At 44.4% G+C, this 113,683-nt stretch overlaps 5 protein-coding genes across 14 annotated transcripts; 3 read left to right on the forward strand and 2 right to left on the reverse strand.

The window, feature by feature from the left end:
* Positions 1-1,166: 1,166 nt before the first annotated feature.
* On the forward strand, positions 1,167-8,808 carry gp91phox (NADPH oxidase 1). Of its 2 annotated transcripts, NM_001171859.1 has the most exon segments (13): positions 1,167-1,211; positions 1,308-1,400; positions 2,021-2,131; positions 2,236-2,320; positions 2,447-2,595; positions 3,601-3,782; positions 3,998-4,130; positions 4,224-4,316; positions 4,545-4,798; positions 5,199-5,361; positions 5,917-6,063; positions 6,524-6,648; positions 6,805-6,922. In NM_001171859.1, coding segments are annotated over 13 exon segments (1,698 nt in total).
* Positions 7,918-10,861, reverse strand: LOC110495504 (dynein light chain Tctex-type 3). The gene is made up of 5 exons (XM_021570798.3): positions 10,675-10,861; positions 10,297-10,338; positions 9,840-9,963; positions 9,586-9,663; positions 7,918-9,129 (listed from the first exon to the last, which is right to left on the reverse strand). Exons 1-5 carry the CDS (start codon positions 10,696-10,698, stop codon positions 9,053-9,055), a joined length of 345 nt encoding a protein of 114 aa, XP_021426473.2. The 5' UTR covers positions 10,699-10,861; the 3' UTR covers positions 7,918-9,052.
* Positions 10,862-11,002: 141 nt separating this feature from the next.
* LOC110495506 (X-linked retinitis pigmentosa GTPase regulator) lies at positions 11,003-28,024 on the reverse strand. Of its 8 annotated transcripts, none has more exons than XM_090207700.1 (17): positions 27,678-28,024; positions 26,090-26,215; positions 25,755-25,847; positions 25,269-25,331; positions 22,159-22,317; positions 21,816-21,965; positions 21,458-21,616; positions 20,992-21,147; positions 20,672-20,796; positions 18,695-18,892; positions 16,323-16,515; positions 15,972-16,084; positions 15,809-15,868; positions 12,206-12,355; positions 12,076-12,124; positions 11,818-11,942; positions 11,003-11,687 (listed from the first exon to the last, which is right to left on the reverse strand). In XM_090207700.1, exons 3-17 carry the CDS (start codon positions 25,828-25,830, stop codon positions 11,451-11,453), a joined length of 2,013 nt encoding a protein of 670 aa, XP_090063826.1. In that variant the 5' UTR covers positions 25,831-25,847; positions 26,090-26,215; positions 27,678-28,024; the 3' UTR covers positions 11,003-11,450. The 8 variants fall into 8 exon arrangements, with proteins under 8 accessions (XP_090063826.1, XP_036807214.2, XP_090063825.1 ...); XM_036951319.2 differs by having other exon boundaries at positions 27,407-27,811; XM_090207699.1 differs by lacking the exon at positions 25,755-25,847 and having other exon boundaries at positions 27,407-27,775.
* Positions 27,831-58,292, forward strand: LOC110495507 (tetraspanin-7). Of its 2 annotated transcripts, none has more exons than XM_090207703.1 (9): positions 27,831-27,966; positions 28,704-28,996; positions 51,654-51,842; positions 52,947-53,021; positions 53,269-53,364; positions 53,476-53,631; positions 53,708-53,791; positions 54,774-54,855; positions 56,494-58,292. In XM_090207703.1, the coding sequence occupies exons 2-8, from the start codon at positions 28,916-28,918 to the stop codon at positions 54,840-54,842; spliced, it is 750 nt and encodes a 249-aa protein (XP_090063829.1). In that variant the 5' UTR covers positions 27,831-27,966; positions 28,704-28,915; the 3' UTR covers positions 54,843-54,855; positions 56,494-58,292. The 2 variants fall into 2 exon arrangements, with proteins under 2 accessions (XP_090063829.1, XP_021426477.1); XM_021570802.3 differs by having other exon boundaries at positions 28,715-28,996.
* Positions 58,293-59,631: 1,339 nt separating this feature from the next.
* On the forward strand, positions 59,632-60,923 carry LOC149975427 (mid1-interacting protein 1-B-like). Its single transcript, XM_090207704.1, has one exon. The coding sequence runs from the start codon at positions 59,960-59,962 to the stop codon at positions 60,431-60,433; it is 474 nt and encodes a 157-aa protein (XP_090063830.1). The 5' UTR covers positions 59,632-59,959; the 3' UTR covers positions 60,434-60,923.
* The last annotated feature ends 52,760 nt before the right edge of the window (positions 60,924-113,683 follow it).

Genomic DNA, 113,683 nt, shown 5'->3' on the forward strand with positions numbered 1-113,683 from the left:
TAGGACACGCGCAGTAGACAATTCTACAGGGGTTTTGCAGAGAGAGGTATCAATTCACAGACATTGGATGATCTAATTTTGCATCAGTCATTCACACTTTTAAATTGTGAAATGAATTAGGTCTACTTTGACCATTCCTTTTTAACGTCTTGTCCAAATGAATCAAGAACATGTACTTGTGAGAGTAGGATAAGTCCATTGAAAAACTGATGTGGTATAGCGACCTCTTGTGGTCATACGGGGCTCTCACAGGGTTGTTGTCTGCTTGAGTTAGATCAACATCTCACCATTTGTGGACTACTTCTTTGGAATACTTAATATTTCATGATATTTTCACTTAGTCTGACTGAAAAAGCAATGCAATCAAACTAGTTAAGCATAATGACTAGACATCATTATCTGATATAGGTTTAGTTTGTCTTTCATATTTTATATATTTACATACATTACATACGCATTTAAATATATACTTGTTTTTTTTAATGAAAAACTACATACAAGTTGATTAGAGATTTCACTTCTCCTGTGGAAATCATTCACTTCTGCTGCATAAAAGTCACTGTGTCGCCATGGAGAGATGACTTCCTTTTGGAAGAGAAAGCGGTCCAGCCGATGGTCAAATAAAGAAATAAAATACTGTCATGGTGCAATACCTGGGGATGACAAAAGAGGTTGCTACATGTACTTCCCTAATGAAATAGCATGCAGTACGGGTGCATCTCATACTGAAGTGGCTTCCTTTCCTTTCCTCCTTTCCTTCATCCCTACTAGGCACACACTGGTTGAATCAACGCTGTTTCCATGTCATTTCAATGAACCAAAGTGGAATAGATGTTGAATTGACGTCTGTGCCCAGTGGGTCTGCATATATGTCGTTGGATAGAGTTGGACAGGTTAAAGCAAATACCTGATGAAGGTAATCACCATGTTGCTTTCACCTTTGCTTTATTTTCAGATCAGTGCAGATGAGGAAGTTGAGAAGAAAAGAGGAAGCAGCATTAGACTATTGAGATGCACCCTCACTCACAGGGGTAGTGGTGGAAACCACATGTCCTGGTCTCTAGTCTATATAACTCAGCACATCACTGTCCCCCTTCCACTTTCCACTCTCTCTCTGTCTCTCTCTCTCACACACACACACACACACACTCAATCATAATTTCACCATGGGCAACTTTGCTGCCAACGAGGGACTTTCGGTCTTTGTCATTGTAAGTCTGTCAAATTAAATTCTATAATTACTCCACATTTCTGTTTTGGGGTGTAATGTCCTACTGATCTAACCAGGTGAATTGGGTCTGTTTTAGCTGGTATGGCTGGGAATCAACGCTTACCTGTTTGTCCAGTTCTACATGAACTTCCTGACTGAGAGATGGTTCTACACACGGGTCCTTCTTGGGGTAAGTTTGAGAACCAAAGTCCTTAGATTTTCTATTTAAGAAATGGAGGTCAGTTTAAGATTTCATACTCTGCTCTTAGTGTATTAGACATCTTGGCAACCCAGAACCAAATATGAAGTGCTGGCCTCTGGCCAACTGTTGTCATCTGTCAGCAGGGCCTGCTGTATTACATATTTAACACGTAGACCTTCATCCTTATTTGATTTTATATTTACATGTATATTGTACAGTTAGTAGGTCATTCATATTGAATATGTGTAGTCCATATTATGCCTAACCCCTCTTGTCTGACAGAGATTGAAACAAAAGAGGAATCACAAGTTGATGTGATATCTTTACTCTGTGGTTACAGCTGTGTGAATGACTGACTACGTGTTCCTCACAGGAAGCCCAGGTGGCTAAACTAAAAGTAGCAATGACCAGAAGTGAAACTGAGTCTGTACTTTACTCTGCGCCCCTCTCACTCCTGCTCAGTCCCTGAGGGCCCCTTTCAATTGAAACCAGTAACCAGAAGAAAAACAAAACAGATTCAAACTGTAAAAATGGTGGTGTTCGACGAATTATTCCCACTTCCTCTCCCTCTCCCCCTCTCTATCTAACCCTACTATCACTCCCCTCAGGATGCCCTCTCCTGGGCCAGGGCTCCTGCAGCCTGTCTCAACTTTAACTGTATGCTTATTCTGCTGCCAGTCTGCCGGAACCTTCTGTCCTTCCTGCGCGGCTCCATTCAGGTAACACAGACACACCCCGACCCTATTTAATTCAAATCTGTGTGGGTAGTCATCTATAAATAATAGCTGTATCACATTTTTTCTAACTTTTCCTACACGTTCAGTGTTGCAGTCGCACAGCTGCTCGACAACTGGACAGAAACATCACCTTTCACAAGCTGGTAGCTTACATGATAGCATTTCACACAGGTACCCTACTCACTCACTTAGTTTGCTTTACATTTGCCTTTGATTGTCTTCATTCGTCTTCATTGTTCATCAAACAGATGTCTCTGTACAGATTGTAATCTTTACTTTGCCTTTGTCCTTGCCTAGCGGTCCACATCATCGCCCACCTGTTTAACTTTGAGTGGTTCATGGGAGCCCAGCTGTACAGGAACAGCAGCTCTCTGCCCTTTGTGCTGTCCCAGATTGGCACCGGAGACAATGCCTCCTACCTAAACCCCATCAGGACTGACCAGACCGTGAGTATTCTATTAGCTACAGATTTTCATTGTTCATTATGTCTATGACTACCTAGGACACTGTGTTCATTATGTTTATAACTGCCTAGGACACTGTGTTCATTATGTTTATAACTGCCTAGGACACTGTGTTCATTATGTCTATGACTACCTAGGACACTGTTCATTATGTCTGTCACTGCCTAGGACACTGTGTTCATTATGTCTATGACTGCCGAGGACACATTGTTCATTATGTCTGTCACTGCCTAGGACACTGTGTTCATTATGTTTATAACTGCCTAGGACACTGTGTTCATTATGTCTATGACTACCTAGGACACTGTGTTCATTATGTCTATGACTGCCTAGGTCACTGTGTTCATTATGATTATAACTGCCGAGGACACATTGTTCATTATGTCTATGACTGCCGAGGACACATTGTTCATTATGTCTGTCACTGCCTAGGACACTGTGTTCATTATGTTTATAACTGCCTAGGACACTGTGTTCATTATGTTTATAACTGCCTAGGACACGTTCTAATGTCTTATGTAGTGCTATAAAGGCTTTAGGAATGCATAAAGTGTTACAGAGTATTCTGTATTTAATGTAGCTATGTCAAGAGGTCAGTTCTGACCAAGGACATAATGTTGACAATTGATAGCAGATTATGACAGAGAGGAATCTCCCAGCATAGAAATAGAATGAATAGAATGATAATGTATTTCTATGTTTTTCAGCCCATAACACACTATGACTCCTTCATTACTCATTGGCTGCCTCCTCTGAACAGAGAGACATAATATATGACTAAAACAGATCGTAAAATGGTCAGCAAATGTCCCACTTCTTGTAATATTAAAGCAAGTTCATTATGCTAAGTCAGAAGGAAGCATTTCTGAACATTACCGACTTCCCTAAATAGGTTGAGCAGATAGTCCCAAACACAGCCTCCACATTCCCTCCGAGGCAACAACATGACTGCATTACTCTGAAATCCCCCTTCTCTGATTGGGTCAGAACCCAACCATAGTGATGTTCACTACCATCGCGGGGTTAACGGGCGTGGTCATCACCTTGGCCCTCATCCTCATCATTACATCATCCATGGAGGTCATCCGCAGGTCATACTTCGAGGTTTTCTGGTACACCCATCACCTCTTCATCATCTTCTTCATCGGACTCGTCTTCCACGGCTTTGGGTGAGTCAGTTAAAATGTGTGCACATTCATTGTTTCTCCATATTACCCCGTTTGAGTCAGTTGAACATTTACCTACAGAGACATAACATATTATTAGCCTCATTTTAAGATATTAAAAGGGTTCATACATGCTTATAACAAGTAATAAAAGCATTATACCTGCAGGTAAAGCCCTACCGTTTTATTTTAAATCTCTCTAAAACGGTTTGCCACAGGCGAATTGTCCGAGGGCAGACCGCTACAAGTCTCCTGGAGAACAAGCCATCGCAGTGTGCAGATCAGTTTGAGTCATGGGGAAAGAACGGGACCTTCTGCCCTAAGCCAGAGTTTGCTGGGAACCCTCCTATGGTGAGCTATGACGGCTCGTTTTTTTTTTTACATGACTTAAGTGTGCTGCTTCTTTTTTGTAAAGAACATTTTTTCTGTCGGTTTCCTCTTCAGACATGGAAGTGGGTGGTGGGGCCTATGATCTTGTATGTGTGTGAGAGACTGGTCCGATTCTACCGCTCCCAACAGAAGGTGGTCATCACCAAGGTCAGTACTGTCCTTCAAGACAGCTTGTACACTCCCAACAGGCAATTTCTCTAACGGACAATTTCTTTTAGATTTAAAGCCAGTGTGATTGAGACAGTCGTCCTTGTTAGAAGGCAGCCCTGGCCAAGAACCAGAATCATGCACTATGCAGTTCACGTCTACTCATCCAACAGTTAGTTGTCTCTTTTGGCCTCCATCTTGTTTTTCTCCCATCCTTCTCCTCTCCAGGTGGTGATGCACCCGTCCAAGACCCTGGAGCTCCAGATGAAGAGGAAGGGTTTCAGGATGGAGGTCGGCCAGTACGTCTTCATGCAGTGTCCCTGCGTCTCCCAGCTGGAGTGGCATCCCTTCACCCTCACCTCCGCCCCCGAGGAGGATCACTTCAGCGTCCACATCCGTATCGTGGGCGACTGGACCCAGGGCCTGTACGAGGCCTGCGGGGGGGACAAGAACGAGACCCAGGAGGCATGGAAACTGCCCAAGTACGTGCTTGAATGCAGAGCTAACATTTTCTACGACCCCGTCCCCTTAACTAATCTTCGGTTAAATATCCATTAGGTTGAATGTCAATTAGGTTTTTGTACTGCTATTTCTGCACTTCATGTCCCTAGTTGACATCGTAGTGTAGTTAGTGGGCTGTCATTTAGAACGTGACGATGGGGTTGTAGTGTTTTCTTTTTACTGTGAAATAACGGTGAGGGGAAGTGCCACAAGAGAGGAAACGTGGTTTTCAGCAGTGGTACATTACAATAATCGCAACATTGTGTAATTGTTTAACCAGAAAGTATCCAGTATATTAGATTCTTTCATGTGTTTATCATATAAATGTCATTAGAAGACTATTAAACTGTTATATGACTGTAACTCTCTCCTTGGATGCAGAATGGCGATAGATGGCCCGTTTGGTACGGCCAGTGAGGACGTGTTTGGCTATGAGGTGGTCATGCTGGTGGGTGCTGGCATCGGGGTCACCCCCTTCGCCTCCGTCCTCAAGTCAGTGTGGTACAAACACATCCAGGAGAACCAGAACGTTTTCACCAAGAAGGTGAGAGAGGGGCTCTGTCTGTCTGGTTTATTGTCTTTCTAAATTGCAGTGTAGGGTACTTCCCCATTTCATTCCACCAATGTTTCAACTAAAATGTTCTTCATTCCATTGTGATCTGCTTTTCTATTTAATTTCATGAAGTGAGAGACAATCTCACTGCTATGAGTGCAATGTTCATTTATTTTCAACGTTTACATCGTTCTTTTAGGCTGCTCATTACTTCTTGTTATATGTCCAATTTGTGATTCAAAATTCAAAAGGGCAGTCGCACATCTGAGCTATCTTTGTTGCAGGTGCACGGTAACAGTTGAATAAGATGAGGAAAAAGGAGAAACCCGCACACTGCTCTTGATAGTATCACTGCTCTTGATAGTATCACTGCTCTTGATAGTATCACTGCTCTTGATAGTATCACTGCTCTTGATAGTATCACTGCTCTTGATAGTATCACTGCTCTTTATTAAGCTTCACGCTGCGGCCTCAAGGCCTTCCTCAGATCTTTGTTTTGTCCAATATGTGAAACGGACAATCTTTCTTCCATCTCCTCGATGCCAGATCTACTTCTATTGGCTGTGTCCTGAGACCCAGGCGTTTGAGTGGTTTGCTGACCTGCTGCAGTCTCTGGAGGGACAGATGACAGAGAAAGGCATGGTGGACTTCCTCAGCTACAACATCTACCTGACCCGCTGGAAAGAGACCGAGGTCAGCACACCACACTTTTCAGCAGGGGCGCAACTTTGGTTTTAGAAGCGGGGGGGGGGGGGGGGGGGGGGACACATCTTTAAAAAATGTATATATATCCAGTCAGAAAAAACGCATGGTCCTAAAGCACACCTTTGCCACATTTTGTATCACATTCCAATTATAAAACTGGGGGGACAAAAATCCAATTTCAGAATGTGGACCTCCCCCCGTTGTTGTGCCCCTGCTTTTCAGAGTAATACTGAAGAGAACTAACATTTTCTTAAACTCAAAAGACACTCCGATGTACAGATACACAGCACTAACACACACATATTTATGTTGTATGTACAAGGATGAAAGCTAAAAAATCTGCGTTGTCTCAAACTGAATAACTATTGCCCATAGATGAGAGTGGGACAATGAATAATCACAAAATTAAACTAAAAACGTTTTTTTTTAATTTTTTTTTTTACAAAAGGCTGCTCACTTCAGAGTTCACCATGAGGCAGAGAATGACCCTATCACAGGGCTGAAGCAGAAGACTCTGTATGGGAAACCTAACTGGGACAATGAGTTTACTACTATTGGGACAAAGCATCCAGAGTGAGTGCCTTTCAGCCTCTTCTAATCCAAATTACAGCCAACAGAAATGGCATAGTCCAGAGAGACACACGAGTTAGATGTACTCAAATTGTAAAATGTGTTACATGTATAGTTCACAACTTGTGGACTATTCGTAATTAATGTGTGTGTGTCCAGGAAAAAAGTAGGAGTGTTCCTGTGCGGTCCCACCCAGCTGGCTGACGTCTTGGAGAAGCAGTGCCTGTCTCACTCTGAGGCTGGTGTCAAGTTCATCTTCAACAAGGAAAACTTCTGAGACCCCAACACCCCTCCAAGAGTACCAATTATTCCTACTTTATCAAAGTTAGCTTTCAATATTGCTCAGACCCAGAGTATCCTCTGGCTTGTAAGCCGTTTCACATTCCTAAACTGTTGTTGTTATCCCCAACATAAACAATTAATGTTTTTTTATATGGATTCTTTGGGTGAATCACTTTTTTTTTTTTTAAACTTAAGTGCCCTTATCTCACACAACAGTTTATCAGATCATAGCAACAAAAATGGAAGTAAACTTCACTGTTCTAATGATCATGACCTTCCACACCCCTCCTCAGTGACATTTCACAATGGGTTTCTTGCACAAATCTGTGAAGAAATTCCCAAACCTACCCGCATTTACCACAGAGGCCAGAACGTTATTCTTGTTCTGCAATACAACATGCAAACACAGAAACTCTAGTGTCAAAACTCTCTAGTTCCACTTCCTCCTGTTTCTGGTGTTGTATTTACACGTTTGTATAAGCAAAATAATATGCATAAAGCTTACTTCATTTAAAAAAAACATTTTATTTTCACTGCACCAGGGATAGTCTACCAGACATTTTGCCTTTGCAGCTTTCTTCAGTGTGTAGGTACAGCAAACGTTTGTCTAAAATGAAAATGAGCAGCAACAAAAAGCTGTTTGGGATGTGATACTCTAGTTATCCCAGCTGCAGCTTCTCCTGCTGGACTCAATAGCAGCTGAGTGTTTCTGTAGGCTGGCCAAGTGAGTGATACATTTCAGCTACCAGTGAACACACAGACACTGAGTCAGTCCTATGTGTGTTCATGTGGGAGTTCAGCGTCTCTTTTTACTGAGGTCAGTCAAATAAACCTAAAGTGCTGGTGAGGAAAAGTCGTGCATCGTGTGGCTGATCAACTAGACTGCATAAAGTATTGTGATAACCCTTGGCTAGAGTTGTTAAATACCTATGGATCTGCATGGTGTTGTATTTGTGCTGCTTGATATAAGTTATACACAGACATCATAAAAAGGTTTAATTTGAACGTTTAATGACATTCAGCTATGGGTCCTACAGTCTATTGATGGCACCTTCCACCCCACAAAATTACAGGCATATTACCATTTCTATGGAACTTGTTCTTTTATTCTTCATTTGTTTAAAACAATGATTGCAACTTGAAATCGTGTCTGTATACACTATCCTGTGATCGGTTTACATAGCATTTCCTAAAGCAAGTTGATCTGATCTGTGATGTAAAATAATGTACATAATAAACACTGCTTTTCCTCACCCTATACCAAGGAAGTGGGACAACAGGACTAATATAAGCACCCACCAAAATAATGACTTATTCATTATAAGTAAAGCCAACATAGTTGGAACATTGGTATCGTAAGGTAGCAGCTTTGAAGCCAAGCTGTCATAATAGGAAGATTTCAACGGATGCATTTAAAGTCAATGAATAAAGTGTCTTCGGGGTAGACAGCATTTCAACCCATCCAGAGCATTTCACTAGATGCAGTAAATAGGTCAATGGAACGCAGACCGTGGGGATTGAAGGACGCAGGATCGGGGCACATTCAACAAATCTGATCTAACAAAGTAGATATTTGTCAAATCCGTCATGATTGATGTATTGTAACGGGCCCACAATGTGGTTACTAAAGTTCGATTTGGATATATTTGGCTGTTTTCACTGCATAACATTTAGAAGTTGTCCCTTTTCAGGTTTAGAAGAAGTGACCGCTAAATGCTAACTCCCATTCCTATAAGCTGGTAGCATAGCTAGCATACAGAAGTCAGTGGTGGTCGTCAGTCGTTTCTTCTTCTAGTATTACATTGTTGGGTTTTGAGTTTGCAATAAAGGCATTTCACTGTACTTGTGCATGTGACATTAAAAATGTGACTCTTGATGACATGAACATGTCTTGTCAAATAACCACATTTTTCTGGAGGGCAATTAGGAGAGTCGGGATCTTTCCTACACGCATTTCCATTGTTTTGGTCGAGTTCCATTGACCCCTTTACCACATCTATAGCCGTATCGCTGCTTGTCCCATTCAGCATAGAATGTACAGTGAGCTACTGATTACTGAATACCTCCCCTGCAGGATGGGTGAAGCATGGCACCTTCTATAAGCAGTATCAGGGTTGGTCCTGGTCTAGGGGGTTAAGGCCACAGCAAACACACTGACCACACAGTACATGGTGCGGTTCTCCCATTTCACTGTGCAGCTCCCTGAGAGAAAGGAACAGACAGTGCATGAGTCAGTTTGATAAGCAGTGTTTCCTAGGCAGCTGGGGAGGGCTGGTTTAGTGAAGAGACATGTGGTTCCACCCCAAAGCGCCGCATGTCATGATGACACCTGTTTTGTTGAATGAAAGAAGATTTGAGATAGACAAGATAGCGGCATACACATTGATGATTACTTCATGAAGTTAAACTTGTTTTTTTGAATAACGGCGCATTTACTAAATTAAAACACCACCTGCCACTGGACATTTCATAATATACATGTTTGGCTGAATCAAGAATGAAGTATCGCCAAGTTAAGGTTGGTTGAAAATTCTCTGTGCTACCAAACAGTACTCCCAGTAATAGATACCAAAAATCTTTGGTTAAATATCATTATCTGGTGTAAGAATTTGTAACTAGGAAACCCTTTGAACTGAGCAGTGGTGGATGTTATTTTACCATCAGTAACAGTGTCCCAGTAGCAGGAGTTAGCTGTGTGGAGACCAGCACCACTCTTCTGCATGACAGCACAGCTAACTGTAGAGAGAGGAACAGGCAGGGGTCAAATTATGATCATCGTTAACAAAATATCAGTAAGCAATTGTGTTTTTTCACATGTTTTCCCACCATTGGTACCATACAATAAGTTTGCATGCTGGATTTACAGCAAAATTAACAAGTCTGTGTTCAATAGGAGATGAAGGCAGCCATACCAATGTACTTGTATGACTTAGTCTGTTTGACCATCAGGGTGAGGGCTTGCTCCACAATCTTGGCTGTCCACTGGTTCACCGTGTCCTGTCTGTAGCTCTCTTCTCCAATGATACTCTGAATACACTGCAAGACAGACAGTTTGGACACAGACACACAGACACACACACACATCTGAGAAGGCTGGCCCCTTTAGGCATGTGGGGAGCATGGGACCTGATGTGAACAGTGCTGTATTCAGAGTCACGTCTATACTGGGGATATGAGTGTTTGTCTTGAGTAACCAGGGGACAAACAGACTGCGAGACTGGATACTGTTTCACATGATACCTCACTGTAAATTTACACTTAGTAATAGCTAGCTAAATCTATATTTCAAAATCCATCTTAAATATCCATATTCCCATTTGGTTATCCAAACGTATTGATGCTGAATCAATAGATAACGTTAGTTGTTACCTCTTTCACGGAGTTACTGGCCTCTTCAGAGTTGAAAGAGCCCTAGAAACAATGATGTGTCAGACTTGCACTGGCATCTCAACTCATCACACCTTTCACTGCAGTTAGAATGGTCAAAACTCTAGGACTAAAACTGAAATGCAGTAATATCAAGGGAGTTAGGTAAATGCTGTAACGCAGAGATCGTCTAGGTAGTTTAAACTTTAAACAGTATCTAGCTAGTTGTCTTTTCCACTGTAATTGTATGGCTATTTGGCTAGCTAAGAAGATAACTCGGCTAGCTAACAGGCGTTGTTGTGCCAGCCAGTTAGCTATCTATCTACATTCTGGATTTCATACTCAAGAGACGAACGAAATAGTTGGTAGCATATTCAGTACCTCTTCACCAGAAAATTCCTCCATTCTCGCCTTCTTAAAAGTGATAGAAATAGCTGTTTTCCAGTGAAAATCTGGTTGATAAATGTTTGAGATTTCCTGTTTGCCGTCACAGGTGGTTAACGAGTGGAGGGAAGCAGGTCACAGCCCCAAGAAATGACCTGAGGTTCTGTGAACACTGCCAACTAGCGGGCGAGCCTTAGAATAACACAGGATTAAAGAGGACGGCGCTTTCCAGCAATCTCGTTGCATTAAAGTGAAAAATGATCAAAGCTTTCACATAAAGTTGTTTTACTAGTATCCAAATCATGAGATGATTGTCACACCAGCACCAAGTTCAAACGGTTTATGAGACGATGAAAATAACATATCAGAACACACACAGATGTCATATTTCCCTGAAAAACACACAATAAGGCTACATTTAAAGTGCAATTGTGCATTTGGGATATTTCAGTCAGCAATAAATAGTGTATCCTCACAGTTTAACACACACAACTACGTTATAAAAACACAATCAAAACACACTGTGGTTAATTAAAGACATTTTTGCGCACGTTAAATACAAGTATACACATTTATAATACACATTTATAATACACGTTTCGCATATGGGAAGTTTGGGAACTGAATGTCAATAAATAGGTCACTTTGTGAGAAGTTCGCTAGTGTTCAAAGTGGAGTGGTTGTTTGTTGTGTACAGTCAATGTGCATCCTCTTCAAGGGTTTATTGGTTGTTGGCGCTGCCAGTCCAGTTCTCCAACACCCAATAAGTGGCGTCACAGTAGGGTGCAGGTGGTAGAGCGGGCACCTCTACCACCAGAGTCCGAGGGTGCTCTCAGAGGGGGCTGGGCACCACTAGCGCTGGTCTCTGATGGATCTCTGTTCTCCAGCCCTGCAGAGGGACCCTTGGCACTGGCAGGCAGCTCCCCCATGCCGGTGCCCTCTGCTGGGGCTTCCGCACTGTCCTCTGTCTGCTTGGCTTTGGAGGAGGACAGGCGTTTGAACAGCAACAGCTGAGGGCCGTAGAGAGGAGAGAACACAGTGAGATCTGACCTACTCAATCACTGACAATCACATAGCTTTATGACGTGGTTTTCTGTTGTTTAGCTTATGCCTCTTTGTTCCAATGACTTTCTGTCATACCTTTCTGTTGGTCCTTGGTTGATTCTTGGGTTTCTCCTCTGTTGTTCGATTCTGCAGCTGAGTGCTGGATGCAGAGCTCTCCTCTGTCGGAGCCAAAGGACTGGGCTGACCTGAGTCCTCTGCAACTATACACAACAGACACTTCATGATAATCCATCCACCCGTAGCACAGAAACAGTAAAGCATTAACCACATAAATAGTTCAAGACAAAGTTCACCTGTTTGTCAGACATTTCAGAACATCTCTTCTATGCTCACCTTTCTGCCCACCGTCTGGGAGAGTTTCTTCTTTCACACCCTCTGGTCCCTAGAAAGAGGGAATTCTGTTTTAGAAGTTAACATACAGGTCCTAGATCTGTAGATTAGGGTCATCGGTAGGGTAGCGTACCTGGACGGGTTCTGCTGTGGACTGACCCTGTAATGATTGTACCTCCATGTCCTCAGATTTCTCTTTCTCCTCTGCTTTGTTGTTCTCCTCCTTCTCTTCTTCTTCTTCTTCTTCATCCTTATGTCCTTCCCCCTCTTCAGCTCTTAAATCCTGCAAAAAGGGATGAGAATGAGTGGGGCAGACTGGTTAAAACAAGCGATAGTAAGTTAGGTAACAGATACAACTTAGTCAGGGGAGAAACTGCACACTGGCGCACACACACACACACACACACACACACACACGAGGGAGAGTCGGCACTAAAGAGATGTGAGGAAGACTAGAGGTGGGAGCTTCACATTGGATATGGATAGTGGAGTCACAACAGGGAGCTAAGGGATTACAGACAGGGATAAAGGAAGAAAAGGGATCCCACCTGCCACTGGAACAGTTTCATGCAAACAGCACTATGCATTCATGTGTAGAGAATGTGTTCAACACAAATGATATCATACGTGGTGGGACTAGTTCTTGACACTGATTTTGATAGTTTTAGAACAACAAATATTTATTTAAACATAAATAAAACTATTTTGTAATATTCATTATATCAAACAAATCATGATAATGAAAAAATTTAACAAAATCGTTGGAGGGCATGCCTGGAAAATAGTAGCTACTATTAGTAAATTGTCTTTACAGAAGAACAAAGTTGAAAGGGGTATTTAAAAAAAGCATTTTAGCATCAAATCTTAACTGCCATGTAAAATGGTAAAGGACTATACAAGGAGATTGAAAGACAAGGCTGTGGACATTCAGTTGATACAGTAAAACAAAATGGAAGTCATGAATAAAAACAGTGAGACTGTAAAGGCAGTTGATATACAGTAAAACAAAATGGAAGTCATGAATAAAAACAGTGAGACTGTAAAGGCAGTTGATATACAGTAAAACAAAATGGAAGTCGTGAATAAAAACAGTGAGACAGTAAAGGCAGTTGATATACAGTAAAACAAAATGGAAGTCGTGAATAAAAACAGTAGGAGAAAAATCTAGTTATACAAAAAGTTATGGGTTGTAAAAAGGCATTATAATGCTCAATTAAGAGTGTTCCTGAGAGAAGTTGACAGACAGCACTGGTTTGGAACAGAACAGATAGGGCTATCATTTGAGATTGAGGTACTGAGGTAAAACATTGTCCCAGAACTCTTCCCCTTTCCCTGACCTCTGTTTGGACCCGTTACGTCTGGCCGCAGCATTCTGATGACTCTCCTGGCCTTCATTAGCTTTTCCTTTGTCAACCACCTCTTCTTCCTCCTCCTCATGTTTACTCTCCTCCTCCTCCTCTCTGGCTTCATTTTCTTCTTTCTCCTCCTCTTTTCCTTCTTCTTCCTCACCTTCACTCTCCTCCTCCTCCTCCTCTCCAGGTTCTTCTTCTTCCTCATCATCACTCTCCTCCTCTCCAGCTTCTTCCTCATCTTCACTCTCCTCCTCCTCTCCAGGTTTTTCTTCTTCTTCATCATCATCTTCACTCTCCTCCTCTCCAGCTTCTTCCTCATCTACACTCTCCTCCTCATCTCCAGGTTCTTCTTCTTCCTCATCATCTTCACTCTCATCCTCCTCTCCGGCTTCTTCTTCTTCATCCTCCTCTTCACTCTTATCCTCTTCTTCCCTCTCCTCTGCAGTACTGCTCTCTTCCTCTCCTTCCTCCTCTGCCTCTGTTCCACTGCCTGCCTCATTCTCATCTTCCTCCTCTACAGATCCTACACTCTCATCCTCACCTTCTTCCTCTCCATCTTCTTCATCCTCCTCTTCATAATTGGATTCCTTACTCTTGCTCTCAGTGTCACTATGCGATACTTCCCCACTCTCTTCCTCCTCCTTGCTCTCTCCGCCCCCTTCTTCCTCCTCTTCCTCCTCCTCCTCTCCCACACTCTCTCCCTCTCCTCCCACTGGGCTACTTGTCCCGTCACCCTCCTCCTCTTTCTCTGTATCCTCTAACTCACTTTCGTCTCCCTGATCTGTTTCAGTCTTACATGGCTCATCTCCTCCCTCGCTCTCCTCCTCTAATTCAGAGATCCCTCCATCCTCCCCCTCTACCTTCACCGTGTCATCATCCTCACTGTTTTCCTCATCTGTCACCTCATCACGGCTCTTGGCCACTTCTTTTCCACCCCCACTTTCTGCCCTCCTCATTCCAACCCCTCCCTCACTCTCTTCCTCTTCACCCTCACTCTCCTGCTTGGCCGGTGTCTGATCGTCGCTGCTCCCTGTCTCGTCTCCACTCTCCTCCCCTCTCCTCTCCTCCTGTTCTCTGTTGTCTGGGGGACCAGAGTAGGACCTGCATTGCTCCTCCTCCACCCCCTGATCAGAGCTCCCCTGGGCGGGGATGATATTGATGCGGACTGCTGTTCTCTTGCCTCCTGGTTCGGAGGCCATGGATGCAGATGACTGGCTCCAGGAAGACTGGGCGTCCTCAGCACTCTGTCTGTTGAACCTCTGGGCCCTGCTCTGACTCCGGACTGACTCACTGTCTGAGGGAGAACCAAACTGTCCGGCTGTCACTAGCCCCACACCTGACCCCAGAGAGGACACTCCGGTCAGTAAGCTGCGCAGCGGTGTCTGTTCAGGTGGTTCAGTCTTGGGTTTGCTCTTTTCTCTTTCTGTGTTTTCATTCGTAATTTTTTGTGGCACTTCAGACACCAGGTCTGGTTCAGTTGTCTTGTCCACAGGCAGTGCATCCGTTAGCTTAAGGCCTTGTGAATGTCTGCCACTCTTTCTATCTGGTGTCCTCCTAACAGCTACATGTTGACTTTTCACCTTTGTAGATATAGAGTTGACCTCTAAGAGAGTATTTTTGACCTCTGAACTTTGACCTTTGGCTGTGCCCTTTATTTGGATTGCCTTAGAATCCACGACAAATCTCTCCCTCACTTTTCCCTCAACTGCTAACAGTTGTTTTTTCTGTGCGGACGGACAGGGTTTGGACTTGGCCGTGCTAATGTCCCCTATGCTGGATGGCTTGGCAGGGCCAGCCTTCAGCTCAGCAGGCTTTATCGCCTCCAGAGCCACAACGAGGTTCTCCTTGCCACTGCCTTTGCCCTGGGCAGCCCTGTGGCGCGGTCTCTTCTCTACCACCAGAGACCTGTCACTGGAGCTCCTCAGCAGCTCTGCGGGCAGTGCCCCCCACGGGGTGGGATCCACCCTCCTAGGGGTACAGAGTTCTGGCTGTTCCTCAGCCTTACCATGCCCTTTCACAAGCTTACCCTTCCTCTATCACCAGCGCCAGGAAGCAGAGGATGAAGAAAATATGAAAGAGTTAGAGGAAAATAGTAAACATGCAGAGAAAACAGAGTGAAGAACTCAATAGAGCTCAACGCTGAAAGAAAAACACAGGCAGATGGTAGATAGTCACTGTAAATGGTACAGGGAAGCAGAATGGCTAGCGTGACGTAAATGAAAGTGTATGTCCCTGAGTTCCTCAGTCAGACCGTCCCTTGTTCAGAAAGACATATTGATAGTGCCGAGTAATTTTGCAAGGAGCTTGCTGGTCGGTGCGCAGAGGCTGCTTGATCATAATTAGAAAACTCCTTAGTTGACAGTTATGCTGTGTGTGCATCTTACCTTCTGTACAGGGGACAACATCAACGTCTTGTCACTGGGGTCCATTTTCATCACATGAGTCTGCCACAAAGAAGAGACTTGTGTACAGGACCTTTGTGATAACTTCTGTATGAAAGCTCCACAGAATGTACAGGACAGAATTGGGTCAGAGTTGGTGACTCACCATGTTGAGGAAGTCCGTGGTGTCTCCCAGATCTTTAACACTCTCGTTGTCCATCATGTTCTCCACAGTGCTGCTGTCTCCCTCATCCCTTCCCTTCTCAGCTGACCTCTTTTCTGCCAACAACAAAATATCACAAGAATCTTTTCACTTCTTAAAAAGGAGTATGTAGGCTCAAGAGAAGTTAGGAGAAATGTGAACAGTTGCATTGTGATGTGATAATGAAAAGGGACCATGCTAGCTGTTGAAAATGCAATGCTTCACCAAGGAATATGTGTGTTTTCTAAATAGTTCAACAATCGAAACAGATATGCCTGCAATGTAATGTAATGCAATGTAGTTCAGTGTAGATACCCTTCTTGTTAGACCCAGTGCTCCTGTGTTGGTGAATGCCGTTGTGCACCTTTCTGTTGGTTAGCTCCTTGGGGGGCAGACTGGAGGGGATGGTCTGGCTGGACACGGGCAGGGGTGCGGAGGTATTGAGGTGTCCGGACGTCAGGGGGGGCAGGGTCCGGAACATGAGCCCAAACTGCTCCGGGGAACGCTCCTGAAACAGAGAACACAGGGTTAGTTAGCTGTGTTAGCTTAGCTAGCTTACTTATATCCACTACTTGTTAGGCCCATGATTAGGCTCCATGTTGTTACTTATCTCCACTACTTGTTAGGCCCATGATTAGGCTCCATGTTGTTACTTATATCCACTACTTGTTAGGCCCAATGTTGTTACTTATATCCACTACTTGTTAGGCCCATGATTATGCTCCATGTTGTTACTTATATCCACTACTTGTTAGGCCCATGATTAGGCTCCAGGTTGTTACTTATATCCACTACTTGTTAGGCCCATGATTAGGCTCCATGTTGTTACTTATATCCACTACTTGTTAGGCCCATGATTAGGCTCCATGTTGTTATTCATCTCCACTACTTGTTAGGCCCATGATTATGCTCCATGTTGTTACTTATATCCACTACTTGTTAGGCCCAATGTTGTTACTTATATCCACTACTTGTTAGGCCCATGATTATGCTCCATGTTGTTACTTATATCCACTACTTGTTAGGCCCAATGTTGTTACTTATATCCACTACTTGTTAGGCCCATGATTAGGCTCAAGGTTGTTACTTATATCCACTACTTGTTAGGCCCATGATTAGGCTCCATGTTGTTACTTATATCCACTACTTGTTAGGCCCATGCTTAGGCTCCATGTTGTTACTTATATCCACTACTTGTTAGGCCCATGATTAGGCTCCATGTTGTTACTTATATCCACTACTTGTTAGACCCATGATTATGCTCCATGTTGTTACTTATCTCCACTACTTGTTAGGCCCATGATTATGCTCCAGGTTGTTACTTATATCCACTACTTGTTAGGCCCATGATTAGGCTCCATGTTGTTATTCATCTCCACTACTTGTTAGGCCCATGATTAGGCTCCAGGTTGTTACTTATATCCACTACTTGTTAGGCCCAATGTTGTTACTTATATCCACTACTTGTTAGGCCCATGATTATGCTCCATGTTGTTACTTATATCCACTACTTGTTAGGCCCATGATTAGGCTCCATGTTGTTATTCATCTCCACTACTTGTTAGGCCCATGATTATGCTCCATGTTGTTACTTATATCCACTACTTGTTAGGCCCATGATTAGGCTCCAGGTTGTTACTTATATCCACTACTTGTTAGGCCCATGATTAGGCTCCAGGTTGTTACTTATATCCACTACTTGTTAGGCCCATGATTAGGCTCCAGGTTGTTACTTATATCCACTACTTGTTAGGTCCATGATTAGGCTCCAGGTTGTTACTTATATCCACTACTTGTTAGGCCCATGATTAGGCTCCATGTTGTTATTCATCTCCACTACTTGTTATGCCCATGATTATGCTCCAGGTTGTTACTTATATCCACTACTTGTTAGGCCCATGATTAGGCTCCATGTTGTTATTCATCTCCACTACTTGTTAGGCCCATGATTAGGCTCCAGGTTGTTACTTATATCCACTACTTGTTAGGCCCAATGTTGTTACTTATATCCACTACTTGTTAGGCCCATGATTATGCTCCATGTTGTTACTTATATCCACTACTTGTTAGGCCCATGATTAGGCTCCATGTTGTTATTCATCTCCACTACTTGTTAGGCCCATGATTATGCTCCATGTTGTTACTTATATCCACTACTTGTTAGGCCCATGATTAGGCTCCAGGTTGTTACTTATATCCACTACTTGTTAGGCCCATGATTAGGCTCCAGGTTGTTACTTATATCCACTACTTGTTAGGTCCATGATTAGGCTCCAGGTTGTTACTTATATCCACTACTTGTTAGGCCCATGATTAGGCTCCATGTTGTTATTCATCTCTACTACTTGTTATGCCCATGATTAGGCTCCAGGTTGTTACTTATATCCACTACTTGTTAGGCCCATCATTAGGCTCCATGTTGTTATTCATCTCCACTACCTGTTAGGCCCATAATTAGGCTCCTTGTTGACAGTGCTAAAAGGTGAAGGACGTCTAGTTAGGGATCTCCTTAGAGAACCAGGCCGCTAACATTAAAACAAACACTGACTCAATAGTTTCAGACAACTATCTGAGGAACTAGACCGCATCATCCCAGGGACATGTGGCGGTTCAGGGACTGGATGTTGAGACTCCCAACACTCCCACTTTTACATGTGTGGACCCCCAGGCCAGTACCCAGTACCCACCCTCTCTCTCCTCCTGACCCGGGCAGAGAGGCTACTGTTCAGGATAGCAGGGGTGGAGGTGAGGGTGTCCCCTAAGAGCTCTGTGTAGGACTTCTCCATGTAGTCCTCTGTGACATCATTCTCCTCCAGAGTCACTTCCTGACAGCTCTTGTCTCTGGGCTTGGCTAGAACCAGCATGTGGCAACCTCCGCATGTCACCTGGAACAAAGACAACATGTAATTGACCTGAATCTTGCACTAGACAAAATTATAAGATAAGACTGGATGTCCAACTATCATCACTTTTTTACGCATTCAGGGAAAAATCTAAACTTGAGATAAATTTGTCATCAGCCATGCTATGATGTCAAAGTGAAATTCTCAAATTACAATTCAGCCTTCAGTTGAAAACACGAGGCACAGTTGAAGTCGGAAGTTAACACACTTAGGTTGGAGGCATTAAAACTCGTATTTCAACCACTCCACAAATTTCTTGTTAATAACAAACTATAGTTTTGGCAAGTTGGTAAGGACATCTACTTTGTGCATGACAAGGGTAATTTTTCCAACAATTGTTTACAGACATTATTTCACTGTATCACAATTCCAGTGGGTCAGAAGTTTACATACACTCAGTTGACTGTGCCTTTAAACAGCTTAGAAAATTCAAGAAAATTATGTCATGGCTTTAGAAGCTTCTGATAGGCTAATTGACGTCATTTGTGTCAATTGGAGGTGTACCTGTGGATGTATTGCATCTTTGCTTTACATCATGAGAAAATCAAAAGAAATCAGCCAAGACCTCTGAAAAAAATGTAAGACCTCCACAAGTCTGGTTCATCCTTGGGAGCAATTTCCAAATGCCTGAAGGTACCACGTTCATCTGTACAAACAATAATATGCAAGTACCAACACCTTGGGACCACGCAGCATCATGCATTCTGTCTCCTAGAGATGAACGTACTTTGGTGTGACAAGTGCAAATCAATCCCAGAACAACAGCAAAAGACCTTGTGAAGATGGAGGAAACAGGTACAAAAGTATCTATATCCACAGTAAAACAAGTCCTATATCGACATAACCTGAAAGGCCACTCAGCAAGGAAGAAACCACTGCTCCAAAACAGCCATAAAAAAAGACAGACTACGGTTTGCAACTGCACATGGGGACAAAGATCATACTTTTTGGAGAAATGTCCTCTGGTCTGATGAAACAAAAATAGAACTGTTTGGCCATAATGACCATTGTTATGTTTGGAGGAAAAAGGGGGGGGGGGGGCTTGCAAGCTGAAGAACATCATCCCAGCCGTGAAGCACGGGGGTGGCAGCATCATGTTGTGGGGGTGCTTTGCTGCAGAAGGGACTGGTGAACTTCACAAAATAGATGGCATCATGAGGAATTTAAAATTATGTGGATATATTGAAGCAACATCTCAAGACATCAGTCAGGAAGTTAAAGCTTGGTCGCAAATGAGTCTTCCAAACGGATAATGACCCCAAGCATACTTCCAAAGTTGTGGCAAAATGGCTTAAGGACAACAACGTCAAGGTATTGGAGTAGCCATCACAAAGCCTTAACCTCAATTTGTGGGCAGAACTGAAAAAGCATGCGCAATCAAGGAGGCCTACAAACCTCACTCAGTTTCACCAGCTCTGTCAGGAGGAATGGGCCAAAATTCACCCAACTTATTGTGGGAAACTTGTGGAAGGCTACCCGAAACGTTTGGCCCACGTTAAACAATTTAAAGGCAATGCTACCAAATACTAATTGAGTGCATGTAAAACCTGAGCCACTGGAAATGTGATGAAATAAATAAAAGCTGAAATAAATCACTCTCTACTATTATTCTGACATTTCACATTCTTAGAATAAAGTGGTGATCCTAACTGACCTAAGACAGGAATTTTTACTAGGATTACATGTCAGCAATTGTGAAAAACTGAGTTTAAATGTATTTGGCTAAGGTGTATGTAAACTTCCGACTTCAACTGTACATACCGCTTGGACGTTGTACTTGAGGAAGCGTGGACAGAGAGTGGGCTTGAATTGATTGGTGAAGTTCTCCTCTCCCAGACCCAGCTTCCCATGTCTCCCGTCCCCAAAGGTATAGAGAAGACCATTGTCTGAAACCATGACAACTACATGTCAGTCAACTTAATAGACGCGGGCAATGTTATCATGGCAAATGGCAATGGAGTTTATCCATAAAATGCTAGTACCACTGTTGTATAACAGTTTGCACATTTACAATGTCTCTGTAACATTTTCTGAATTATAACTGTTTTGTGGTGAAAATTGTGTCCGCTAAGCCTGTTTACCTGTGATGACAGCAGTGTGGTTCTCCCCACACATCACCTGTCGTACTCGGCCCTTCCTGAAGTGATCCACCGCTCTGGGCAGCCTCGCCTCAAAGATGAAGGTCCCCTGGCCCAGCTGACCAAACTGACCCAGGCCAAAGGTGTACAGGTCCTCCTCTAGAGTCAAATGAAACACAGCGCTACATGGTTAACCCACTATCTCCTGATGCTTTGTACCATAGAGAAAAACCCCAGACAGTTTCATTACGCATATAAAACAGAAAAGTAGTACACAACCACAAACAGGCACAACAAAATCTTATAACAATGTGCATTTAGACTTTACACAACCTACCTTCACTATTTGGATAAATACGAGCATTTTAAGGACACTTTCAAAGTGGGACCAAAACCTGTTCATGGGACATGCTGAAAGCCACAGCCTTGTGAGAGTCAACTGTCCACTGGTTGACACCAAGATGCCTACCTGTCACAGCCACGGTGTGCCCGCCTCCACATGCCACCTGGGTCACCTGGTCTGTGATGCCCTTCACCAGCTGGGGCATGCGGTGTCCATCGAGCTGACCCGTGGCCAGGCCCAGTTTGCCGCTGTCGCACTCCCCAAATGTGTACAGGCCCCCGTCAACTGTGACAAAAGAGATTCCCTGTTGATTAATTACATTAACATATTTACCTATTTTTATATCTATATCTATACATTATTCTACCAACCCAAGAAAAATGTTCATACACAATGGGGTAACTCCCTATTCCTACAAAGTTGTGGAATCATGTGACCTGCCACACTGACAGTGCTGAAGTAGGCTATGCCATTGTCCCCTCACCAGTGACGAAGGCAGAGTGGTAGTACCCACAGGACACCCAGGCCACTGGCCGACCCACAGTGACCTCCTGGGGGGTCAGGGCACTGCTCTCCTTCCCCAGGCCGATCTGCCCCTCAGTGTTGTCACCCCACATGAACAGCGTCCCACTCTCTAGAACAAGGACATCATCACCGTGATTATTTCCAGCAAAAACCAGGTGAGGAGGAGCAACAGAAATATAGACAGTTGATAGTAAATTAGTGCAACTCTGGTCTATGAAGTAAAAATGTTTGTCATCAATATGAACCAGAAGACACTCATAGTTGTAACTCAGAGGTTGTGACTTATAACGGGAGAGTCTTACCTGTGAGGGCAGCAGAGGTGTTGGAGCCGGCAGCAAGCATTTTGATTGGTCCATGTGAACTGAAGAAGTCCACCAATTGGAAGGCTGTCCTCTCCTCACAGTCTCCCAGACCTAGCTGACCTTCATTGTTTCCACCGGTAGAGTACACGTTTCCCCGAGCTGTGGACAGGACACACTCAGTCTCAGTTCTACTACCACAAGGATTATAATATAAAACATTAAAAGGCAAAACTTCACTTTCCTGTGTTTATTTATTTATATATACACACGGTCATAAGTTTTAGAACACCTATGCATTCAAGGGTTTTACTTTATTTTTACTATTTTCTACATTGCAAAATAATAGTGAAGACATCAAAACTATGAAATAACACATATGGAATCATGTAGTAACCAAAAAAGTGTTAAAGATAATCAAAATATATGTTCTATTTTAGATTCTTCAAAGTAGCCACCCTTTGCCTTGATGACAGCTTTGCACACTCTTGGCATTCTCTCAACCAGCTTCATGAGGTAGTCACCTGGAATGCATTTCAATTAACAGGTGTGCCTTGTTAAAAGTTAATTTGTGGAATGTATGTCCTACTTAATGCATTTGAGCCAATCAGTTGTTTTGTGACACGGTATGGGTGGTATACAGAAGATGGCCCTATTTTGTAAAAGACAAAGTCCATATTATGGCAAGAACAGCTCAAATAAGCAAAGAGAAACGATAGTCCATCATTACTTTTAAGACGTGAAAGTCAGTCAATACGGAACATTTCAAGAACTTTGGAAGTTACTTCAAGTGCAGTCGCAATGAGTCGGTTTGTCCAAATCTTTGACTGGTACTGTATGCATGTATGTATGTATGTATGTATGCATGTATGTATGTATGTACAGAGGGCCAAAAAAGTATTTAGTCAGCCACCAATTGTGCAAGTTCTCCCACTTAAAAAGATGAGAGAGGCCTGTAATTTTCATCATAGGTACACTTCAACTATGACAGACAAAATGAGGAAAAAAAAAATCCAGAAAATCACATTGTATAATTTTTAATGAATTTATTTGCAAATTATGGTGGAAAGTAAGTATTTGGTCACCTACAAACAAGCAAGATTTCTGGCTCTCACAGACCTGTAACTTCTTCTTTAAGAGGCTCCTCTGTCCTCCACTCGTTACCTGTATTAATGGCACCTGTTTGAACTTGTTATCATTATAAAAGACACCTGTCCACAACCTCAAACAGTCACACTCCAAACTCCACTATGGCCAAGACCAAAGAGCTGTCAAAGGACACCTGAAACATAATTGTAGACCTGCAGCAGGCTGGGATGACTGAATCTGCAATAGGTAAGCAGCTTGGTTTGAAGAAATCAACTGTGGGAGCAATTATTAGGAAATGGAAGACATACAAGACCACTGATAATCTCCCTCGATCTGGGGCTCCACGCAAGATCTCACCCCGTGGGGTCAAAATGATCACAAGAACGGTGAGTAAAAATCCCAGAACCACACGGGGGGACCTAGTGAATGACCTGCAGAGAGCTGGGACCAAAGTAACAAAGCCTACCATCAGTAACACACTACACTGCCAGGGACTCAAATCCTGCAGTGCCAGACGTGTCCCACTGCTTAAGGCAGTACATGTCCAGGCCCGTCTGAAGTTTGCTAGAGAGCATTTGGATGATCCAGAAGAAGATTGGGAGAATGTCATATGGTCAGATGAAACCAAAATATAACTTTTTGGTAAAAACTCAACTCGTCCTGTTTGGAGGACAATAAATGCTGAGTTGCATCCAAATAACACCATACCTACTGTGAAGCATGGGGGTGGAAACATCATGGTTTGGGGCTGTTTTTCTGCAAAGGGACCAGGACGACTGATCCGTGTAAAGGAAAGAATGAATGGGGCCATGTATCGTGAGATTTTGAGTGAAAACCTCCTTCCATCAGCAAGGGCATTGAAGATGAAACGTGGCTGGGTCTTTCAGCATGACAATGATCCCAAACACACCGCCTGGGCAACGAAGGAGTGGCTTCGTAAGACGCATTTCAAGGTCCTGGAGTGGCCTAGCCAGTCTCCAGATCTCAACCTCATAGAAAATCTTTGAAGGGAGTTGAAAGTCCGTTTTGCCCAGCAACAGCCCCAAAACATCACTGCTCTATGGGAAATCTGCATGGAGGAATGGGCCAAAATACCAGCAACAGTGTGTGAAAACTGAAGACTTACAGAAAACGTTTGACCTCTGTCATTGCCAACAAAGGGTATATAACAAAGTATATAACAAAGTATTGAGAAAAACGTTTGTTATTGACCAAATACTTATTTTCCACCATAATTTGCAAATAAATTAATAAAAAATCCACAATGTGATTTTCTGAATTTTTTTCTCATTTTGTCTGTCATAGTTGAAGTGTACCTATGATGAAAATTACAGGCCTCTCTCATCTTTTTAAGTGGGAGAACTTGCACAATTGGTGGCTGACTAAATACTTTTTTGCCCCACTGTATGTATGTATGTATGTATGTATCACTATGTATGTATGTATGCATGTACACTACCGTTCAAAAGTTTGGAGTCACTTAGAAATGTCCTTGTTTTTTAAAGAAAAGCACATTTTTTGTCCATTAAAATAACATCAAATTGATCAGAAATACAGTGTAGACATTGTTAATGTTGTAAATGACTATTGTAAGTGGAAATTTATTATTTTTTATGGAATATCTACATAGGCGTACAGAGGCCCATTATCAGCAACCATCACTCCTGTGTTCCAATGGCACGTTGTGTTTGCTAATCCAAGTTTATCATTTTAAAAGGCTAATTGATCATTAGAAAACCCTTTTGTAATTATGTTGAAGCTGAAAACTGTTGTTCTGATTAAAGAAGTTATAAAACTAACCTTCTTTAGACTAGTTGTGTATCTGGAGCAGCAGCATATGTAGGTTCGATTACAGGCTCAAAATGGCCAGAAACAAAGAACTTTCTTCTGAAACTCGGTAAAAGGCCTACTTAAAGGCATAGTCCTTGCAGGACACAAAGAGTCAACTTTCACTTAGTAATATGATCATAATTTGGTACATGTCATCATTTATATTGTATCTGTGGTCATAACTGTGTACTTACAAGTGTAAACTATAGTGTGATTTCTTCCACAGGCTGCAAGCCGCACCTTTTCAGACTTCAAAGCTTAGAAAAAAACAAGAATGAGAAAGACACCCATTTTCAGATTGCAATCAGCCACAATAGCAGGACAACCCTCTCTTTCGATCCTCTGCTGCCCTCCTGCTCGGGAGATTAGATTATTCCAGATTACAGACCCCTCCAGATTGGGATTACAGCAGTGACAAATCTCTCTTTGTCTCCTGCTACTAGTATACCCATTCACAAAACAACAGCATCATTACTTAGTTTAAGCCACAGAAAATCCAACTAATTTTGTGGGGGAAAAACATCATTGGACATTTGATTTCAGTAGCTATATTGTCTGTCGTCGTCCCCCACTCCCTCTTGTCTAGTACATTCAAGGAGAAATAAGCAGCTGTGTATGACAGCAATACAAGAGAGTACTGCTTTTGACCCAAAACAAAGGGAGAGCAAATTTAGACCCACCTTTCACACAAGTGGGCTTGTTCACCATGGTCTTTGATCCCAAACCCAGCTGACCCCAGTTGTTACTGCCAAACATGAAAAGCTTGCCATTCTCTGTTGAAAAATAAATAAATAAAACCACTTGAGAAAGCTACAGGAACAGCGACATTAATACTAATAGAAGCTGCAGTTGAGCAGCATTTCATTTGCATAAAAATGTATTTGAAATGTGTGATAGGTGTGTTAGCAAATTATTTGATCTTACTTCAGATGTTGCATGTTCTTCAGAATTGCAGGCCCATTTTCATATGGCTCTGATCACTACCATCAATTTGAAAACGTAATCAGTCACTGACCTGTTATCAATGCTGTGTGCTCATCCCCACAGGTGATTTTCAGAGGTACATCATTTTTCAGCCAAAATTTACTGGGGACGTTATCTGCAAATTTGCTTTTTCCAAAGGTGAAGACTGCTCCCGTTTCTGTTAGAACACAAACAACATTGATCACACTTCAAACAGCTAGATAGCCGGCAAATAATACACAGTCATGGCTAGATGGGATACAAATTGACGTCAAATTATGCATTTTTAGCTAACCCTAACCCAACCTTTGATTTTTTTTATTTAACTAGGCAAGTCAGTTAACTACAAATTCTTATTTACAATGACCGCCTACCCCGGCCAAACCCGGACGACGCTGGGCCAAAGTTGCGCTGCCCTATGGGACTCCCAATCACGGCCAGATGTGATAGAGCCTGGATTTGAACCAGTGACTGTAGTGACGCCTCTTGCACTAAGATGCATTGCATTAGGCCACTGCACCACTCGGGAGCCCGAAAAGTTCCAATACAGCCATTTTATTTTTTATCTCAATATCAAATAATTTCTGGGTAACAATGAAGTACCTTAATGTGATGGTTTTCAATTAAAATAGTCAAAAATAAACAAAAATAGTTAGCAAACACTAGCAATTTCTCAAACAATTTTACTAGGACTGTCGGTGTGGTCTGAATGGGGAGGGGAAAACTGAAAAAACACTAGCTGTTATTGGCAGAGGTTTGGAACTCTTTCTTATTGGTGTTTTAACTAATTTACCCCCAAACTCCATCCCACCAAAGCAGGCTGAAATTACAAGCGTGTTTTTTCAAACAGCTAAAAGGACATTGTCATTATTTCCACAATTTCACAGTATTATTGCAACCTCATAGTATGGAAATATATATATATAAATAAAACACTGGGAAATCACGTTGTTGGTTGCACTGGCCCTTTAACCCAATTCTCATAACCTGCTACTCAAAGTCCACTCTGATATAAACTGTATCCCATCTAGTCCAAACAATAATACACAACTAGAAGCTAATTTAGATAGCTTACTACCTGTTAACCACATTATCAAAGATACTGATAACTTTTCCCTTTTTCCTGTGACATTCTCCGTGACAGACGTAAACAACGGCGCACATGGAGGTTGTCCCTTGTTGCCAGCTTGTTAGCTAATTTTAACTAGCGTTGTCTTGCCTGGCTACTTTGCTCATGCGTGATAGTTTATGTTAGCTAGCACACTAGCTAACGTTAGCAAGCGATATATTTCATGTTCATTCCGAAACATTTTCAAACGGGTGAATAATGTTAACTAGTTAACGTTAGCTATATAGCGAGCTATCTTACCAGGTATCTCGTCTTCTGTCTCCCCTGCCATCGTAGTGTCAAATCGGCTTAGCAACTACACTACACAGGGTTAGCTGCTTCTATGCGTGTTGTGTGTTGTTTTCGTCCGAAACAACCCGGATGTAAACAAAATTTCACCTGTAGCAACCAAGGCTGCGTTTCATTTTGATTCGAGTCGCATCCTCCCCTGTGTCATTTGTTCAGTCCCCCTCGCACATCTGGGGCGTCTGTTGAAAGCAAATGTCAGAAATAATGTTCCCTTTTTGCTTACATTTATCCAGTGGTCTCAGATCTGAAGGGGAATGAGGCAGGGCAGACGGGAAGAGGCATATTATAAACTGAAAACCAGCCCAGGGATCAACTTCTATTGTGCAGCCATACGTTTCGTTCCCTTAGTCAACGAATGGTTGCGTGCAACGTCATCGATTGTGTCATCGACTGACAGATTGCTATAACATTATGATGCGGTTAGCTGATTTGTTAAACACCTATCCAGGCGTTGTAAGATGTGGCAGGCGTAAGGAACACCTGGGCAGAGGAACGTGCCGACAGATAAGAGGGTAAGGTAGTTACCGGTATTTTTTGTGCGGTCAGTGCCAGGGGTGTATTCATTAGTCGGATACCGTTTACTCCAAACGTAAAACCAATAGTTTTTATTGGACAAATTCAGTTAGGCATCTCCCCGTTTCGTTCAAACCGGTTTTGCAACAGACAATCAACTGAATCAACTAATAATACACCCATGGTCAAAGATGGTTTTTAACTCTGTGGCTAGGTTTCCCTTAGTCTGGCAAAAACACCTAACTCTCGAAGTCCTCCTGACTTCACAGTTAGCCTGGACGAGGTTAACTGGCCTATTAGACTATGTTTGTGGAGCCTATGCCCCCGTTGGTTGCTAAGATCTTTCCCTTGCAGTTTCACGATACGTTGCAATCTCAAGCATCTCACATGGAACACCAGCCTGTCAATTATGTTACCAGTCTGTGAACACTTTTCACACCTTGTCAGATGATCACATGAACTTTAGTCACTCCAAATGGCAATACCTCCTTTGCAGCCAACCATCTTGCTTTTACATTGAGCAAAAGACTTGTGGCTTAATTTGTGGATTCATTTCTTTCCAATAGTTCTACCCCTAATATTTTTTTTTAATTAAGTGCAATAAATAGGCTTTGTCTTTAAACCAGTATTATAATGTTTTTGTAACGACTTTCACATAAAATGCAACACGTATTTTAAAATGATTAATTGACTTTGTAACACCTGTTATATACACCCCATAATAATCATTGATCAGGGTTTTCACAGTAACCCGTGAACCCCGCCAGACGGCGCATGGAGAGGTCCGAGGCCTGTAGAACCACCTGCAGCTCATTCATTTACGGCCAGTGAGGAGAGAGCGACTGCGCTGTGAAAGACTGCGGGTGGATCAACTGAACCAACAAAGCCCAGTGGAGAATCACAGCAACGCAGCCCCGCTGAAAACCCAGCACCCCATTTTACAGTAGAATGGCATCAAGAAGAATGGAGACCAAACCAGTGATAACCTGCCTCAAAACGCTCCTCGTCGTCTATTCCTTCGTGTTTTGGGTAAGCAGACATGTCAAAGCGATAGTTTATTGTCGTCCTAAATGTAATATGTAGGTAATAATCTAGTTTGTGAACGGTATGATTGAATAGTTTACGTTGGAAAAAAACGGATGTTGTGCCGTGCGCACAGGCTGCTGCCTTGGAACAAGTGCATGTTTATTAGTGGGCGCGCTGCGTGGACCGTTATCTTTATTATAGGCTAGCATTATTATAACGTTTGAAGAGTTTTTTCTTCTTCTATAGGCTAGGAAATATATTTGTATTAAGCAGGCTATAAATATTGAAACAAATGTTGATTATGTGAAATGTCGTTAATATTTTTTCGCTAATACTGACGAAGCCATCATTTATTATATATATTTTTTTACATTTCTTTTTCCTGTGATTTTGTAAGTGGATAATAACATTCGCATGCTGTTGTAAGAATGTTAAGAATAGTCCAACTGGTAACCTAATCAACATCTGGTCACACTTTATTTGGATAGTCCGGATTTTCCATCTGTAGATGCTCTACAGATGGTCATACTATCAACAAACTATCTGTTGATAAGCAACTGCTTCATAAGGTTATGGTTAGGGTTATGTTTAGAATAAGGGTTAGAGGTTAGGCTTAGAATAAGGGTTAGGGTTAGGATAAGGGTTAGGGCTAGGGCTAAGGTTAGGGTTAGTAGATAGTTAGTTGAAATGTTACTGATAGCCTGTAGATAATCTGTAGAACATCTACAGATGGACTATCCAAATAATGTGATACCCAATGGTGGGAGGTTCAATGCATCAAATGGTGGCAGGTTCTCAAAGTACCATGATGGACACTGTGCACATTAAAGCAAAGGCGCAAACTCTCCTGTAGCACCACCCCAATTGGTTGAATTATGTGTGTGAGACAGAGTACTGTTTGGGTGTTATGCCTCTTATTTATTGAGATAGCCTATAATTGTCTCACTGTATTGGATGAATGATCTTATTGCTTTTCAGGAAGGAAAGGGTAAGTAAGTTACCCAGGATGTAATCAAAGGATAGGAGTCTACATCTATTTTAGCACAGGGCAGGGCATGCCCTCTCTCTGCATTTACATACATGGGTCCATATGGAATACATGCTTGTGACGGATGAGAGTAGGCGTGGTTCAGTCAGTCCCATAGGTTAGTCGGGCTGGAGTCCCTTACACAAGGCATAGTAGCAGTGGTGGAAAAAGTACTCAATTGTCATACTTGAGTAAAAGTAAATATACCCTAATAGAAAATGTCTCAAGTAAAGTGAAAGTCACTCAGTAAAAAATATGCTTAAGTATTAAAAGTAAATGGAATTGCTAAAAATGTACTTAAGTATCAAATGTAAAAGTATAAACCATTTCAAATTCCTTATTTTAAGCAACTCGGACTGATAGCCAGGGGCACACTCCAACACTCAGACATCATTTACAAATGAAGCATTTGTGTTTAGTGAGTCTGCCAGATCCGAGGCGGTAGGGAGGACCAGGGATGTTCTCTTGATAAGTGTGTGAATTGGAACATTTACAAGTAGGCCATTATTGTAAATAATATTGAGGACTTGTGAGGCGTCTGTTTCTCAAACTAGACACTCTAATGTACTTGTTCTCTTGCTCAGTTGTGCACCTGGGCCTCCCACTCTTCTTTCTATTATGGTTAGAGCCTGCTTGCACTGTTCTGTGAAGGGAGTAGTACACAGCGTTGTACGAGATCTTCAGTTTCTTGGCAATTTCTCGCATGGAATAGCTTTCCTTTCTCAGCACAAGAATAGACTGACGAGTTTCAGAAGAACGTTCTTTGTTTCTGGCCATTTGAGCCTGTAATCGAACCCACAAATGCTGATGCTCCAGATACTCAACTTGTCTAAAGAAGGCCAGTTTTATTGCTTCTTCAATCAGCACAACAATGTTCAGCTGTGCTAACATAATTGCAAAAGGGTTTTCTAATGTCAATTAGCCTTTTAAAATTATAAACTTGGATTAGCTAACACAATGTGCAATTGGAACACAGGAGTGATGGTTGCTGAAAATGAGCCTCTACGCCTATGTAGATATTCCATTAAAAATCAGCCGTTTCCAGCTACAGTAGTAATTTACAACATTAACAATGTCTACACTGTATTTCTGATAAATGTTATGTTATTTTAATGGACCAAAAAATGTGCTTTTGTTTCAAAACAAGGACATTTCTAAGTGACCCCAAACTTTTGAACGGTAGTGTATTCATACTTGGGTTATCACCTTTCAACAGAAAAATATAGAAAATCACTGGAGGATGTCTTTAAGGAGTACATCCACTACAGGGCATTACCACTTAGACTGTGATTGAACAGAAAGACCCACTCCAATGAGATACATTGCTCCAATTATATGTAGTGGACCGGTGTTGTGTTCACTCTGGGATGCAACATTACAATACAAGAATGTGGAGGGAGTCGGATACAAATAAAATTGGCTCATTCATCATGACACAATAGGACCAGTAATCGTAGTTCTGATCACATTTTCTCCCCATTCAATTTTGACATGTTATTCTCTGTGTTTATTGGCTTCTTGAAGTTGGGTTGGGCTTTGGAGGGATGTTTGATGTTATAGGTCCTATGCACAGCGCAACAGCAACAACCTACGTTTCTATCTTATTACATATTATAAACCCGGTGGTTTGAGCCCTGAATGTTGATTGTCTGAAAGACCGTAAACCACGGGTATGATAAAAAAGTACATTTTACTGTTCTAATTAAGTTGGTAACCAGTTTATAATCGCAATAAGGCACCTCTGTATCCAGAACAGCCCTTACCTATGGTATAATGGCCATATAACACACCCAGTTGTGCCTTATTGCTTAAACAACCAAACCAGACCTAACCACCTTGACCCATCCACCCAGCCAGCCACCCTGACCCATCCACCCTGACCCATCCGCCCTGACCCATCTGCCCTGACCCATCTGCCCTGACCCATCCGCCCTGACCCATCCGCCCTGACCCATCCACCCTGACCCACCCACCCACCTTGACCCGCCCTGACCCACCCGCCCTGACCCATCCTCCCTGACCCAGCCACCCACCTTGACCCGCCTTGACCCACCCGCCCTGACCCATCTGCCCTGACCCATCCACCCTGACCCACCCACCCACACTGACCCATCCACCCTAACCCACCCACCCACCTTGACCCACACTGACCCACCCGCCCTGACCGATCCGCCCTGACCCATCTGCCCTGATCCATCCGCCCTGACCCATTCGCCCTGATCCACCCACCCTGGCCCATCAACCCTGGCCCATCCACCCTGGCCCACCCACCCTGACGCACCCACCCAGCCACCCTGACCCATCCACCCAGCCACCCTGACCCATCCACCCAGCGAGCCAGCCACCCGCTGCAACTATACTTGTATTAAAATAGACCCATTCCTTCTCCAACAAGCAGACTCCATTGATGTTGACCTGAGGGCCACTTAAACAAAGAAAGCCATATGGCCTGCTTAACTAAACATATTAGAGGCCGTTTTCCTCCCTAGCCAGACAGACAGATGTACGAGGATGGACTGCAGAGAGAGATAGATAAACAGAGACAGGAGGAGACAGGATGAGACAGAGTGCCTCTGCTCCGCTGTCTTACTTGTTTTGAGAGCTTACCAGGGGGAGGTTGTTTGAGAGCTTGGCAGGGGGAGGTTGTTTGAGGCCAGCTCAGCTGTCATTCTGCCCTGGGTGCCTACTCTTTTTGTCTCTAACTTCTATGCCAAGAGCTCCAACCACAACAATGGCTACATTCTTAGAAAAAAAAGTGTTCCAAAGGCGTTTTGTGGCTGTCCCCATCTGAGAACCCTTTTTGGTTCCAGGTAGGACAGTTTTGGTTCCAGGTAGAACTATTTTGGGTTCCATGTAGAACCCTCTGTGGAAAGGGTTCTACATGGAACCTAAAATTGTTCTACCTGGACCCAAAAGGGGTTCATCAAAAGGTTCTCCTATGGGGACAGCCGAATAACATTTTTGGTTGTAGATAGCACATTTATTTCTAAGAGTGTACCTAGAGCCTGGCTATCAATCTGTTATTTACTGCTGTTGCCTGGACCAGTACCAGAAAGGTTATTTGCATGATTACTGTGAGAGTATCTGACAAATTTGGCATAATTACTCAGCACTTCTCACTCCGTTCGTCACATTGTTGTAAACCAAGGGCTTAGCATTGTGTAACGTATATGCCGGGAGTCAGCAAAATGGTGAAGAAGGTGATTTTAATAAAGAACCGAAGCAAATTAACAAACATGACACAATAGGACCAGTAATCGTAGTTCTGATCACATTTTCTCCCCATTCAATGTTGACATGTTATTCTCTGTGTTTATTGTCTTCTTGAGGTACATAACGTGTGAGAAAACAATAAGACCTAGTGACTGAAGACAACTGAGGGATAAATAAAGGGGCGGTAATCAAGGAGAAAACTGTGGGTTGCCAGGTCCGGTGGTTAGTAGACCGGTTAGTAGACCGGCGATGTCGAGCGCCGGAGGGAGGGCGTGACACATTGTTAGATTTACTACTGTTATTTTGGAGAAATATCGTTTTGGGTACAAGACTGTCAGTGTCAAGACAACAAATAACTTTTATTTTGAAATGCTGTTTTGCACAAGCACCTTTTAACCATCTAATTAACCTGATAATAACGTGTAACTCTGCTCTCTAACATGGTAGCTGGTAGGGTTAAAGGCTTCATTTAATGTTAGGCCGGGAGTGTCATTTCCTCAATTAAGATTTCTGCAGGGACTGAAGATTGACCTAGTTGTTGTTAGGTTTGTGTTGTAAATGTACACCGTCACCATTGGCCAGACTTATTTTTATGGGTTGGTTTTCAACTTGTACACTCTTTGAAAAAAAAGGTGCTATCTAGAACCAAAATGGGTTCTTCGGCTGTCCCCATAAGAGAACCCTTGGAAGAACTCCTTTTGGTTCCAGGTAGAACCCTTTTGGGTTCCATTTATAACTATTTCCATAGAGGGTTCTACATGGAACCCAAAAGAGTTCTCCCTGGATCCAAAAAGGGTTCTCCTCTGGGGACAGCCGCAGAGCCCTTGTGGAATCTTTCTTTCCAAGACTGTAAGACGGTCTGATTTTATGGATAACATCTACGTTTTACTGTTCTAATTACGTTTTCAAGTCCACTCAGGCCATACCCTTTTGCAGAGTTTCTCCCCTTCATATACATGTTTTCTATGAACTGTAGCTTGAAGGTAGCTTGAAGACTGTGTAGCTTTGCTAAAACAAGACTACAGATGCAGTACATTGATAGACAATCCCATAGCCTCTTGGTATTAGGCTTCTCTGTGTAGTAGGAATGGCAGCTTGTTCAGTAGGCCAAGAACAGACAGACGCCCTAAGACTTGGCCTAATTCATGCTGTGGAGGCATATTATTAATGCCCAGATGGGAATAAGAAGCATAATGTATTGTGTGTTTTGTGTTCCCTCTGTACCAGGCTTTTGTTGGGGCTTATTCCTCTGAGAATGTGATTGTGAGTCTTATTGTGCAGCATTTAAATGGCTGTGCTCAGCTAAAGTTATTTCTAAATAATCATAGGAGATTGGCTAGGCTGCCAACTGAGCAAAAACATCAGATCAATATTCAATTTTAGCTCATATATCATTGTCAACAAACCAAAATTAAACTTCAAATAAATACTTAAAAAAAAAATAAACTAATGTTGATCCTGTGTTAAAATAGGGGTTAAAATGTCATCAAGAGAAGTTGAAATAACAAGGAGTTAAAACCTTTGCCCATCTACTTCAGCCATCTAGAAGTATGGTTAACAGAGACAAACAGTTATACTCCACCAGCCCAGCACACATCTCCCAGGCAACCATATCAGTAGTCGCCTCCTTGTCCACTCTGTTAGCGCTGCTCATACAGATGTGGGATCTTCATTTGAGCCAGTTTGCTACAGCAGGAAAATAATCCTGCAGCAACAGGACATGTTCATTATTATGTGGATTATAATTAATGGAAATTCTTGTAGGGGTTAATACATTTTTCGTAAGGGAAAAGTGGAAATTACAAACTTCAGAAGCCTTTTTAAACCTGAAATTCACTACAAGGAAGGTGTCCTGCAACAGGTTGATCAAATTAAGATCCTACATGTATCTGTTTCTCAGTATTCATTACAAATCCCCCTCTACACTATCATCATCTCCACCGTCTGGTGGACTCCCTCCTCAGACCGACATTAGCCTAGCTAGCTCACCTCTGTCTGAAACCCATTACTGAAGGCCTCAAGAGGAAACAACCTCTGGTCTCCAGGCTGAAAGCTAGGCTGTAGAAGCTCCAGCTAAAGCTTACAATGTGTAAGGCTTAGCTGCGGCTGTGTTAACGAACGGGTAATGCATTTAAATCTGCCTGATAGGAGCTGCCTGGATCTGATCTGGATCTGGCCTGGCACCGCTTAGTTACATTGGTTGCTTGGCGACAGCATTTACACTGGTCCAAAGGTCACTTATTTTCTTCTCAGAAAGGGAAAACAACGTAAATGGGGCAATCTGCAGTTGCAACATTCATTTTTTAACTCATAAATTAATGATATGTACCCATTGATTCGTGAAGAATATAACTTATAAAAGCCTCATGAGGTTCGTTCAACTGTCGTACCCCATCATTACCCACAATATAACCTTGTTTTACTCCAATGTTTGTAAACAAAGTAAATGTAAACAAACATTGTAAAGCCTCAAAACATGGTTTAAATTATACTTTTGATATGAGTTATTTTGCATACATAGCTCTGTCTATTAATTTGAGAGTGGTTACATTTCTCCAGCACCACCCCCAGCTTTTTACCGAAACAGTGGCAGGGAACACACTTTGTTCTTGTTTCAACTGCGGATTGCCCATTTAAAGGGTAAAACACAAGGAGAGTGAAGGTTACAGGGGAATTGAATGAATAAGACCTCGCCTCCCTTGCAGAAGAGATGATTAATAAAAGAGCCTAAGGACTACAGTAACACTACACAAGAGACTGAAGAAAGTAAGGGATTTAGAGTGATGGACTTCTGATCTCGGTGCGTATAGATCTCTCCGGGCAGCTGGGATACTGCCCATCACTGAGGCAGCTAGAAAATATCTCATTAAGAACTTCCCTTCAGACTTCCAACCGAGTGGGGTTCAAAGGTGAAATAGCCACAGAGGTCATCCAGTGCCGGCCATCCAACCAATTAGTCTGTGATTGAGGAATTCCAAGGTGGCTGAAAATTCCAGTAATTGTGTGGTGTGTTAGATTTAGAACCAATAGACGTTGAACCAACAGTGTCTCTGACTCTTAGTCAGGGCTTTACATGTTGCCGGTAATGAAATATGGCCTAAACTTAGCCTGCAGCCTGGGAGGAGGTGCTGAATGCTTTGGATTGACTTTGATCACTCTCCATCATTCCCTATGTGTGAGTGAACACAGTAGAGTGAGCAGGCAGCTGTTAGCATCTCAGCTATGTTCAGCATGAGGTGATTTGGACGCTCACCCAACAAACGCATTCTCAATGGCTGGGTCATTTGACTCTTTCACAGCACTACCGATTGTCATTATGGGAAATGTACGGTAGCTTAACAGTTTGCTTGTCACAAATCAACACTCTGGATGAGCATTATATTGAAGACTAGTGATCACCTTTATAGATTCAGCTGTAGACCTACTGACAATATGCACCGCGGTGTTGTTGTAGCATATGTCCTTCATTGTTGACGATTTAAAGCCATATATCCAAATCTGTATTGCTTTGAAAGCAGACCTTTAAACCTCTTGCACCTGGCCTTTAATCCTTTGTTTTGCCTCTTTATCTTTTAAAACATGATATGTTCCTTGTAGGAGATACACTATATTTGCATGAATTTAGATCCATTTCAGAGATTGGGTTGTTTTTTGTCATACTCAACCAACTCCCAGAACTAGCCTCTAAGGCAACCTCAGAAGGCCGTAGCTAGTGTATGGCTGTGTCAGGTTAGGCAAGTGGCCGGCCAGGGGCAAGGCTAGCTATGGCTGGGGGTTGCTTGAACCCCCAATAAGTGATGTGGCATTCACAGGGGATCTTGCTATTCCCTGGTCTAGTAGGAAGGCTATATCCGACAGGAAGACATTAAACATGAGTCATTGTTGACCCGTGGACCAATGACAGTGAGCCGCTGGATCAGGGGGAATATTAAGTGCACTGATGTCTGTTTGCCTGTCTGATGGTGTGAGAGTGTTACCGTGCTTCACGTCTTTAACATGCATGCAGTGCTCAGCTCACACATCACACACACTCAGCTCACACTTTCCTGCAAAGCCCTCAGGTGACTGTAATATGTCATATGTAATATACCGTATGACTAATAATAATTGCAACAAATGAATCAATAAAGACTATAAGATGAATCACTATGGTGCCCTTCAAAAGACGTTTAAACAAGACGATATCCTCCTCCAGATAGGCCGACTGTCTCTCCAACGTTTTCACCCGGTCCCTGAAAGCAAGAACCTCAGAAATGTCCAGTATGCTGTTTGTAAACTGCTAGTACACGTCTAGACATTTCACTTCGGTCCCTGAAAATGAGACCCTCCAAAATGTCCAGTATGTTTTTTAAACACATAGGCCTGCAGAACCCAGAATGTGCTTCTGAGACCCTGTGTCATCAAGGCCACTGTGGTATGGGCTCCACTGTGAATTGTGTGCCAATAAAATGTCTCAGGGCCAACCATTTGTTTGGGGGTCACACTGACAGCCACCTGACTCAGCAGGTGCAGGGGAACAGGCTCCTCACTGGCTGGCTTGTCACCTGTTGTGAAACATTTGTGTCGTGTTTGTGCTAGCTAGCGACTCACAAGGCCTAATGTCACGCTGGACTCCAGGTCAATAAAAACAGGCTTATTTCCAGACACCATACCTCCACTGGAGATATGTAAACAATATGAAGTATATCTTATCTATCCCATACCAGGAAGTCTCACAGGGCACAGGCAGAGGAGAAAATGGATGCTGCTAATCCCTCAGTGGGACTGGAGAGCCAGGCAGTGCAAAACCCAAACAACGCTGCTGCCTGTTATTACACCTATCCAATAACAACACTGCTGCCTGCCAGGCTGCCTGTTATTACACATATCCAATAACAACAATACTGCCTGCCAGGCTGTCTGTTTTTTACACCTATCTAACAATAACACTGCTGCCTGCCAGGCTGCCTGTTATTACACCTATCTAATAACAACACTGCTGCCTGCAGGCTGCCTGTTATTACACATATCTAATGACAACAATACTGCCTGCCAGGCTGCCTGTTATTACACCTATCCAATAACAACATGGCACAGAAGAAAAGTATTGGGTGTGAAAACAGGGACAATGGCCGGTTATAGTGAGACCAACACAGCACAATAGTAACTCTCGTGGCCACGCAGGCTGGCTGGCAGGCAGGCGGGCTGCTGAGACTGCCGTTGCCATGGAGATGAACTCCCCCGTTGGTTCTGTGTATTGCCTGGTTAAGTTTGGTGCCTTCACTGTAGAATGGACCCACAGCTTTGCTGAGAGAGCAAGGGAGCCTTGTTGAGCTTATAGTTTCATTCCCAAGCATCGTACTTTATTTGGCACCATGTTGAGCCTTTAATGAACTAATGATCAGTCCAACTCAGAAACCCTGCCAGCACCAGTGAATAATGTGAATCTCTCTATCCCCCTCGTTCTGCCATCTCCGTTTGTTTCTCTTTCACATTTTCTCTGCCTCTCTTTTTGTCTCTCTCTCCCTCTCTCTTTGTCCCTGTTTCTCTCTCTCTCTTTGTCTCTCTCTCCCTCTCCTTCCCTCTCATTAATCAAAAGTGAACAGACATTTACATATAAATCATGGTTGAGAGGTACCCTTACCTTCAGTCTCTGCTAGCTGTTTCAGCTACTACTGTATAGCTCAGAGTAGTCAACCCTAATGTACAGTATAAATGCAATAATTTCCATCTTCCTTTTCCACTTCGGAAGCACAGTCAATCCCTCTGGGTTTGAAGAGTAGTGCAGAGAAGGAAGCCTATAGTGTGCTCAGCCAAGGATGCACAATATGGCTGTCACTTTAAGGAACATTTTAGGATGTCATTATCCACCTTGACGAGCACAACACTTCCCGTCTTGTCTTCTTTGTCTGTGTTCGTTACCTCCAATGATGTAGAGAATTCTGTCGTTGACCCCCATCAACATGCATTACAGAGTCATCTTGGAGTTCTATCATTGTTGTAGTTCCAGTTGGTTACATTAGAAGCACAGATTCAATCTAGAAACACCAAAGTCCTCTGGAGTAGAATGTTTGTATTTCAGAGGTGAATGTTATTGACCACTCACTACCCAGACTGAGTGAATTTAACAAAGCAATCATTGTAATACTGTTAGGGCTGCCATCAAGCGAAATCAAACTTTCTGATCCATGCTGTCACGCACACACAAATTATTACTGTGTTTTTGCAAACATTACTGTAGTATTTACTGTAGTGTTTTTGTAGACACTACTGTAGTATTTACTATAGTGTTTTTGTAGACATTACTGTAGTATTTACTATAGTGTGTTTGTAGACATTACTGTAGTATTTACTATAGTGGTTTTGTAGACATTACTGTAGTATTTACTGTAGTGTTTTGTAGACATTTCTGTAGTATTTACTATAGTGTGTTTGTAGACATTACTGTAGTATTTACTATAGTGTGTTTGTAGACATTGCTGTAGTATTTACTATAGTGGTTTTGTAGACAATACTGTAGTATTTACTATAGTGTGTTTGTAGACATTACTGTAGTATTTACTATAGTGGTTTTGTAGACATTACTGTAGTATTTACTATAGTGGTTTTGTAGACATTACTGTAGTATTTACTATAGTGGTTTTGTAGACATTACTGTAGTATTTACTATAGTGGTTTTGTAGACATTACTGTAGTATTTACTATAGTGTGTTTGTAGACATTGCTGTAGTATTTACTGTAGTGTTTTTGTAGACAATACTGTAGTATTTACTGTAGTGGTTTTGTATACATTACTGTAGTATTTACTATAGTGGTTTTGTAGACATTGCTGTAGTATTTACTATAGTGGTTTTGTAGACATTGCTGTAGTATTTACTAGTGTTTTTGTAGACAATACTGTAGTATTTACTATAGTGTTTTTGTAGACATTACTGTAGTATTTACTAGTGTTTTTGTAGACACTACTGTAGTACTTACTATAGTGTTTTTCTAGTCATTACTGTAGTATTTACTGTAGTGTTTTTGTAGACATTACTGTAGTATTTACTATAGTGTTTTTGTTTTATTATTTTTTATTATCCTGCTGGACAAATTCTAAAATAGCTAATTTTCCATAACCTGTAGGTAGGTAGGACTGGAGTCTGAATGGATAGTTGAGAGCTTCAGTTCTTTTCTATAACACAATATATGGTCTATACTGTACTTGGCATGTAGGTTTCTCACTTATGGCTGGCACAAATTGGGATATGGGGGAACATAACATTTCTTGAACACCACATTGGAGTTTCAATAAAACACAATTCAGATTGGGGTTTCATTTTCACTCTGATTCTAGTCCCCCTTCACCCCCCCCCCCCCAAATCCTAAAATAAACAAATAAATAACAAAAACTAAAAAACATTTTATTTGAACAAGATTCAACGATAAGAGCCTGGCTTTGAGCGCCCATAGAACAACAGTACCTTTGATCATGTCTCTGCTAAGGGGAGAAGGAGGGGTGCGCTTCCCCTTTGAAATCTAAAGTGCTTTTTTCATTTCTACATCACCCTCCCTGACAATTCTCCTGCTCTGCCATCCAGTGACTGTTCTGGGGACACACTGAGTCCCTGTATCTCCCACAGCCTCTTTTGTCTGTCTGGTTTGATTGTAGCCGTGTTGTTTTTAAAGGAAAAAAGCTGGATGAGGGTGTGAGCCAGATGAGCGGCTTGTTAAAAGGTGTCTGCTCTGTTGTTGTTGGTGGTTTCCTCCAGGCATCATTCATGTGCTGTGTTTAATCTGTCAGGAAGTGGCTCAGTGTTGTTTAGCTGGCTCCTAAGGAGGGATGGAGTGTGACTGTAGTCCTGCTGTGAGTGGCTGGAATCCTATAGGGAACATAGGGGTGTGGCTCCCCCTGCTTCCCTGCTCCAGGAACATCAGGATCCAAAGAAACAGAGCAGAACCAAACAGAGAAGAGCAGAAAAGAACAGAACAAAGCACAACAGAGCTGAACATAACAGAACAGGGCTGAAGAGAGCAAAACAGAACAGAGCAGCAATTCCTGTTGATGCAACACCAAAGCAAACACAAGTGCCTTGCTTGGCTTTCAGATACAGAATAATAATGATCCAAGAGGGTCTCCTACCTAAATGCCTTGCATGTGTGTCTCTTCATCATGTTCCCCTTACTGTATTTCTACCGAAGCTAAAGCTCTATCTCAAAGGCTCTTCCTGCAGCTCACAGTGGCACAGCATAAAGGTGCGATGTCATCTCATGTTTGCATGAGCGTCAGTGCACCTGCCAGGGCAGATGGTCAGACCATTAGTCAGGCCTCGGCCCCAGCCCTCTCATTTATACATAGAGGCACCTCCAATCACAGTCCCTGCCCAGTGGTGGTGGATGACGTGCGTTTTCTCTTACACAATGTGAAGCGTCTAGTCTGAGCATCTGGAAAAGCTCTCTAAATCTAATCAATTATTCATTATTGTTTGGCGACAAATCTCTTTCTGTTAGTGTTTTCCTGTGGATTGATCTTGGTATCACTGATCCAGTCTTTTGAGGAGAGTCAGGAGAGTGCTAGAAGAGAGCAATAAGTAAGACAATCAAAACATGTTGAACAGTTGTTGCTGTCGGCCCAATACCTCAGCTGCAGGACAGGATTCTGACACCTCTACGTATCACACTATGAGATGTGGAAGTGAAATCATACTAGAGTACATATCGTGCCACCTCAGTTCTTGGAAGTCTAGTCCTGTCTAGAAAAGTTTGGGGTGAGTTGTGGATCTTTTCAAGCTAGCTCAGCCAACTAGGCCGCTACATTACATTTCATCTACATCAAGTGTCTCTTAATATGAGCAATCCTGACATCAAAAAACATTTAGAACTCAACCTTCAGTGGCAACTCTGCTTGGAACAACGTCATGACATAAAAATCCCCAACAGTTCATCCTAATCCTCTGGGTGGTGACAGTGGTGACTCCATGCTGTCCTGGCGTCTGCCTTACTCTGTTGTCACAGAAAACAACATGAATCTACCCATCAGGATGGACCTTTTTCAAAGTCTGAGGAGTTGTCATGGTGCTCTTATTTCTAGTTCCTTTCTTGTTCTGTATATTAATAACAGCCACAAATGGTTTGCTACCAACCAGATGTATTGGGACTGCATACGGGTGCTGGTAGCTTGCCAAGAAATATTACCTCGAACCCATCGTCAGTAAAAAACAGCATGTGGTTGTACCACTATCTTCACAAACCTCATTTTGTATTTCTGCGAGGCCGGCAGCTGCAGTGATAGATGGATGAGGAGAATGTCCGGAGGGAAAATTGTCATAGCTGACGAATTCCATTACCTCTGTCAGGCTGTGTGAAGACTCCAATCTGGTGTTGAAATGAAACTAGCTCCTGTGCACCATCCGCGACGGACTCTGATAAAAGTGGCTCACTTTAACAGACTGGGAACTTCAGTGTTTATAGGTAAAATGGCTGACTTACCTATTCATACTCTGAAAGCCCTAGTTCCCTCAAAGTCAAAATCAACATAGGCTACATACAGTACATCACACTGTAAAGGGACTTCGTCATCTAGGATCGTGTATACATTTGTGTTTCAGATGTTGAATTTATTTTTACTGTGACCGAAACACGTACAGTGTAACTGGCAATAAAGGGTTGAAACCCTATGACCATGTCTCATGACTGTGGTGTAACGTCACAGCTGAGATAATATACAGTACACAGAAATACTTAAACACATAGCCCTGCTGAGTTAACTGGGACCAATATGGCCGCCGACTGCAACACACCCCACAGGGCCTCTGCTTCATGTTAGCCGGGGCTCTTTTTGTCAGTCCCCTCACACGCACACACACACACACGCACACACACACACACACACACACACACACACACACACACACACACACACACACACACACACACACACACACACACACACACACACACACACACACACACACACACACACACACACACACTCTCCCCTTAATCCCTCCTGCCTAGGATGGTACCCCCTGCTGATGGAGCATGTAGGGGAGGGAAGCCCCTCGCTTGCTACAGCAGATGGCTCCATGAATCATTCATAGTGTCACGTTGAATAAGACATGAACACTTTAGAGGAGAGGAAACTGGGGACAGGGGAATGGTACATTACAGGGAAATGAACCTACCGCTGCTCCCAGACATTACTAGAAAAGGAACGGGGGATGGGCAACACTTCCGGCGTCGACAGAGATGGCCGCCTCGCTTCGCGTTCCTAGGGAACTATGCAGTATTTTTTTGTTTTTTTTATGTGTTATTTCTTACAATGCTACCCCAGTTTTATTACATACAGTCGGGAGGAACTATTGGATATAAGAGCAACGTCAACTCACCAACATTACTACCAGGAATACGACTTTCCCGAAGCGGATCCTCTGTTTGGTCCACCACCCAGGACAATGGATCGGTTCCCAGCCGGCGACCCAAAACAACGATGCAGTAGAAGGGGCAGACGGAGCGATCTTCTGGTCAGGCTCTGTAGACGGGCACATCGTCCACCTCTCCCGAGCATACTACTCGCCAATGTCCAGTCTCTTGACAACAAGGTTGATGAAATCCGAGCAAGGGTAGCATTCCAGAGGGACATCAGAGACTGTAACGTTCTTTGTTTCACGGAAACATGGCTCACTCGAGACACGCTATCTGAGTCGGTACAGCCACCTGGTTTCTTCACGCATCGCGCCGACAGAAACACGCATCTCTCTGGTAAGAAGAAGGGCGGGGGTGTAGGCCTTATGATTAACGAGACGTGGTGTGATCATAACAACATACAGGAACTCAAGTCCTTTTGTTCACCTGACTTAGAATTCCTCAGTCGTGTATATTCCCCCCCAAGCAGACACATCGACGGCCCTGAAAGAACTTCATTCGACTCTATGTAAACTGGAAACCACATATCCTGAGGCTGCATTTATTGTAGCTGGGGATTTTAACAAGGTTAATCTGAAAACAAGGCTCTCCAAATTCTATCAGCATATTGATTGTGCTACCAGGGCTGGGAAAACACTAGATCAGTTATTCTCACCTCCGCAACGCATATAAGGCCCTCCCCCGCCCTCCCTTCAGAAAAGCTGACCACGACTCCATTTGTTGCTTCCAGCCTATAGACAGAAACTAAAACAGGAAGCACCCGCGCTCAGGTCTGTTCAACGCTGGTCCGACCAATCGGATTCCATGCTTCAAGATTGCTTCGATCACGTGGACTGGGATATGTTCCGCATAACGTCGAACAACAACATTGACGAATACGCTGATTCGGTGAGCGAGTTTATTAGCAAGTGCATCGGTGATGTTGTACCCACAGCGTCTAATAAAACATTCCCCAACCAGAAACCGTGGTTTGATGGCAGCATTCGCGCAAAACTGAAAGCGCGAACCACTGCTTTTAATCAGGGCAAGGTGACCGGAAACATGACCGAATACAAACAGTGTAGCTATTCCCTCCGCAAGGCAATCAAACAAGCTAAGCGTCAGTATAGAGACAAAGTGGAGTCGCAATTCAACGGCTCAGACATGAGAGGTATGTGGCAGGGTATAAAGTCAATCACGGACTACAAAAGAAAACCAGCCCCGTCGCGGACCACGATGCCTTGCTCCCAAGACAGACTTTGAGGACAATACAGTGCCACTGCCACGGCCTGCTACCAAAACCTGCGGGATCCTCAACACGGGGTCCTCACAAGGGTGCATTCTCAGCCCTCTCATGTACTCCCTGTTCACCCACGACTGCGTGGCCATGCACGCCTCCAACTCAATCATCAAGTTTGCAGACGACACTACAGTGGTAGGCTTGATTACAAACAACGACGAGACGGCCTACAGGGAGGAGGTGAGGGCCCTCAGAGTGTGGTGTCAGGAAAATAACCTCACACTCAACGTCAACAAAACAAAGGAGATGATCGTGGACTTCTGGAAACAGCAGAGGGAGCAGCTCCTTATCTACATTGACAGGACAGTAGTGGAGAGGGTGGAAAGTTTTAAGTTCCTCGGCGTACACATCACGGACAAACTGAATTGGTCCACCCACACAGACAGCGTGGTGATGAAGGCGCAGCAGCACCTCTTCAACCTCAGGAGGCTGAAGAAATTCGGCTTGTCACCAAAAACACTCACAAACTTTTACAGATGCACAATCGAGAGCATCCTGTCGGGCTGTATCACCGTCTGGTAAGGCAACTGCTCCACCCACAACCGTAAGGCAATCCATAGGGTAGTGAGGTCTGCACAATGCATCACCGGGTGCAAACTACCTGCCCTCCAGGACACCTACACCACCCGATGTCACAGGAAGGCCAAAAAGATCATCAAGGGCAACAACCACCCGAGCCACTGCCTGTTCATCCCGCTATCATCCAGAAGGCGAGGTCAGTACAGGTGCATCAAAGCGGGGACAGAGACTGAAAAACAGCTTCTATCTCAAGGCCATCAGACTGTTAAACAGCCATCACTAACATTGAGTGGCTGCTGCCAACATACTGACTCAACTTTAGCCACTTTAATAATGGAAAAATTTATGTAATCAATTTATCACTAGTCACTTTATATAATGCTTACATACCCTACATTGCTCATCTCATATGTATATACTGTACGCTAAACCATCTACTGCATCTTGCGATCTTGATGTAATTAAAAGTATCACAATGCCACTTTATATAATGTTTTCATACCCTACATTACTCATCTCATATGTATATACTGTACTCTATACCATCTACTGCATCTTGCCTATGCTGTTTGGGTATCACTCATTCATATATTTTTATGTACATATTCGTACAAGGTAGTTGTTGTGAAATTGTTAGGTTGTTGTTAGGTTGTTAGGTTGTATTACTTGTTGATATTACTACATGGTCGGAACTAGAAGCACAAGAATTTAGCTACACTCGCATTAACATCTGCTAACCATGTGTATGTGACAAATACATTTGATTTGATTTTGATTTGAGATGGGGACAACGAGATCTCACTCATATGCTATCTCTCAGATGTGTTCTACAGCGCTGTCCAAGTGTCATGCTACATGTCAGACAGTGACTCATCTCTCGCTCTCTTTAATCTCTCTCTCTCTCTCTCTCTCTTCTATCTCACACTAAATACACTCTCTTCCCTCCCTTTGTCTTCCTCTCTTTCGTGCTTTGTTTCTCACTCTACCTTTCTCTCCATCTCTCTCTCCCTCCCCCATCTCCCCATCTCTCTCTCTCTCCCCCATCTCCCCATCTCTCTCTCTCTCTCCCATCTCCCCATCTCACTCTCCCCCATCTCCCCATCTCTCTCTCTCTCTCCCCCATCTCCCCATCTCTCTCTCTCTCTCCCCCATCTCCCCATCTCTCTCTCTCTCTCCCCCATCTCCCCATCTCTCTCTCTCTCTCTCTCCCCCATCTCACTCTCTCTCTCTCTCCCCCATCTCCCCATCTCACTCTCTCTCTCCCCCATCTCCCTCTCTCTCTTCCCCATCTCCCCATCTCTCTCTCTCTCTCTCTCTCTCTCTCTCTCTCTCTCTGTGTCTGTGTCTGTGTCTGACTCACTCCATCTGTCAGAGTGTTGCTGTTCCTTCTCATGCTGTGTTCTTGGGTAATCAGGCAGACAGAAAGGGAGGGAGACAGACAGACAGACAGACAGGGAGGCAGGCAGGCAGGGAGGCAGGGAGGGATGGAGCCAGGGAGGGAGGGAGAACGGCAGACCGGGAGGGGGCAGGCAGGCTGCTCTGTATGTGTCAGCGGGCCTCCGTCGCACGGCCAGCGCCAGACATGCTCAGAATCACAACAACATTTCCCAACGCATGGTGGCTACAGGGAGGTGACACTTCCCAAATGACACCCTATTCCCTATATAGTGCACTACTTTTGACCAGAGACCTATGGGAAGTGCACTATGTAGGGAATAGGGTGCCATTTAGGATGCAGGTGCTGTGCCACTGCTCGAGGTAGATGTTGCCCTTTACCACAGATCTAGGATCAGATCTCTCTAACTCCTATCCTAAGCTTAACCATCAGGGGAATGACAAAATATCTGACCCTGTATCAGTGGTTAGGTAACCTTTTTCCATGTGCTTCCTCTTTGCCGTGTTCGTTGTCATGTTAATCATGAGGCATAGCAATGATAAGGGAATTATTTGCTGCTGTTCTGTGTGGGTTAGACACATATTGGTTTGGGGCGGCAGGTAGCCTGGTGGTTAGAGTGTTGGACTAGCAACCGAAAGGTTGCTGATCAAATCCCTGAGCTGACAAGGTAAAAAAATTGGTTGTTCTGCCCCTGAACAAGGCAGTTAACCCACTGTTCCTAGGCTGTCATTGTAAAAAATAATTTGTTCTTAACTGTCTTGCCTGGTTAAAGAAAATGTTGAATAGGCTGATATTTATGGCAGAGCACTGGTGGGCAAAGAGTCTTATGATACTGTGTTCAGGTGAGATAAGATAAGCATATTTAGTTATGGTTGAGGGCAGGGGTGATAGTTTCTTCAGTGATGTCATTGCTATGCTAGTAAGGGACGACTAGCCGCCTTAACAATGAAGAAAACCTTGACCCAACCCTGCGAACTGCTAACTGGTTTTACAAAGAAAGGAACTCCAGTTATTGTCATTTTAGATGTAATCCTGATTCCTGATCTTCCCTACCACACATATGTTAATTAACAACTAAAATATGCATATATTAATAATAATGGAGAGATAGAGAGAGGAACTCCAAGGGGGACCCAGTCCTTGAGTGGAACCCCTGCTTTGAACAAGGACCACAAATCCCCAAAGTGAATACATTAACCCACTTTTCACTCCACATTAATTTAATGATATGGAGGAGGAGATTCATACATTTTTTTTGGTTTGGGATTTTTGTTTTAGATTCTGTCTCTCACAGTTGAAGTGTACCTATGATAAAAATTACAGACCTCTACATGCTTTGTAAGTAGGAAAACCTGCAAAATCGGCAGTTTATCAATACTTGTTCTCCCCACTGTATCTGTCATGTTTTTTTGTGTATGTATATACAGTGCCTTGCGAAAGTATTCGGCCCCCTTGAACTTTGCGACCTTTTGCCACATTTCAGGCTTCAAACATAAAGATATAAAACTGTATTTTTTTGTGAAGAATCAACAACAAGTGGGACACAATCATGAAGTGGAACGACATTTATTGGATATTTAAAACTTTTTTAACAAATCAAAAACTGAAAAATTGGGCGTGCAAAATTATTCAGCCCCCTTAAGTTAATACTTTGTAGCGCCACCTTTTGCTGCGATTACAGCTGTAAGTCGCTTGGGGTATGTCTCTATCAGTTTTGCACATCGAGAGACTGAATTTTTTTTCCCATTCCTCCTTGCAAACAGCTCGAGCTCAGTGAGGTTGGATGGAGAGCATTTGTGAACAGCAGTTTTCAGTTCTTTCCACAGATTCTCGATTGGATTCAGGTCTGGACTTTGACTTGGCCATTCTAACACCTGGATATGTTTATTTTTGAACCATTCCATTGTAGATTTTGCTTTATGTTTTGGATCATTGTCTTGTTGGAAGACAAATCTCTGTCCCAGTCTCAGGTCTTTTGCAGACTCCATCAGGTTTTCTTCCAGAATGGTCCTGTATTTGGCTCCATCCATCTTCCCATCAATTTTAACCATCTTCCCTGTCCCTGCTGAAGAAAAGCAGGCCCAAACCATGATGCTGCCACCACCATGTTTGACAGTGGGGATGGTGTGTTCAGCTGTGTTGCTTTTACGCCAAACATAACGTTTTGCATTGTTGCCAAAAAGTTCAATTTTGGTTTCATCTGACCAGAGCACCTTCTTCCACATGTTTGGTGTGTCTCCCAGGTGGCTTGTGGCAAACTTTAAACAACAACACTTTTCAACAACAACACTTTTCATGGATATCTTCAAGAAATGGCTCTCTTCTTTGCCACTCTTCCATAAAGGCCAGATTTGTGCAATATACGACTGATTGTTGTCCTATGGACATAGTCTCCCACCTCAGCTGTAGATCTCAGAGATCCTCACTGAACTTCTGGAGAGAGTTTGCTGCACTGAAAGTAAAGGGGCTGAATAATTTTGCACGCCCAATTTTTCAATTTTTTGATTTGTTAAAAAAGTTTGAAATATCCAATAAATGTCGTTCCACTTCATGATTGTGCTTCACTTGTTGTTGATTCTTCACAAAAAAATACAGTTTTATATCTTTATGTTTGAAGCCTGAAATGTGGCAAAAGGTCGCAAAGTTCAAGGGGGCCGAATACTTTCGCAAGGCACTGTATGTGGGGCTCCCGGCGCAGCCGTCTAAGGCACTGCAGCTCAGTACTAGAGGTGTCACTACAGACCCTGGTTCAATTCCAGACTGTATCACCATGGGCTGTGATTGGGAGTTCCATAGTACGGTGCACAATTGGCCCAGCGTTGTCCGGGTTAGGGTTTGGTCGGGGTAGGCTGTCATTGTAAATAAGAATTTGTTCTTAACTGACTTGCCAGGTTAAAGAAAAAAATAATAATTTACCAGGTACATGTTGAGGTTAGATAGTACCAGTAGTAGCCTACCTTTCTAGACCCACAATCTCTCACTGTTCAGAACAGTTTGTATGATTTTTTTCCTCATCAAAGGGAATGGCATCTTCTCCTCTGGACAGGTGGACGTGCCACTGCTGTATTCCTTCAGCTGTTCTTGTCTAATGATGTTCTGTATTATGTCATTCTGTATTATGTTTCATGTTATGTGTTGGACCCCAGGAAGAGTAGCTGCTGCTTTTGCAACAGCTAATGGGGATCCTAATAAAATACCAAATACCAAATTCCAGTCTTTACCAATAACCACAGCACCATCTGCTGGTTCAAGAACACACTACTAGAGGGCTCTACACAGAATAGTCTGGTGCACACAATTATTTATTTATACACTAGATGACTGATAGGGGGCGCTGTGTTGGCACTCCCTCACTGTTGTGATAGAAATGCAATAGAAATGCATGTATTAATGTGTACATTTGTTTTTGCCTCGTTTATTCTGTTACAGACACATTTATGCATATTATGTGAGCTAAACATAAAATAACAATATATGAAAACATTTTCCTTAAATTATCATTTGTTTTATTACTAATGTTACTGTCCCCACGTCAACAAAAAAAAGACTTAAATACATGTTCTTGAAACATTTAACTGAAATACAGTAGCATCCCATATATTCCTATGGAGGACTGGTCCTACTGGGGAGTGCCAATATGGCCGACAGGTGGCTTCAAAGCCTCTCAATGGCCAATACATAGAATTCACAATCCAGGGTTTATATACATCATTGGGTGCACATAATAAGCACTGGTAGAAACACACAAATATTACAACAACATAAAAGAATGGGAAGATGGTTTTGTATGATACACTGACAAAATGCATCATAACCCAGGGTTAGAGCCAAGATGGAGGTGCGGATGCTTCAACACAGCATCCCCTATTAGTCATCTAGTGTTTATATCACAGAGAGAGCAAAGTGTTCAGTCTACAGCGACTAATGCATGCTGGTGTTGGGTGGGCTTTTGGAAGGCCTGCATTCACCCAGTCACTCTTTTCACTCCACTTCGATACAAAGTGAGAGCATTTTCGCTAACCCTAACCCATTTCCTAACCTTAACCTCAGTCTCCTAACCCGCTACATTAATTATCCTAACCTGTGGCGTAAGTTCTACTGACCTTCTATGAAAAAAAAATAGTTTTTCACCTTATGAATATGGAGTTTTTCCTGGTCACGACACATGGTCAGGAACCATTCATGAGTAGGGCCAAAGATGGTGGAAAAATCAAGATACCCCATAAAGGCTGTTTGCCATTGAAACAAATGTTCACAGTTCCCATCTACTTAATGGAATTGGTATTTGTTTCATTGACCCATTGTTGACATTGTCCCAAAATGTTTTGCTTGTCGGCACTTACGGTTTCACGATATGTATGATTTCTGTATTTTGAAAGTGAAATATCTTGAAAACTTGACAGCAGCTGGGTCTGGTCTACTTAGTAAGTATTAGTTATTTTTAACCAGAAAAAGGAGCCTATAAAATATCTCGCTTTCTCTTCGGTCTCATGAGCCATGCAGTGAGGATTCAGTTTATTTCATTGGGTGGCAGCAAAGAGCTATCTCCAGTGCCATTAATAGCATTATAGGAGATCGGCAGTGTATCATTTACAGTGTAATCAATGGTTTATTACACAGTGAAATTGACTGCTTTTATGGACGACTGCTTAAACAGACCACTGACATTTCATACCATATGAATGTGTAATTTAGCATGAAGCTGTGATGGTTGTGTTACAGTTGTGCCACCGATCATCTCTATGGGTCTGAAACCTCCAGTGATGCCCTAGATGACTTTTTAGTGACAGGGCTCTAATGCTCTTTCACCTTCTCTCGCCCCTCTCTCTTTCTCTCTGTCCAGATCACGGGGGCGATCCTCTTGGCTGTGGGACTATGGGGAAAGTTTATGCTGGGTGCGTACATATCTATCATCGCTGACAGCTCCACCAACGCTCCTTATGTTCTCATCGGCACCGGAACATGCATCATCGTGTTCGGACTGTTTGGATGCTTCGCTACCTGCCGCGGGAGCCCATGGATGCTCAAGCTGGTGAGAGCTAGGATAAGTTGGTGAGAGCTAGGAGAGGTTGGTGAGAGCTAGGAGAAGTTGGTGAGAGCTAGGAGAAGTTGGTGAGAGCTAGGAGAAGTTGGTGAGAGCTAGGAGAAGTTGGTGAGAGCTAGGAGAAGTTGATGAGAGCTAGGAGAAGTTGATGAGAGCTAGGAGAAGTTGGCGAGAGCTAGGAGAAGTTGGCGAGAGCTAGGAGAAGTTGGCGAGAGCTAGGAGAAGTTGGCGAGAGCTAGGAGAAGTTGGCGAGAGCTAGGAGAAGTTGGCGAGAGCTAGGAGAAGTTGGCGAGAGCTAGGAGAAGTTGGCGAGAGCTAGGAGAAGTTGGCGAGAGCTAGGAGAAGTTGATGAGAGCTAGGAGAAGTTGATGAGAGCTAGGAGAAGTTGATGAGAGCTACGAGAAGTTGGTGAGAGCTAGAGGAGTTGGTGAGAGCTAGAGGAGTTGGTGAGAGCTAGGAGAAGTTGGCGAGAGCTAGGAGAAGTTGATGAGAGCTAGGAGAAGTTGATGAGAGCTACGAGAAGTTGATGAGAGCTACGAGAAGTTGATGAGAGCTAGGAGAAGTTGATGAGAGCTAGGAGAAGTTGATGAGAGCTAGGAGAAGTTGATGAGAGCTAGGAGAAGTTGATGAGAGCTAGGAGAAGTTGATGAGAGCTAGGAGAAGTTGGTGAGAGCTAGGAGAAGTTGGTGAGAGCTAGAGGAGTTGGTGAGAGCTAGAGGAGTTGGTGAGAGCTAGGAGAAGCTGGTGAGACCTAGGAGAAGTTGTCATCCGAGTAACTGAAATGTGTCTATTTCTTCCCACTGGGGAAGAAACAGAATTCAACATCTGTTCCACATTGGTTCAAAGTAATATAATTGAAATGATGTGGAAACAACGTTAATTCAACCAGTGTGTGCCCAGTGGGTTTGTTTCTGTCTTTGTTTCGTTTTTTGATACCTTTCCTTCTAAAAATGTCTTCCTTTCCTACTGTCATTCAACGTTCCTTGCAGTGTTTCGAGAATCTTATCGTGAGCAAAGGGTGAGAAAGTCTGCAAAATATACACAGTAACTCAGTGGCCGTTTTGTGGCGCCCTGTGTGCCCTCTCTCTGCAGTATGCCATGTTCCTGTCCCTGATCTTCCTGGCTGAGCTTGTGGCTGGCATCTCCGGCTTTGTCTTTCGTCATGAGGTAGGTGGCCCTGCCATACATGCCTCTGGCACTCACCCACAGGATCATGAGTACCCACCCACTTGGCACAATGTCAATTCAATGTCTATTCCACGTTAGTTCAATGTAATTTTGTTGAACTGACGTGGAAACAATGTTGATTCAACCAGTGTGTGCCCAGTGGCAGAATTCATCAGTCAGAGTGTCCATCTGTTTCACAACAGGAGAAGCTATGAACACAACAAGAACTTTGTGTTTGTGTTCCCAGATAAAGGGAACCTTCCAGAGGACCTTCAGTGAGGCAGTGAAGAACTACAATTCCCAGGACGAGAGGAGCCTGGCTGTGGACAATGTGCAGCGCAGTGTGAGAGACGGTCATCTTGACAGCCAAATTAGGGTTGTGATTAAAAACAGACTGTGATAAAACTCTCTCTCCAACCTCCCTCTCTCCCCCCATCCCCCTCTCTCCCTCCAGTTGAAATGCTGTGGTGTGTTGAACTACACCAGCTGGTTGTCCAGTATCTGGTTCCCTAACAACGGCATCCCACCCAGCTGCTGTGCCAGCATCTCTGACTGTAACGCTTCTGACCTGCACAATGTCACCATAGCCCCCAGCAAGGTCCACCAGCAGGTCAGACACACACACGGACAGACAGACACACACCGTACACACTGACAAACACACTCACTTGTCTTGTCTTCTACAGGGCTGTTATGAGCTAGTGACTGACTTCATTGAGACTAACATGGGGATCATTGCTGGAGTGACATTTGGAATAGCGGTCTCACAAGTAAGTAACAGTATGGGCCAGCTGTTCTTCCACTCTCCTTCTGTGTGTGTGTGTGTGTGTGTGTGAGCGTGCACCCAGTGCAGGTTATTAATGATTACACACGGCTGGGGCGGTGTTCACCGCTGCTCCTTCAGACCCAATCAGCTAGTCCGCCACTCAGAGCCTGTTCCATCACACACATACCATTCAGGCGCGCCTCGGGAACTATTATGCAGACCAGAGTACAAGAGCACACACACACACTCTCCATCCCTCTCGCTTTTCCACATATGCATACAGACACACGCACACTCTCTCTCTCCCCTACCTCCTTCCTCCTCTCTCCTCATTTCTCCTTTCTCCCTCTCTCCTCATTTCTCCTCTCCCTCCTCTTCTCTCTCTCTCTCTCTCTCTCTACTCTGCGCGAGTGTGGTCGTTACCTCCTGCTCGGCTGACATGCTCGATTAGCCCCACAGCGCCGCTCGTCGTCACAGCGACCCCCTCCATTACCCCTAATGGGCCTGGGGGAGGTAGGTAGAGAGAGTGAGAGTGTGTGTGTGTGTCTCCGTGGACGCTGTGACCTGCGACGGCCTGCTCTTCTGCAGTCCCGAGCCCATTAATTGCACCGTAAACGTTATGGAGGGAAGCGGCGAGGGGAGAAGGAGGGGTGGCAGAGAGAGATCAATGACACCTCTTAGAGGAGCAGCCACCCCTTTAATGTATCTTATCCCTATCCTTCCTCTCTTCCTTCCCTGATCCCTCCTCTCCTCCTTCCCTGATCCCTACTTGGCCCTCCATCCCCCGGCAATGAGGATGGAGGGAAGAGGGGGAGGGTGTTGGGAAGAGGGGGAAGATGGAGGAAAGACAGGACCTCTAAGAGAGATGATTTATTGTGTGCTGTTGGAACTGACTCATTTTCATCACCACCCCCCTCTCTTTTTCTCTCCCACTCTCTCCCCCATTATCTCTCTCTCTCTCCCACTCTCTCTCTCTTTCTCTCCAGTCAATTGGTATGCTGTTGGCATGCTGTCTGTCGCGGCTTATCACTGCCAACCAATATGAGATGGTGTAGCAGTGAGGTGCAGGTGAGTCTGACACACACACAAATACTTCATTTGAATCCACCAATCAAATTTACAAAAAAAGGATCCAAACATGTCAAAGGTCCCTGTATACATGACACTCAAGGGTACAGAAAGCACATCCTTCTCCAAACAGCTAGGCTGCCCATGACAGTTGAAACAGAGCAGTACCTAGCCAATTGCTTTGCCCTAGTTTTTGTCAGGCCTGCAATCTGGAGGCCACGCACTGCAAGCCTGTGTACGTGGCCGAGACTCCCAAATATCAGCCCCACCAGCTTGCACCTCCACCCCAGGCTGTCCCAGCATGCCAAAAGGGGCTGGTATTTAAGCAGCTTCTCAGCAAAGGCCTGCTCCATGTAGCCATCCAATGAGCAGCCCACTTCCAAAACAAACACCTCCCCCTGGTCTCCCCCCACAACAACAACAACATCTGGCACACAGGAAAACCCATTGTCATCAATATCAAACGAGCTTCCATCACACAAGAATGTTTATGCATGCGTGCTGTTGGTGAGACCACTTGTTCCACCTCGCTGGCTATCAGGTCAACAAGACGGTCATGTCTAGCAATGTATAAATCCTTGTATGATCCCCAGCCATTCACAACATGGGCAATGGACTCCATTTCATTTGACTCATGTAGAATACAAAATGGGTCATTATCTACAGGGTACCAGAGTGCTACACACACACACACACACACACACACACTCTTGTGTAGTTCTATTTGTCTCTGTGACTAAGTGCAATGCATCCAGTGTAATAAGGGGTTGTGTCACAGACCTCCATGGCTGGAACCCCTACAGCCCCCTGCAAGTCACAGTCAAACACACACACACACACACACACACAATCGTGATCTCACTATGCAAGATGGTTATCGCTAGCTCACACCTTCCCAGCAGGTCCCTCTAATTGGCCGTCCCCGACTGTGCTGCTGTGGATTATAAATAAAACTGTTTGGCTCGCAATTAAACACTCTGATTTATACCGTGTTGGCAGGGCTGTGTGGCGTGATTATGCCTTAAAGAGTTAGAATCCCCCACTTCTACCCCCTATGACACACTGGCTTAACCTCATAGGATTTAGCCTCATAGGGTTTAGCCTGATAGTGTTTAGCCTGCTAGTGTTTAGCCTGCTAGCGGTTAGCATGGCCGATCTTCACCAGAGCGTCATTGTCAATTTGAAGCTTGCAGAAACTGTTACTGGCTCCTATCCATCAGACATTGGTTGGCTGTTTTGTCACTTCAGAAGCCTCAGGGCTCTAAATAGACCAGAAGCCTGGCATGGGAGGCTCCGGGAGGGTTAACCGACAGACTGCGTTCCACAGGTGCAGAGAGAGAGAGAGTGGCATTTAGGCTTCTTACACACATCACAGTCCAAAGGCTCCGCTCATTACAGCAGACAAATGGCTATCTCTCTGGCTGTGTGGCGGCCCTGCAGAGACTTCTCAGGGAGATATGTCTTCCAAAAGCTTCAGGTGACAAGTTCCAAAAGAGAGGATCCCCTCGTTGTCACTGATTATGGGTGGTGTGGATGGTGTTTTCAGGGAATGTAGTCACACATGCGCAGACACACACGTACACACACAATCAGAGTCTCTCTGTGATTGTCGGCACCTTTGTTCTTGTTTCCTTCCAGGGAGACCAGGAGGAGGAGAGCGTACACGTCACCTTGGAACCTGGGGAGGAACACACCCAAACGCTGGCACAGTCCATTCTTACTTTTCCACACCTTATCTTTCTTACTTTATCGCTCTCTTTTTCTCTCTTTCATCTCTTTGAACACATTCCTTAATATGACACCATGCCATGATTAAAAATGTTACCTTTCAAGACCTTTATTCTTCTAAAATGAATGGTTGTCGATTAGCACCTGCCTCAGCCATATGCTCTGATCCAGGCATGCCATGCCTAATTCAAACACTACCAATCTTCACTTACACAAGTTGACAATATTCCTAAGAAATTACCTTGATGCAACATAGCAGTGGAACGAGGAGCTATCTTCCCCAGTCTAAATTTCCTGGAAATAATTTTTGGGATGCCATCAGAATTTCCAATATGAGGTCTTTGAAAGAAACTTGAGCTCACTCAGAAGTGACTGAGTCTCTCTCTCTCTCTCTCTCTCACACACACACGCACACACACAGTGTCTGCTTTTTGCTGCTACATGGACTACAGTAAACCTACATCCTGCTTCTAATGACTATCACTCTAAATGACCTTGTGCAAGTTGCTCTCTGTGGATGTGTATTTGTGATGCGTTTAGATCCTCTGTATTCAGTCCTGTACTTGGTGATCTCTGCCACTCCCTCCCCTGTGCCTTCTGTCTGTCAGTTGGTTAGTCATAATGTTGTTTTGTTGTTGTAATATTTCATTTCATTTTAAAAGTCTTAACTAGTCATGTGTGTTTCTATAACAGTAGTCTGAGACACAGCCATTTTTCTGGTTTAAACCCCAGTTTTGGTGTTCAAATGTTTTTACACATTCACCTTCTGCTTGAGATCCCACTCTATCTGACTATCCTTGTCCATTCTCCAGCACATCCAGTTCTCTCTCTGTCTCTCTCCACCGCCACACCCCAGTACATTCGGTTCCAACACCCTCCTCCCTGACTGACGCATATCGCTGCACAAACTAGAGTTTCACTGAGTCAGCACTGCTTTCTGATGATGAGAGAAGACTATTCTACTTCCTGTCTTTTGTTGTTGCCGTTTGCTTCTCACTATATGGGATTGGTAGACAGAGAGAGAGCCAACTGGGCACAGACTGGTTGAATCAATGTTGTTTCCACGTCATTTGTGGAATAGACAGTGAATTAATGTCTGTCCAGTGATAGAAAGAGAGAGAGATTCATTCTCAGTGGCAGGACTTGAGGTGTTCGAGCTCGATTCGGTCTGTCATTGCTCTGGCTTGGAACAATCAAATGAAATACCACTTTTTGAAGATTTGCCACTTTTGTGTATTACTTAAATGGAGAATCAGTAATATGACAGCAACCTCTTAGGTGGGAATGACTGTAGGAATGACTGTAAGAATACTACGCTTTAGCGAGGGCCTGGGGGTAGAATGGAATGGGGCAGACCACCGAGGTCACTGACACTGTTACTGGTTCCATTCAACTGTCATGTGAGCACAGAAAGCTGGTTCCAAGATTCTATTTCTCTAATTACTAGGATTCTTTTAGGTTTTTGTTGTTGTTTGTTTTGGGGTTTTGAGCATTCTGAAGTAGCTCTGTGTTTTCGGGGATCACTATACAACCAATGTACATGATCAATTTATCTCTCAATCCAAAATTGGACAGATGAAATAAGACTGTATAAAAAAAGAAAGAAAACGTTTTAAAATGCATCACCAGCTAGCATGCCAACAAATGTATGTTGATATTGTGAACAATTGTGATCTTGAATATCTGAATAAAATGGTCATTACATCGTTTCAGTTGTGAGCTTCTGTTGTGAGATATTTACTCTCTCTTTTGTTTCTAGAACCGAGTATTTTTTGTTGTTGATAATAAGGTGGGTAGTTAATCGTCATTAATTAATTCTGCCCCTGATAGATCCAATATAATTTACAGGTAGCAATAATATTTTTTACCCCAGGGTGTCACTATCACATCTATGAAAAACGTATTCGCGATCCCGTCTAGAAAGGGTGTTCGTGAGGCAGGTTTGACCATAGAATTAGCTATTAGAATAATTTAATTATAGTAATTTAATAGGATTTTTATGGGCTGTAAAAAAAAATTACGAACAAGAACAACATCAAATGAAATCCTTACCGTTTGTTACAATGTAACGTATTCACAATGGACATCCGTATTCGTGATCATGAATCTGTTACAGCATCAGCAACTATACTTTGTTGATACAGCATAAACAACTAACTACTTTGTTGATAGTGTATACATTGTTAAAATTGTCACTAGTACACCTACTACTTAGTGTTTTTGTGGGCGGGAATGACGCAACCCCAGCCTGAATTAAACTCCTGTTTCAACACGTCGCCAGTTTCCTCAGATGAGCCTGCTCTATTCCACATCTCAAATTACATAATTATGATTTCTTTCTCGCCTCCGTATTTCTTTGAAAGGATGTAATTTGAGACCCTCAAATTCAAACGTACACGAGCCCTGGTTTTACTAAAACTGTGAAAGCAAGTTTGTCACAGTACACATTTGAGTCATCAGTATTGAAGTGACATTATGTTATTTTCTTCATAATCTCTCCAAAAGAGGAAGTATGGAAGGAAGGTAAAGATAGGTGTTTTTGTTGAAGGAAGTAAACATGTTCTAACCGGGAATTGACTTGCCAGAAAATCAGCGGGGTTGGTGAGAGACCGGCTAAAATCTGATTGGCTGAAAACGCAGTTACCGCTTGTGGGCTGACGCAAGTACGCCACTCTGCATCTCACCGTCCTCCTGCTGGTGCTGAGGATTTATTAAGCTAGCAAACTGCAATCGGTCGCTTTGCTCACAACAAACTGTCAAATGAAGACTTTATGCCTTCCACAGAAGTTTAACAAGTGAAGTGGTTATTCGGAAAAATACCAGGGACAATAACATCACGGTGAGTTTGTACTACTTGAGCTAAATTTATTCTCCACATATGGCTAGCTAGCTAATGTTAGCTGGTAATTCAGTGAGTTGAGAACGGAAGCATCAATTGGCCAGTGTAAGGATTTCTTAATTTTTGGTAGGCCTACTATGCAACTAATGATACTGAAATAACGTTACTTGAAGTAACTAACCGTATGGTGTCTCTTATTTCAGGTCGTTCATCCTGTTACTTTAGCCTGAGGGGGAAACATTCGACATTCGAGAGACAGATCCGGGAACGCCCTTAGAAAAAAGACACTTGTTAGTCAATTAGTGAGTAACGTTAGGTAGTACAGTCTCACAAGGCAGGCAAGACGTTTGAGAAGTCGGGACGTTTCCTCGGACTGAGTAAGCTTTTGCAGCAGCTAAATTTGTAATTGTAATCCGATAAAGAGCATTAGCTAGTTAGCTTGCTAAGGTTGATTTCAGACTGACAGAGTAAAACTGCATTATCATCGGTGACGCGAGGTAACTAGATTGTCTGCACGCGGTCAGGTTTCTCGCAAAAATGATGCACATTTCGGATTCGTACAATCAAAAGAATTCATTGTTCAATGCAATGAACAGATTTATTGGTGCTGTGAATAATATGGATCAGACGGTGATGGTTCCTAGTCTGCTAAGAGACGTGCCTCTAGACGAGGAAGAAGAGGTGAAAACGATATCACCGATTAGGACCGCCAGCAATGGGTCAACCACCTATTTCCAGGACGGGGACATGTACAATTACTATGTGCTATTAAAATCGATCAGGAATGACATCGAATGGGGGGTCCTACAAGCCGATGACAGGCGGAAAGAAAAAATGGGGGTGACCGCGTTGGACATATCCAGAATAGAATCCGATGATGATGATTTGGAAAAACAATTTCATTATCATTTGACCGGACTACACACGGTTCTGTCCAAGCTTACCCGGAAAGCAAACACCCTCACGAACAGGTACAATCAGGAGATTGGAATAAGGGGCTGTGGACTGTGACTACTAGAAAGTTGAGTGTGTCAGACGATAACATCAAAAGTCATTGGTGAACAGTGGAATGGGGGGGGGGTCTCCTAGTGATATCGTTTATATTTATTCCCACAGTGGCAATAAATAAATGTAACCTACTAGACGTTTCATATGCATTGTTCAACATTTCCCATCTACTGTTTGAATGATTGTTTGCACTAAGTCTTGTGTATTAACAGATTATTGTATGGATGGTCTGTCCACGTTAACATTTTTTGTTGTTGATTGGGCAACATTGCATAATGCCTACTGACAGTGATTTCATATGTTATGGTAGCAACGAGTCATTGCCATACCATTGACTAAATCATATGCTTAGTCTGTGAACTGGAATCAAATGATAATTATTTTGAATTTGAGTGATTCCAAGAGATTAACACCAACTGTAAACATTATTTAAGCACCATTTTATTTTTCTATAGAAATGACGGCTCAGCTATTAAACATCTGCTTATTGTTATGTTGTGATCAGTTTATTTGACAGAGTCACTGGTTTATTGAGAGGTACACAACTTCGGCATGATAGTTTTGTGACTTGATTAAACTGTAAGATTGTGATTAGTCTGAACTGAAGCCTACAGTGGGTATAGAAAGTCACCACCCCCTTTCAAAATGTTCACCTTTTGTTGCCTTACAGCCTGAAATGTAAACACATACATTTAGACTTTTCCCAGCTTTATTTACACACCATAACCCACAACATCCAAGTGAATCTTTCTCTTCTAAACTCAAAAGTAAAACAGTAAAATACCCTATTTGGACCCCTTAGAATTGCAAACTTGTTTTCAATCTGTGATCCAGTTTAGGACTTTGATCAGTTCAGAATGAAAGCAGTTTTGAAAGCAATTCAAAGCAAAGAGTCCACTATGGTAGGAAAGATCCATGAGATAAAGTTGTGAAAAGGCACAAGTCGGGCTGGATATAAAAAGATTTCAAAGGCTTTGTCCCTTGGAGCACAGTTAAGACCATTATTATTTGTTTTTATTTAACTGTTAGTTTACCAGGTAAGTTGACTGAGAACACATTCTCATTTACAGCAACGACCTGGGGAATAGTTACAGGGGAGAGGAGGGGGATGAATGAGCCTATTGTAAGCTATTAACAAGTGGTTAAGGTGTATGGCACCACCCAGACCCCGCATAGATCAGGCCGTCCCTCCAAACTGGAAGACCGGGCAAGGAGGAGACGGATCAGAGAGGCTACCAAGAAGTCATTGGCGACTTTGAAGGAGTTTCAGGCCTTTATGGCAAAGACTGGTCAATGTGAGCATGTGCCCACTATCACAAGCACTCTACAAATCTGGCCTCTGGGAGGGTGGTAAGAAGAAAAAACCCACATCAAGTCTCGTTTGAGCTTTGCCAAAAAGCACATTGTAGATTCTGAGGCAAAGTGGAAAAAGATGCTGTGGTCAAATGAGACCAAATTGAACATTTTGGTCTGAATGCAAAACGATATGTCTGGAGAAAACCCAATACATCTTTCCACCCAAAGAACACCATGTCTACAGTAAAGAACACCATGTCTACAGTAATAAAGAACACCATGCCTACAGTAAAACACGGTGGTGGCAGCATCCCATTGTGGAGGTATTCAAAGAGACATTACTAATTCAAGCAAAAGGTGGTTCAACCAACTCTGTTCATTTATTCGAATAGGGTATTTTGCAGTTTTAATTTGAATACATTTTTTGTAAGATTTTTTAAAAATTTTATTTACTTGGATATTCTTGGTTACTGTGTGTAAATGTAGCCCGAAAAAGTCATTTGATGTGTTTTCATTTCAGGCTGTAACAACATGCCCAAAACGGGACGCGTGCGCGACCGTGCGCAAATTGAGTTTGTCCCCCCGCACCAAACGCGATCACAACACGCAGGTTGAAATATCAAAACAGAACCAATTATTACCTTAATTTGGGGACAGGTTGAAAAGCATTAAACATTTATGGCAATTTAGCTACCTAGCTTACAGTTGCTAGCTAATTTGTCCTATTTAGCTAGCTTGCTGTTGCTAGCTAATTTGTCCTGGGATATAAACATTGGGTTGTTATTTTACCTGAAAGGCACAAGGTCCTCTACTCCTACAATTAATCCACACATAAAACGGTCAACCAAGTCGTTACTAGCCATCTCTCCTCCTTCCAGGCTTTTTCCTCTTTGGACTTTATACGGCGATTGGCATCTAACTTTCATAATAAGGTGTATTACCACAACCGACTGACCTCAGTTCATCATTCAATGACCCACGTGGATATAACCAATGAGGAGATGGCACGTGGGTAATGCTTCTTTAAACCAATGAGGAGATGGGAGATGCAGGACTTGCACGCATTCACTGTCACAAATAGAACTGACTTGCAAGCAGATGCTTGTTGGCGCACGTGAGCAGTGTCAGTGCAATGATTGAATAACATGTATGTGTAAATTTATTTTGCAATGCTCGCGCACGCGACACGAGCTATGTGTGGTCAGCATGTCAGGCAACAAAGGGTGAACATTGTATATTCTGTATATTCTGGGCAAATATGAATTTGTCAATAAGGTCATCTGAGGTCATACAAAGGTCAAGCATAATGTAATCAAACATTCACAGGAACTCAAACGGGTCCATTTCCAGTTGGCAAGAAATACCTCTTATGCAGTACTGTTGATTCCAAGATTCTTCTAGGTTGTGGGATTCCATGTATCCGGGATAAAACTATTAGATTGTCGACCTCTGAGATACAAGATTCAAATCCTTCAGATACTTGATCTTCCTTGAACCCCTTTCTCCATTGGGCTTATTTAAAGAGTTGCCAACCACATATGGCCTGTGTTCTGGTGTGGTGCTGGGACAACTATTAGGCCAGTGCAGTACTGTATGTCTGGACATGAGATTAAAGTCACTGTGGCCAGATTTGGACCTGGCTGTAATTGAGGCTGTGACACAACCTTTATACTTGACTGTCTGCCAGACCTGCTGCCATTCACAGCCAGCTCCCAGATATCTCACCAGCCTCTCATCTCTATCCACTTCAATAGAAACAAATAAAAGAAATGAACACAAATTGGAATTCTACACTGTTTAGGTCTAATACAGCTGTATTAGGGTCAGTAGGCCTTCAGTATAGTCATTTAGTAGGGGATTGTTTTGATTCACTAGGCCTTTGGATTTCTGTGTGTCCTGTGCTTAAAGTTATGGTACGCGTTACGGTTAGCATTTTAAACCAAAGTCATGAGACGGCAGTTTCATAACTCCTAGAGTTAATTGCATCATCTACCTCTCAACTCCAGTGGATGCAGCAACTCTGAAATAGACAAATTCCTTTGAGATGGAAAAGTGTTCCAACACCTATCCACTTACTCTCTCATTTCAAAGCTTGCCTTGACAACGGCCAAACCCCTTGACCCTCTCTGACAGCACAGATTATTCTGTATATCTAGTCAGACAGGTACAGTAGGTGACCTTCACCCTCAAAGGGAGAGGTGTCACACCTGATAATCTTATATGAGGTGGCATTGTGCTGGCAAAGCATCTCTGCCAGTCAACAGGGATGACTGTTGCTGTGGAGAAATATAATCTAGGCAGTACTTTGCCATCTATTGTAGTCAATCACAACAGGTCTGACTCTATTTTCAGTTATTTTCTCCACATACAACAGTGTCACCCCAGTTCACCCGAGTCTTGTTCGATCATATCACACCAGTGTACCACAGTTCAAACCGTTTGTTTGATTGTCTCAGACGTGGTCACAGATAATGCAGTAGTGGCCAACTGTGTTAAGTAGCAATTAAATGTTCACTGTTAATATAATAATAACCCATGTCATTTAGCAGATGCTTTCATCCAAAGGGACTTACAGTCATGCGTGCATTCATTTTAAGTACGGGTGGTCCCGGGAATCAAACCCAATATCCTGGTGTTGCAATCGCCGTGCTTTACCAACTGAGAAGCCTTTAGATAAAGGTCTTTGTCTTAAACATACATACAGTGGGTTTCTATATGGAAGGATCTGTTCAGGAGAGCAGCGCTACAGTACATGATGAATACAATGCTAGCATTGAGCTACATCCTCAGGTCAGTTTGGCTCACGTTCCAGACTGTATCAACTGACGTTGTCTTTGTGAGCAAACATCTGAAGGGATGTAATAGGATAATTCACCCAAATTGCAAATTGCAAAATGACGTGTTGGTTTTCTTGTATGCAGTCTATGGACAAGGTATGACAGCAGAAAGCTATTCATGCTTTGGTTTAGCTTCCCTGGCACTGTTTCCATGTGCGAAAAATACTCATATCAGGACCATGACGTGAATGTGATTTATGCCACAAATGCTAAAACGTTAACATTTAGAAGACGTGCCATGAAAATAAAACCAAAGCATGAATTGCTGTCATACCTTTTACGTAGACTGCTTATAGGGTAAGGAAACCAATGTGTCATTTAGTAATCTGGGTGAACTATACCATTAAGACGTAATGTCCCTTGGATATAGTTATAGGATTGTGGTGAGATGCATCACTGTAGTCTTTACACCCACATGAGAGAAAAAGACAATGTTGCATGAGTATGGAAGTCTATAGTGAAACTGTGTAAAGGGAAGTTGATGAAGCTCATGATTTGTAGCTAGCATGACTTGTACTGTACCTTTAAAGGCCTGAGTTGACACGCAGGATGCTAAATTGGCCATGACAAATACGAGTGTGATTAAACTCAGTCATAGAACGACAGACTGCCAGTCTGTAATTAAGTATACTGCTTTTTGTCACGTTCCTAACTTCCTCTTGAATTAGAAATCATTATAGGCCCTTTCCCATTTCAGCACATTAGCAATATTTCTATGTCTACCTTCATTAAGGAAAGTGGAGCAGTAAGCAGTGGATGTAAGATATGTAATTAAGCTGATATTATCTCTTTCTCTTTCTCTCTCTTTCTCTCTCTGTCTCTCTTTCTCCCTTTCCCTCTCTCTCTCCCTTTCCCCCTCTCTCTCCTTCTCTCCCCTTCCCCCATCTCTCTTTCTCTTCCCTTCCCTTCCCTTCTCTCTCTATCTCTCTCTCTCTCTCACACTTTCTCTCTCTCTCTCTCTCTCACTTTCTCTCTCTCTCTCTCTCTCACTTTCTCTCCATTCTCCATTTCTCTCCCTTTGAATGTGGCTAATTTGCATGATTTTTAAAAGAGCTGGCGAGTTAGAGAGCTGTTTGGGGAGCGCAGGAAACGCGCAAGCGAGGAGAATATGGATATTAAAAGAAGGGAGTAGGGTGAAGTGGGGAAGTGTATTGGTGCCTCATAATTGGTAATGTGTCTCTCCCATTGGACGCAGATAGTGCAAGTCTCTATCCAATTGGAAAATTGTGTTCGGCACTGCGGAAATGGAGACGCTGGCCTTTATTTTCTACCTAATTAGCTTTTAATTAACCCTTTACCTCTGGGGCTAGACTGGGTGGGTGGGGATCCTCTCCGGTGTCCCCTTGAGAGGCCCCCTTACACGCACGCACACACACACACACAAATACACTCCGTCACATCAGCCACCCCTCAGCCAACAGCTCGATCATGGCTATGAATGTTCATGTTTCCCAGTGCAGACAGCATTGATTTGTATTGACGCCATAATGACAGGGCTATTAGCTGTGTTCTTCCTGAGAGGCTGAGGGTATTGGTGTGTGTGTATGTATGTGTGTGTGTGTGTGTGTATGTGTGTGTGTTTGTGTGTGTGTGTGTGTGTGTGTGTTAACATAGTTGTGAAGGCCAGAGGACTGCAGTACAGTGTGATTGGGCCTTCTATCTCTCCGGGGGACACCACACTGGTCTGCTTGGCTCCAGAAGATGAGCGATGGCAGCGATAACTCCACCGCCCTTGAGGCTCTGTGCTACAAGAGCGCAATCACTGGCCCTGTGTGTATCTGACAGTCTGGGGACATACCACCCTAGTCCTGAAATGAAAGAGGAAACAAGGTCTTTGAGGTTTCTGCTAGCTGTGTGGGCTAACGCAGTCCATTCCTGCCACTGCAGACCTGGCTTTCAAACCACTGGCTCTCTGAACAGAAAGGACTGCTGATGGGCTGCAGCTACTGAGCACTGCATTTCTGTCCAATCAAAGCTGACCAGATGACTCAGAACCTCCACAACACTGGAGGGATGTCTCAGTTGGGTTATACAGAGTTGTCAGCATCCTATTGATTCACCCCTCCTCCCCTCCCTCTTGCCCCTGACACACACTCCAACCCTCCCATCCCCCCTCCCTCGTGCCCCTGACACACACTCCAACCCTTCCACCTCCCCCTCCCCTCCCTCGTGCCCCTGACACACACTCCAACCCTTCCACCCCCCCTCCCCTCCCTCTTGCCCCTGACACACTCCAACCACCCTCCCTCTTGCCCCTGACACACTCCAACCCTCCCCCTCCCCCTTTTGCCCCTGACACACTCCAACCCCCCCTCCCTCTTGCCCCTGACACACTCCAACCCTCCCCCTCCCCCTTTTGCCCCTGACACACTCCACCCCCCCCCCCCTCTTGCCCCTGACACACTCCAACCCTCCCCCACCCCCTTTTGCCCCTGACACACTCCACGCCCCCCCCCTTGCCCCTGACACACTCCAACCCTCCCCCACCCCCTTTTGCCCCTGACACACTCCACCCCCCCTCTCCCTCTTGCCCCTGACATACTCCAACCCCCCCTCCCTCTTGCCCCTGACACACACTCCAACCCTTCCAACCTCCCTCCCCTCCTTCATGCCCCTGACACACTCCAACCCCCCCGCCTCCCTCTTGCCCCTGACACACTCCAACCCTCCCCCTCCCCCTTTTGCCCCTGACACACTCCAACCCCCCCTCCCTCTTGCCCCTGACACACTCCAACCCACCCCCCTCCCTCTTGCCCCTGACACACTCCAACCCTCCACCTCCCCCTTTTGCCCCTGACACACTCCAACCCCCCCTCCCTCTTGCCCCTGACACACTCCAACCCACCCCCCTCCCTCTTGCCCCTGACACACTCCAACCTCCTCCCCCCTCCCTCTTGTCCCTGACACACTCCAACCCACCCCCCTCCCTCTTGCCCCTGACACACTCCAACCCTCCCCCTCCCCCTTTTGCCCCTGACACACTCCAACCCCCCCTCCCTCTTGCCCCTGACACACTCCAACCCACCCCCCTCCCTCTTGCCCCTGACACACTCCAACCTCCTCCCCCCTCCCTCTTGTCCCTGACACACTCCAACCCCCCCCCCCCCCCCCCCTTGCCCCTGACACACTCCACCCCTCCCCCTCTTGCCCCTTCCCCCCTCGTATCATTTCTCATCCCAGAAGCCTGTCTCTGGGGGTGGGTGTTGCTTTGAAGCAAAGCCCTACTAATCAATTCTGCCCATCGCTGCTCTCTCTCTTCCCCTTTCTCGCTCTGTGTCTCTGTGTTGGTGCCGCGTAATGATTATCTACAGTCCTTCATCAGCCAGCCAGTGAGCCAGCCAGCCAGCCAGCCAGTGAGCCAGCCAGCCAGGCCGATTGCCAGGACAGAAGTGGCTAATTCAATTAGTGCCGACCTTCTTTCCCGTGCCGGGTGCTCTCAAGCACGGAAACACGCGCACGGAAACACGCGCACGGAAACACGCGCACGGAAACACGCGCACGGAGCGGGCTTGAGAACATGACTCACACCGAGAGAGAAGTAGGGGATTGAACTGTGAGTCGCCATGACTACACACACACAAACCAGTGGAGGCTGCTGAGGAGAGGACAACTCATAATAATGTCTGGAACGGAGCAAATGAAATGGCATCAAACACCTGGAAACCATGGAAACCATGTGTTGATGTATTTCATACCATTCCACAGATTCTGCTCCAACCATTACCACGAGCCTGTTCTCCTCAATTAAGGTGCCACCAACCTCCTGTGACACAAGCTGTAGCCAGACTCCTGCTGATGATAACTTCTCCTACAGGGATTATCATGTGTATTAATGCTAGAGGAACAAACTGAACAATGTGTTTTACTGTGAGGGAGGTGTGAATGTACTGATGGCTTGTGGAACATCTAGATAGAGAGAGAGAGAAAGACAAAGGGAGAGAGGGGAGGCTGGTTTAATTGGTGTTGTTCAGTGGAAAAGATAATGACTGTATACCTGTGTGTTTGTGTGGATGTGTGTGTGGATGCATGCGTGTGTATATTGTTATACCAGTCTTTTAGTATTGGCACCAGGGTTGGGAAATAAGGGACCCTGTTCATCTCTTGAATTGGAATTCCAATTATTCCCAGTAATGGACAGCATCTGAATGGAACTGACCCCAACCCTGAAGGGCATTGGTTTTATATTCCACTTGACCACATGGTCAGAAGTGACATTTATCAGTGGCTGACAATCTTTCCCAAAAATCAATACATGGACCTAAAGATGTTACAATGTCATTTAGAGTGCAATCCATGGTGGGTCAAGCCTTTTGACCTCTCTTGACCCCAACTGATTGTTATTGGACATACAGTACCTCTACGTGTATGGCTCCTTATTGGATGATTTCAACATCCATTAGGTGATAATTAGATCTGGTTAACATTTAAGATTTAGCTGTGATGTGTGTGATGTATGATGTGATGTGTGTGCAGAGGAGGCCATGTACGGTAGGTTAGGTCTGTGGATCGGCCTCTCTCTCTCTCGATCGCTGTCTGACACCTGACAAACTCTCTGCTCTCTGCCCCAACCACTCTACTGTGTCTGAGTGACCGACAGCAGAGAGAGAGCGAGGGAGAGGGGGAGCAGACCAGTGGAGAGAGAGTAAGAGTGTGGGAGCAGACCAGGGGAGATAGGGGGAGCAGACCAGAGGAGAGAGGGGGAGCAGACCAGGGGAGAGAGAGGAAGAGTGTGGGAGAAGACCAGGGGAGAGAGGGGGAGCAGACCAGGGGAGAGAGGGGGAGCAGACCAGGGGAGAGAGAGGAAGAGTGTGGGAGCAGACCAGGGGAGAGAGGGGGAGCATACCAGAGGAGAGAGGGGGAGCAGACCAGGGGAGAGAGAGGAAGAGTGGGGGAGAGAGATATTTTCTCCATCCCTTTAAGCCTATCCCCTCTGAAGTTATTTCCCTTGAGAGGGGACTGAGCATAAAAGCGAGGTTATATCTGAGCTAGCCGGTGTGAGAGGAGCACAAAGGGTTAAGTCTGAGTACCTCTCCCAGGGGAGGGAGGGAGAGAGAGGGATTGTCCCAGCTCCACCTCTCCTTCACCTCTCCTCCCTCGCTTTGTCCTCTGGCAGTTTGCTGGGAGGGTTGCTAAGTAACCACCAAACCTACTGTTAGAGAGAGAGAGAGACTGGTAGAGAGAGAGAGAGAGAGAGAGAGAGAGCGAGACAGACACAGATAAAGAGAGATAGAAAAGCAGGAGAGGAGGGGAAAAGCAATTAGAAAGTTGTTGGTTTCAGATGGTTCATTACTATGTTCGTGAGAACATATTGGCTCCTTAGACAAAGTTACTCTGAAGCTTTTATATAAACATGTGGAGCCTTTGTCCTATTGTTTAGAGAACTGATGAGAGAACTCTTCTGGTAACACACTAGGTGTTTGTCAGTGGAGGCTGGTGGGAGGAGCTATAGGAGGACGGACTCATTGTAATGGCTGGAATGGAATTCATCTCTACGGGATCGGTGTCCCCCCGTGGGACGGTTGAGCTAATGTGATTAGCATGAGGTTGTAAGTAACAATAACATTTCCCAGGACATAGACATATCTGATATGGGCAGAAAGCTTACATTCTTGTTAATCTAACTGCACTGTCCAATTTACAGTAGCTATTACAGTGAAAGAATACCATGCTATTGTTTGAGGAGATTCCACAGTTATGAATTTAAAATGTATCAATAAACCAATTAGGTACATTTGGGCTTGATACAACATTTTGAACAGAAATGCAGTGGTTCATTGAATCAGTCTAAAATTTTGCACATACACTGCTGCCAAAATCTAAATTGCACATAACCTGGAAAAATACATGATGGCCTTTCTCTTGCATTTCAAAGATGATAAAAAATAAAACTGCATGTTTTTTCTCTTTGTAATATATTTTACAAGATCTAATGTGTTATATTCTCCTATATGAATTGCTTCAGGTCCTGAGCTACAGGCATTTAGATTTGGGTATGTCATTTTAGGCGAAAATTGACAAAAAGGGTCAAATCCTTAAGAGGATTTATTAGTGGAACAGAGTCAAAACATGTGGGGCTCAGTGGGTAGCATCGCAGTATGCTCATGTCTGTCACGTACCCTCACCTCTACATAACCCTCTGAGCAATATCAACTACTGGCACCGTGACCTGAATGCTTTTGTCTTGATTTGGGGTGCTGGGAGGGGGGTGGGAGTTAAAAATCAATGTAAAAGAATCCCCTTTTTAATAAAGCGTCTATAATTGCATTTGTGTAGTGGCACACAGTTGAGCAGGATTTCCACACAGGATTTGTTGTTGTTGCAGGGTCTGGAAAAGGGTTTAGCCTTTTATGAAAGCATTTCATGTAATTCTACGTCATTTACATGATAGAAGACATTAGCAGAATCTTTTGTAATACCACAAAATGAGTTGCTACTCTCACAGTGACAAACTGATAGCAATAAAAACAATAGTCCAGGCCAATGAAGAGACACACTGATTGTACAATATTAGGAGGAATATACTGTGTCTATATATACTGTATAGTGGAGGCTATATATATACAGTACCAGTCAAAAGTTTGGACACACCTACTCATTCAAGGGTTTTCTTTATTTTTACTATTTTCTACATTGTAGAATCATAGTGAAGACATCAAAACTATGAAATAACACACAAATATATTTCTGATTTTAGATTCTTCAAAGTAGCCACACAGGTGACAGCTTTGCACACTCTTGGCAATCTCTCAACCAGCTTCATGAGGTAGTCACCTGGAATGCCCTTCCAACAGTCTTGAAAGAATTCCCACATATGCTGAGCACTTGTTGGCTGCTTTTCCTTCACTCTGCGGTCCAACTCATCCCAAACCATCTCAATTGGGTTGAGGTCAAGGGATTACGGAGGCCAGGTCCATCACTCTCTTTCTTGGTCAAATAACCCTTACACAGCCTGCAGGTGTGTTTTAGTCCCAATAAGCGCAAACCAGAAGGGATGGCGTATCGCTGCAGAATGCTGTGGTAGCCATGCTGGTTAGGTGTACCTTGAATTCTAAATAAATCACAGACAGTGTCACCAGCAAAGCACCATCACACCTCCTCCTACATGATTCATGGTGGGAACCACACATGCAGAGATCATTCGTTCACCTACTCTGTGTCCCACAAAGAGACGGCGGTTGGAACCAAAAATCTCAAATTTGGACTCATCAGACCAAAGAACAGATTTCCACCGGTCTAATATCCATTGCTTGTGTTTTTCGGCCCAAGCAAGTCTCTTCTTAATTTTGGTGTCCTTTAGTAGTCGTTTCTTTGCAGCAATTCGACCATAAAGGCCTGATTCACGCAGTCTCCTCTGAACAGTTGATGTTGAGATGTGTCTGTTACTTGAACTCTGAAGCATTTATTTGGGCTGCAATCTGAGGTGCAGTTAATTGCCGATTTCTGAGGTGCAGTTAACTCTAATGAACTTATCCTCTGCAGCAGAGGTAACTTTGGGTCTTGGAATTAATGCCTAAACTTAACTGTTGCAATTTGACGTTTCTCCCCCGTGGACAAACATTGAATACTTAAGAGGTCTGGTTGGTTAAATAGGATGTAAATATATTTTAGTCAAAGCCAAAAGGAAGGATAAGATACTCTTGTACGAAACAAGTGAGACGGTGTTGATTTTATTATTAAGGAGCCTATCAACAAACATAGGCCAGCGACCGACAGTAACAGCTGTGCCCAGCTACCTCTGCTTTTTATCTGAGAGAGAGAGAGAGAGAGAGAGAGATTCAAGGACAACACAGGACAAAGAGAGTTGGCTGATAAATGAATAGAGGAATAAAGGTCTGGAATTAGATTTTCTGCGGCCAGGGTATCGATCCCATATGATCCTCAGATGCAGGATAACACAGTGGCCTGTGTGCTGTGTGTGTATGTCCTCTCTCTCTCTCGCTCTCTCTCTCTCTCTCTCTCTCTCTCTCTCTCTCTCTTCCTCTCTCTCTCTCTCTCTCTCTCTCTCTCTTCCTCTCTCTCTCTCTCTCTCTCTCTCTCTCCTCTCTCTCTCTCTTCTCTCTCTCTCTCTCTCTCTCTCTCTCTCTCTCTCTCTCTCTCTCTCTCTCTCTCTCTCTCTCTCTCTCTCTCTCTCTCTCTCTCTCTCTCTCTCTCTCTCTCTCTCTCTTCTCTCTCTCTCTCTCTCTCTCGCTCTCTCTCTCTCTCGCTCTAAACAAAAAAAAAATCACATACGGGGGGAGGGGTAGGGCGGAAGAGAGGCACTAGGACCTTTCTGTTTGCTCAGGGAACAGACGAGACAAGCCTTCAAGAATTCATAGGAAATGAGGCTGAAAATATTCTCATTCTCCATGACACTCCTTCACTCCCTCTCTCCTTCTCATCCTGCTCTGATAGAGGGAGTGGGTAGGGGGGGGGGGGGGGGGGGGCATTCTATTTCTGCCAGTCCCCTCCTGACACCGGAGTGGTTATTTTCCAGAACGGGGTTGTGTGAAGACTTGTTTTATTATCGTATCCACAACTAACTAATGACGGGGGGAAAACAATCAATAGTTACATATCGCAATATTATATCGATAATTTGAATCAAATAATCGATTTCCAAATAATAATATTTATATATGTATGTTTTGTTGTTGTTGCTATTTATCGTCAGCTAGAGCTAATCGGCTGTACCTGCAGCAAAACTCTGGTGTTTTCCATCCTAGCTCCTTTTTAAATGGTGAGCCAACATGTTTTCAACACTTTTATTTCCATGACTGATTAAAAAAAAACGTAAAAAAAATATTCTCTCTTGTCTCTTTGTAGCAGACATGTAGAGAGCAATATGTTTCCATCATCAAATCACAATAAAATCGCAGTATCGAATCACGATACATATAGAATCATGTGAATTGCAACACATATCGTATCGGCACCTAAGTATCACTATATAATCGTATTGTGAGGTCCCTGGCAATTCCCAGCCCTACAGCTGACAGTATTGAGTGCATGTCCTTCTCCTTGGCTGAGGCAGACCTAAACCACCAACTGTTCCTGGCTGAGGCAGACCTAAACCACTAGATGTTCCTGGCCGAGGCAGACCTAAACCACGAGCTGTTCCTGGCTGAGGCAGACCTGAACCACTAGATTTTCTTGGCTAAGGCAGACCTAAACCACTAACTGTTCCTGGCTGAGGCAGACCTAAACCACTAGATGTTCCTGGCCGAGGCAGACCTAAACCACGAGCTGTTCCTGCCTGAGGTAGACCTGAACCACTAACTGTTCCTGGCTGAGGCAGACCTAAACCACTAGCTGTTCCTGGCTAAGGCAGATCTAAACCACCAACTGTTCCTGGCTGAGGCAGACCTAAACCACTAACTGTTCCTGGCTGAGGCAGACCTAAACCACTAACTGTTCCTGGCTGAGACAGACCTAAACCACTAACTGTTCCTGGCTGAGGCAGACCTAAACCACTAGTTGTTCCTGGTGTGTGTGTGTGTGTGGGTGTGGGTGTGGGTGTGGGTGTGTGTGTGTGCAGACAGTTAGATGGCTTCATAAATCAAGTAGACAGCTATTCTGTTGAGCTGAGAACATTTCAATGGGACCGCTGTCAAAGATCTACTGCCGGCGCTGCTGCTGTACTCTGACTCAGAGCTTCACCACACTATAGACGACGGAAAATAAATAGCTTTGACATGAAGGACTTTCTCTCTTTCTCTTTCCGTCTCTCACTCTCTCTCTCGCCACACACATCCACACATGGTCACACACAAACGCACAAGGCCAAACATTCCTAAACTGTGTATGCATGTGTGTTTGCGTGTGTGTATGCATGTGTGTGTGAGCACCCGTGCCTGCAGTTATATGTGTGACCTCCCCAGTCTATTGAGCACACACAGTAACATGTGGCTCTTCCTAACTGAACATAATCAACAACAACCCTTCTCTGCCGTCACCACTCTGAGGAAATGATTCTATTAGAGAATGGATTGGGCCTGGGAGCTGGAAATCCCCATGAATCTACATGGCACTGCAGCTCCAAGCCTCATTTACCGGCTCCGCTATTGGACAGCACCGTAACCCTCCCCTCCCTCTCATTCCACAACCCTCCCACTCCCCCACTTGTCAATATCATCATACCGGCCCCCAGTCATCGAGCTAACGTCTGACTCAGTTGATGGAAACAGGAAGTGAGGAAGGTGGGGACTTTTTCATAATTAGTCATCCCAGGTCTGTTGTTTGCTTAATATAGCTGCTTCATAGTGTGTGTGCTTTAGACGGTGGGTTTCAGCCAACACAAAATAACCCAGACCTATGAATAGATTCCATGTAAACAAAACATGGCAGACCACGACAAGAGAGCGTGGCTCAAGAGTGTACTGTGTGGTGTGTGTGTGTGTGTGTGTGTGTGTGTGTGTGTGGTGTGTGTGTGTGCCTGCCAGCCTGCTTGTGTGTGTGTGTGTGTGCCTGCCAGCCTGCTTGTGTGTGTGTGTGTGTGTGTGTGTGTGTGTGTGTGTGTGTGTGTGTGTGTGTGTGTGTGTGTGTGTGTGTGTGTGTGTGTGTGTGTGCGTGCGTGCGTGCGTGCGTGCGTGCGTGCGTGCGTGCGTGCGTGCGTGTGGCGAGAACAAGCTGCTTTTACCCAGCTTGGTGCCGTTGATGAGCTGTCGTTTTATTGGTTAGCTAAATGCCACCTCCTGACTGTGTGATATATCACTCTTTTTTACATTTTATATATTTATTTATTTTATTCCTGTTTTTCTCCCCAATTTCGTGGTTTCCAATTGGTAGTTACAGTCTTGTCCCATCGCTGCAACTCCCGTATGGACTCGGGACAGGCGAAGGTTGAGAGCCGTGCGTCCTCCGAAACACGACCCAAAACAAGCCACACTGTTTCTTGACACAATGCCCATCCAACCCGGAAGCCAGCCGCACCAAATGTGTCGGAGGAAACACTGTGCACCTGGCTACCGTGTCAGAATCTCTAGTGGCACAGCTAGCACTGCGATGCAATGCCTTAGACCACTGCACCACCCGGGAGGCGTGATATATCACTCTAGACGCAGAAAAAACTATATTTAGACAGAAACCATCCCCATCACGTAATGTAGAGGGCTGGGAAACATCACACTACTGCTGCTACTGGCCAGTCCAACATGCTATTCATATCTTACCCTTATGAGTTATCAGCCCACCAGCTGAAACTGCATGGTGATGATAAACAATGTACTTATAGGAGTAAGTTACTGTATAGTTCAGCAGTACTGGAAAACATAATGTCAAAATCTTCATGTTTGAGAACCTGTTGCAGTGAAAGCAAATGACTGTAAAAATGGACTGTTGTTTACAGGATAGTACAGTGTACTAAAGCTACATGCTACAGTACAACATTATACCACACCACTCTTATCGTTCTGGTTAGATACAGTGCCTTGCGAAAGTATTCGGCCCCCTTGAACTTTGCGACCTTTTGCCACATTTCAGGCTTCAAACATAAAGATATAAAACTGTATTTTTTTGTGAAGAATCAACAACAAATGGGACACAATCATGAAGTGGAACGACATTTATTGGATATTTCAAACTTTTTTAACAAATCAAAAACTGAAAAATTGGGCGTGCAAAATTATTCAGCCCCCTTAAGTTAATACTTTGTAGCGCCACCTTTTGCTGCGATTACAGCTGTAAGTCGCTTGGGGTATGTCTCTATCAGTTTTGCACATCGAGAGACTGAATTTTTTTCCCATTCCTCCTTGCAAAACAGCTCGAGCTCAGTGAGGTTGGATGGAGAGCATTTGTGAACAGCAGTTTTCAGTTCTTTCCACAGATTCTCGATTGGATTCAGGTCTGGACTTTCACTTGGCCATTCTAACACCTGGATATGTTTATTTTTGAACCATTCCATTGTAGATTTTGCTTTATGTTTTGGATCATTGTCTTGTTGGAAGACAAATCTCCGTCCCAGTCTCAGGTCTTTTGCAGACTCCATCAGGTTTTCTTCCAGAATGGTCCTGTATTTGGCTCCATCCATCTTCCCATCAATTTTAACCATCTTCCCCGTCCCTGCTGAAGAAAAGCAGGCCCAAACCATGATGCTGCCACCACCATGTTTGACAGTGGGGATGGTGTGTTCAGCTGTGTTGCTTTTACGCCAAACATAACGTTTTGCATTGTTGCCAAAAAGTTCAATTTTGGTTTCATCTGACCAGAGCACCTTCTTCCACATGTTTGGTGTGTCTCCCAGGTGGCTTGTGGCAAACTTTAAACAACACTTTTTATGGATATCTTTAAGAAATGGCTTTCTTCTTGCCACTCTTCCATAAAGCCCAGATTTGTGCAATATACGACTGATTGTTGTCCTATGGACAGAGTCTCCCACCTCAGCTGTAGATCTCTGCGGTTCATCCAGAGTGATCATGGGCCTCTTGGCTGCATCTCTGATCAGTCTTCTCCTTGTATGAGCTGAAAGTTTAGAGGGACGGCCAGGTCTTGGTAGATTTGCAGTGGTCTGATACTCCTTCCATTTCAATATTATCGCTTGCACAGTGCTCTTTGGGATGTTTAAAGTTTGGGAAATCTTTTTGTATCCAAATCCGGCTTTAAACTTCTTCACAACAGTATCTCGGACCTGCCTGGTGTGTTCCTTGTTCTTCATGATGCTCTCTGCGCTTTTAACGGACCTCTGAGACTATCACAGTGCAGGTGCATTTATAAGGAGACTTGATTACACACAGGTGGATTGTATTTATCATCATTAGTCATTTAGGTCAACATTGGATCATTCAGAGATCCTCACTGAACTTCTGGAGAGAGTTTGCTGCACTGAAAGTAAAGGGGCTGAATAATTGTGCACGCCCAATTTTTCAGTTTTTGATTTGTTAAAAAAGTATGAAATATCCAATAAATGTCGTTCCACTTCATGATTGTGTCCCACTTGTTGTTGATTCTTCACAAAAAAATACAGTTTTATATCTTTATGTTTGAAGCCTGAAATGTGGCAAAAGGTCGCAAAGTTCAAGGGGGACGAATACTTTTGCAAGGCACTGTATTAGACAGAAATAGAGAGATCTCACAGTGAAAACACTAAGGGGCCTCTGGTATGGGAGCCGTTACCCTCGGGCCCCTGGATACACAATGCTGAGGGATCGACTGTATTGATGCAGCTCCTGTCTCTGTGTACACTAGCTAACCAGCTCAGACCACTCTCACCCCACCTATGGGAGAAAGGCAGGTTGCTGACACAGACCATACAGAAGCCAAGACATGTCACAATGTCCTCCAGCTGATCTACCACGAGTTGCATTCTGGGCCGCTGCATGGCTGTGAGGGACTAGGTCAATGTTTTGGACGTGATCAACTTGTTCTCTCTGTCCAGAAGTCCTATCTAGGGTCAGGTCAAGAAGGAAGTTAGATTAATAGATGTACTAAGCAACTCTTTTAGAAGAAAGTGACTTTCTCTATTACCTCAACCTTTTTTTAACCTTATTTTGGGGTTTTTGTTTACTCATGCTGCAGTAAAATGGGCCCAAGACAGACGTCATGGATTTTGCATCAAACCATATATTCTTTACACAAACTATCATACCAATCTGATTACAGTTTACTGGAGTGGTTCCCAACCTTTTCTGTTACTGTACAAACTGAATTTTGCCCTGCCTGACAAACCCACTCATGTGTATTCTACCTTATGGTCTCATGAGTCTTCTCAAGTACCCCCTGTGTATCGGCAAAGCGCCCCCAGGGAACCTAGTACCCCTGGTTGGGGACCACTGGTGTACTGGATAGGGTTGCAATGATATTGGTAATTGGCCAAAGTTAATGGAATCTGCAGTCATTTTGGTAATTAACAGAATATCTATGGCGATCTACCGTCACTTTGGTAATTTATACTTGAATAACTGTAAAAAAAATATATATATTCGTATAGTATTCATTTTTATATCTGTGTCCCTATTGTCCATGAGTTTCTAGTAGATAGACCATATGGTTCAAGATAAAATAGCCTAATTAATGTAAAAAGCATCTAATCAACAATGTCATTATTTTCAATTACCTCTGCAACTGGTCTAACTATTGACTTTTTTTCACAACTGCCTCCAGTTTGACGCCAAAGCATTTACAACAAAGACGTATTGACATAGTAAAATAAGAAATGCTAAGGATATTTTATGCTGAATCCTTCATATTAAACACCAAAGGTATTCACCAAAATTATTGTTTTTATTTTGGATAATGTTTTACAGCTTTGTCATTCCATTTTTTTATTTTAAAATCATATTATTTCATTATTTCATATATTTGACATTTTATAAGGCCAGAGATGATTAGACTCTGATAGGGCCAGAGATGATTAGACACTTGATCATCTGAAGTACCCAAAATAGCCACTAATTGTTTTGTGATAGAAAAAAAACATGAAATCCTTCAAAGACAAGAATTCTGGTAGGTTACTGGTCAACTTTGAAAGCTTCCAGTAATTTACCCTCCTTGGTAACCCTTGTACTGAACCCACAAGGTTATCTCCCAGGAAGATTCTACCTTTTGTGTGTTCCCCTAGCCTGTCTATTATCAGAGTCAGGCCTCCAGTGTGGGTGGTAGGTGTTCCCCTAGCCTGTCTATTATCAGAGTCAGGCCCCCAGTGTGGGTGGTGTGTGTTCCCCTAGCCTGTCTATTATCAGAGTCAGGCCTCCAGTGTGGGTGGTGTGTGTTCCCCTAGCCTGTCTATTATCAGAGTCAGGCCTCCAGTGTGGGTGGTGTGTGTTCCCCTAGCCTGTCTATTATCAGAGTCAGGCCTCCAGTGTGGGTGGTAGGTGTTCCCCTAGCCTGTCTATTATCAGAGTCAGGCCTCCAGTGTGAGTGGTGTGTGTTCCCCTAGCCTGTCTATTATCAGAGTCAGGCCTCCAGTGTGGGTGGTGTGTGTTCCCCTAGCCTGTCTATTACCAGAGTCAGGCCTCCAGTGTGGGTGGTAGGTGTTCCCCTAGCCTGTCTATTATCAGAGTCAGGCCTCCAGTGTGAGTGGTGTGTGTTCCCCTAGCCTGTCTATTACCAGAGTCAGGCCTCCAGTGTGGGTGGTAGGTGTTCCCCTAGCCTGTCTATTATCAGAGTCAGGCCTCCAGTGTGGGTGGTAGGTGTTCCCCTAGCCTGTCTATTATCAGAGTCAGGCCTCCAGTGTGGGTGGTGTGTGTTCCCCTAGCCTGTCTATTATCAGAGTCAGGCCCCCAGTGTGGGTGGTAGGTGTTTGGTGGTGTGTGTTCGGTGGTGTGTACTGGGTGCCAATGTGAGTAGAGGGGGCGTGTGTTGTAACATGACTCCTGTTTAGTCTGACAGGCCAGGAGGGGTGTGTTGTAACATGACTCCTGTTTAGTCTGACAGGCCAGGAGGGGTGTGTTGTAACATGACTCCTGTTTAGTCTGACAGGCCAGGAGGGGTGTGTTGTAACATGACTCCTGTTTAGTCTGACAGGCCAGGAGGGGTGTGTTGTAACATGACTCCTGTTTAGTCTGACAGGCCAGGAGGGGTGTGTTGTCAGAATGTGCTGCCTGCTCCCTGACAGCCAGCCTCAGCAGTGATAGATAACCACCCCTCTCTCTTTCTACACTCCACATCCTCACATGCTCAGAGGAAAGGATGGAGAGAATGAGAGCGAGAGAATGAGAGCGAGAACACTCCCACACATCTGGAGTTTGTCCTTGACACAGGTTGAATTCATTCCTCTGCTCACGCCTCCACACAACTCACCATCCCTCCATCATAGGACAGAGAGAGAGAACGATAGAGAGATCCCTGCCCGCCCCCTTCCTCCCTCCTCCTCAACCCCTTAATCTTCTGTCAGGCTGTCAAACTATTTCTGCTTGGAAGAAAAGTTACAGAGAGAGAGAAAGAGAGGAAGAAGTGGAGTTGCCAGGTTTATTTGTTTTCCCTCTCTCCTCTCAGTGTTGCGCTCTCTGTTGTCAGCAGCCTCTCAGGCTTCATTAAGTTGTTAAGGAGCCTGCTTTGCTGCCAGAATCACAAGGCTTCAACCCAAATGGCACCCTAGTCCCTATTTAGTAAACGACAGCCCTGGTCAGAAGTAGTGCACTAAATATGAAATAGTGTGCCATTTGGGACAAACTCAAGGGTTCTCTAAAAGCACTCAGGAGGAGATGGAATAGGACGTTGAGGAACACTTCACTTCAGTGGTCATTTTCATTTTCCATAAGGTGTTTGTTTTGCTTCCGTTTGTGTGAAAGGGGGAGACCATGTTCACGGAGGAACTGAGAAAGTTTGTGCTTTCAGCTACTGTACAACAACACTGTCTCGCTCCTGGTTACTGTACAACAACACTGTCTCACTCCTGGTTACTGTACAACAACACTGTCTCACTACCGGTTACTGTACAACAACACTGTCTCACTCCTGGTTACTGTACAACAACACTGTCTCACTCCTGGTTACTGTACAACAACACTGTCTCACTCCCAGTTACTGTACAACAACACTGTCTCACTCCTGGTTACTGTAAAACAACACTGTCTCACTCCTGGTTACTGTACAACAACACTGTCTCACTCCTGGTTACTGTACAACAACACTGTCTCACTCCCGGTTACTGTACAACAACAATGTCTCACTCCCGGTTACTGTACAACAACAGTGTCTCACTCCCAGTTACTGTACAACAACACTGTCTCACTCCCGGTTACTGTACAACAACACTGTCTCACTCCCGGTTACTGTACAACAACACTGTCTCACTCCCTGTTACTGTACAACAACACTGTCTCACTACCGGTTACTGTACAACAACACTGTCTCACTCCTGGTTACTGTACAACAACACTGTCTCACTCCCAGTTACTGTACAACAACACTGTCTCACTTTCCGGTTACTGTACAACAACACTGTCTCACTCCTGGTTACTGTACAACAACACTGTCTCACTCCCGGTTACTGTACAACAACACTGTCTCACTCCCTGTTACTGTACAACAACACTGTCTCACTACCGGTTACTGTACAACAACAGTCTCATTCCCGGTTACTGTACAACAACACTGTCTCACTCCTGGTTACTGTATAACAACACTATCTCACTCCCAGTTACTGTACAACAACACTATCTCACTCCCGGTTACTGTACAACAACACTGTCTCACTCCTGGTTACTGTAAAACAACAGTGTCTCACTACTGGTACTTGTGAAGTGAAGGAGTTGTTGTAGTTTCTAATGTTTGATAATGTATGTACACTAGTTGGTAGGTGACGTGTTCACTTGGAATTGGTCCAATTCCATTTAATCTCAAGTCAATGAAAACATTTATATTGTATTTATGAAGCCTCCATCTTGTTCGTATTTCCATTAACTTCCACAGTGGATCTGTTTCATCTTCTCCCTGTGTTCTGTTCCGAGCCCTCTGATGACCTGCTCTTTCACTGTGTAGGACTGGCCTTTCAGACAACACGCAAAGGGATGTCGGAGAGTTGTGTGTGTGTGTGTGTGTGTGTGTGTGTCGCTCTTTCTGACTGACTGTGTATGTCCGTATTTGTTTCAGTCAGTCTCTGTCTGGGTGTTGGTTTGTGTGTGGTTGGTTCTTACGTGTGTGCTGAGCTCTCCTCTCCCTCCTGTGTGTGTGTGTGTGTGTGTGTTCAGGTGCCGCTCGACATCGGCGCGGCGGATTAGGCAGGCTGTTATCTTGACACTTGCAGGCACTGAGCGAGAGGTAGACCGCACCGCTCCCGTTTACACACCTCCTCGACTGTGTCTGCCGCTCTCCCCCCTCCTCTCTCATCCCCCCTCTGTCGCCACGGTAATTGAAAGCAGAAAGAGAGCGAGCACGTGGAGAGACGTGCCCTGTGTGGATAACACACACACACACACACACACACACACACACACACACACACACACACACACAGAGTGTACTGCCACTGTCTCCAGTCCCAGTCAGTCTTCACAACAGCTCAACAGTACTGCTACTTTGTTTTAAAAGCAGCCCTCTCTACTTATTTTCTTCCAGTGTTGCCAGGATGTAAACACACAGCTGCTGCTCCTCTGGTTGTGTGTGTTTTGTCTGTCCGCCTGTCTGATGGTCTGTCTGTTAGTCTTTATATCTGTCAATCTGTCTGTCCGTCTGTTAGTATGTCCATTGGTCTGGCCGTCTGTCTGTTAGTCTGTCACTCTGTCCGTCTGTTAGATTAACAGACTAAAAGACTGTCTGTTAGTCTGTCTTTCGTTCTGTTGGTCTGTTAGTCTATCCGTCTGCAAAGTTGGACTCTGTGTTGTCTATATCCCCATTGGCTGAGACTGTGTGTGTGTGTGTGTGAGCGTGCATGCGTGCGTGCGTGCGTGCGTGTGTGTGTGAGTAAGCGTGCGTGCGTGCGTGCGGGCATGTAAATGATGAGGTCCCTGTGGCTTTTAGCTGGGTGACTTTACACCCTGAGCAGCATTACTCCAAACTCCAACACAAAGGAAGCCCTGGCTGTGTGTCATTTAAGCAATACGGCCCGCGGGGGTGTGGTATATGGCCAATATACTCATGACATGATGCGGAGTGCCTGGATACAGCCCTTAACCGTGGTATATTGGCCATAAACCACAAACCCCTGAAGTGCCTTATTGCTATTATAAACTGGTTACCAACGTAATTAGAGCAGTAAAAATACATTGTTTTGTCATACCCGTGTTATACTACGACTGTCAGCCAATCAGCATTCAGGGCTCGAACCACACAATTTATAATGAAGGATATACAGCACCGTGAAGCATTCACACCCCCCTGATTCTAATGCTGCTGTGTTGGTTTGGTCCTCTGTCTGTCTGACCTGGCCCTGTGGGGTTCTGTAGATGTATTTCAGCCTATAAGATCAGCCGGTTTTAAACTGTCCAAGGCAAGACAGAATGTCCCATAGATTGGTTAAATGGACTTACAAGCTGCCGTTGAAGAAAATAATTATTTCAGCAATCGTGGCTCGCACTGAAATTTATTCAGGATCTCTATGGTGGCCCCTTCCCACTACTGCAGATATGGTAATTAGGTGAATATATTGGAGCAGACTGGACTATGTCCTCCTGAACACTGATAGGTTTGTCTGAGTTTGACTGGTTGCTGACATTTGCTCTGCCTCTGCTTGACACCCACTCACTCAGTGTGAACAGTGCCAAGCTCTCAGCGCCCGCTGTGTGTGTGTCAGTGTCTCTCTCTCTCTTTCTCTCTCAGTTTCTGTGTTTCTGTCAGAGGGTCTTTGTAGGGACCTGGCGGGCCTCCAACACAGTGCCTGAACAGAAAGCTGTGACAGAGAGAGAGAGGAACAGTGTCTGAGCCAGGGGTGAGAGGAGGGGAGAGTGAACCTGGTGATGGGAGCACCGGGTTCATCCATTGTTTGGGCTGGGTCGGATGGATGCTTACGATGTGACTGCTTTGTGTTTGTGTCTATCTGTGTATGAAGTAGCCCAAGGACAGGGTAGTCCACTGTCTGTACCATGAGCCTCCCTCCATCTCTATGACTGAGAGACAGGCATTGATCAAAAGCCCCTTAATGATTCAGTCTGCATGTGAAACAGGGTTGAGCTCAGATCCTTAAGCAGCCATGGTGACGATGAATGACAATGGTTTTATTTATTTAACTAGGCAAGTCTTTTAAGAATAAATTCTTATTTACAATGATGGCGTATTTGTAAAGTACCCCCCCCCCCCCCGGCCAGACCCCCTCCCATAACCCGGGCGACGCTGGGCCAATTGTACGCTCCCGATCACGGCCGGTTGTGATACAGCCAGGGATCGAACCCGGGTCTGTAGTGAAGCCTCAGACCGCTGTGCCACTCGGGAGGCCAAATGCCACACAGTGTTTAAAACCATTTCATGCACCGGCCTTTTTGTGAAGTGTATGTGTGCATGTACCCTGGTGCATGTATGGTGGTTGACAGGGTTTTTACACAGAGAGATAGAGGGAAAGTATCTGTGTTCTTAGGTAGGCGATTAAAGTGTGTGTGTGTGTGTTTAGACTGCTGCTTTGTGTATTGTGACATGGTTTGCGGTCTCCTCTCTCCGCAGTAGCCGTCACACTCTGCAAACAGCTGGTTTCCCCTGGAGACATAAGAGACCGCCAGCTTTCTGGCACCACATGCTCACATCACACGGTGCCACGACACACTGCACCACACAAACAGGAAACACATCATCGCCACTCGCCTCCTTCTTACATAACCAACCGCCTCAAACACACACAAACTCTTCCCTCTATTGTTTGGGTTAAGTCAGGACATCCTCTTTGGGTTGCCATGGGTTACAATGCTTGTTCGGCTCCACAGAAGCTCTTTGTAGAGGATAGCGTTACATTGTGTGTGTCTTTTCATGCTAAAACTCTCCTAGCATTGAAGGGAGGCAGTAGTTATTCTCAGTCTGCTGTCTTGAATGGCTTGAAGAAGCCCAAAGTCAAGTTTTTCTTCACTTATTTCTTCAATTGAATCAATGCTTGTATAGATGAAAACCAGGGGGGATTTTTAGAATTCATGACAAGAACAGAGAGATAGAGAGCTGGCGCAGAATGGAGCAGAGAGAAAATAAGCGAGAATTTCCTTGTTCGGCAGCGAGTCAGGGTCTAGTCATTACAGGTAGGGGGAGCTGCTGTAACGCTGAGCTCCGTACCTCTGAGCTCCATACCGCTTTCCTCTCATCTCTCAGCTCCGCTGTTCACAGACACACACTCCCATCCTCCACTCCGCTCCCCTCAGCGCAGGAGCCTCTCCCTCCCTTTCTCTATCGCGCTACAGCTTTGTCTCTCTGTCTCTCTCTCCTTCTGTCTGTCATCTTCAGCGGCACTAGAGCAAGGGAGCGTGACACTATCAGACAGGTGTGTGTGTGTGTGTGTGTGTGTGTGTGTGTGTGTGTGTGTGGCTCTCTGTTGAGCAGCGGAGCGGATGCCTGGCAGCTTTGTCTGGCCTTGTGTGTGTACAGGTGCACAGTGTGTGTGTGTGTGTATTTCCCTGAGTGCACACTTGTCCGTGTATGAGTGTGTGTGTGTGTGTGTGTGTCTTTCTCTGAGTGCACACTTGTCCGTGTGTGTGTGTGTGTGTGTGTGTGTGTGTGTCTCCGTAGTGAGTGTTGGATGCCCGGCAGCTAAGTGTGCTCTCAGCAGGGGGCTTCAGTGCAGCATGGCAGGGGGCACAGCGCAGTGTGTGTCTGTGTGTGTGGCGAGCAGCATATCCCCTCTGGCTCAGCAGAGAATGGCAGAGGCCATCCCAGTTCACTGACAAAGACCCATCTTTTCTCTGTTCCTTCTTTTCCTATTTTCTCTCTTTTTTCCTCTCTCTTGCCTCTGCTCTTTCCCCTCTACTCTCTTTCCATTATCCTCTCTCTCGCCTTTATTCTTTCTCTCCTCTACTCTCCTCCTTTCGCTCTCTCTCCTCCTCTCTCTCAGCTCTCTCCTTCCCTCCCTCCTCTTCACGGATCAATAAACCCATGATGAGAGGAAAGTGGAGCAGTGGAGTAGAAATGAGACGTCCTTAGCCTTGCTTCCCCTCTCTCCTTTACCTCTGTCTTCACTGTCTCTCCACTCTACATCCCAGGAACGGAAACAGCATCCCAACACTGTTCTTGCCAATGCTGTAGAGTAGACAGGCTTTAGGTTCCTGGAGGTTAGGCTGTGCAGACACCTGATCGATGCTCTTCAGAGAGGGAGAGAACAGTCAGCCCATCCATATCGACTTCCCCTCGGCCAAGTATTGATGCATGCTGAGAGGCCCGCAGTTTAACGCACACACACAGAAACACACAGTGACACACACGCAGCCACACAGGCGTGCAGGCAGGAAGGAAGGCACGGACGCACCAACACTCCTTGTCTCTCTTCATTATTTCTCTCTCTACCATTTTTTCTTAGTCTCTTTCACTCTCTCACTCTCCCATGTGTTTTCTCTTTCTTATCTCTCTGCCTCAGTCTGTGTCGTGTCCATGGAGAATAGGATAATAGGCATATAGGAGAGATGACTTACCCTAACCCTAGTTCAACCCTAACCCTAGTTCAACCCTAGCCCTACCTTCATGTCCACATCCTGGTTCAACCCGAACCCTAGCTCCTTGTCCATGTCCTGGTTCAAACCTAATCCTAACTTCATGTCCACATCCTGGTTCAACCAGAACCTAGCTTCATGTCCACATCCTGATTATATCCTACCTTCATGTCAACATTCTGGTTCAACCCTAACCCTAGCTTCATGTCCACATCCTGGTTCAACCCTAACCCTAGCTTCATGTCCAAATCCTGGTTCAACCCTAACCCTAGCTTCATGTCCACATCATGGTTCAACCCTAACCATAGCTTCATGTCCACATCCTGGTTCAACCAAAACATAGCTTCATGTCCACATGCTGATTCTATCCTACCTTCATGTCCACATTCTGGTTCAACCCTAACCCTAGCCCTAGCTTCATGTCCACATCCTGGTTCAACCCTAACCCTTGCTCCATGTCCACATTGTTGTTCAATTCTAACCCTAGCTTCACGTGCACATCCTGGTTCAACTCTACATTCATATCCACATCCTGTTTCAACCCTAGCGTAATGTCCATGTCCCGGTTCAACCCTAGCGTCATGTCCACATCCTGGTTCAACTCTAAACCTAGCTTCATGTCCACATACTGGTTCAACTCTATCCCTAGCTCCAGGTCCACGTCCTGGTTCAATCCTATCCCTAGCTTCATGTCCACGTCTTGGTTCAACCATTACCCTTGCTTCATGTCTTCATCCTGGTTCCATCCTTACTTCATGTCCACCTCCTGGTTCGACCCTAATCCTAGCTTCATTTCTACATCCTGGTTCATTCTTAACTTCATGTCCAAATCCTGGTTCAACCCTAACCCTAGCTCCATGTCCACATCCTGGTTCAACTCTAACTTCATGTCCACTTCCTGGTTCAACTCTAACCCAAACCCTGTCTTAACGTCCACATTCTGGTTCAACCCTAAGCCTAGCTTCATGTCCACATCCTGGTTCAACCCTACCCCTAGCTCCAGGTCCACGTCCTGGTTCAACCCTAACCCTAGCTTCATGTCTACATCCTGGTTCCAACCTAGATTCATGTCCACGTCCTGGTTCCATCCTAAACCTAGCTCCATGTGAACATCCTGGTTCAACCCTAGCTCCATGTCCACATCCTGGTTCAACCCTACCTTCCTGTCCACATCATGGTTCAAACCTAGCTTCATGTCCATGTCCTGGTTTAAACATATCCCTAGCTTCATGTCCACATCCTGGTTCAACCCTAAACTTAGCTTCATGTCCAAATCCTGGTTCAACCCTACCTTCATGTCCACATCCTGGTTCAACTCTAGCTTCATGTCTACATCCTGGTTCATTCCTAGCTTCATGACGGAATCCTGGTTCAACCTTAGCTTCATGTCCACGTCCTGGTTCAACCATTACCCTTGCTTCATGTCTTCATCCTGGTTCCATCCTTACTTCATGTCCACCTCCTGGTTCGACCCTAATCCTAGCTTCATGTCCACATCCTGGTTCATTCCTAGCTTCATGTCCATGTCCTGGTTCAACCCTAAACCTAGCTACATGTCCACATCATGGTTCAACCCTAACCCTAGCTTCATGTCCACATCCTGGTTCAACCCTAAACCTAGCTACACGTCCACATCATGGTTCAACCCTAGCTTCAAGTCAACGTCCTGGTTCAACCTAACCTTAGCTTCATGTCCACGTCCTGGTTCAACCCAAATCCTAGCTTCATGTCCACATCCTGGTACAACCCTAATCATAGCTTCATGTCCTCATCATGGTTCAACCCTAACCCTAGCTTCATGTCCACCTCCTGGTTCAACCCTAACCCTTGCTTCATGTCCACGTCCTGGTTCAAACCTAGCTTCATGTCCACGTCCTGGTTCAAACCTAGCTTCATGTCCACATCCTGGTTCAACCCTAACCCTAGCTTCATGTCCACGTCCTGGTTCTACCCTAACCATAGTAAACCCCCAGAAGAGGAAGCCACAAGCAAATCTGTTTTTTTTTCCCACAGAGATTAAGGATTACGATTATATTTATACATAGAACATTTGGGATTATACCACATGTCTACCTCTTGAGAACATTGAACTTTTGAACTTTGTCTGTGAGCAGTTGTTTGAACTGAACAAAATCTGTCCCTGGTACTGGGTGACATGACATATGGGGTCAAATTTCTTCCCTGTCTCTTTACATTTGTGTGTGTGTTCGTGTATGTGCTTGTGTTTGTGTGTGTGTTTAGCACGGGGATCAAAGCCTGTGGTCATGTCAGGGGTCTGTCAGCTAAACTGAATGAGGGAGGGGTGTGTGTGTGTATGTGTGTGTGGTGCATAGCCTCAGCTCTTAGCTCTGTGAGACAAGGCAGAAGCCATCTGCACTTTGTATCTGTAGGGACTTACTGAGAAGAAAACCTAGAGGGACGTGGTCTCATTGACTGACAGGGGTGTGAGCGCATGATTTGTCACATATGGTTTTTGCTAACAGGGTTATGTGCATACTCACTGGGGTTTTTATAGTGTGTGTTTGTGTGTTTTGTCTGTGTGTGTGTGTGTGTGTGTGTGTTTCACTCTTCATCTACAGGATGGGGAGTTGTCTAGGACACACATGCATCAAAATGCAACAGGCACACACACACACACTTTTACACACTTTTACACACACACACACACACACACACACACACACACACACACACACACACACACACACACACACACACACACACACACACACACACACACACAGACTTTGACTCAGAGAGCTGCTCCAAAAAGTGACTGCTCCAAAAAGAGGGCTCTGCAAACAGATTCTCTCTGCTTTGATCTGAACAACTTTACTGTCTTACAAGGCATTGCATAAGGGAAGGGGGTGATAGAGAGAAAGAGTGAAATGGAGAGAAAGAGAGAAGGGGGAGTGAGACGGAGAAAGGAAGAGAGAGAGAGAGAGACGGGGAAAGTTTTGGGGGAGACTCCTGTGTCCAGTTGTTCTCAGAGCCAAGGCCTCATTAAACGTGTTTCCTTAGGGAACATTCACCTGGCTTTGAGTGTTTGAGGGCTGTGGATGCCTAGAGAATGTACTGTGGGAGCAGCTGGGGTCCATATGGTTGGCTGTTAACCTGTCTGGGAGGAGGGGAGAGAGAGAAGGAAGTAGGGAGAGAGACGGGAAAGGAGGGGGTATGGGGGAGCAGAGGGAGGGAGAGAAAAAGGGATTGCGGCAACCCTGGAGCTCTTCAGCAGATTTGTTTCTCCCTTCCTAAAGGGGTCATCCCTCCATCCATCCCTCCGTCATCCCTCTCTCAACATCAAACACTCCTCCTCTGGGCTCTCAGTGGTCTTCTTTCCCACAGCGCTGCATAAACAAACACACATCTCTTATGTCTCCCCCTGGAGTCTCTGCCTTTAACTCTCTCACTGACTCACACTCATTCCCTCTCTCTCTCTTCAACTCTCTTTTTCTCTCTCGCTCACAATCGTTCTCCTCCTCCTCCCATCCCATCCCTCTCTCTCTCTCTCCACCTCTGCTCCTCCACCATAATGAAGACAGCCCAGTCCTTGTACAGCTGTGACCACTACCAGCCAATAAGACAAGAGAGAGACGACAGAACCTGAGGGAGATTCCTCCCTGTCCCCTTACAGGAAAACATCTCCGCGCTAGCTGCTGTACACCGACAATTACAGTCGCTCACAGGCAGTCATTCTTTGGCAACCTCACACCTGAGCCATGGGTGGAATTGGGGGCTTGGGTTTGGGAGACAAAAGCAAATATTTGAGTCAGCCCACCAAGTTGGAGCATTGCTGGTGGGTAAAGTCCAGGTGGGTGGGGCGCTTGGGAGGTTGGCAGGCACTGTGTAAATAGCCATATAGTCATATAATGTCTAGCTAGTGTGGATAAGCTGACATGTACACAGACACAGCCAGAGCCAGGGCAGTCCATCTCCCTTTTGTGATAAATACAGTGTGCCCCCCCCCTCACCCCCGTCGATCAGCAGAACGGAGAGATCCGTCAATACAGTTTGTTTGGCTTGGCAAAGCTCAACGTTTCCCCTGCTGCTGCTACTCTTATCCGCCGATCCACAGATTCTCATGGTGCAATTTCTCATGCAGAGAGCCTGAATAATCAGAACACTCGGAGAGGCTGCCAAGAAAGAGGATGAGAGAGAGAGAGAGAGAGAGAGAGAGAGAAGAGAGAGAGAGAGAAGAGAAGAGAGAGAGAGAGAGAGAGAGAGAGAGAGAGAGAGAGAGAGAATATGTGAAGAAGTGGAGGGCGGGTGTGTGTTGGATATAGAGGGAGATAGCTAGAGAGAGGGATAGAGAGATTGTATGCAGAGTAGATCTGGCTTCTCTCATTGCTGCTGCCACCCCCTCCTCCTCCCCCCTCCACCCCCCAGTGCTCTCAGTTGTGGCCAAGCGTCATCTTTCTTCCTGGCAGATAATATCGTGCAATTACCAGAGGAGAGGAGCGGGGCTCCGGCTGTCTGCCTGCCTGCCGACTGACTGTCCCCCCTCCCTCTGCTCCTCCTCTCGTTCTCTCCTCTCCTCCATCTCCCTCTCTCTCTCTACCGCTGGGCCACAGGGAAGCTGTTTAGGTCTGCAGAGACAGACTGTATATCTAGACAGACGAGCTACTTTAAAAAAAATGTGTGTACAAGAGAAAGTAGTGCACTATGTTGTCAACTAAGTTTTTGTTTTTCACACTTAAAATGAAAATTGTTCATAGAGAAACAATGAAATTGGATGTTCTGAGTCCATGTCACGTCAACATTTTCTTTTTTAGGTCTGGAATAACTTTTATTTCACTGTAATTCCCCTTTAATTGTGCATCTGGCCCTTTAATTGCGCGTCTAGAGAGTGAGGGATGTGCCATCTAATGCTCTGGCCTAGTGATGGTTCTGTACTGCTGCTGCTCATTTCAAATAATATACTTCCTCATGATACACTTCTGCCAGCTAAGACTACTTTGGTTGACATTTAATTGAGAAGGTTTTGGGGAAATTATTTCTGTCAACCCATAAGATGGTTATCACATCAACTGGTCACACACTGAGTGATAGACAAACGCGTTCACCACAGACAGACGGGCAATATTGCTGGAAATGATTTGGCAGATATTGCGTTAGGTTTGGCCAATAGTGGCTAACCAGGGGTGGGATAATGTCAATGTTGTTTTGATTTGATCGTAGCTGGGAGCTTGCAGTGTCTGATACTTGTGAGATGTGATTATGACAGTTTGCATGTACTTTCTGAATAGTTTGGCGAGCTACTGGCAGCTGGTCTAGAGACTTACAGTGAATGTGTCAGTCTCTTGGGAGACCCCCCTGCCCTCCACCACCAGTTAACATATACCTTCCTATTGTACCTGGGTGTCTCCCATCTCCCAGAACTGTGATGCTGGAGATTAGGCATGGAGGACCATGAATCTTCATTACTTCTGATGAGGCCAAACCAAAGGTTTTGGGAGGGAGGGAGGGAGGGAGGAAGGGAGGTGGCTATACCACTTGTATGGCAGTTTGCAGTGACCCCTGCCATGCCTAATCACTGACAAGTGCTAGAGGGGCGTAATTTGGCAGGGGTGCCATGAGGGTAAGCTCACCATGAAGAGCAGGAGGGGCAGGATTTGGCAGGGGTGTTTAGGGTGGCTGTGTTGAGTGGAAAACAGTCCCTCTGCCTCGATCCGCTCCCGTAGTGTGAAGCTGGTGCTGGCAGCGCTGTCGGCAGGCGCCGTTGTTGCCGTGATGCCTGGTGCCAGCGCTTGGCAGCGTCGCTCTGATTAGACACCTCTCCTGGGTTGGCTGTCACACTGAATAAACCTGCTGCCACACAAATGCACAACACACACACTCTTACACATACACACAAATGCAAACTACTTGATGTGAGCGATTGAGACGGAAAAAACAGCAAGCGAGAGCACTTAATGTGGACCACGTGTCTCCAGCCAGCTCACACTCTTTCTCCATCTCTCTGTAACTATACCTCTCCATCTCTCAATAACTATACCTCTCCATCTCTCCATAACTATACCTCTCCATAACTATACCTCTCCATCTCTCTGTAACTATACCTCTCCATCTCTCCATAACTATACCTCTCCATAACTATACCTCTCCATCTCTCCATAACTATACCTCTCCATCTCTCCATAACTATACCTCTCCATCTCTCCATAACTATACCTCTCCATAACTATACCTCTCCATAACTATACCTCTCCATCTCTCCATCTCTCCATAACTATACCTCTCCATCTCTCCATAACTATACCTCTCCATCTCTCATAACCATACCTCTACATCACTATACCTCTCCATCTCTCCATAACTATACCTCTCCATCTCTACATAACTATACCTCTCCATCTCTCCATAACTATACCTCTCCATCTCTCCATAACTATACCTCTCCATCTCTCCATAACTATACCTCTCTATCTCTCCATAACTATACCTCTCCATCTCTACATAACTATACCTCTCCATCTCTCCATAACTATACCTCTCCATCTCTCCATAACTATACCTCTCCATCTCTCCATAACTATACCTCTCCATCTCTCCATAACTATACCTCTCAATCTCTCCATAACTATACCTCTCCATAACTATACCTCTCAATCTCTCCATAACTATACCTCTCCACCTCTCCATAACTATACCTCTCCATAACTATACCTCTCCATCACTATACCTCCCCATCTCTCCATAACTATACCTCTCCATCTCTCCATAACTATACCTCTCCATCTCTCCATAACTATACTTCTCAATCTCTCCATAACTATACCTCTACATAACTATACCTCTCCATAACTATACCTCTCCATCTCTCATCTCTCCATAACTATACCTCTCCATCTCTCCATAACTATACCTCTCCATCTCTCCATAACTATACCTCTCCATCTCTCCATAACTATACCTCTCCATCTCTCCATAACTATACCTCTCCATCTCTCCATAACTATACCTCTCCATCTCTACATAACTATACCTCTCCATCTCTCCATAACTATACCTCTCCATAACTATACCTCTCCATCTCTCCATAACTATACCTCTCCATAACTATACCTCTCCATCTCTCCATAACTATACCTGTCCACCTCTACATAACTATACCTTTCCATAACTATACCTTTCCATCTCTACATAACTATGCCTCTAAATAACTATACCTCTCCATATCTACATAACTGTACCTCTCCATCTCTACATAACTATACCTCTCCATAACTATACCTCTCCATAACTGTACCTCTCCATCTCTACATAACTATACCTTTCCATAACTATACCTCTCCATCTCTACATAACTATACCTTTCCATAACTATACCTCTCCACCTCTCCATAACTATAGCTCTCCATAACTATAGCTCTCCATAACTATACCTCTCCATAACTATACCTCTCCATCTCTCCATCTCTCCATAACTATACCTCTCCATCTCTCCATAACCATACCTCTACATAACTATACCTCTCCATCTCTCCATAACTATACCTCTCCACCTCTACATAACTATACCTCTACATAACTATACATCTCCATCTCTACATAACTATACCTCTCCATCTCTACATAACTATGCCTCTCCATCTCTACATAACTATACCTCTCCATAACTATACCTCTCCATAACTATACCTCTCCATCTCTACATAACTATACCTTTCCATAACTATACCTTTCCATAACTATACCTCTCCATCTCTACATAACTATACCTCTCCATCTCTACATAACTATACCTCTCCATAACTATACCTCTCCATCTCTACATAACTATACCTTTCCATAACTATACCTCTCCATCTCTACATAACTATACCTTTCCATAACTATACCTCTCCACCTCTACATAACTACACCTCTCCATCTCTCTGTAACTATACCTCTCCATCTCTCCATAACTATACCTCTCCATCTCTCCATAACTATACCTCTCCATCTCTCCATAACTATACCTCTCCATCTCTCCATAACTATACCTCTCCATCTCTCCATAACTATACCTCTCCATCTCTCTGTAACTATACCTCTCCATCTCTCCATAACTATACCTCTCCATAACTATACCTCTCCATAACTATACCTCTCCATCTCTCTGTAACTATACCTCTCCATCTCTCCATAACTATACCTCTCCATCTCTCTGTAACTATACCTCTCCATCTCTCCATAGCTATACCTCTCCATCTCTCCATAACTATACCTCTCCATCTCTCCATAACTATACCTCTACATAACTATACCTCTCCATAACTATACCTCTCCATCTCTCATCTCTCCATAACTATACCTCTCCATCTCTCCATAACTATACCTCTCCATCTCTCCATAACTATACCTCTCCATCTCTCCATAACTATACCTCTCCATCTCTCCATAACTATACCTCTCCATCTCTCCATAACTATACCTCTCCATCTCTACATAACTATACCTCTCCATCTCTCCATAACTATACCTCTCCATAACTATACCTCTCCATCTCTCCATAACTATACCTCTCCATAACTATACCTCTCCATCTCTCAATAACTATACCTCTCCACCTCTACATAACTATACCTTTCCATAACTATACCTTTCCATCTCTACATAACTATGCCTCTAAATAACTATACCTCTCCATATCTACATAACTATACCTCTCCATCTCTACATAACTATACCTCTCCATAACTATACCTCTCCATCTCTACATAACTATACCTTTTCATAACTATACCTCTCCATCTCTACATAACTATACCTCTCCATAACTATACCTCTCCATCTCTACATAACTATACCTTTCCATAACTATAACTCTCCACCTCTCCATAACTATAGCTCTCCATAACTATAGCTCTCCATAACTATACCTCTCCATAACTATACCTCTCCATCTCTCCATCTCTCCATAACTATACCTCTCCATCTCTCCATAACTATACCTCTCCATCTCTCCATAACTATACCTCTCCATCTCTACATAACTATACCTCTCCATCTCTACATAACTATACCTCTCCATCTCTCCATAACTATACCTCTACATAACTATACCTCTCCATAACTATACCTCTCCATAACTATACCTCTCCATCTCTCATCTCTCCATAACTATACCTCTCCATCTCTACATAACTATACCTCTCCATCTCTACAAAACTATACCTCTCCACCTCTCCATAATTATCCCTCTACATCTCTCATCTCTCCATAACTATACCTCTCCATAACTATACCTATCCTTCTCTCATCTCTCCATAACTATACCTCTCCATCTCTCCATACCTATACCTCTCCATCTCTCCATAACTATACCTCTCCATCTCTACATAACTATACCTCTCCATCTTTACTTAACTATACCTCTCCATCTCTCCATAACTATACCTCTCCATCTCTCCATAATTATACCTCTCCATCTCTCATCTCTCCATCTCTCATCTCTCCATAACTATACCTCTTCATCTCTCCATAACTATACCTCTCCATCTCTCCATAACTATACCTCTCAATCTCTCCGAAACTATACCCTCCATCTCTCCATAACTATACCTCTCCATCTCTCCATAACTATACCTCTCCATCTCTCCATAACTATACCTCTCAATCTCTCCATAACTATACCTCTCCATCTCTCCATAACTATACCTCTCCATCTCTCCATAACTATACCTCTCCATCTCTACATAACTATACCTCTCAATCTCTCCATAACTATACATCTCCATCTCTCCATCTCTCTGTAACTATACCTCTCCACCTCTACATAACTATACCTCTCCACCTCTCCATAACTATACCTCTCCACCTCTCCATAACTATACATCTCCACCTCTCCATAACTATACCTTTCCATCTCTCCATAACTATACCTCTCCATCTCTCCATAACTATACCTCTCCACCTCTACATAACTATACCTTTCCATAACTATACCTTTCCATCTCTACATAACTATACCTCTCCACCTCTCCATAACTATACCTTTCCATCTCTCCATAACTATACCTCTCCATCTCTCCATAACTATACCTCTCCACCTCTACATAACTATACCTCTCCACCTCTCCATAACTATACCTCTCCACCTCTCCATAACTATACCTCTCAATCTCTCCGAAACTATACCCTCCATCTCTCCATAACTATACCTCTCCATCTCTCCATAACTATACCTCTCCATCTCTCCATAACTATACCTCTCAATCTCTCCATAACTATACCTCTCCATCTCTCCATAACTATACCTCTCCATCTCTCCATAACTATACCTCTCCATCTCTCCATCTCTCTGTAACTATACCTCTCCACCTCTCCATAACTATACCTCTCCATCTCTCTGTAACTATACCTCTCCACCTCTCCATAACTATACCTCTCCATCTCTCTGTAACTATACCTCTCCACCTCTCCATAACTATACCTCTCCATCTCTCTGTAACTATACCTCTCCATCTCTCCATAACTATACCTCTCCATCTCTCTGTAACTATACCTCTCCATCTCTCCATAGCTATACCTCTCCATCTCTCCATAACTATACCTCTCCATCTCTCCATAACTATACCTCTACATAACTATACCTCTCCATAACTATACCTCTCCATCTCTCATCTCTCCATAACTATACCTCTCCATCTCTCCATAACTATACCTCTCCATCTCTCCATAACTATACCTCTCCATCTCTCCATAACTATACCTCTCCATCTCTCCATAACTATACCTCTCCATCTCTCCATAACTATACCTCTCCATCTCTACATAACTATACCTCTCCATCTCTCCATAACTATACCTCTCCATAACTATACCTCTCCATCTCTCCATAACTATACCTCTCCATAACTATACCTCTCCATCTCTCCATAACTATACCTCTCCACCTCTACATAACTATACCTTTCCATAACTATACCTTTCCATCTCTACATAACTATGCCTCTAAATAACTATACCTCTCCATATCTACATAACTATACCTCTCCATCTCTACATAACTATACCTCTCCATAACTATACCTCTCCATCTCTACATAACTATACCTTTCCATAACTATAACTCTCCATCTCTACATAACTATACCTTTCCATAACTATACCTCTCCACCTTTCCATAACTATAGCTCTCCATAACTATAGCTCTCCATAACTATACCTCTCCATAACTATACCTCTCCATCTCTCCATCTCTCCATAACTATACCTCTCCATCTCTCCATAACCATACCTCTACATAACTATACCTCTCCATCTCTCCATAACTATACCTCTCCATCTCTACATAACTATACCTCTCCATCTCGCCATAACTATACCTCTACAGTACTATACCTCTCCATAAATATACCTCTCCATAACTATACCTCTCCATCTCTCATCTCTCCATAACTATACCTCTCCATCTCTCCATAACTATACCTCTCCATCTCTCCATAACTATACCTCTCCATCTCTACGTAACTATACCTCTCCATCTCTACAAAACTATACCTCTCCATCTCTCCATAATTATCCCTCTACATCTCTCATCTCTCCATAACTATACCTCTCCATAACTATACCTATCCTTCTCTCATCTCTCCATAACTATACCTCTCCATCTCTCCATACCTATACCTCTCCATCTCTCCATAACTATACCTCTCCATCTCTACATAACTATACCTCTCCATCTTTACTTAACTATACCTCTCCATCTCTCCATAACTATACCTCTCCATCTCTCCATAATTATACCTCTCCATCTCTCATCTCTCCATCTCTCATCTCTCCATAACTATACCTCTTCATCTCTCCATAACTATACCTCTCCATCTCTCCATAACTATACCTCTCAATCTCTCCGAAACTATACCCTCCATCTCTCCATAACTATACCTCTCCATCTCTCCATAACTATACCTCTCCATCTCTCCATAACTATACCTCTCAATCTCTCCATAACTATACCTCTCCATCTCTCCATAACTATACCTCTCCATCTCTCCATAACTATACCTCTCCATCTCTCCATAACTATACCTCTCCATCTCTACATAACTATACCTCTCAATCTCTCCATAACTATACCTCTCCATCTCTCCATAACTATACCTCTCCATCTCTCCATAACTATACCTCTCCATCTCTACATAACTATACCTCTCAATCTCTCCATAACTATACATCTCCATCTCTACATAACTATACCTCCATAACTATACCTCTCAATCTCTCCATAACTATACCTCTCCATCTCTCCATCTCTCTGTAACTATACCTCTCCACCTCTACATAACTATACCTCTCCACCTCTCCATAACTATACCTCTCCACCTCTCCATAACTATACCTTTCCATCTCTCCATAACTATACCTCTCCATCTCTCCATAACTATACCTCTCCAACTCTACATAACTATACCTTTCCATAACTATACCTTTCCATCTCTACATAACTATACCTCTACATAACTATACCTCTCCATCTCTACATAACTATACCTCTCCATCTCTACATAACTATACCTCTCCATAACTATACCTCTCCATAACTATACCTCTCCATCTCTACATAACTATACCTTTCCATAACTATACCTCTCCATAACTATACCTTTCCATAACTATACCTCTCCATCTCTCCATAACTATACCTCTCCATCTCTCCATCTCTCCATAACTATACCTCTCCATCTCTCCATAACTATACCTCTCCATCTCTCCATAACTATACCTCTCCATAACTATACCTCTCCATCTCTCCATCTCTCCATAACTATACCTCTCCATCTCTCCATAACTATACCTCTCCATCTCTCCATAACCATACCTCTACATCACTATACCTCTCCATCTCTCCATAACTATACCTCTCCATCTCTACATAACTATACCTCTCCATCTCTCCATAACTATACCTCTCCATCTCTCCATAACCATACCTCTACATAACTATACCTCTCCATCTCTCCATAACTATACCTCTCCATCTCTACATAACTGTACCTCTCCATCTCTCCATAACTATACCTCTCCATCTCTCCATAACCATACCTCTACATAACTATACCTCTCCATCTCTCCATAACTATAACTCTCCATCTCTACATAACTATACCTCTCCATCTCTACATAACTATACCTCTACATAACTATACCTCTCCATAACTATACCTCTCCATAACTATACCTCTCCATCTCTCATCTCTCCATAACTATACCTCTCCATCTCTCCATAACTATACCTCTCCATCTCTCCATAACTATACCTCTCCATCTCTACATAACTATACCTCTCCATCTCTACAAAACTATACCTCTCCATCTCTCCATAATTATCCCTCTACATCTCTCATCTCTCCATAACTATACCTCTCCATAACTATACCTATCCTTCTCTCATCTCTCCATAACTATACCTCTCCATCTCTCCATACCTATACCTCTCCATCTCTCCATAACTATACCTCTCCATCTCTACATAACTATACCTCTCCATCTTTACTTAACTATACCTCTCCATCTCTCCATAACTATACCTCTCCATCTCTCCATAATTATACCTCTCCATCTCTCATCTCTCCATAACTATACCTCTTCATCTCTCCATAACTATACCTCTCCATCTCTCCATAACTATACCTCTCAATCTCTCCGAAACTATACCCTCCATCTCTCCATAACTATACCTCTCCATCTCTCCATAACTATACCTCTCCATCTCTCCATAACTATACCTCTCAATCTCTCCATAACTATACCTCTCCATCTCTCCATAACTATACCTCTCCATCTCTCCATAACTATACCTCTCCATCTCTACATAACTATACCTCTCAATCTCTCCATAACTATACATCTCCATCTCTCCATAACTATACCTCTCCATAACTATACCTCTCAATCTCTCCATAACTATACCTCTCCATCTCTCCATCTCTCTGTAACTATACCTCTCCATCTCTACATAACTATACCTCTCCACCTCTCCATAACTATACCTCTCCACCTCTCCATAACTATACCTTTCCATCTCTCCATAACTATACCTCTCCATCTCTCCATAACTATACCTCTCCACCTCTACATAACTATACCTTTCCATAACTATACCTTTCCATCTCTACATAACTATACCTCTCCATCTCTACATAACTATACCTCTCCATAACTATACCTCTCCATAACTATACCTCTCCATCTCTACATAACTATACCTCTCCATAACTATACCTCTCCATAACTATACCTCTCCATCTCTCCATAACTATACCTCTCCATCTCTACATAACTATACCTCTCCATAACTATACCTCTCCATAACTATACCTCTCCATCTCTACATAACTATACCTCTCCATAACTAACCTCTCCATAACTATACCTCTCCATCTCTCCATAACTATACCTCTCCATCTCTCCATCTCTCCATAACTATACCTTTCCATAACTATACCTATCCATCTCTACATAACTATACCTCTCCATAACTATACCTCTCCATAACTATACCTCTCCATCTCTCCATAACTATACCTCTCCATCTCTCCATAACTATACCTCTCCATAACTATACCTCTCCATCTCTCCATCTCTCCATAACTATACCTCTCCATCTCTCCATAACTATACCTCTCCATCTCTCCATAACCATACCTCTACATCACTATACCTCTCCATCTCTCCATAACTATACCTCTCCATCTCTACATAACTATACCTCTCCATCTCTCCATAACTATACCTCTCCATCTCTCCATAACCATACCTCTACATAACTATACCTCTCCATCTCTCCATAACTATACCTCTCCATCTCTACATAACTATACCTCTCCATCTCTCCATAACTATACCTCTCCATCTCTCCATAACCCTACATCTACATAACTATACCTCTCCATCTCTACATAACTATAACTCTCCATCTCTCCATAATTATACCTCTCCATCTCTCATCTCTCCATAACTATACCTCTCCATCTCTCATCTCTCCATAACTATACCTCTCCATAACTATACCTCTCCATCTCTCATCTCTCCATAAATATACCTCCCCATCTCTCCATAACTATACCTCTCCATCTCTACATAACTATACCTCTCCATCTCTCCATAACTATACCTCTCCATCTCTCCATAACCATACCTCTACATAACTATACCTCTCCATCTCTACATAACTATACCTATCCATCTCTCATCTCTCCATAACTATACCTCTCCATCTCTCATCTCTCCATAACTATACCTCTCCATCTCTCCATAACTATACCTCTACATCTCTACATAACTATACCTCTCCATCTCTCATCTCTCCATAACTATACCTCTCCATAACTATACCTCTCCTTCTCTCATCTCTCCATAACTATACCTCTCAATCTCTCCATTACTATACCTCTCCATCTCTCCATAACTATACCTCTCCATCTCTCCATAACTATACCGCTCCACCTCTACATAACTATACCTCTCGATCTCTCCATAACTATACCTCACCATCTCTCCAACTCTCTGTAACTATACCTCTCCATCTCTCCAACTCTCTGTAACTATACCTCTCCATCTCTCCATAACTATACCTCTCCACCTCTCCATAACTATACCTCTCCATCTCTCCGTAACTATACCTCTCCATCTCTCCATACTATACCTCTCCACCTCTCCATAACTATACCTCTCCATCTCTCCATAACTATACCTCTCCATCTCTCCATAACTATACCTCTCCATCTCTCCACAACTATACCTCTCCATCTCTACATAACTATACCTCTCAATCTCTCCATAACTATACATCTCCATCTCTCCATAACTATACCTCTCAATCTCTCCATAACTATACCTCTCCACCTCTACATAACTATACCTTTCCATAACTATACCTTTCCATCACTCCATAACTATACCTCTCCATAACTCTACCTCTCCATCTCTACATAACTATACCTTTCCATAACTATACCTCTCCATAACTATACCTTTCCATAACTATACCTATCCATCTCTACATAACTATACCTCTCCATAACTATACCTCTCCATAACTATACCTCTCCACCTCTCCATAACTATACCTCTGCATCTCTCCATAACTATACCTCTCCACCTCTACATAACTATACCTTTCCATAACTATACCTTTCCATCTCTCCATAACTATACCTCTCCATAACTCTACCTCTCCATCTCTACATACCTATACCTTTCCATAACTATACCTCTCCATAACTATACCTTTCCATAACTATACCTATCCATCTCTCCATAACTATACCTCTCCATAACTATACTCTCCATCTCTCCATCTCTCCATAACTATACCTCTCCATCTCTCCATAACTATACCTCTCCATCTCTCATAACCATACCTCTACATTACTATACCTCTCCATCTCTCCATAACTATACCTCTCCATCTCTACATCACTATACCTCTCCATCTCTCCATAACTATACCTCTCCATCTCTCCAGAACTATACCTCTCCATCTCTCCATAACTATACCTCTCCATCTCTACATAACTATACCTCTCAATCTCTCCATAACTATACATCTCCATCTCTCCATAACTATACCTCTCAATCTCTCCATAACTATACCTCTCCATCTCTCCATCTCTCTGTAACTATACCTCTCCACCTCTCCATAACTATACCTCTGCATCTCTCCATAACTATACTTCTCCACCTCTCCATAACTATACCTCTGCATCTCTCCATAACTATACCTCTCCACCTCTACATAACTATACCTTTCCATAACTATACCTTTCCATCTCTCCATAACTATACCTCTCCATAACTCTACCTCTCCATCTCTACATAACTATACCTTTCCATAACTATACCTCTCCATAACTATACCTTTCCATAACTATACTTCTCCATCTCTCCATAACTATACCTCTCCATAACTATACCTCTCCATAACTATACCTCTCCATCTCTACATAACTATACCTCTCCATCTCTCCATAACTATACCTCTCCATCTCTCCATAACTATACCTCTCCATCTCTACATAACTATACCTCTCCATCTCTCCATAACTATACCTCTCCATCTCTCCATAACTATACCTCTCCATAACTATACCTCTCCATCTCTCATCTCTCCATAACTATACCTCTCCATCTCTCCATAGCTATACCTCTCCACCTCTACATAACTATACCTCTCAATCTCTACATAACTATACCTCACCATCTCTCCATAATTATACCTCCATCTCTCATCTCTCCATAACTATACCTCTCCATAACTATACCTCTCCTTCTCTCATCTCTCCATAACTATACCTCTCCATCTCTACATAACTATACCTCTCCACCTCTCCATAACTATACCTCTCCATCTCTCCATAACTCTACCTCTCCATCTCTACATAACTATACCTTTCCATAACTATACCTCTCCATAACTATACCTTTCCATAACTATACTTCTCCATCTCTCCATAACTATACCTCTCCATAACTATACCTCTCCATAACTATACCTCTCCATCTCTACATAACTATACCTCTCCATCTCTCCATAACTATACCTCTCCATCTCTCCATAACTATACCTCTCCATCTCTACATAACTATACCTCTCCATCTCTCCATAACTATACCTCTCCATCTCTCCATAACTATACCTCTCCATAACTATACCTCTCCATCTCTCATCTCTCCATAACTATACCTCTCCATCTCTCCATAGCTATACCTCTCCACCTCTACATAACTATACCTCTCAATCTCTACATAACTATACCTCTCCATCTCTCCATAATTATACCTCCATCTCTCATCTCTCCATAACTATACCTCTCCATAACTATACCTCTCCTTCTCTCATCTCTCCATAACTATACCTCTCCATCTCTACATAACTATACCTCTCCACCTCTCCATAACTATACCTCTCCATCTCTCCATAACTATACCTCTCCATCTCTCATCTCTCCATAACTATACCTCTCCATAACTATACCTCTCCATCTCTCATCTCTCCATAACTATACCTCTCCATCTCTCCATAATTATACCTCCATCTCTCATCTCTCCATAACTATACCTCTCCATAACTATACCTCTCCTTCTCTCATCTCTCCATAACTATACCTCTCCATCTCTCCATAACTATACCTCTCCATCTCTCATCTCTCCATAACTATACCTCTCCATAACTTTACCTCTCCATCTCTCCATCTCTCCAAAACTATACCTTCCCATCTCACCATAACTGTCCACCATTCAGCCCATTTCTGTCTCTCTCTGTCCACCATTCCCTTCTCTCAGCCCATTTATGTACATCTCTGTCCACCATACCCTTCTCAAAGCCAATTTCCGTCTCTCTCTCTGTCCACCATTACCTTCTCTCAGCCCATTTCTGTCTCTCTTTCTCTCTGTCTACCATTCCCTTCTCTCAGCCCATTTCTGTCTCTCTCTCTCTCTCTGTCCACCATTCCCTTCTCTCAGTTCATTTCTGTCTCTCTTAGCTCTCTGTCCACCACTCCCTTCTCTCAGCCCATTTCTGTCTCTCTCTCTCTGTCCACCATTCCCTTCTCTCAGCCCATTTCTCTCTCTCTCTCTGTCTACCATTCCCTTCTCTCAGCCCATTTCTGTCTCTCTCTCTCTCTCTGTCCACCATTCCCTTCTCTCAGTTCATTTCTGTCTCTCTTAGCTCTCTGTCCACCACTCCCTTCTCTCAGCCCATTTCTGTCTCTCTCTCTGTCTGTCCACCATTCCCTTCTCTCAGCCCATTTCTGTCTCTCTCTCTCCGTCTGTCCACCATTCCCTTCTCTCAGCCCATTTGTGTCTCTCTCTTTCTTTCTCTGTCTACCATTCCCTTCTCTCAGCCCTTTTCTGTCTGTCTCTCTCTCTGTCGACCATTCCCTTCTCTCAGCCCATTTCTGTCTCTCTCAGCTCTCTGTCCACCATTCCCTTCTCTCAGACCATTTCTGTCTCTCTCCCTCTCTCTGTCCACCATTCCCTTCTCTCAGACCATTTCTGTCTCTCTCCCTCTCTCTGTCCACCATTCCCTTCTATCAGACCATTTCTGTCTCTCTCTCTCTCTGTTCACCATTCCCTTCTCTCAGACCATTTCTGTCTCTGTCTCTCTTTGTCCACCATTCCCTTCTCTCAGCCCAATTCTATCTCTCTCAGCTCTCTGTCCACCATTCCCTTCTCTCAGCCCATTTCTGTCTCTCTCTCTCTCTCTCTCTCTCTCTCTCTCTCTCTGTCCACCATTCCCTTCTCTCAGCCCATTTCTCTCTCTCTCTCTCTCTCTGTCCACCATTCCCTTCTCTCAGCCCATTTCTCTCTCTCTCTCTCTCTGTTCACCATTCCCTTCTCTCAGCCCATGTCTCTCTCTCACTCTCTATCTCTCTCTGTCCACCATTCCCTTCTCTCAGCCCATTTCTGTCTCTCTCAGCTCTCTGTCAACCACTACCTTGTCTCAGCCCATTTCTGTCTCTCTTTCTCTCTGTCCACCATTCCCTTCTCTCAGCCCATTTCTGTCTCTCTTTCTCTCTGTCTACCATTCCCTTCTCTCAGCCCATTTCTGTCTCTCTCTCTCTCTCTCTGTCCACCATTCCCTTCTCTCAGCCCATGTCTGTCTCTCTCTCTCTCTCTGTCCACCATTCCCTTCTCTCAGTTCATTTCTGTCTCTCTCAGCTCTCTGTCCACCACTCCCTTCTCTCAGCCCATTTCTCTCTCTCTCTCTCTCTCTCTGTCCACCATTACATTCTCTCATCCAATTTCTGTCTCTCTCTCTGTCTGTCCACCATTCCCTTCTCTCAGCCCATTTCTGTCTCTCTCTCTCTGTCTGTCCACCATTCCCTTCTCTCAGCCCATTTCTGTCTCTCTCTCTCTGTCTGTCCAACATTCCCTTCTCTCAGCCCATGTCTGTCTCTCTCAGCTCTCTGTCCACCATTACCTTCTCTCAGCCCATTTCTGTCTCTCTTTCTCTCTGTCCAACATTCCCTTCTCTCAGCCCATTTCTCTCTCTCAGCTCTCTGTCCACCATTCCCTTCTCTCAGCCCATTTCTCTCTCTCTCTCTCTCTCTCTGTCCACCATTCCCTTCTCAAAGCCCATTTCTGGCTCTCTCCCTCTGTCCACCTTTCCCTTCTCTCAGCCCATTTCTGTCACTCTCTCTCTTTCCACCATTCCCTTCTCTCAGCCCATTTCTGTCTCTCTCTCTCTGTCCACCATTCCCTTCTCTCAGCCCATTTCTGTCTCTCTCTTTCTTTCTCTGTCCACCATTCCCTTCTCTCAGTCCATTTCTGTCTCTCTCAGCTCTCTGTCCACCACTACCTTCTCTCAGCCCATTTCTGTCTCTCTTTCTCTCTGTCCACCATTCCCTTCTCTCAGCCCTTTTCTGTCTCTCTCAGCTCTCTGTCCACCATTACCTTCTCTCAGCCCATTTCTGTCTATCTCTTTCTCTGTCCACCATTCCCTTCTCTCAGCCCATTTCTGTCTCTCTCAGCTCTCTGTCCACCATTACCTTCTCTCAGCCCATTTCTGTCTCTCTTTCTCTCTGTCTAACATTCCCTTCTCTCAGCCCATTTCTGTCTCTCTCTCTCTCTGTCCACCATTCCCTTCTCTCAGTTAATTTCTGTCTCTCTCAGCTCTCTGTCCACCACTCCCTTCTCTCAGCCCATTTCTGTCTCTCTTTCTCTCTGTCCACCATTCCCTTCTCTCAGCCCTTTTCTGTCTCTCTCAGCTCTCTGTCCACCATTCCCTTCTCTCAGCCCTTTTCTGTCTGTCTCTCTCTCTGTCCACCATTCCCTTCTCTCAGCCCATTTCTGTCTCTCTCAGCACTCTGTCCACCATTACCTTCTCTCAGCCCATTTCTGTCTCTCTTTCTCTCTGTCTAACATTCCCTTCTCTCAGCCCATTTCTGTCTCTCTCTCTCCCTCTCTGTCCACCATTCCCTTCTCTCAGCCCATTTCTGTCTCTCTCTTTCTTTCTCTGTCCACCATTCCCTTCTCTCAGCCCTTTTCTGTCTCTCTCTCTCTCTCTCTCTGTCCACTATTCCCTTCTCTCAGTCCATTTCTGTCTCTCTCAGCTCTCTGTCCACCATTCCCTTCTCTCAGCCCTTTTCTGTCTGTCTCTCTCTCTGTCCACCATTCCCTTCTCTCAGCCCATTTCTGTCTCTCTCAGCTCTCTGTCCACCATTACCTTCTCTCAGCCCATTTCTGTCTCTCTTTCTCTCTGTCTAACATTCCCTTCTCTCAGCCCATTTCTGTCTCTCTCTCTCTCTGTCCACCATTAACTTCTCTCAGCCCATTTCTCTCTCTCTCTCTCTCTCTGTCCACCATTACATTCTCTCATCCAATTTCTGTCTCTCTCTCTGTCTGTCCACCATTCCCTTCTCTCAGCCCATTTCTGTCTCTCTCTTTCTTTCTCTGTCTACCATTCCCTTCTCTCAGCCCTTTTCTGTCTGTCTCTCTCTCTGTCCACCATTCCCTTCTCTCAGCCCATGTCTGTCTCTCTCAGCTCTCTGTCCACCATTCCTTTCTCTCAGCCCATTTCTCTCTCTCAGCTCTCTGTCCACCATTCCCTTCTCTCAGCCCATTTCTGTCTCTCTCTCTCTATCTGTCCACCATTCCCTTCTCAAAGCCCATTTCTGTCTCTCTCTCTCTCTGTCCACCATTCCCTTCTCTCAGCCCATTTCTGTCACTCTCTCTCTTTCCACCATTCCCTTCTCTCAGTCCATTTCTGTCTCTCTCTCTCTCTGTCCACCATTCCCTTCTCTCAGCCCATTTCTGTCTCTCTCTTTCTTTCTCTGTCCACCATTCCCTTCTCTCAGCCCTTTTCTGTCTCTCTCTCTCTCTCTCTCTCTGTCCACTATTCCCTTCTCTCAGTCCATTTCTGTCTCTCTCAGCTCTCAGTCCACCACTACCTTCTCCCAGCCCATTTTTTCTCTCTTTCTCTCTGTCTACCATTCCCTTCTCTCAGCCCATTTCTGTCTCTCGCTCTCTCTGTCCACCATTCCCTTCTCTCAGTTCATTTCTGTCTCTCTCAGCTCTCTGTCCACCACTCCCTTCTCTCAGCCCATTTCTGTCTCTCTCTCTCTCTGTCCACCATTCCCTTCTCTCAGCCCATTTCTCTCTCTCTCTCTCTCTCTCTCTCTCTCTGTCCACCATTCCATTCTCTCATCCAATTTCTCTCTCTCTCTGTCTGTCCACCATTCCCTTCTCTCAGCCCATTTCTGTCTCTCTCTCTCTGTCTGTCCACCATTCCCTTCTCTCAGCCCATTTCTGTCTCTCTCGTTCTTTCTCTGTCTACCATTCCCTTCTCTCAGCCCTTTTCTGTCTGTCTCTCTCTGTGTCCACCATTCCCTTCTCTCAGCCCATTTCTCTCTCTCTCAGCTCTCTGTCCACCATTCCCTTCTCTCAGACCATTTCTGTCTCTCTCCCTCTCTCTGTCCACCATTCCCTTCTCTCAGACAATTTCTGTCTCTCTCTCTCTCTGTTCACCATTCCCTTCTCTCAGACCATTTCTGTCTCTCTGTCTCTCTCTGTCCACCATTCCCTTCTCTCAGCCCAATTCTATCTCTCTCAGCTCTCTGTCCACCATTCCCTTCTCTCAGCCCATTTCTGTCTCTCTCTCTCTCTGTCCACCATTCCCTTATCTCAGTCCATTTCTGTCTCTCTCAGCTCTCTGTCCACCATTGCCTTCTCTCAGCCCATTTCTCTCTCTCAGCTCTCTGTCCACCATTCCATTCTCTCAGCCCATTTCTGTCTCTCTCTCTCTCTGTCCACCATTCCCTTCTCTCAGTCCATTTCTGTCTCTCTCAGCTCTCTGTCCACCATTCCCTTCTCTCAGCCCATGTCTCTCTCTCTCTCTCTGTCCACCATTCCCTTCTCTCAGCCCATTTCTGTCTCTCTCTCTCTCTGTCCACCATTCCCTTCTCTCAGCCCATGTCTGTCTCTCTCTCTCTCTGTCCACCATTCCCTTCTCTCAGCCCATGTCTCTCTCTCTCTCTGTCCACCATTCCCTTCTCTCAGCCCATGTCTCTCTCTCTGTCCACCATTCCCTTCTCTCAGCCCATGTCTCTCTCTCTGTCCACCATTCCCTTCTCTCAGCCCATGTCTCTCTCTCTGTCCACCATTCCCTTCTCTCAGCCCATTTCTGTCTGTCTCTCTCTCTCTCTCTCTCTCTCTCTCTGTCCACCATTCCCTTCTCTCAGACCATTTCTGTCTCTCTCTCTCTCTGTCCACCATTCCCTTCTCTCGGCCCATTTCTGTCTCTCTCTCTCTCTGTCCACCATTCCCTTCTCTCAGCCCATTTCTGTCTCTCTCTCTCTCTCTGTCCACCATTCCCTTCTCTCAACCCATTTCTGTCTCTCTCTCTCTCTCTCTGTCCACCATTCCCTTCTCTCAGCCCATGTCTCTCTCTCTGTCCACCATTCCCTTCTCTCAGCCCATTTCTCTCTCTCTCAGCTCTCTGTCCACCATTCCCTTCTCTCAGACCATTTCTGTCTCTCTCCCTCTCTCTGTCCACCATTCCCTTCTCTCAGACAATTTATGTCTCTCTCCCTCTCTCTGTCCAGCATTCCCTTCTCTCAGACCATTTCTGTCTCTCTCTCTCTCTGTTCACCATTCCCTTCTCTCAGACCATTTCTGTCTCTCTGTCTCTCTCTGTCCACCATTCCCTTCTCTCAGCCCAATTCTATCTCTCTCAGCTCTCTGTCCACCATTCCCTTCTCTCAGCCCATTTCTGTCTCTCTCTCTCTCTGTCCACCATTCCCTTATCTCAGTCCATTTCTGTCTCTCTCAGCTCTCTGTCCACCATTGCCTTCTCTCAGCCCATTTCTCTCTCTCAGCTCTCTGTCCACCATTCCATTCTCTCAGCCCATTTCTGTCTCTCTCTCTCTCTGTCCACCATTCCCTTCTCTCAGTCCATTTCTGTCTCTCTCAGCTCTCTGTCCACCATTCCCTTCTCTCAGCCCATGTCTCTCTCTCTCTCTCTGTCCACCATTCCCTTCTCTCAGCCCATTTCTGTCTCTCTCTCTCTCTGTCCACCATTCCCTTCTCTCAGCCCATGTCTGTCTCTCTCTCTCTCTGTCCACCATTCCCTTCTCTCAGCCCATGTCTCTCTCTCTCTCTGTCCACCATTCCCTTCTCTCAGCCCATGTCTCTCTCTTTGTCCACCATTCCCTTCTCTCAGCCCATGTCTCTCTCTCTGTCCACCATTCCCTTCTCTCAGCCCATGTCTCTCTCTCTGTCCACCATTCCCTTCTCTCAGCCCATTTCTGTCTCTCTCTCTCTCTCTCTCTCTCTCTCTCTGTCCACCATTCCCTTCTCTCAGACCATTTCTGTCTCTCTCTCTCTCTGTCCACCATTCCCTTCTCTCAGCCCATTTCTGTCTCTCTCTCTCTGTCCACCATTCCCTTCTCTCAGCCCATGTCACTCTCTCTCTGTCCACCATTCCCTTCTCTCTGCCCATTTCTGTCTCTCTCTCTCTCTCTGTCCACCATTCCCTTCTCTCAGCCCATTTCTGTCTCTCTCTCTCTCTCTCTCTCTGTCCACCATTCCCTTCTCTCAACCCATTTCTGTCTCTCTCTCTCTCTGTCCACCATTCCCTTCTCTCAGCCCATGTCTCTCTCTCTGTCCACCATTCCCTTCTCTCAGCCCATTTCTGTCTCTCTCTCTCTCTCTGTCCACCATTCCCTTCTCTCAGCCCATGTCTCTCTCTCTCTCTCTCTGTCCACCATTCCCTTCTCTCAGCCCATTTCTGTCACTCTGACGCTCTCTTTTTATATTATTATAATTTAACTCTGCACTCTTACCCCCTTCCCTTTCTCTCTCCACTCTCTCTCTTTCTCCATCTCTCCTCTTTCCCTTTCTCTCCCTCCACCCTCCAACCCCCCTCCCCCTGTCCCTCTCTCGCTCAGTCTCTCTCCTGTGCTCAGCTGGAGTGGAGAAGCCTCTAAATGACAGATCATTATCATGCTAATTAAGGTACTTTGTACCCGGGGCTCATCATTGCCCTGCTCATTAATGGGCCCGCTCACTCGCCGTTCAAATTGGATGGCATTTATTCCACTCTACTGAGGCTTGTGGCGGTCACCATGCATGCTTCCTGCTTCCTGCTCCCTGCTTCCTGCTCCCCCTTAAACAATACACGCATGGTGCACGGACCCACCTCTGATTCCCCCCGCTTCCTGCATCCCTCCCTCCACTCTGCCTCCCGTCAACACATTAAATGCACAGAGACCCAGTTTCAATTCCCCACCCTCCATACCCTCCTCCCTCCCTCCATACCCTCCTCCCTCCCTCCATCCATCCCTCCCTCCCTTCATACCCTCCTCCCTCCCTCCCTCCATACCCTCCTCCCTCCCTCCCTCCCTCCATCTCTCCCTCTCTCCATACCCTCCTCCCTCCCTCCATCCATCCCTCCCTCCCTCCCTTCATACCCTCCTCTCTCCCTCCCTCCATACCCTCCTCCCTCCCTCCCTCCCTCTCTCCCTCACTCCCTCCCCTCTGTCAACACATTAAAGACAGTGTAAATGGGTCCAGGCCTGTTGAAATAGGCTGTTACCACGCAGTCAAAACAGTCAAAAGAGACAGTCAAAAGAGACAGTCAAACGAGACAGTCAAACGAGACAGTCAAAAGAGACAGTCAAAAGAGACAGAAGAGACAGTCAACACACAATCTCTTGTCTCTGGTTTCTCTGTTCTTTTAAGCACACACCTCCTTTGTCTTGCTGGTGGAGGGCCCTTCATAGACTCGCCCCCCATGATCTCCTTAAGCCTGGATGGGTCTTTAAAGCCCATTAACAGTTTAAGCTGTTTGAATACAGATCCGGTCTGCTTTCGTGAACAACAGCAGCCAGTCCCCACATAGAACCTGTATACCAACCTCCAGCTGTGGCCTCTGCTCAACACACACATACACACGACACACGCGCAAGTAAGCTATCTCTCACACACACACACACACACACACACTTTTGCACATAAACACACAAACATACACTCATGCACACACACACACACATGCATGTAGACACGCACACAAACATGTGGACATAAACAAACACTTAGAGAGACACACACACACCATGAATGCCCTGACGTTGCGCTGGGCTCCGCTGTGCTGTTAGTGCATGGCCCAGGCAGGCGAGCGGCGCGCACACACTGAGGGGAAACCATGGTAACGGGAGGTTTTGATGAATAGTGAAGCTAGGTTTGGAGATGAGTGGGATCCGCTCTAGAGAGGAGTACTCAGATATAAAGAAAGCCACAGCTTCAATGAGCATATGACCATTGTGTTCATACAGGAGCAGGTCCACTGTAATATGTCTGCATGTCTGTGTTCTTATAGTGTCTCTCTCTCTCTCTCCTCTCTCCCCATCTCTATCTGTCTCTCTCTCTCACTCTCTTTCTCTCTCTCTCCTCTCTCCCCATCTCTATCTGTCTCTCTCTCTCTCTGTCTCTTTCTCTCTCTCCCTCTCTTTCTCTCACGCTCTCTCTCGATCTGTGTCTCTTTCTTTCTAACTCTCTCTCTCCCTCTCTTTCTCTCTCCTCTCTCCCCATCTCTATCTGTCTCTTTCTCTCTCTCCCTCTCTTTCTCTCACGCTCTCTCTCGATCTGTGTCTATTTCTTTCTAACTCTCTCTCTCCCTCCCCATCTCTATCTGTCTCTTTCTCTCTCTCCCTCTCTTTCTCTCACGCTCTCTCTCGATCTGTGTCTCTTTCTTTCTAACTCTCTCTCTCCCTCTCTTTCTCTCTCCTCTCTCCCCATCTCTATCTCGCTCTCTCTCTGTCTCTCTATCTGTGTCTCTTTCTTTCTATCTCTCTCTCCCTCTCTTTCTCTCTCCTCATCTCTCTGTCTCTTTCTATCTCTCCCTCTCTGTCTCTCCCTCTCCCTCTCCCTCTCTCTCTCTCTCTCTCTCTCTCTCTCTCTCTCTCTCTCACACTCACACTCACACTCACACTCACACACACACACTCTCTTCCCCTCCCCTACCTCATTCCGCCTCTAATTGTCAATCAGTAATTCTTCAACGACCGCTGCTGAGCAATGATTTTTTTCTCTACCCTCCTCCTCCTCCTCCCTCTTCCTCCCCCACCACGCTCTTTCCTGCCTAATTGTCGGAGGGCGGCGGTGGTTAATGGAGGCGGTGTCCGCTGAGGTGTGTGTGTGTGTAGGTGGGTGGGTGGGTGGGTGGG

This window comes from Oncorhynchus mykiss, chromosome 18, assembly GCF_057628025.1.
Source record: "Oncorhynchus mykiss isolate SJ-2025 chromosome 18, ASM5762802v1, whole genome shotgun sequence".
Lineage (NCBI taxonomy): Eukaryota > Metazoa > Chordata > Actinopteri > Salmoniformes > Salmonidae > Oncorhynchus > Oncorhynchus mykiss.

Bases quoted from the DNA above. Each gene is read 5' to 3' on its own strand.
- LOC149975427 (XM_090207704.1), top strand. From the start codon at position 59,960: ATGATGCACATTTCGGATTCGTACAATCAAAAGAATTCATTGTTCAAT.
- gp91phox (XM_090206633.1), top strand. From the start codon at position 3,616: ATGTTCACTACCATCGCGGGGTTAACGGGCGTGGTCATCACCTTGGCC. The intron at 4,799-5,198 runs GTACGTGCTTGA...CCTTGGATGCAG, and splicing joins GAGGCATGGAAACTGCCCAA to AATGGCGATAGATGGCCCGT. The intron at 6,649-6,804 runs GTGAGTGCCTTT...GTGTGTGTCCAG, and splicing joins ATTGGGACAAAGCATCCAGA to GAAAAAAGTAGGAGTGTTCC.
- LOC110495506 (XM_090207695.1), bottom strand. From the start codon at position 27,437: ATGGCAGGGGAGACAGAAGACGAGATACCTG. The intron at 16,516-18,694 runs GTGGGTACTGGG...TCTCTGTTTCAG, and splicing joins GGGTCAGGAGGAGAGAGAGG to GAGCGTTCCCCGGAGCAGTT. The intron at 15,869-15,971 runs GTGAGTCACCAA...TCTTTGTGGCAG, and splicing joins CCACGGACTTCCTCAACATG to ACTCATGTGATGAAAATGGA.
- LOC110495504 (XM_021570798.3), bottom strand. From the start codon at position 10,698: ATGGAGGAATTTTCTGGTGAAGAG. The intron at 9,964-10,296 runs GTAACAACTAAC...TCTGTCTTGCAG, and splicing joins CCAGTAACTCCGTGAAAGAG to TGTATTCAGAGTATCATTGG. The intron at 9,130-9,585 runs GTAAAATAACAT...CCTTTCTCTCAG, and splicing joins CTGGGACACTGTTACTGATG to GGAGCTGCACAGTGAAATGG.
- LOC110495507 (XM_090207703.1), top strand. From the start codon at position 28,916: ATGGCATCAAGAAGAATGGAGACCAAACCAGTGATAACCTGCCTCAAA. The intron at 53,365-53,475 runs GTGAGAGACGGT...CTCTCCCTCCAG, and splicing joins TGGACAATGTGCAGCGCAGT to TTGAAATGCTGTGGTGTGTT. The intron at 53,632-53,707 runs GTCAGACACACA...TGTCTTCTACAG, and splicing joins CCAGCAAGGTCCACCAGCAG to GGCTGTTATGAGCTAGTGAC.